The sequence below is a fragment of the Parasteatoda tepidariorum genome, chromosome X1 (assembly GCF_043381705.1).
Source record: "Parasteatoda tepidariorum isolate YZ-2023 chromosome X1, CAS_Ptep_4.0, whole genome shotgun sequence".
NCBI classification, from domain to species: domain Eukaryota; kingdom Metazoa; phylum Arthropoda; class Arachnida; order Araneae; family Theridiidae; genus Parasteatoda; species Parasteatoda tepidariorum.
Genome location: NC_092214.1, coordinates 55082795 through 55226973, shown reverse-complemented (window position 1 = coordinate 55226973; position 144179 = coordinate 55082795). Strand labels below are relative to the sequence as shown.

Genomic DNA, 144179 nt, shown 5'->3' with positions numbered 1-144179 from the left:
AATCTTTATTCTAGTTAATCTCCCGACAAAACACTGCAATGAGATTCCGAGTCGAGAATATATTTTCGTCATGCATTAGAGAATTCGATTTTTGTCATAAATCACGTGATTTCATGACGAAATGAATCTTAAAATTTACGAATTACAACTCAAGGATTGCTGAATCGCCAAAAAGTGAGAGTTTTACTTCTGAGAATGAAGTCCTGTGCTTAGAACAATACAAGACATGTAGTGACATAAATCATGAATAGAAATCGTTTGTTAATTAAGAATATGAAATAAAATAAAATTATCGAAACATGATGAAAGCAAGAAAAAGGAAAACACACATGACAGGAAAAAAAAGAAGACTCCTGTTAAAGGTAAATACATGTGACATATTTTCCTAAAAGGGGAACCCTAGATGAGGAGAATTTTAAAATCAGATGGGGATGAGGAGCAAAAATGACGTCAGTGAGGCAAGGCGTTGATAAGGGTTAATTTTGTGGCTGTCATATGAAGGATAGAGAACAGGTTCAGTAATTATGAAGGGTGGAGCAAAGAGGTACATTTATTGTCTGGTTCCCGTCTTGTTAAGTGACTCATCGGTTATTTACAACTTTCCATTTTCTCATTCACTAAACTTCTTAAGTGGTTGCACAACTTTTAAGTAATTCTACTACCTTCTTTCAGTAGTATTGACCTCTATCTTTCCCGCTTTTCCGATCAATAATAATTAACGAAAGTGCTCATTCACTTTCTCCGGGATCTTGGATGCAGCCTTCAAACATTACTAGGGTAGCTTCCCCTGATTTGCACTATTTTTATAATCCATAGAGAACAATGTTATTTTTTTTATCCTACTTCCAAAAGTGTGCAAGCTTAGATCATTCACCTCTGTTATCGAATTCAAGGCACACTTCGTATAAGAAAATAGAATGTTTCAGTGATAGGAAATGGTCAAGAAGGATTTTAATATGTTAGACATGCTCAGTTAATTTGTTACATACAACAGCGATTATAATGATATATGTCTTAACGAAAAAATGGAATTCCATTTTTTTCTTCAAATTAAAAATTATATTTTAATAATATTAATAATATTTATTACGTTATTCTCTGATAGGAATATGTTTTAACAAAATAATGGAATAGCATTTTTTTAAATTAAAAACTATATTATAATGATATTTATGATATTTTTAATATTTTTTATGTTATTTACTGATAAGAAATGGTCAAGGATAAATTCAATAGGTTTGACAAGCTCAATTAGCTTGGTACTTATTGTTTGTTGCTTATAATAGCGATTACAGTGTTTATTTTAACGAAAAAAAATGGAATCTCAATTTCGTCAAATTGAATATTGTGTTATAATAAAGTTAATAATAGCATATTTTAGTAATACAAAGTTATAATAGGTATTATAACTAATGTTAAATTTTATTGATTAGAAAAATAATTATTTTTAAAGGTTGTGTAGTTAAATTCTCATCTGAAGAAGATTAATGTAAAATTAAACTTTGAAATTTTGCACAGTAGTTATTTCTTTTATTTAAAACACTATATTTTTAATGGATTATTGACGTTTCAGAAATAAACTACACAGCTCTAGCCTTGACACTAGGTTTATTCATTTTACCAGAACTGAAGTCTTAAATTTTTTTTATTATGTACTCTGATAAATCTTTCGTGAAATGTGTTTCCCAAAAAAATAAATAAATATAAAATAATAATAATTATAAATAAATAATGCAATTCAATAGCGATGATACGTTTTTGATAATATAACATAATTTCAAACTTAAAAAAAGAAAAGGAGCATTTGAAAATTTCAATGAGAAATAACACCTAATAGCATTAAAGCAGTTAATTTTTTCTTGCTTACAAATGTTTTATTATTAAAAAACTGGAAAAAAATTAAGTCCCTATGATTATTTATTATGTAACTAATTTTTGCAGATTTCTCAACGAAGGTGAGCTTATGCATCATATAAATTGCTGAAAATCATAATGTCATAAAGTACATGGATGTGGGTTTTTTTGTGAACAACGTGCTTTGACTTCAGTCTCGAAATTTGTGAACAGGAAAAAAATAATTTATATTTCTTTTCTTTTCTTTTTTGTTTGAAATGCTAAATAAATGGTGAGTTAAAGCACAAAAATGGTGAATGATTGTTCTGAATTCTACTCTCAAACATTACGTCAATTGTGATAGACTCCATCAATTTGGTTTCTCATTCTTTCTAATTTGTTGAACTTTTATTGCACCAAAATTTTATTTGTCATATTATTCACCTGAATTAAACAGTTATGAAGAATAATTTCGAATGTGAATATTTATAAAAGGCTGATGTTAATCTAAGTCCATAAGATATATGTAACTTGTTTAAGAAAAATTTATACCTTTAAAACTTAAATGGACATTTTTTTATGGATAACATCTCGCAAAATGTCCCAGAAATGTCAATATCCTTGTAATTTTAACCAATTTGAACAAGTTTTTAAGATTATACGAGTTAGCAAATGTATGTTTTTGCCAGATGATTGAGGATTTTCAACATATTTATTTTATAACGTATTTGTTCTTTAAAACAAAACTTTTATGAACAGATGTATGGATGAAGCTTTATTTCAATACAATTATATTAAGGATATTACCAACATTACCTCAATTATATTTCTGTAGAATTCCCTAAGAATGTATTCAGATTCATGCTATCCCCAACTAGTTGGCAAAATGTATAAAATCCAATGCTTTCCAATACACCGATTCAAAAGTTTACGAATAAAAGAAATTTAAAAGTTATCGATGTTAAGATGGATCGGTATTGAGTCTTCTTGCAATTAATTTCATAACATTATAGTTAAACTTGGCTAAAAACGTGATATAAATTAAAGTTTCACATTGAAATTGCAACAAAATTGCACGATATCATGGTTCAAGTACCTATTTTATGGTTCAAATTTGGGCAGATATTTTCAAAGGAGTTTAACTTGTCCTTAACTTAACGTCTTACGATGACGTTGTAGAAAAAATTCACAATATTATGGTTCAAGTACCTATTTTATGGTTCAAATATGAGCATATATTTTTGAATCAGTTTAACTTGACTGGAAAAATGGCTTCACTTAACATTTTACAATGAAGCTGCAGAGAAAATGCATGTGATTATGGTTCAAGTGCTTAATTTATGTTACAACTTTGGGTAGATATTTTCGGGAGTGTAAATCTTCACAAATCAAATAAATACTTAATAACTGAGAGATAAGTTGGGTTTAGAAGAATTTCTTTTAGTTTTAGATAAAAACTTGTAGACATCACTTGTACTCCCCCGCAATTAACCTTTCCTTCTCTGGAATTCAATCCACTCTTTTCCTTATAGAGAACATCTTCAATCCGTTTATATAACGTCTTTCCACCAATATTGCGTGATTGCGATTACATAGGTCTTCCTTCCTTTCTTTCACTGTTTTGTTTTTCTCAAGTCCGTCCTTTATAGAAGATCAAGGACGAGTTTTCGGACCTTGAGGATCGCATCTTTTAGAGACAATGTGTTGTGGGGTGGTGGTGCGTGACCTTCGGTCCTTCTGGAAGAACAATGGCATTGTATTGGATAATAAACCACGCAAGCTTCAACAATGACAATTATCAGTTCTAAATCAGATGGCATGCATTTTGTGTACCTGTCCAACACGCAGATCTTGATCTGGTGAGATAAAGTTAACTCTCACTCTTTATGTGGATAAAGAAGTAAAACAGAAAAAAAAATTCTAATTAACATGATGGATAGAAATTCAGATATAACTTGCATGGTTTTCCTCCAATAAAATTTTTCCTCGTTTCTGTAATTTTGCCATAAATCATCAATTTTCTTTAAGTTGAACACAAATACTTGCTCAGGTTTCAGACAATTGTTCTGGGAAATAGATTGAAACGAAAAATGGTACTAAGTACAAAATTAATGAATAATTACTTTTATCTTTTTAATAATTGCAAAATTTCCTGTTACAGAATTAAAATTGTAATGACTGGGTCATATTAAAACCATTGAAAAATCAATTTTAAAAACCATTTGAAAACTTCTTTGCACATGCTTAAGAAACCTCTCTACTTATTTCATGATATTTAATAAAGAATTTAAATATAGTAAGTTTTTCAAAAAAATAAGTAAATAAAATTAAAAAAAATAATAAATCTAGGAGAAAAACGCAATTTACATATTCTGACTAGGTATTAAAACTAAATTTATAGAAACGACTTTCTTTAAAGGCGGTAACACATTTATTAGCAATAATTCCGTTTGGGACAGAATGATTTTAATAATTAAAAATAGAAAAAAAATGACTGGTTTATTTAGGTTATGGAAAATTATGTTAAAAAAAAACCATTTTAAGCCATTCTATTGAAATGCTTAGAAACTATTTTCCATGATTGATAATATTTCATAAGGAACATATATTTTAAAATTAAATAACAAAAAACAAATACATAAAGAATATAAGAAGAATTTTAATAACTGTGAATAAAGAAAAAGACTACTCTATCCACTATATACTCTATACTCTATACTCTATCCATCTATAAGAAAATTCCTCCTTAAAAAATAGCTAACTTTAATGAAGGCTTAAAAAGTGTCTTCCTTGATTGACAATGCTCTGTAATAGAATTTAATTTCAAAATATTAATTTTATTAGAAACAATTTCTAATTCAATGAATTTTAAAGGACATTAGGGGGTATCTTCAGTTTTTTAGCTGAAATGCGGCTTTCTTATCTATTTGTTTTAGAAAAAAAAAGCAATAAAAAGTACTTTTTTAAAAAAGGGAAATGAGCTTAATAATTACTCCGATAAGGTGATAAGTTCCAGGGAATTTTTCATAACCATGGTTAGAAAAACAAGGACTAGTTTGTTATCGAGTCATTACTGATGCCGATTTTAAAAACTACCAAAAGAAAGTAAAAAGTTTGGAACAATAATTCACTTTTTCTTTTCAAATCTTTATATAAGTTACATTTGTAATTTTGTATGTGTAATGCTTAAGCAACTTTCAAAATACTTTGCTAAATGTTCAGAAAATCTTAAAATTTTTTTTTTTCAAACAGGGCAATTTTCATTGAAATTATGATAAGAGCTTTTTCCCCGTCACACAATACAAATTTAATCTAAAATTTAATCTAAATGAAGAAAATAAAATTAAAATGTGTCTTTAATTTAGCTCAATTAAAAATTCTAGATATTTTACTGTTTTTTTTATAAAATCTTTTGTATATCGGATCCGATCCGCATGCTTAAAAAACTCAGTTGAGGTAAAACTATTTAAATGGTTTTTCTAGGAAATAAACACCAATTTTCTTCCGTTATAAAAAGACAAAAATTAAATCAATTCAAAGACTGTTATCAAAATTGATTCGGGATTCAGAATTTTTTAATAAAGAAAAGTGCATGCCTGGATATCTAATAAGCTGCTCTATCCGCTCAAGAAGTAAAAACTATATTCCACTGCATTAGCATTTTTCCTCAGTTATTATAAAACTAGTAATGTACTTAGTACACCAGACACTCTTGATACCTATAGCCTTCTTAAGTAAATGATAGATCTACAAATATAAAGACCTATAATTTGGGACTGCGTACTTTTTTTCTTTTGAAATCAACAGCCTTTGCCAAGGCTCAGAGAAAAAAAAAATAACAGAAGCTCGTCCACTGACAAACAAGAAGCTCCAGATTCGGCTTTGACCCTCTTATTTCTATAATTCGGTACAAGGCGGGACCGAAATTCCCTTTGGGGGACAGACATCCCTTTTTTCAGGTAGTCCCGCATTCAGGGAAAACAGTTGCGTGACACTCAGTTTTTGTGGTACAAAAACCTCATCCAGCAAAACTGCGAGGTTTATTTGATACTTGGAGGATCGGGTGATTCCAAATAGATTCTGACCATTCTGTTGCCCCTCCTACTCACAGAAGGAGGATCGTTAAGGGCAGTTTGTGGGAGGCTTATGCCAAATTAAATAACTCGTGAGAAATCTCGGTATGGCAAAAAGATTGTCACGAGGACTACATAAATGGGTTGCCTTGTCACGCAAAGGATCCACATCTATGTAGTATTCTTCTGTAACACTTTTTCGTGAATAAAGAAAATGCGGCGAGGATTTTTTCTTCTTTTTTTGTTTTATTTTGTTTTTTTGCAAGTCTGAAAGAAAGGTACCATGTAAGCATTTTGTAGCAGAGGGAAAAGATCCTTAGTATTTATAATATTGTCATTTGTTTGGTTTGTAGGGTTATTTTACATCAAATATTAAATGCAGGGTTCTGAGTCTCTTGCATACAGGCGACTGAGTTTAATTTTTCTAGAAGTTTTCAGCAAAAGAATGGATCGCCAATAAAAAAAAAATTTTCTTTTTGCAAGGTTAACATTCAGAAATAAAAATATTTACTTCATTATAGAACAGGTTTCTGTGACATGAGGCATAAAAATTTTTTTATTTTATTTTATTTTGACAATTTTTTTTGCCGACATTATATCCATACAAAATTATTACTCCAAAAGATGTGAAAATTTTTGAAAACTGAATATGACACATATTCTAACATGAATAGAATAGCCTTTCATTAACTTTAGAATTATTTTTCTGAAAATAAGATTCCTTTTAACACATTCGATGGTTAAAATACCTTTTCGATAACTTAAACTATTATTTTTCTTAACTTGCTTATTCTACCTAAAAGTAGACTCACTTTTTTGTAAGATTTTTTACACAAATATTTAATATTTTTTGACCATCAATGGCTGTTCTTCAAACTGCGATATTAACGATGCTGAATCAAAAAGTTCGTTCGTATACTAAACAATAGATCAACCGGTTTCGAAGAACGGATTGAAGTCAGTTGAAAAAATTTGTTGCAAGCAGCTTCAGCATTTCTTTTGATTACATTCCGAAAACAAATTTTCACTAAAACTGTTGCCATTTCTCAAAAAATAATAATAAAATAAATAAATAAAAATTTCGTATGACGAACTGGTAAGACCTTCATGATGTTTAGAATGTTATTTTTATCTTTTAGATAATGCTGAGGAATGGTGCTATTTGCTGAGGAAACTGTGATCTGAAGTTAAACGGGGAATTTCTGACAAATAAACTTGCATTTGTGTTTTTTGTAATCTTTTCTTTATCATTTACCTATATTTTTTCAATGCTTAATTTTTTATATGTTTTCTTCCTCAAAAGTATAAAAAATTTACATTTTTGTAAAAAATTGCAGAGATATTAAAAGCAGAGAAAATGAACGAATGAACGAATGAAAGAAGATGAAAGTTGAAGCAGAGGAAATGAACGATCGAAATTTTAGATCAAGGGGATAGAACGGTTTCTCAAAAATAACGATTGACTCACCTGCTACACCTTGAAGATTACTATGTTTTGATAAAACAATAACATGATAAATTGGTTCTACCCGATAGTTATTACTCAGTGAAGATGAGCCGCACTGTGGATAAACCATTCCTTTCCGAGCGCAAAGTCGTTTTTCTCTCCGAATCAGCTTTCATAGACCTAAAATTCTCTTTGCCGGAGGTATTTAATTCTTGAACAACATTCGAAACAACATACACTCATGGACAAAAAAAGTAACGCACCAAGAAAGAGTCTTCAAAATAAAACGAAATTTTACTTACATAATGACTACTTTGATGTATTTAAATGATTAGAAAATCAAAGAAAAATGATAATCTTTGATTTTCTAATTATTTACTTAAATCAAAGTAGTCATTACGTATGTATTTCGTATTTCATTTTGACGACTCCTTCTTGGTGAGCTAATTTTTTTGTCCATGAGTGTAGTATATATTATTCTTAAACAACATTCGAAAAATAACGTGAGAGGAAGATATACCACGGGAGGAACTTTTCATGGTAAATTCTCTTTCACCTTCGTTGGCATTTTGAAATTTAAAGTTTTGAGAAAAGGGAGTTCAGCTATACTAAGTAGACCTTGAAGCTGTAAATGATTAAAAAATGTTTTCAAATTATTAAAACGCAAACAAATTATTGCAACATTCGAAACATACTTTAAGACGCCGACAGAAACTTATCATTGCAAATTCTCCTTCTCCTCCATAAGTAATTTAAAGCGTAGAAAAAATTAGTTCAGGCAAACCTGGAGTAAGCCATAAAGTTGCGATTGCTGAAAAAAATATCCAAATGCAAACAAATTGTTGGACAAAAACTATCCCAATGCGTAATCCTAAGTTATCCTCCTATAATTTGTTTTTATTTTGATAATTTGAATATTTCTTTACATTATTTGAAATTTCATGGCTTACTCTAGGTTTGCCCGATCTCACTTTTTTTCTTAATATTTTAAATGTAAAATTTCTTATGGAGGTGAAAAAGAGTTTGCGATGAAAAGTTTCTCCCGTGGTATAGCGTCCTGTTAAGTTTTGTCATATTTAGGCTTGTCAACAAAAGAAAAAAAATTATTTCACAATAAAAGTAATCTTCAACAAATATAAATAAATAAGAGAAAAAATCTGCAAATAAATATCCGTGAGTATTTATCTAAATAAATTACAGCGATACGAGGGTAAATAAAGTGATGTTTTATTTTTATCTCATTCAACCGTTGTCTTACCCCCGCGGGCACCAGTGATGTCATGTGTTATGATTATAACTCACTTCCCCCATTTCTTTTTCATCCCCCTATCAGCCGAGGGACTGAGTCCCTTATAACAGGGTTATTAAATCCTCGTTTGCCAGAGGAAGTTGAAATTATCTTAGAGCGCAGCCGTAGCCTTGCTGGAACCCCGCATCAAAAACACAATTCGAAAATAAGAAAAGTAAAAATAAGTAAACAAATAAGAAAAAATAGGGACAAAGAGAAAGCGACGGACTTTTCTTTTTTATTATTGTTATTATTATTATTTTTTTTTATTCGTTCTTCTGACGTAACTGGCTTTTCTCTGAAACCTGTTTCTTTTAGTCAGACCCTATTTTATACATTTACTTTTTCTTCTCATAATAGGGACTAAGTACTAATTACATGTCATAACATTCGTAATCACTCAAAAAACAATACTCAGTTGATAATGTCAACATTTCATCGCGGCCCACAAGTCGAGAAATGTAATTAATATTGTATTTTAATAAATCGGATAAATTGACGTATCATTTGCAGTGGTTTTCATTGATTTGATACTTATTTTGACGCTTTTAATGATTAAATACTTGATGAAAAGGATTAAACTGTCTTAACAATGAAAGAAATAGTTTCGAAAAATGAATTGAGATTTCTTATTTGCGAAAAATTAATTAATATCTTTCATGACGTAAGATTAATAATTAATAAAAAATTTGTATTTTTTTATATGCACTATTTAGAAAACGCTTTATTTTAAATGGATTAATAAAAAAATAAAATAGATTTTAAACAGTATAATTAATCTGCATACATTCAGATATATCAGATACAATTTAAGTTATTTTTATTACATTTGAATAGATTTAATTTTTTTTAGACGTCAACAACTATAGGTCAAAGGTTATAAAATAAAATTTTTAAGTTTTTCTTTATTTCAGATAAGTTTCTTCATGGATCAATAAAGAAGCAAACATACTTGTACACACACTTGTACATATTTTGCAACTGAAGAGTTTGAAGTAGCACAAATGATAAGTAAAATTTTTGCTTCCACATTAACAAAGTTTTTTTTCTTTTTTTTTTTCGGTATACAACCATCATTTCTAAGCAAGAAATCAGATGTTTCTGTGCATTGGGGTTGTTATTTAGGGATAATTTCAGACAGTCACAAAGCAACCTAACTGGAACCAATTCTAAGGAACAGTTTGATGAAAGAAATGCCCTTTTCTTCCATCTTACATACACAAGCATACATTTTCCTTTTAACCCCGAATAGGAGCTTAGGGTTTCAATCATAGCTTTCCATCTCACTCTATTTGTGGCCAGATATTTTGCCTCTCTCTACGTCTTTCCTATTGTTTTCAATTCATTTACAATCGTCCTTAGCTAAGTATTTTTAGGCCTTCCTCTTTTTCTATTGCCCTGAGGGTTCCAACCGAAAAACTTGTTCTACTTCAAATTTTTCAGGTTTACGTAGAACAGAACCAACTTATTTCCATTTACGTTTTTTAATTTCCAGTTCAAGAAATTTCTCTTTTGCTTTTCTAAGGGTTTCTGCATTACAAATGTTATGGAACCACTTGATACGGAAGATTCTTTTATAACAGTTTTTTCATGTCATTTTTATTGCAGTGCCATGTCTCTGATCCATATAGTATTGCAGTTTTGACATTAGTATTGAAAATCCTAATTTTTGTTGAATTTTTTATGGTTTTGTTTTTCCAGAATTTATTGAGAATAGCGTAACTGCTTCGGGCTTTGTTTAATCTATTTAGTATATCTTCATCAGTTCCTCTTTTGTTGTTAGTTATTCTTTCAAGATACGTAAAGTGGCTTACCTCCTCTAGTTTATTATTTTCAAGGAATATTTCATTTAATTTATTAGGATTAATTTTCAAAATTTCAGTTTTGTTTTGGTTGATAGTAAGCCCCATTTTTTTTGCATCTACGTTTAAAATGTTACCGTTTGTTTGCATACCTTGAAGGGTGTTGATCTGTAAACATGAGACGTCAGCATAATCAAGATCAGAAAGATATTCGGCAAGGCTTCATCTTATACACCTTTTATTCTCTGATACTCTCTTCCTAATCCAGTCAGTCCCGCAGTGGACTGATAGTAAGGACGCGGTACCCAGTAGAACACCGAAGTCAAGCATCACTGTTGTCAGTAAGAGGGTGGGTGTGCACTTTGATAAGCCTGCGTAGGGACCGATGGTGCTCGGTATCGGTTCTCGTTAAACTATGAAAAAAAAACGTAAACTCGTTAAACTGTGAAGAAGAAAACGTGAAGTGCTCAACTTCACGCGCAGATTGTCGGGCTACCAAATCAGAGGCGTCCCCTCTGCAAAGGTTCAAAATTGCGATATCATGTCCTCGGTAAACCATTACGATATGAAAGGAAGAAATACTAAAAGAATGGTTTGAATACCGTGGATTTAAATACAGTTTGGTATTATGAACTAGAATTATATGAAATTGCTGATAAATAAATATGTATATATATATATATATATATATATATGAAGAGAGAGANATATATATATATTTATCAGCAATTTCATTACCATACAGTTAGGTAATTTTCGCAGAATATTTTTCTTCTTGCATATTATGACCCAGCGTTGAACAGATTTTTCTTAGAATTTCCCTAATAAATGAGTCCCTTATTAGAACAAAAAGTTATTCTGAGTAACATGTACATGACCCTTTTCCATTATGTAAGAGCTGTGAGTTTTAATCAGTTGATTGTTATAACGTGAAAAAAAAAAAAAAAAAAAAAGAAGATTTACCAATCATTAAAGTATAAAGGGAAAAAAAACTACAGATAACCTAAGCATTTATATATTCGATGATTTAAAATCAAATATTTTAATTCATTTGAATATTTTAACAACCTGAATAAGACAATAAGACTTCTTTTCAAGGTAAAATACTTAAATAATGAAGCAAAAATATGTTCTTAATAATGTTAATTGCGTTGGCTTTCATAGAGGAGCATTGTATGTAGTTTAAAATCAAGACATATATTTTTCTAAAAAAGCGAAAACAAAAAAACAACTGCATTGTTATTCTTAAGTTTTCAAACCATGTCGATATTGATCAAGATAAATTAAAATAAATTTATGTCAAAATAGATGCTCGAATATGACACGAGTTTTTAATTATTTATTTATTATTCTTTCGTTACATTTAAATGGCAAATGAGATCTCTTGTAGAGGGGATGACAAGCGTGGGCATAGCTAGAGGCGAATCTATCAATCAAAATCTCTCCCCCATCATCTCGAGAGGGGGGGGGGTCTCATGTTACGCCCCCGTTCATTCAGGAGAGCTTTCAGTAGAGATGTGGCACTTAAAAAAAATTTAGTTGTTTTATTTATTTTAGTCTTTGATTTTGCTTTTCATTATTCTGAAAAGGAATTTCATACTATTAATGGCATTGCAGAAGTATCACTACATATTGCATAGCTTTAAGATTTTGCTCAACAAAACTAAATAACAAGGAATTAGAAAATAAATTTTAATAAAAAAAAACTGAGTCTTTTTTGTTTATTTTTGTTTCCGGTTTTGCTTTTTATTGTTCAGAAAAGAATTTCAAATACTATTAATTTCATTTGAAAAGTGTCACAACATATTGTACAATGTTTGAAATTGTGCACAATAAAGACGAATAACAAAGAATTAGAAAATGAAACTTAGTAATAAAACTGAGTTGCTTTTGTTTATTTTTGGTGTTGCTTTTCAGTATTCAGAAAAATAATTTCAATACTAATAAGGGCATACTAATAATACTAATAAAGGCATTTCAAAAGTATCACTACATATTGCACAGGTTTAAAATTTTGCGCAGCAAAACTAAATAACAAAGAATTGGAAAAATGAAACCGAATGAAAAAAAAAGATTTTTCTTATTTATTTATATTATTGATTTTGTTTTTCATTATTTAGAAAATAATTTCAAATACTATTGATTAAAAGTATCAGTACTTATTGTACAATTTTAAAAGTCTACTCAACGAAACTAAACGAAATTCAAGAATTAGAAAATGAATTTAGATTTAAAAAATTATAAATATTATATTAAAAGAAATTTATAAATTTAAATTTGTTCGTACAGAAAAGTATCTTGAAATGTTTCAATATTCTAAAAAAAAATTTATTTAAAGGAATGTTTTTAATTGTGAACTAAATTTCACTTTTAAGCATTAGTTTTCGAAAAAAACTGCAGATGCAGTTTTAAAACTAAAAAAAAATTAACTATACGACTAAAATAAAAATTGGGAACAAACTTTTTGTTGCATTTATACAAATACTTTATCTTGCCAGATTCGGGTGTGATGAGTTTAAATCTGGAATTAGTTTTACTCCTAAAGCTACAACTTTTTTAAATGTCATTTTTAGTCTATTTTTTGTCAAAATGTACAAGTTTAAAAACGTTATATATAACGTCACGTAAATATTGCGACAAATTTATATGGGAGTTAAGGCACATCATCAGGATTAAAAATACATAGGAGCCGATACCCGGAAATGTTGTTGTACGTTTCCAAAGGCTTCAGAAGCACATAAAGAAACAGTTCACATTTTAGAAAAGCTCTACTAACGGCGTATGACAGCATTTCTAGGCACAGGTTTATATGCCTATGCAACTCTAATACTGATGATGTACCCTAAGTCCCTTAGAAGTATGTGGCAACATTACTTGACCTCTTGTAATACATAACGTTATTTCACTTGTACATTTCGAAAAAATATGGTCTTAGAATGTCATTTAAAAGAAAAACTGTAGCTTGGAGAGTGACACCGATTACAAATTTGAAATCAACGATACGAAAGTATTTAAGATCTGATTAAAAATCTCTTGCGAAAAAAAAGAAAAGCGTTCTCCAGTGTAATAATTAAATAATGCATTTATTAGATAATTATCCTTTATTTAACATGTAATTTAAAGATGCAAGTTGTTAAATTTTAACATTTAAAACTTGGTAAATTACAATTGAGAATGATTTGATTAATAGCGATTTGTGTGTGTGTGATAAATAGAACTGAATAGAAGTTCTCCTCAATTCTTAAGGACATCAATAAAAAGTAACTGGAATTTAATTTGATCCACCAATAATGTAACATAAGACAGTTTCTGAAACAAGAAAAAAATGCAATATTGTTAGAAAAATTACAGAATTCATTGAAGTTTTTTATCAAACAATTTCTGATTATACAATAATTTCTTACTTTCTTTCTTTTTATTTTTTAAATAGTTATTAGCATTGTCTGATCTAAGACTATTGAGACCTTGATCTTCACTGACCTCTCTCTGTTCGTTATTGTCGTATGACTCGGCATAATATCTTTGAGGAAATCTTGAAGTTCTGAGGAAACCCCTACAAGATTGTTTAGATAATATTGCTTTTAATTTCTTGTCAGATACTTACTATGCGTAGAAGAGATTTAAAAATGTACAGATTAAAAAAGTTATGCAGGAAAAACAGAATAAAATAAAAATACAAAGATGTACCAAGCTCTTCCCAAAATTACAGCTCTCTCAGAACAAATACACTCTCATATGAATCGGTACAACGTAAACTATTGTACGTTGAACTATTTATTGAATGTTGGTGCATAAATGAACGTTGGTGCAAATTTTCTGCAACTTTAAAACGATGTCAAATTAAATAAAACCATGTTTTTGTTCAATTCGGGACAAAGTATCACGCAATTATATTTAACAATAATTAATCTATACTGTGTTATGTTTTAATTAGGCACCATATTAAGGCTGCTGAAAATTCGAACGATTATAGTTCAACACACCATAAAATTTTTAACAGTTTTGTGAGGGCAGAGCTGATTTTTAAATTGAGACAATATTTTTTTTTTCAATTTATATATATTTACACAAAACCATGAAACGTATTTTTCATAATTAAAACATTTTAAGAATAAAGATAGTGAACTTATTCAAAAACAATACTATTTATACAGTCATAAAAATCTACTCAACTTTGAGCCTTATATCGAGTAAATTTGCTTCAAGCTTAATGAGATGTAAAGTAGATCAATATTTTCGTCCGAGTTGAACCTTACACTAAGAAAAAAAGTATGCTCAGAACAACCAGAATATGGTAAAATTTACCGTATTTCTGACTTTATGTGAACACTAAAAGGTTTGTAATTTTCACCGAAGCGTTTTGGTAATGATTTTAGTAAAAGGAATAATAAAATATACTTATATAATACGTGATAAAAAGTGGTAATGGTGATAAAATCTAGTTATTTAATCATACTATCTTAGAGCATGGCATAAAAACTTTTCATGTGGTTAAATTTACTTTTCAGTTTTGTATTTTTTACTAAATGTGTGGTAATAAGAACTATAATTTTGAAAACCAGAATTTTCAGTAAACCGTTACCACACATGAATGGTTTGAATACCCTATAATTTGATTTTATTACAAAAAAAATTATTTTTTTTTACTGGAAATGACATTACAATATAGTGCGGTTATTTCGCAAGAACGTTTTCCTTCACGTAGTATCACTAATCAAGCTGAAAATCGTTTAATTTAATAGAGGATAATCCATAGGATAACCTAGGATTATGCAATGAGGAAGTTCTCTTTCGTAAATTTGTTTGCATTTTTATATTTAGAAAAAAATTTCAGCAATTGAATCTTCATTGTTCATCTAAGTTTGCAAGAACACACTTTTTCTGTACTTGAAATTTTAAATTTCTTAAGAAGGAGAAATTAAGATGAAAAATTTCTCTCGCGGTATAGTGTCCTTTCGCAGAAAACATTTATGGCAAATTTCGTCTACCTATACAAGTAATTTAAAATTTAATGTATATAAAAAGTGAGTTCAACTATTTTTTCCAATTATAGCTAGATTACTCAGTATTACGCAGTGGGTAAGCAATTCTGCAATATTTCTTTGCATTTTAATATTTTAAAAATTCTATGTTTTTCTAAACTCCCTTTTCTATACTTTAAATTTTAAATTAGTTATGGAAGTGAAATAAAATTTGAAATAAAAAGTTTCTCCCGCGACACAGTGCCCTCTTCAGCGGAAGCACTGTCCATCATGACGTCATTTTTAGGGTTTAATGAAATGGCGCAGTATTTACGATAAAAAAGGTAAATACGGTACTAATAAAAAAATAAAAAGTAAATTCGGTACCAAAATGTAAGTAAATACTTAGATTTTGGTTCAATGTCAACCTTTTTCTTTTTTGGAGAGAGAGAGAGACAGAGAGTGTGTTTGTATGGCGTAATAATATATTTAATATATTGCAAACTAAAACTAATTGGAAAAGGACAAAATTTTTCCGACATAGGCACGTATATTATTTCCAAAAGTGGCTTTAAATAAAATTCCGATGAACATAATTCAATTGTTTTTCAGCGAAAAATGTCATGAAATTTACACGGAAAAAAGATTTCTAGTAAAATTACTGAACTGTATTGTAAGAACATTATTGGTTAAAATCGGTAATTCTGGTTTATCAAAGCAAAATATACGGTATTTAAACCATTCATTTAATAATTTTTCCGTTCATATGGTAACAGCTTACCGGAATTTCAGGTAATGTCATGCTCTAAAATTTTATGATAAAACTACCAAATTATACCACCGTTAACAAATTTTATCACGTATTAAAAACCATATTTTATTGTTGGTTTTTATAAAATCATTATCAAACCACTTCGGTAAAAGAAAAACCGAACTTTTTGGTGCTCCCATAGAGTCAGAAACACGATAAATTTTTAAAATTCTGGTTGTTTTGATGATATTTTTTTCTCTCAGTGTAATAAAAATATCCAGAAAAATCCTGTTAGAAACATGTAAATGAGCATATATCGGCTAGGTGCTAAGAAAAGTTAGGAAATTTGAATTTGCAAAAAGTGATGAAAGATGTTTATAAAATAAAAAGTTATTAGTCATTGAAGGAAATATATTCTTGTCATCAAATAATAAAATGTTTGTATCAATAAAGAATATCTGCTGTATGAATCAGAAAATATCACTGTAAAAATATTATTCAGCGTTAAATGCATAAATCTTAATCTTCAGTGTGCATTTATTTGCAACTCAACAAGGAAAACATTGTTAAATAGTCAAGAATTTAATTGCAAAATTATTCCATTTCTGTGCCTATGGAATCAGGATGACTTAAATAAAGGTACGTGAAAATTAAGAAAAGGAAAAATTTCTTACAATTGACATAAATTTGAAATTAAACAAAAAATGCTTATGAAAGGTATTTTCAGAAATTTCTAATTTAAATTAAATATAAAATGTTTTATAAATTTTTATTTCAATATATTTAATTTAATTTTATATATTATATTTAATTTTTAAATTTTGAATAGGAAATATTGAACATGTAAAATTACAGATTATTACAAAAAAATTTAAAATTTAAAAAAAAAAAATGCCAGAATTTAAATTAGTTTAATCACAATTTAAAACAAATAAATTAATTCTTATTCTTTTATCATACAAACATTTAATTTCAAAACAGAAGAGCAAAGTCGAACTCTTTACTAAATCAGTGAATTCTTTGAATAAATAAATTCTTTCTTAAGCATCGCACTTTCAGTCAAAATGAAGTAAAATGTAGAAGAAGAAGTTTAAGAAGGCAATGCTTTTAAAACACTTATAGATAAATAAATGGAAGTATATACCTATTTAACATCATTTTGCAATATTTTAGAATAAGCTTTCAAAAGAAGTTGTTGTATCTATTAAAGATAAGGTGGCATCAGCTCGGAACCATGGTTAACTTGTGCTGATAAGGGCAAATTTGAGCATCCTACTTAATGTTCAAAATTTTTTTCTTAAAATATTTTTTATTGGAGATTAAAATTTTCAATAGCTGATTGATTACGAATAACTGGTCTTATCTGGTGTATATATTAAACAATTCCGAACTTACAAAACATTAGGACTTAGATTGCACATTTCCAGACTCAAACCTCAAAACCAACAATATCACTATATCAATATCCTCTTCAATACATCATTATCGTCAAATATCTTCTTCTGGTTGACTTAAGAAAAAGATGAATAAATCTTAATTCATGATAATTATTTAAAAAATAAAGAAATGATTTTACTTCAATTACTAGATTTGGGTTTCGGACTGAAGACCGGTGTCCCTTAATATACAATTTTTTCTGGCACTCTAAATACAAGTAAAAATATATTTTATAATTTTTTATTTGTAAAACACAGTCTAAAAGTTTCCAAAAATTTTGGATTCTCGGTATTATATTTGGTCTAAAATAAAAAATTCAATAAAAAAAAAGTAGTGTGAAAATATTTCTTTTTTCATTCATATTCAAAAATTTATCAATAATTAAATTTCGCAAATTAAAGAAATTTCACTGATGAATTTCTGTTTCTCTTAAATCTGATTAACTGCAAAATAAATGCAAATTTGAAAAATTATTGTTTTGAAGTGAGTCATGTTTGGAAACTTTTAACTTTAACGTAAAAAGGGACACAGTTGTCCCATGGTGTCCTAACCAAAAATTATTAAAATGCTAAATATAATGTTTTTCACTTATTTTGAATTAAATTAATAAAATAATAAAAATGATGAAAAAAATGAAAAAAACTATGATTCTAAAATTTTGGCATCAAAGGGTAATGTAAAGCGTTATTGAGCAATATATTTCATTTTGATTATTCGAATGAAATTATCCACCATAGTAAAATTTTTTCCGAAACTCTGATAGAGTTAAAGGGTCAAAATAGACATAAACTTACCAATAATAATAATAATAAACTATATCACATATATGTCTTTTTTAGAAATTTAGATCAGGTGTAGCCAATATGGCAGATAATTATTTTGTTTTGAAACGCTATGTAAATAAATATGTTGGTTTGTAAAATCTGAAAGATATGGAAGGGTAAAATTTTTTAAAAACTTTACTTGAAAATGCATGCATTGTCTTTTAGTATCGCATACACGCACGTGGAAAAGGGGAACAAAAATCTCCCTTTTGCATTTATGATTCAAGAAGAAGATGAAGAAGATGGAGAAGAAATAAAATAAGAAAATAGATGCATAAAAAGAAAAAAGTGTGAACGTGTGATAAATGAACGGCCGGTGATCTTATCAAGATCGGCAGTGCATCCCTGCGGCGCAGAAAACGCGATTTGCAATGCAAATCAGTACATTGGTATGCGTGATGCAACGCAAGTCGCAATTCTTGAAACAGCTTTCTTCCATGTTATGATGCTGCCAGACAAGTTTTGTTGTTTATTTTCATGATACGTGTACATATTTCCTTAGATTTGTTCTTCGGTAGTAGCATATCGAGTTCCCAAAATCATTCATTTTGTTGTTTTTTATGATATCGAGAGTTCCAAATACTCATTTTCGGTTTTCTTTTCTGAATGAATTATCTTTTTCTTCTGTATTTTTTTCCGCTCATGGTTGGAGTAAAAAAAAAAGACAATTATTTGATCGCACGTTATAAATCACACATTATTATTAATAAGACTTTAAATTGCTATTAAGTGGTTTTTAACAATCTACCCATTCGACGATCAAGAATTCGCTGTCTATTTCTTAAATGAAATCAATTTATGGATTTAACAATGTCATGCCTTTAGATGTTTGTTTTAATTAAACCACGTCATCTTAGGTTCCATACGCTAATAAGAAAATGAAGATCGTATAAATTACTTTTATGATAGTCATTGTAAGTTATCTTTTGCGAATGAATTATCTTCTTTCTAGGCAGTTTTTCCCCTCTCTAGAATAGGAATAAAAATAAAACTGATTCTAAAATTATTTGATCGCTTATTTAAGTTCACACTATTTATTATTAATGAGATTTTAAATTACGAGTTCATATCGAATTATTTCGAGTTCACAAAAACATACATTTTGCTGTTTTTTCCAGAGTTCTATATTCTTAATTTTGGTTTTCTTTCCTGAATAAATTATCTTTTTTCTTGTGTATTTTTTCCGCTAATAGCAGGAAAGAAAAGGACAATTATTTGTTCTTACGTTATTGATAGCACTATTTATTATTAATAAGATAAATTACGATCAAGTGGTTCTAACACCATAAACAACGATCAAGAATTTGCATTTTACATTTTAAATTAAATCAATTTATGAATTTAACAGTGTCATGCCTTTAGACACTTGTTTTAAATAAAACCACATCATCTTAGATCCCATAAGCTTATAAATAAATAAATATTGTGTATATTATTTTATGATAGTTATTTTTATGATAGAGTCATTACAAATTATCTTTTGTGAATGAATTATCTTTTTTATAGGTAGTTTTTTTCCCCTCTAGGTAGAAATAAAAATGAAACTGATTCGAAATTTATGTTATCGCTTGTTTAAGATGACAGTATTAATTTTTAATGACATTTTCAATTACGAGTTCGTAACGAGTTCTCAAAATCATACATTTTACTCATTTTTATTGATATCGAGAGTTCCAAATATTCATTTTTGGTTTTCTTGAATGAATTATCTTTTTTCTTGTGAATTTTTTTTCCTCTCATGGTTGGAGTAAAAAAAAAAAAAAGAATTATTTGATTGCACGTTATAGGTCACACTATTTATTATTAAAAATATTTCAAATTACTATTAGGTGGTTTCAACAATATAAATAACGATTAAGAATTTATTCCTTATTTCATAAATGGAATCAATTTATGAATTTAACAATGCCATGTCTTTGTTGTTGCTGTCGTCAGCCATTAAGGCAGAGGGGGTGCGATTGTTCTTGTTTTCCAGTGGCGCCATCTATGGAAAGAATTTAAATTCTGTCACACCCATTTATAGAGCGGACCAATTCATTTCTCCACAGAACGTAATTTTGACCTGAATCAAAGAACGATCAATCTCCAATTCAGTTCCTCCAGAGATAGTGATTTGTCATGAGAACCTGGAGGACTTTGTGACCCGACAGATTTAACGTGCACCAGTCACCATTTTTTCACGGGGAGTCTTCGGCTGGCCAGATTTGAACTCCTGTAATCACAAACGTCCAGCTCCCTGCGATCCAGGCTATCCCTTTAGATGTTTGTTTTAATTAAAACCACATCATTTTAGATCCCATAAACTTAAAAATAAATGAATATGGTAGAAATTTTTTCTGTTATAGTTATTTTTATGATAGTCATTGTTAATCTTTTGTGAATGAATTCTCTTTTAATAAGTAGTTTTTCCCCTCTAGGGTGAGAATAAAAATAAGACTGATTCAAAAATTGTTCGATCTCCTGTTTTATTATTTATATACAGTATTTATTATTAATAAGAAATTTGAGATTTCTACTAAATGGATTCAACTAAGTTAACAGCGATCGAGAGTAAGATTTTTATTTTGGAAACTCGAGGCCGTAAATTTGCTCTTTATTTTCAATGTTTTTTCTAATTTTTACCTCATTATTCCAGAAACCATATGTTTATAAAAAAATTAAACAATATGAATTATTCTTATGATACTTTACTTTTCTGAATGAATAGGAATTTTTTGTGTATATTTTTTTCCACATAAGTTAGGAACAAAATATAACGATTAATTTGACCACACGCTATGAATCTCACAATTTCTTATTAATAAGAAGTTAAGTTACTGCAAAATGATATTAAAAATATGTACATTTCGCAAAAAAATAAATTAATAGATAAATAAATAAATAAATTAAAGCAAACGAAATACCCAGTATATTTTTTGATCTAATGATCGGAATTTTACGTACTAGGACTCAATCTCAATGTTTTGTGAGGGGATGAGGATTTTAAATATGCTAATTGATTAGTTCAAACGATGTTTTAATTTACGAAATCATACACAAAAACGTATGTTCTCTGAATATACATAACCTTTTTTTCAACGGATTTGAATTTTTAACCCTTAATATACGGGGGCGCCACAATCTGGGAAATAAGGTCCCAATATTCTGGTCAGATGAAAGATCCAAACTTTGGACCCCTTAATCTTAATGTTACTTTTTGCGCATTTTGCTACACCTCGAAAAGCGAATTAAAAAAATTTTGCACAAAATTATGAAATTTGCTTAACCAAAGATAATTTCACGCAAAAAATGATTTGTAATAATTATTTAGTATTTTTCATTGTTTTATTTAATAATTGTCGAAAAAATTTTGAATTAAAAGGTACATAATATTTTACATCCCTTTAAAAAGAATAAATAAAAATTAAAATTTGAAATAAATAAATTTGAATTAAAAATAAATAAAAAATAAAAATTTGGGAGAAATCTCGAATAGGTAATTAGAAAAATATAAATAAATAATGAGCACTAATAGACAGTTTACTTCTCAGACTAGCTAGTACACAACGATTTGAAGCTGGGTAGACTTAAGTGGCCACTGGGGATTAAATCCCAGGTCACCAAGTCCTTGACCAAACTATTGGAAACGAATTTTTTCGATTGCGGCTGCCCTCTTTATAGGGTAAGGAATCCAAATCCATCGGAAAAAAAGTGAGCTTATTCAGAGAAAGTACGTTTTTTCTGTCTCATTTCATAACTTGAAACATCGCCTACACTTACCCCTTAGTATATTTCAGATAACCCCTTCGAACTGTTGACCGTAAGCTATGAAGGATTCTTTTTTTTTTTTGAGCACCATATAATGTTTAAAAATTTGGACATTTATTTTTTTATTTATTCACTAGTAAGTGCCGTATTCTTGAAGGCTTGTTTAAATTCTTGAAACTGCATTATATTAGATCTCATTAGTTTTATAGTTATATCAATTGATTTTTATCATATTTATTGCTCTTTTATAAGAAATATCTAAAAACTACCAGAATAGGGTTCAATTTTCCGTGTTTCTGGCTCCATTGGAACAGAAGAAAGCAGTATTTTTTACAAAAGTATTTTAGTAATGATTTTGGTAAAATTACCAATTAAATAGGGGCTTATAACATGTGAAAAACTTTGATAAATATGGTAAAATTTAGTAAATTTTGGTTAAATTAAACTCTACATATTATGGTTTCATTAACCAGAATTGTTTTTTTTTTTATCATTTTTTTTAAAAAACTAGAAATGTCTTTACCTCACAGTATGGTAACTTTATTAGAACTTTTTTCTCCTGGTAGTTTAGTTCTCCTGGAAGTTCTTAAGTTAGCTTCTTAATTTTTTCTTTTAAATTTTAAGAAATAGGATCTAGTTATCTTTTAGAAAACAAGCTTATTTTATTGAGTTATTGATATATTTTGTCAACAAATTTTGTTTAATTCATTATCCAGGAAATAATTATGATAAATTTTTTGGTTGTGTAAAATATGTGGGACTTAATTTCAATTTTTAGTTAGAATTCAGTGAAAATGTTTCCTGTGTAACCGAAATAAAATTTGCAAAATATCCTTTTTTTTCAAAAATAATCAAGATTTTCTTAGAAAGTTATCCTAAATTATTAAGGTCTCAATTATTTTTTCATAAGTAATATTATTCTTTATGTTGATAAACTCCTTTTAAAATAATGATATCTTTACGAAAGAAAGCAGGTTCAAGTATCCTTAATTGCATGTAATTGTAACTGTTTCATAGAATTTTTAATGAATAATAATTGAGGTAAAAACAAGACAACCCCATTTTACTCCAATATTGAATTAAGATAAGAAGATAATGAATGCTATATGGTAAATCAGGATGGATAAGTATTTTATTTTGATTATTGATTTATTGGTTCTGTTTTCTTCCTTTCTCCAATGTAAGCAAAACTCTTCACATTATTTTTAAAAGGTGCCATTAACTTACCAAAAATGGAAGTCATTACGAAAATACAAATTGTTATGGCATTTATCAGCATCATAAACATACTAATCTAACCTAAAAGCTATAGTATCAAAGATGATAAAAGCTCTTTCCCCGTTGTTTCAATATAAAATCCATAATAATACATAAAAAGCAGCATTGAAATACTTCCAACTTGTTTCTAAGGTTGCAAACTCATTTAGATTTCGGGAAATACGTTTATTTTGATACTAAAACCTGACATTACAGGTATTAAATGAAACCTTATAGGAACAAAAGCAAGCCCCAATCGGGAAAAAATTGCCGGTAATTTTTTTAAAATCACTTTGGTAATGTATATGAATTAGCTAATTTTGTGCTAATTTGTTATTGTATTAAGCCAATGATTACCAATTTGTCATTCTAATTCATTTAATGGTGTTTTTTCGAACGAAAATAAAGTAACGACATATTCGTGGAAAATAATTTTCAATTTCAAATATAGAAACCACCTACCTGGTTTTCTTACATTAATGCAGTAAAAGCCTTATATAACGTCTCCAAGTGTACTTAATAATGTTATATGTGTGAATGAATAAATATAGTAAATATTTTTACATAAGTAATAATTACTGAATTCATTATAACAAACACTGTAATACTTAAAAAACGAAATAGGAAACTGCAAGAATATTTGGTAATAACACATGATTATTTTTTTAATTATTTGAAATGGTATTTTTTACATAAAAATGACATTTTAAATATTGGAGAAAAGGAAGAGGACAAGTTTAGAGAAGCTCTCAAAATTATGTAAATGCTTCAACTAGAAAATAAAATTACTAACACTTAAAAAATGAATGCTCAAATTTCTCGAAACTTTCTTCGTTTTTGACGAAACCGTTTCTTGGTGTATGATCCGAGCGAATTTTTTGTCAAAGTGCTGAAAAAATCATTGTAATTTCTTCGAGGAGACGAATTTTGAGAAAATTAATAAAATATTTCATCATTCAATCCCCCCCCCCAATAAAAATACTCGCAGTGCCTAATGTATCTAATTTTTGATTTTTCTAACAATCACAACGTGGGTACCATATACTGGATCAATGTCATCTTAACAACACAAGAATGACAGATCGAACAGAGAGATAAATTTCACCGATGCCCGAAGCAGGATCTGAACCTGGGCTCTTCCTGGCGCGAAGCCAACTCCTTGACCATTATGCGGCCCGATTGGCTTTATATAGTTTGTCTAAAGTAAGAACTCCCCTAACCTTTTATCTGGACCCGTTGCGGTGACTATGGTAACGAGGTATAACTATTTCAAGTAGGGGTGTGTGGTCAGTGTTTAGGACAGATTTTGACTCGGCGAGAGAGAGGGAATCTGTTTCTTCGGTCTTTTGTGTTAGCCCTAGAATGAAGAGAAATGAGCATTCACGCATGAAACATTGTTTAAAGCTTGTCGATTTCGTATTTTTTTAACCTTTTTACTTTTTCACAGGTTTGTAATTCAGAAAGGCTCTTCAAAAAAAATTTTTTTTCTTTCATTTTTCATATTTTAATTTTTTTGAATTATTAAAGATCCCTTTTAAAACTAAAAAAGGTGAAGCTTTAAAATCACAAAAATTGTACACAATGTGTTTGAATTTTTTGCTGATGAAGCCAATAGAGAAGTCCTTAAATTACCTCCTTATCAATCGCCTTAAGGAGCGTGTCTGGCAACTGTAGTGTTAAACTTCACACTTAAAAAGATCGATAAAAAGAAAAGTTTCATGTTTAGGAGAAGAAGGTGTATTGCGCACTCTTGGAAAAAGCAATGTGGCCGAATTGCTGATTTCAATAAGTGTGCTATACTGCAAATCATCCAAGAATTTTATATAAAGGAGAAGAGAGAGCCATCGCTTCGTAATTCCTGTTCTTCGTGAGGGAATTAATTTCGAATGGGAAAAAGATTTATTGAGGAAAGTTTTCTTAATTATTTGCTGATAAGTAGAGAGAAAAACTATACAGGCTACATTAAAATAAAAATAAGAAAACGTAATTAAAAATAAAAATTAGATAGCATCAGATGGCTTGATGAGTGCTGATAAAAAATTATCGTTGATAGTTTTAGATTTCATCCTAGTTGTGGCAACTTGTTTCCCGCTATAGAAGAAAAAAAATTAAATGAATAATAGAAAATAAAGCACGTTACAACTTATTGGTTATTTATTTTTGTTTATTTATTTCAAACATTGTTTACGACCAAAAAAATGTATATAAAAAAACATAACGCCCTCCCCACCAAAAAAAAAAATTCTTTAAAGAAACGAAGGAAAAAAAAAGAGAAAATGAAGTTTTTAACACTTATATTAGCTAAATAAGTTATTTAAACTAAATATTATCAATTAAAATATCTGCATATAAGAGTACACCACATCAACATGAACTAAGAGTTTTACAAAAAATTCTAATAAATCTATTAAATCGCTGTTTCTCCCTTGAGCAAAACTTTCATCACCTTTTAAAATTAAAGTTAACAAGTTTAAGCACTTCACTTTTACCAGAAAATACAGCCGATAAAAGAAATTAACTGCTTTAAAAAATGTGTTAGTTAAGAAGTTAAACCATTTGATTATAATAAATAGCGCAAATGTGAGAAACTAGTGTAAAATTAGAAAGTAATATAAAAAAAACCTGAATTACTCTTAATGTCAGAATATGTTCTGTCTGAATGTACATATGCTTTTCCTTTTTTGTTTATATACAAAAAATTGCAACCGATTAGGCAAAGACCATCATTTTACGTAAAGAAAGAAATATCCATACTAATCTTAAGAAAGCTCTTGGATCAGATTAAATAAGTCTCCTACTGGTGGCTGACTCAGCCAATCTAGTATAATTCCTGTATAAGTTATCATTGAAATGACCCTCCCTGAAATGCGTTACTCTTGCTTCCATATAGCAGCAGACGGCCTCAGACTTTGTGGCGGGGGGAGTTATTACTACGGACAAACTATAAGTCACTTTATTTTCGATTGTCTAGTCTTCATCCTAGTTCGTCATTCTAGTTAACAATCTCCCCCAATGAACGATGAGGTTTCGAGTTGAGGAAGCATTTTCGTTCTATATTAACTTATAATTCAAGTTTCCTCAGACAATCAAACTATTTTTCCGTTTTTCCTACATCCTTCCTCACTAGTGATTGTATTTAACTGGATCTGGTCGCTGTAACAGCATAATAATTACAGTGCTATCAACTACAATCTAATATATATGATTTTTTGTTTGTATTCGCAAATTTATTAAAAACATTTACTTATTTCCACCACCAACAAACTCTTTACAAAACTGCTTAATGATCCAAGTTTCCATATCCATATTAAATATCCACGGGACCCAAAGTCATGATAATAGATGGGGCTTTTATCTGATGATTTATAAAGTTATTGACGCTTCAAGAGAATACGCCTCCACACTGGTAATTACAATTAACATAGCTAGTTCTTGAATATAACTACAAATTTTGAAGCCCAACAATTTGCTTACTACTGCCTACTCGGTATTGTTATCATTTAGAATAATTATAGTGATTCTGAGCCAATCGCAGCCTCTCAACTCCAATATAGCTTGCATTTCAAGTTTTTCAGACAATCAAACTGGTTTTTCTGTTTTTCACACACCCTTCATCACTAGAGATTGTATTTAACTACATCTGGTCACTGTAACAGCATAATTATTAAATTGCAATCAACTACAATCTAATATATATGAATTGGTATTGATAAAAAATTATTTTAATTGATATTCGCAAATTTATTATAAAAAGATTTACTTATTTCCCCCATCAACAAACTTTTTACATATTTGTTTATTCGAACATTATCATTTACACCTACACACATATTCACTATTTTCTAGGAATCATTGACAACTAACAAGAGCTTCTAAATATCCTTAACATTTCAAATCAGCCATGTCGACAAAAGGGGACTTAAAATATTTCCCCACTGCCTTCTAATCACATGAAAAGCGTAGCCAAAAGGTATTGACAAATGATCCAAGTTTCCATATCCATATTAAATATCCATGGGACCCAAAGTCATGATAATAGATGGTGCTTTTATCTGATGATTTATAAAGTTATTGACGCTTCAAGAGAATACGCCTCCACGCTGGTATTTCCAATTAACATAGCTAGTGCTTGAACATAACTATAATGTTTGAAGCCCAACAATTTGCTTACTACTACCTGGTTGGTATTATTATCATTTAGAATAATTATAGTTATTCTGAGCCAATCGCAGCCTCTCATCCCCAATTTAGCTTGTAATTGACGGACGGGCGGTTCACTCCTTCTATCGTTCTAGCTCTCTTAAATCGACTTTATATTTATAACATTAAAGCTCGGCTTAGAGCATTAAAAATTTCACATTTTAAACCACTTTTCCTTTTAAAATGTTACAAAGGAGAATAGAGAGTTTTGTTGGTAGCCGTGGTTTTGCAGTAAAACGTAAAACGTGTTTTTTTTACTCACTTATCTCCAATGAAAAAAGCTTAATGTTTCTAAATTTATTAAAAATATCAAGAATGATCTTTGATTAAGTTTGCTTCAGTATATTTTTGATCTATTGCAGTAATTATGGAAGTAACTCATATACTTCAAAAATTTCTTACATTTTGCATTGTTTCAAACCAAGCGTTGTTATTATTATTATTTTTATTATTATTATCATTATTATTATTAATTATTATTATTATTATCATTATTATTATTAATTATAATTATTATCACTATTATTATTTTTTATTATTATTATTATCAAATTGTGATTTTTCTTTTACTTTTTTGACAAATTGGTATCTTGAACCACAGTATTATGTGAATATTTTGACACTTAATAAAGTGTTAAACTGAACCATATTTCTACGATGGCAAAGTGGTTAAGTCACTGTACTGTCATTGGGAAGGCCGGAGTTCTACTCACTTCATTGGTGGTTTAAATCCCAACCCAATTATACGTCTTAGGGGGCCAACTTGACTGGCTGCTTTGGGAATACTTTAATAACACTTTTGCATATATTATGTTATTTTTTATAACAGCTGTGAATTTTCAATAGTTATTCATGACTGTTAGTTTACGTTAAGCTCCTCTTTAGTAAACGCTCTCTACGCTAAATCTGAAAATGGCGCGGGACGGAAATATAAAGAAATGATAGAATTTTGAGGAAAATGAAAGAGTTATTGATCAAATTTTGTAACATTGAAAACGTTACTACAGCGCTGCATTACCTGGGCTCATAAAAATTTCCAACAATTATTCATTGTAATAATTTTCATCTAGATGGGAAAATCTCACAAAATTTGGCGATTTTTTAAAAAGTTTACTTTACTTTAAAAAGTTTTACTTTTCTATAAATCTGTGGCTCAACGAGCTCTAAAATTTATAATAGTGTTTAATACATTTTGTTTCCAACTAAATGTTTATTCTATTTTAAATTCTAAAAATTTACAGTATTTTACCTTGATTATTTGTTTCACTTCTATTTGCTTCATGCTTTCGTTCTTTTTTATCATAAAATGTTTCCATAATTTTTTAAGCAAATACAAAATTTTAAAGTGATATAATATAGGGAGTTGATAGCAAAATACACTCCATTGTAAGGTAAGTCGTTATTTGATGCTTTCTAAATTTTACCAAAAATGAGATATATACATTTATAAAAATCTTCTTATCTGAAAGGATAAGGTTTCTTACTCAGTCCATGAAGCTTCAAAAGAATTCACGCAAGTAATGTATAAAGACATGGGCTTATATAAAGAGATTTTAACTATCTTATATGAAGATATCTCCGATCATCTAAATCACCAGTAGAAGATATTTCTAATAATCAGAATCACAATCGAAGACATTTGCAATTATTTGAGTCATAAGATTATCGACGAAATTTAACAGAAGGTTTCTTTAATTAAATCAATGGGTTTAAATTTCTTTTTTAGAATGATCATCAGATGACCCTCTGGATTTTTAAGAATGATCAATTTACGAAGACAAAGACTGTAAAAATCTGCAAAAACTGTGGCCGAATAAAGTGCTGAAAAAATGTAAGCTTGTTATTTCAAGTTAATACAAAATTGAGAGTTCATAGTATCTATTTAAAGGATGTAGCTAACTCTAATCTCCAAAACTGGCTTACACCAAGATCCGATGCACTTACGTGAATTATTTTCGCTAATTTTGCGTTAATTTGAAAACCGTCAGGTGATCGACATTTCTTGTTCACAACCCATCAGAGAAGATGAAAGTTTAATTTCGCCTCGCACGATGCTGAACATGTCATAGATGTATATTGTTATAAAAAGGCATGCTTGTTTTCAGTTGTATAATGAAGATAATTATGTTCTCAAAAGAAAATTTACAAGGCAAATTCATTTACAAGAATTTGTCAATTGTATAAAATCATTTTATAATATTTAATTACCATCCGCATCAGTTTTGTTAAGCTTAGTTTGAATTCAAATTTATAATTCTTACTCTATATTGTATCATTAAAATAACTTTACTGATTCTTACGTGTATTATATCTTACTGTAATTATAAATTTTAGTGTTACTTAATTAAGAAAATAGTGGCTGCTATTTTACACCAAGTATTATAAAAGAATAATCTTGGTATACTGAAACACCTAGATCCAAGAGATGTTTATGGTGTTTTACTACACTACATTGGTGTAAAGTAATTGCCATCATTTATGGCGATGAGATACACTAAAATCTTTTAAAGTGTACCATTCAAGTTAGGATTCGTTTAGAAGGTCAGGAAACTGATGGACAAAAAATACGAATGTTAACTGCGATGCATTTGTGAAGAGAATAAAGCCGACTGGTATAATGACTGGTAATTAATGTTTGAAGTATAATTTATTTTTCTTGATTCTTAGATATTAAATTATTAAGTCTGAGAGATTTAGCATTTTTTAATTTATTTTTATCGAAGCACAGTGCTGTTCTATCTGAATTAATTTTTCTCTCTATCTATACTATGCCGAAAGATAGTTGAAAACAATTCTATTTAAAAAACAAAACAAAAATCTCATATGGATTATATTTATTATTGCTTTGTTTTCTTAAAGATATTGAAATAGTTTCTGCCTATGAATATGTACTAGTTAATTCAACTGAGGATTTTTGAAAACACAGCTATAACTAATTCCGTTTGAAGTTTCCAGAATTAAAACCTGAATTCCGTGTTTTCTAAATATTTATTATTTCTTTCTTAAAATACATTCATAGATTCAACTCCAGAAAAACTTTTACGACTTCCTTCCTCTAGCCTAAATAATAGGCCTGTTACTTGTTATAGACCTGTTAGAGAAAGATAATCATAGTTTCATCCTTAAACTTGTTAACACCTACTTTACACGTGATTAATATGAAAAAAATAATTTCTTAGGAATAGTAATTTAGAGAAGCTCTATGTATATTATTGAATGAATAAGTTTAATTAAATCTTAGTTTTTCTTTTCAAACTGAAGCATATATAATGGTTTCCTGGTATATTATAATGGTGTGTTATTTATTGATTTTGATAAGAAAAACTTAATAATTCTGTTAAAGGAAAAGAAAAACAAGTGTAGATAACATATGAAGCAAATTACTAATAATGTTATCATTTATGTGTCATGACAATAATTTATGTGTCATGACAGCGTAAACAAATATATAGGAGCTACAGCTTTACCTGACTAAAAACAAATATCAATTTCGTAAGTACGAAAAAAAAATGTACTTTTTATATGTTTTTTACTATCGAAACAGCTAATAACTTTTAGAATAATAATTCTATCGACTTGGTTTCTCTCGCATTTGATTCAGCGCAAACAAATAAATGGGGAACAATCCTCCGTTAACTAGAAAATAAAAATTTAGTGTCTCCTCCTCTGAGCCCTTCTCCCTCTCCGTCAAGCTGGTGGTTGAAGACCACCTCAGAGGGGGGGACTTTGATATCCGTTGGGAAATTTTGATTTAAATGTTACATACTGAGTACAATAAAAATTAAATATTTTTCATTATTATGTATGGATTTCGAATTTATAGAAAATTTGTTTAGAAAGTGACGTCACTACTTTATCACCTCTACTTGTGACTGTAATAAAGTCTCACAGTCAAAATGAAAATCGAAAAGTTGTGAGACAGTTATGTCTTTATTCACCTATTTCTGGGCGAAACAAGATGTTTTGGTTACTAGAATATGTTAAAAAAATTTATTGACTTTTAGTTTAAAACTGCCATTTTAAAAAACATTTCGTTTAACTTAGTTAAAAGCATTTTTAAAATGGATTGACAATTAAAAGTTACGATATATTTCCGAACTAAAGCTTGAATACCACTTAAGGAGTAAATGTTAACTTGCGTCTTGTGGCGTAAATGAATGTCGCCTATTTTAGTTACAGTTCTCTTGTCTAATCGCAAACAGCTATTGGAAGTTAATTGTAAGGACAATTCTGTACCGCCTCAAATTTTTGTTCAATTGCAAAATTCGGTTTATTTACTCTAATATTACTTCATTTTAAGGATTGTAACTTCAGTAACTTCATTTTTCATTTTTTCATTTTATAACTAGTTTGAATCACTTCTTTTCTCGATAAATTTTAGTAGACGTCCTGAATGCTCATGTATTCCAGCTCACCGATATGTCCTCGAAGGATCATTGAACCTTATTTTTCATGTGGTCGACAATTAAACCATCGCATTACTGCAATAGTTTCAATGGTAGGTCATTAAGCATTCTTGTGCCGAGCTTTGCATCTAATGTCTTCCACCTGATTTACACGAGTACTGAGAACAAGCTCCTGAAAGCAATCTCCTGATGTTACCCTCTGAAAAAGCAAACGTCAATTTTACCGAAATTCCTGAAATCTAGCATTATCATCTTGCTAGAATTTGCATGAAAATTATCACTGGATGCAAAGAACCAAGTGTTTCCTAACTGAATGATGGTCTGACTCAATTAAAATTCGCCCAACAAACCGAACCTAAAATCTACTAACCGAAAATCTGGCGAATACGATTAATATCCTTTTATCATTGATTCTGCTACGCAGCGTGCCTGATGTCTAACTTTGAGTAATAGGGGAATAAAATTGAAGAAAAAGTTTGGCAAGAAGACGATTCAGCCATTATCGAGTTGAATAATGAAAAATAGGATTTTTTGCAAGGACATCGCGGGGAGCTGGAATGCTTGAGTACAGAAAAACAGCCTCGCCGTCTACATAAATGTGTCGACCGAAGTGGGTTTTATGTAGAAAGTAGATATAATTTTTAAAATGGCAATTTTGTAGAAAAAAAACTTGTGGTTTTATTTCTATAATGCAAAAGACTTTACTATCCATTTAATTCAACAGACTTAATATGATCTTTCTAATAGGAGATTCAAAGCTGAAAGGTGCAGAATATTATTCATTGCCTTTTCAGCATGTATTAATTCCTAACTGTCATAAGTAATTGTGCTTAAAGATAAGTATTTTATAAGTTAAAGTTTTTTTTTTTTTTTTTTTTAACGATCTCTCCATTAACTTCAAAGCAGATAAGAAATAAAAATAAAAAAGGAGAAAGCAAAAAAAATTAGAAGAAGTAAGAAAAAAAAATTAATAAATAAATAAATCACTTCTCCCTCATTTTTTTATCCTAACATGAGAAGTGACAAAATGAAGCCTTTGTTTCCTTTATTTTCAAAGGAAAGAAGAAGCTGATATTATTACATATAGTATTTGAATGAATGGGGGTCGAAATAAATATAAGAGTATGCGACTATTCCCACAGCCACAGTTCATCGCTATATATAACTACACTGAGGTTGAATCATTAATATTTCATGCCGATGTTGGTGCCCGCAGACAGCCCTTCTACCCCGGCCACATCAGCGCCCCATTCCAAATACATTCTACGGGGTTACAGGATTTGGCTACTCATTTCAAAAACCGACTTTTGATTTCAATATTGGCTTAGATTGTTCAACTATGAACTGCTTGTTAAAGTCTCATAAAACTTCTATATTATCGCCAAATAAAAAATTGGATTTATAAGTAAAACATTTCGTGATTTGATGATTCAAGAAAATTATAGGAGGTTTAAAACATTGACTATTTTTGTAATTAAGTAAAATTAAATTATACCAAAATAAAAGCAATAAAGGTTTCTTTTATTCATAGATAAGAAAATTGCTTCATGAAAAATTTCATTAATTAAAAACAAAGAAATAGTATTTTGTATCTTGGTTGTATCATAGGTATTTATTTTTCTTTTTAAATTTTCTTTAGGGGAAAACTAAGTAATCAGTACGTACGTGAATGCTCAAATTCTAAATATTCAACATGGATAAAATTAATTCTTTTTAGATAAAAAAAAAGTTATATTTTGATTTAATTCCACAAATCATTGTTTCAAAGTATTATTTCAAAAAAAACATAGTAGTTAAATTTTAATTATGCTGCTAAAATGCTTTTTAAAATCTCTGAGTGCTTCAGGGTTTAAATAAATTTTATTATCTCATTATTTGCTTCACTTTACTATAAAACTGTCATTATAAAGAATTGCGGTTCGATTCCCAGGGGTGGAGATCGATGGGTGCCAGCAGCTCAAGAAGGTAAATGCTGTCTGTGCGCAATTCCGACCTCATCATGCCGTTTGTAATGAAATTATGGAGCTTTTACCTCCACGACTCAATGGCCCACAGTGGACTGTTATCGGAACACTTTGCTTTACTATAAAAACTTAACAATAAGTTAAAAACGAACTTTAAAAAAAGTATTCAATTGCCTAAATTTTGCAGTTTCACCTTGAAATTTCCAATTAAAAAATACGATTAATTGCTGTCCTGAACTTTACTTTATTTTATGGTATTGTGCTTCAAGCAAATACTACTTTTTTATACAAAGCATATCAGTTAATTTTCAGGGATGAATTCGGGAATTGAACCAGTAATCATCAAATTACTCCGACTGTCACACAGTAAAAAGATCCGGAACAAATTACGATGTAAAGCGGGGACACTTTGAGTGCATCATCCATAGCATCCATTTTACCGTAAAATCCATTTGCGCCGTAAAATATTATACCGTGATTTTTACAGTAATAATTATTTCATTTGAGTTATTCAGTGTTCAACGGTAATTACTACTGTAAAAATTTGCGAAATGTCAGATTTTTTTTGTTGCGTAATTTGTTTCGGTAAAAATGAATTTTACGGTAAGAAGCATCAGCTCCCTGAATGCTCCTATTTTTTACTGTAACTTGACCCAGAATTTTTTTTATAATGTATCAGAGTTTCATCAGTAAAAATACAAGTGTCATTAAACTGCATGAATAAATAATTTTTTAAGAATTGTTTCTGAAAAGAAATTCGATTGTTTGAAGCAGAATCTATTTTAAGCTGAATCGCTTAAATTTATTTTTTATTAATTTGTGAAAAATATATTTCAAGGAATCAAACTTCAGTGAAAGGTCAACGTTGTTTAACACACAAATAATTGAACAACGTATCTAACATGAAACAAAAAAAAGATATATTTTTGTTCAGTTGATACTGAATTTCAAATAATGACGTTTTGATTTCCAACATCTTTATCCATGTATTTATTTAAATTTTACTTAAAAAAATGAATTAAGATCATAAAAATAGTATTTTCCTCAACAGTAAGTAACAAAAAAAATTATGTTCTATTCATTGAAGAAAATAAAACTTAATGCAAAATACTAATTGATATGATTGTGATTAGCAATTTTCTAAACAAACTTTTTCCTACAGTTCAAAGTGATTTTTTTTTCTTAATAAAATATTTACAAGGTGATGCTTACTGTAACAAAGTTTATCGTAAGGGGCGAATATTACATCTTTTTTCTCAACGTGTAACACTTTACAATAACAAAGTTAGCACTTGTCACTATACTATCTAAACATAAACTTACAGTTCAGATACAAAGCACAATTTTTTTTTCAATACATTGCTGGAAAAAAAGTATGAAGCAACTTTAGAAAGTGATAAAATATTAAACGAAAATTATAATATGGCCATAGATTTTGACATAATAAAATCAAAAGCAAAATTAAATTAATAGCAGAATACATTATACATTACTTTATGTGTAATAAAAGGATTTCAACAGAAAAAAAGTTTGAAAAAAGTATAAAGTCGGCACGATTATTAACATCAGTAATCAATGTGAGATCCTTTGTTTTCGATTACATTTATCAATCTCGCATTTATGGACCTAGAGAGAGTTCGTAACATGCTGTTATCAATATTGTTCTAAGACATCTTGATTGTATCAATCAAATCCGACTTGCTCTTGCTTTGAGGGCCAGATCTGTAATCGTCGCTTATTTACATAGTTCAAGGGTTTTCTACCGAATTCAGATCTGGACTACGAGAGGGCCACTCAAGGGATTCAACCTCATGTGCTTTCCTATAGGATTTAGTTGAATATGAAGTATGAACTGCCGCATTGTCCTATTTGAAGATCCAGTCTCTGTATGTTATAAGAGGGTGAACAGGCAATAAATTATCTCCCAATATACCCCGACACATAATTGAATTTATTTAAATTTTTTAAATATAATTGGAGTTATACCACCTGCTGCAAAAGTGGCCCAAACCATAACGGATCGACTACCAAATTGACGGTTGTAAAATAACTGTGATTCAGTCCTTAAGTCGTACCAAAAATCAGATGCAAAGCATTAACATCTCGTCATCATCAGGTCAAAGCACTACCACTCTTACAGCCATCTGGTCCATCTAAAAAAAAGTTCTTTTCATCAGAAAGGACCACATTCGTACCTATTTTCAAATTCGTACCTTTCTTGAGATATTTCTTTGCAAATGCTAAACGAGCATCTTTGTGTAATTCAGTAAGTGGAGGTTTTCCTTTAATATTTTTAAATTGAACGCTCGGGTTATAACTTTAATTTCTAACCATGTGGCTGCTGCATGGTAACTATATTTCATTTTTAATTTGTTGTGATGACATCTTACCGTGGCAAGCAAGCTTCCAAATTCGTGTTTCTTGCCTTGATGAAATTTTCTTTTGCCTTCCAATTCGTTGTTTACTGTCATAGCTTTCAGGATTCCTGAGGTAAGTATTCACTGCAACCTTCTTATTTTTCCTACAATTTGAAAACCACTCAAGCCTATTTCTTTAAAAGCTAAAATTCTACCTTGCCCACCTTCCGTTAACTGAGTTCTCCTTGGCAATGTATTGCGTGTAAATTACAAAAATCTGCTTTTATACAGCTTGGTTTTGCTTCTTGTACTGGAGTAAATCGCTTTCTCGCATATTTTATGCCTGGAAATAATATAATTAGTGCTTTATACTTTATTCCATGTTGGTTTTCAATGATTATGTCAATTTTGGCATGATGTAAATAATAAGCGGATATGAAAAAAAAAGTGCATAGCAATAATGCTCTACATTTACAAGTAAAAAAGAAATTTGCATATTCGGCTATAATAGTGATGCTTCATATTTGTCAATGTCAATTTTCCCATGATTTAATTAATATGTGGATTAAAAACAAATTGTCATGCATCACAATTAGGCTCAACATTTGCAAGTAGAAAAAAAATTTGCATATTCAGCTATAACAGTGATGTTTGATAATTGGCGACTTTTTTGCAGCATTGTATTATATTCATAATTTTTACTTGATAAGATAAACAAATATTTGTAACATTAAATTGCGGAATAAATTAGTCAAAATGCGTACACATTAATAATTTTTATCTTTTGGAAATAAAAGTAAGATGAAAAAAAAATATGAAAACAAATTCTATATATATTTTTTTTTAATCTGCTGATTTTAATTATTTTTATTTTGACTAAAACATACGTCTTCTTGGTGCTCCTCTCCCCTTCTTGTCACAAACTTTCACAACTCGAGGAATCCTTGTCCCCTCTACAAGCATGGTAAAACTTTTTAACCAAAATTATATGAAATATAATTTTTGTTCGCAAGATTTTTTAAATTTTTTCGCATATTACTTTCAAACTCAGAGTCAGTTATTCAATTATACTTTCGAAAAGCTAAAGAAAAAAAAGTCCATAAAAATATAAACATTTTAAGGAAAAATTCAAAACTTTTAAATTAACTGAATTTTTAGAATTAAAATTGCGACAATAAAACCTTGTCTAAATTATATATAACTCATTAATGGATTTACGATATTAGTTGATCAGCAGAGATTTATTATTGTCATTTTCACTACTGAAACGCGTAAGAAAATAGAATAAAAATAATAAATGAATGTCAGCAAAAATCTAGATTTCTTTTATGATTTTAAATATCAAAATCATGATTTATTTTTTAGCTAATTTCTTCTCTTTGTTACTTAAATGTTTCTTCTAAATTCTAGTAGTTTGTTATTTATTTAGATTTAGATCAAAAAGATTTCATAACATACAGTATATCCTGGTATAGTTCCAAGAAAATCAATATTTCATTACGAATCTAATGAATCTAATAATATTTCATTACGAATCTAATCTAATGAATTAATGAATCTAATGCGTTGTTCATACGAATATATGTGCTATGAAATTCCCAAAAGAAAAAAATAAATATTTGATTTTTTAAACAAAGATTACGTAAAGTTGTAAAAAAAAAATGGAGAATGAATACGATGAAATGAGAATGAAGTGAAAAACTTCTAGTAGTTTCATTTTTCTAGTCTTGTTTTCCACTTTTATTATTCATTTTTTCTTTGACTACTCTACGTTTTCTGTTTCAAATCATTTTTGGTTCCTTCATTCACATATGGTCAGTCTTGAAAATGGGAGAGGCACTCTAAGCACTACAAACTTGTCAAATTTCAAAACATGTCAATTACATTCTTCATTATATGGTTTTATACACTGTGAAAAAATTCTGGTAAAATTGCAGTACTGTATGGTAATGACATTTTTGTTATGAAACCAAAATATACGGTATTTAAACCATTCATTTGATAATTTCTCCGCTCATAGGGTATGGGTTTGCCGGAAACTTTGGCGTTCAAAATTATTGCTCTTTACTATACATTTAGTAAAAAATACGAAACTGGAAAGCAAATTTAACCGAATTTTCTTTTAACCGGTTTTTATGCCATGCTCTAAGGTACGATAATAAATTTATCAAATTTTACCACAATTACCAAGTTTAATCACATATTATAAAACCATATTTATTGTCAATTTTTCCAAATTTATTACCAAAGCGTCTCGATAAAAGCTACCAAGCTCTTTGGTGTACCCATAGAGCCAGAAATATGGTAAAAGAAGCCATATTCTGGTAATTTTGACCATATTTTTTTCTCAGTGTAGATTGTAAGTGTGAACAGTTATAGGGTATTGCAAGATAGAACTCCAAAAAATTTTCATTCAAATTCCTTTTAAAATATTATTTAAAAAAATTTTATGCAATAAATTTAACAATAATACATAATTAATACTTTTATGCATTGATTATATTAACCATAATCAATAAGACATATTTCAAAAATTTACTTTTAGATTTTTAAACTTTAGGCATCTAATTTCTCTTTCAGTGCTTTCAAATTTGTGCAGGTCTGTAAATCAGTATAGTTTCTTTCACCGATGGTGTGTAAATTTATTATGTCTTGAATGGAACTATGACAAATAACTGAAAACCAACTACTTCCCTACATTCCTTAGCTTTTTCAAGCAGAAATAAGCTATTGAAAGTCTATCAGCATCAACAATTAATTACATATCAACAAAATTTGCTACTTTTTTGAAAACCATGGATTTGTGTTCCCTTACCAATCAGTTATGAGCTGTGATGGCTGTGTGGTTAAGGCACTGAGATGTCATAGTGAAAGTTTGGAGTTCAATCCCCGGTGGAGGCATGAAGCCCACCCAGTTTCAGCTCGATAGGTGCTAGTTTGTCTGGGAAGTAAAGTCGGTCAATGCGCAATGCTAACCACATTTCCATCATCATGCCGTTGGTGAAATTGTCAAGTCTTAATCTTCATGACCCGCCTGCCCAACAATGGGCTGTTGCGGGAATCAATTTTAAACAACCCGAATTCCCACAGTAGAAACTGGCAGAAAATAGATCAATTGTTTTCTCAAGATGAAAGCTCTGTTAAGAAGCGACAAATCTTGGAGCCAGTTTGGGCGATCACTTAAGACGTCTTACCCCATATTGTTTGAAAATTTAATTGTTTGATCTGATTAAAATTGCGTTTAAAATTTTATAAGCTTTCTAGAATAATCTTTAAAATGTGTTCATTAAAACTTATCAGTCATTCAATTGTTTTGTCCTTACACAATGAGATTCAAACTCTTGTTTAAGGACCTTAAAAAAACAGACATTTATTAAAGATTTTAACCAGTGTTGCCCATTAAGAAGTCCCTTCTATCCTGTCCGAACTTAACGGCAAAGGAAGAGGAGATGAAAGGAGAATCGAAATAAGCTTTTAATTATCTTTACTTAATTTTTAGAAATAAACTGATACTAGATATTTTACTCGCCACTATCTTTCCAAACATGTAATGTGCAAGATCTCCATTCAATTAGAGCGAGAGAAATGTAGATGGCGCAATTTTAGAACCTTAATTGATTTTTTTTTTGACAAAAATTAATTAAAGCTATTCTGATATTAACCTTTTCGAAAGGTAGTTAAGTACATATATCTGCTTTTTGATTGATAAATATCTTTGAGCGATTAATGTTGAAACAATTTTTTGGCATCATCTTAATGGTTTTTTGTCAATTTAAACAATAAAATTAAACAAACTAAATTTAAAATCTATTTGAAAAAATATAAACGCAAGTAAATGCACAGTATAAATTACCTATCCAAAGTTACAAACCTCGCGGATTTTTTTTTAAAAATAAAAATTAGACGAAGCTTAAAAAGCACTTAAAAATACGCTAATTCTATAAATCTAATAAAAAAGAAACGCTTTTTTTCTTCTTCTTCAAAGGTATATTGCCGTCGAATGCTATTTTAAATCAAAAAGCTAAAATCATAAATCTTGAGGTAAGATGCCACTTTAGTTAACGACTAACTATGAATTTTATACAATTGTTCTTTGCACAATGCTAACAATAAAAATAATAATAATATTTAAATAAATTTTTCAGTCGTGCTACTACTCTATAAATATTTAAATTTACGAATATTTATAACTCTTTTTTTAAATTTAAACTTCCTTTAGAAAAATATAAGGAAAAGACACAAAAGCAATATTTGTAATTTAAAGGTTAAATACAGGTTTTAGCGGATCCTGGTAGAGCGATAAATCGGCAAATGTCTGCGGCTAACATTAAATTCTCTTTTTTATTAAACACGTGTATTATATTATATCATGCGATGTGTGGTACTTAAAATTTGGCGAATATCTGGCGCGAAATAGTACTAAAGCAGCCCTTATTGGAGTATAGTGGGTGGAGTAGAGTGGTTTGACGTGATAGCGTGCCTCTTGGCCATTGATCTAAAGTTGACAATATCACGTAACTGCGAATAGATATAGCACCTCACACGATTCTATAGACACGTATTCCTTCTTGCTTTCCAACTCGAGGAATTAAATGCAACCACTTTTACATTCGTAGCAGATTGTAAAACACGAATAAAGGTAGTTGCACTCGACTTGAGAAACACGTGAGGGATTTAAATATTGCAATAGTGCTAGAAATTTATTTCAATGAACATTTTGTCTTGGGGATTTATTAAGTCATTTAGGAAATGACTGAGATAAAAGATTAATTAAAATATATTTGGCTTAAGAGCATTGTTGAAAGTTTAAGTACTGATGGATTCTATAAACACGTATTCCTTCTTGCTTTCCGGCTCAAGGAATTAAATGCAATCACTTTTACATGAGCTGCGATGACTCAGGGGATAGAGCGTTCGCCTTACTATGAGGTGAACAGGGTTCGAATCCCAGTTGATGCGAATTCCACATTCGGCTTGCCCCGACCACAGTGCTGACGTGAAATATCCACGGATCATGGATTAGAGTCCCCTTGCCGTCAGGCTAACCGTGGGAGGTTCTCGTGATCTTCCTCTCCATGTAACGCAAATGCGGGTTAGCTCCATCAAAAAGTCCAAATTTCTCTCAATGCACTGTGGGCCAAAAGACCATGATCTTTGGCAAAAGTCGAAAATTAAATTTTCAACTAAAATATGTGTAGGCAGTTTTAATATAACCGAAATTAAGTATTCATTATCATTCCAAACATTATAATTTACTTTTTGGGCCGACGTGAGCACAATGTAATAAAAAATATGTTAAAATTTTCCTTTTAAATGTAACTTTTAAATTTTAATTTCAGAAATAGATATAGGAATTTCACCTTACTGTTACATTTTCATCTGTGTAATTAGTCTTAAAAATTATAGTACGATTTTTCAATTTGTTGGAGTAGTTAATATTCTTGACAAACTTATACTTTATATCTAATCATTTGACATTTTACAATGTCTTTCGAAACTTAGTTCCAATAAGTTCCAAGAGGTAATTAACTAAACTTTTTTCTGTTGTCTTCTTTGGTATTTATTCTTTCGAAAAATCCTGCCCCATTTTGCCCGCATTGCAAAGGTGGACTAAATATACCGAAAAACAAAAATTAGGCTTTTTTTTTCATGTTTTCGTGTTATTTTGTAATTTAATTCGCGTTATTTTGTAATTAATTCGCATTATTCAGTAATATTACTTCGGAAATCTAATTTGCTTTTCATTTTTAATATAAAATTACGAAATTTATAAAATTTTTATTGCTAAATTTAATTATTTAAACGTACTATATTATTTTTTTTTATTTTTGCTCGCCATATTTCAGCCGCCATTTTTCTTTNTTTTTTTTTCTGGGGGGGGGGGTGGTATTTTTAGTGTATTTCAAAATTTTAACTATGAATTCAATTTACCTGCACATAAAAACCCTTAAATAAAAACCCCCTAATTTTGAAATTTTTTTTATCGAAATACTAATTTTGGCCTTGGATGCTGGCCCACTGTACAATTCTCGATCCAGGAGTTCCCCTGTCTTCTGGATTGGGTTCAAAATTACAAGACTACGGAGTTGAGTAGTCGTAAACCCATAAAATTAGGTCGGCTGTTCAACGACGGTTATAAAATAAAATAAAATCATTTTTACATTATGGGCAAATTGTAAGACACGAATAAAGGTAGTTGCACTCGACTTGAGAAACACGTGAGGGATTTAAATATTGCAATAGTGCTAGAAATTTATTTCAATGAACATTTTGTCTCGGGGATTTATTAAGTCATTTAAGAAATAACTGAGATATAAGATTAATTAAAATATATTTGGCTTAAGAGCATTGTTGAAAGTTTAAGTACTGATGGATTCTATAAACACGTATTCCTTCTTGCTTTCCGGCTCAAGGAATTAAATGCAATCACTTTTACATGAGCTGCGATGACTCAGGGGATAGAGCGTTCGCCTTACTATGAGGTGAACAGGGTTCGAATCCCAGTTGATGCGAATTCCACATTCGGCTTGCCCCGACCACAGTGCTGACGTGAAATATCCACGGATCATGGATTAGAGTCCCCTTGCCGTCAGGCTAACCGTGGGAGGTTCTCGTGATCTTCCTCTCCATGTAACGCAAATGCGGGTTAGCTCCATCAAAAAGTCCAAATTTCTCTCAATGCACTGTGGGCCAAAAGACCATGATCTTTGGCAAAAGTCGAAAATTAAATTTTCAACTAAAATATGTGTAGGCAGTTTTAATATAACCGAAATTAAGTATTCATTATCATTCAAAACATTATAATTTACTTTTTGGGCCGACGTGAGCACAATGTAATGAAAAATATGTTAAAATTTTCTTTTTAAATGTAACTTTTAAATTTTTATTTCCGAAATATATATAGGAATTTCACCTTACTGTTACATTTTTATCAGAGTAATTAGTCTGAAATTATAGTACGATTTTTCAATTTGTTGGAGTAGTTAATATTCTTGACAAACTTATACTTTATATCTAATCATTTGACATTTTACAATGTCTTTCGAAACTTAGTTCCAATAAGTTCCAAGAGGTAATTAACTAAACTTTTTTCTGTTGTCTTCTTTGGTGTTTATTCTTTCGAAAAATCCTGCCCCATTTTGCCCGTATTGCAAAGGTGGACTAAATATACCGAAAAACAAAAATTAGGCTTTTTTTTCATGTTTTCGTGTTATTTTGTAATTTAATTCGCATTATTTTGTAATTAATTCGCATTATTCAGTAATATTACTTCGGAAATCTAATTTGCTTTTCATTTTCAATATAAAATTACGAAAATTATTAAATTTTTATTGCTAAATTTAATTATTTAAACGTACTATATTACTTTTTTTTATTTTTGCTCGCCATATTTCAGCCGCCATTTCGCTTTTTTTTTTGGTGGGGGGGGGTATTTTTGGTATATTTCAAAATTTCAACTATGAATTCAATTTACCTGCACATAAAAACCCTTAAATAAAAACCCCCAAATTTTGAAAAAAATTTTATCGAAATACTAATTTTGGCCTTGGATGCTGGTCCACTGTACAATGCTCGATCCAGGAGTTCCCCTGTCTTCTGGATCGGGTTCAAAATTACAAGACTACGGAGTTGAGTAGTCGTAAACCCATAAAATTAGGTCGGCTGTTCAACGACGGTTATAAAATAAAATCAAATCATTTTTACATTATTAGCAAATTGTAAAACACGAATAAAGGTAGTTGCACTCGACTTGAGAAACACGTGAGGGATTTAAATATTGCAATAGTGCTAGAAATTTATTTCAATTAACATTTTGTCTTGGGGATTTATTAAGTAATCTAGGAAATGACTGAGATAAAAATATAATCAAAATATATTAGGCTTAAGAGCATTGTTAAAAGTTTAAGAAATGATCGATTCTATAAACACGTATTCCTTCTTGCTTTCCAGCTCAAGGAATTAAAAACAATCACTTTTACATTCGTAGCAAATTGTAAAACAGGAATAAAGATAGTTGCATTTGACTTGAGAAACACGTGAGGGATTTAAATATTGCAATAGTGCTGGAAATTTACTTCAATGAACATTTTGTCTTGGGGATTTATTAAGTAATTTAAGAATTGCCTCAGATAAGATATTAATAAAAACATATTTGACTTGAGACTATTATTAAAAAATTTAAGCACTGAAGTGTATTTGATGGTGCTTTATTTTGTATATCGCATCCCAAATCTTAGCTTCTTTGCTTTTATATACATATAATTATATATTAAGCATTTTTTTAAACTTTTGTCCAATATTTCATGAAATCAAATTAGAATGAAGAAAAGGAGAAATCGGTACAATGACTAGTAACAGTGACTACGATCAGCATTCTCTCCCCCCTACCCCAAGCAATATTTTGAGAATATATTTTTCTTCACCATATCCATCATTTCCCCCTGATTTATCAATTTTGTTACGCTTTTTATACTAAATAAACTTTAATTACAAAAATTAAAAAGTTGTACTGATGAATAGAAGTAGTTTTTTTTTCTTCCAATCCTATGCTTAGAAATAAAAGCAAATTCACCAACTTATGCTTCATTTCCGCTTTATTGATTGAAAGCTTCCATTTCTCATTTGCATTGTTTTTATGAGAATGTTCAAAATGTTACTTTTCTTTTTATCATTAAACTAAAAATATTGCTTTTAAATCTTTGGCTCCTTTAAACTAAGGTTTTCCAAACATCTCAGAAAATATTTCAACTTCTCAGACTTCTTAGCTGAATCCCAAAGGGCCAAAACATAGCCAGAAAAGGCGTTATTTATGGGGAAACCAACTCCCAGAGTTGAAAATTTTAGAAAAACAGCTCATTTTTAATGGTTTTGGAATCATTCTCAGCATTTTAAATGCATTTTGACTTATTTGCTCACAAACCATCTCATCATGCAAATGCGCAGAAATTTTGAGCAGCGCTCAAATTTTTTTATGTATATTTATTAAAAAAAATACGTATTAATAAAATATTTATTAACAAAATATTTATTAATAAAATATTTATTAATAAAATATTTATTAATAAAATATTTATTAATAAAATTTAATTATTAATAAAATATTTTTTTTCTAACTGCAAGTACTGAACTATTGTTCTTCAATCGAAGATATCGGAGCTGTTACACACTTAGCATTACCTGGTAAGAATCTATGAATCTAAATTACGGAGGCACGCAACATTACCCACTCCACACTGCCGCAGATTCCCGCTCAAAGGATGGGCCATATTCACACATCACATAACAGAGACCAGCACACAGAGAGAAACGTCCATGCACTGAGCGGGATTCAAACTCTCAACCATTGGCTTCGCATTCAGGCACACTGACTGCTGACCCATCTGGTTGGCTACTTTACATAATTAAAATATTTAATTTCTTAATGCACATTAAAATACAGGATTTTTAACTCCATTTTTTTAAGTGATCACTATCACACCATTTTATTTCTTCTAAATCCCAAAACTACTCTCTTTTTTAATTAATTAATTAATTTATATATTTTACTTAATGAAGCACGATGTAACATTTTCTCTTCGTTATAAGTGCTGCATGCAATTCAAAATAAGTTTTATAAGTAGCTGCCATTTTAAGTCTAAAATCATTTTCTGTTTTACGTTTTTTTGTGATTTACTTCTTTTTTTCATTTCTTTTTTAAAAATTAATACTATACATCATTTATCAGTAGAAATAGCAACTCATTTTTTACTTTTATTTTTAGGCTCTTGTCGACATCGACCATGTCGCTACGACTTAAACATGTTCGGAAATTAATTTTAATCATTTACGAGAATCATTTGAATATATTAACTATCAACGGTATTCAAGTATATAGAAACATTACATGAGTCATGTCTTTTTTACGCAAAGGAAGAGTGGTTATTATAAACAAGAACAATTTAAAATGTGTTTGATCATAAAAAAAGTAAGAGTAATATAGTTACTGCTTGTTTCAAACGACGTAACAAGTTGTTGGCTAATATTTAAAAAAAAAAAAAGGCGAAATTTTCTAGTTATTACAGGGTAGAAGAGCTTGAAAGCACTATATGTCATTTACTTTTTTTTTTTCTTTTTGTTAAAAGATTATTTTAATTTTTATTTTATTTTATAATCATCGTTGAACAGCCGACCCAAATTTGGGTTTACTACTACTAATGTTCAGCTACTTAGCCTTATAATTTTTACTGAATACAGAAGACAAGGGAACTCCTGGGTCAAGTATTGAGAGAAATTTGGATTTGAGGGGGACTTTTTGATGGAACTAACCTGCATTTGCGTTACGTGGAGAGGAAACCGCGAAGCTTTCCCTCTGTTAGCCTGAACGCAAGGGAACTCGAAACCATAATCTGTCTGCAACTGAGGATATTTTGAGTCAGCAATGTGGTCGTTGCGAGTCGGGTGGGGAAATCATATTAACCAGCCATTGCCATATTCAACCGATTTCGCTGAAATTTTGTATTTTGTCATGTAAAATTATAAACTTTAAAATGATGTAAAAAATTTTATACTTTACAATTCAAAGTTTCCTCGACTATTGCTCAATAAAATAATAAAAAAATAGTAAATATTTACTAAAATTAGTTTTTTGCATAAATTTATCTTTGGATGCACGAATTGTATAACTGCATGCGAAGGTTTTCCAATTCGCTTAGAAAATTCTCGAGATATGGTGAAATGCTCAAAAAATAAAATTAACTATAGGGGGTCCTAAATCTCTTGCCTGACCAAACTATGAGGACAATATTTCTCAGATTGCGGCTACCTCCTATATTTTGGGGGTCAAAAATCCAAACACGTCGAGAAAGGGTATGTTTATTCAGAGAAAGTATGTTCTTGTATCTGATTTCGTAACTTAAAGAATCGTCTGCACCAATTAATTATCATGTTTGATATCACCCCCTCAAACCATTAAGATGGAGTCCAAGAAAGTGAAGATCTGATAATTAGATCAAAAGTTATTCTGGGTGCTTCGTCATTTATTTTGCTCTCTGTGCACTCCAAAATATATACAAAGTGTTCAGTAAAGACTACCTTTAATAAACCTATTTAGAATATTTGTAAAAATGAAATTAAGAAAGCTGTGCATGTCAAGGTTTAAAATTACTATTTCATTGAGAAATAAACGATTCCTGTCTTTGACCAATATTTATTAAGGTTGGGAAAAGCAAGGAAGGGATTCAAATCATCGAAAATCAATTAGTATTTGCCTAGCTGGACTGCATTCAAACTCTGCGTAAGCTACATTTTCAAACAAAGTGGTCTTTATATGATTTTAACCTCTTCTTTGTCCTTGTCAATTCCAAAAATGGTTAGCTAGAGATTCGAAGCATTTGAAATATTAAATTGCAACTCTTTAACGCACGAAGTGTTTAACTTATTTCAAAGGAAATTTAAAATATATATTACTAATTGTCATTTTAGAACACCCTGTATACTTTAGAGTTTATATTAAAAACTAAAAAACTTAATCATTCTACAACAATTCAAAAGTTATAAAGTGTTCCTGTTAAATTGAATTATAATTTTTTTTCAGGATTTAGCTAGAAAAAAAACTATAAGAATTAATTTCATAAAAATATTTCTCATGTTTAAATAAAATTACTATAAATAATATACCTTAAAACTGCACTGTTAGAAATTTCTCGGAAAAAATGGCTAAATAACAATTTACTTAATTGTTATTTTATCATATGTAACCAAAACAGTCAAATAACCATAAATTGATGGAAATGAAACTATTAACAGTGAGAAATATCGTTTATTAACTATTTTTTACCTAAAACGGTTAAATAACAGGAATTTTACTGCACCAACTAATCCTACCTAAGGAAGCAACTTAGTTCCTTGCCACTGCGTACATATTATAGCCGAGAGAGCTAATCTGTCAATCTCGTGGAGGACAGAACGGGGGTTCGACCAGTGTCCTGCACTCTCTAATGCCCAATTTCTAACGAGAAGTCTAACTCCTATGTCCAATTAAATTTCTTTTTTTTACCGTTTTGAAACCATGGTAGCTGTAAATGGTTAAAAAAAAAGAGTCGAGATTTGTATTCATGATTTAATAACCATACTAGTTGTAAATGGTTTCAAAACCGTAAAGGCAAAAAATATTCTTTACCGTAACCTTTACGGTTAATCGGATGGACAGACTGCTTCCGGTTATTTTACCATAATTTCGGAATGAAAATTCTAACAGTGTGGGTTACTTTTGTTCACTAGTCGGAAAAAAGATGTCGAGAAGAGTATTGTAGTACCGTAGGACAATTCTCACATATAACTGGATTTTCAATTTAAATATTTGAAATTTTAAAGCATTTTATTTTATTTTATTCCCCATAAACTTCCTAATCCCTGTGTGTTGAAATAAAACAGTTTACACAGATATAAAATGTTATAAACTTTTTTTTCCACAAGACTCTTAATTGATATTCTTTCACTATGTAAAAAATACCAATCTGACCTTATTAGATTGATTGAATGAATGTAGAATTAAAAGAGCACAAGAACCAGGTGCGGCTGTAATTCGATATTATATTCTTATTGTTGATTTCCCGATGCTAGTAACTATATCTGAATAAAAAAAGGGAAAAAGAACGATATAACAAACAAAAAAGAGGAAATTTTACAATGGCAATATGTGGCTGCGGGACACCTAATTATTGTAAAGGGTTCATCCACTCAAGAATTTTAGAAAAATTATTTCTCTTTGCCTTGGAAGGTGCTTTAATATCTTAAAATATACACCTTAATATACAAAAGGATCGTGAACTGGAAAAATATTTAGTTTTAGAATTTTAAACAGTTTTCGTGCATTAGAAGCTTAGAAAACTTCAAAATCTTTTTCCAATTATTCTGGAAATTGCCAATTATTAATTCGAAAAGTAAATTTTTCCAAGTCTGTCAGACACTCATAACTCTTTACTGATAGATTTCTAATTTAAACTGCATATTTTGAACTACATTCTTTACAAAAACACGTAGGATTGTTTAATTCTGTTGCATTATTTATTAATTTTATAAACAATATACAGAAGAACTTTAAATTTTTAAAAATTTTTTTAAAAAAAGGACCATTATTTAAAGAACGGTATTATTAAAACCCTATGTACTTCTGTTTTTAACCCCCTCTTATTGTCATTTATAGTTTTAAAAAAAATCATTTTTACTGTTCACTAGCTTTAAAATAAATCATATTTATAGCAATCTTAATTTATTTCATTTTCTTTCTATAACAAAAAAATAATAATCGCAAAATATACTTAATATTTTCCCTACTAAGTGGTCTAACCCTTTAAAAGCCTTTCAGAATGTCATCTTATTCGAATTAATGTAAATACTTTTTTAATTAGAAGAAGAAAAAACTCAATTCTATAATTTTGTAATAGATTAATGAATGTTTAAGTCTTTATTCTTAATTAAGAAACTCTTTGGGATCCTCCATGTCTTAGATTAACATTCAAAACAAAGGATAAATGAGGATTCAAAGAACGAAATGTAATGAAGAAAACAGTCAGCTGTTCGAAAATCGAATTCACTAATGTCTCCAAAATAGAACTGTTGATGAGGTAATATGCACTATCATCACGGAGGCTCTTTTATTGTTCTGCTTGGAAAATATGGCGCTGAGATATACACATAGCCATGGTGCTTCATTTTTTAATTTGTTCGTATTTATTGTTTCATCTATAAAATAAGCAAAAAGCATAATATTCATGTATATAAATTGACTGGAATAAGCATTCTGAATTTATTGTTTCTTCAGTTCATTGAATTTCAAATACAGTTCAATGTATTTTATATATTTTTAAATAAATTATACTTATAATAAAAATAGAAACAATATTAAAAAATACAAAAAAAATTAATATCGTAAATAAAATAATTTAAATGAAATACAAAAGAATTACTAAATAAAACTTATTTTCAGAAATTTTATTCCTCAATAAATATTTATGATATGATAGCAATACTACGCCACTAATGTAGTATTTTTTCCACTTCTACCATTGTTTGAGATGCCTTTAACATGACGTATATTTTTTGTTGAACTGATTTATAACACGAATTTTGATATGTTTCATAATATATTATTCTGAATCAGGCAATTTCATTTTTTGCCATTAAGACCATAATGGAATAATGTCTAAACTATCAGTGCAGTTACATATTATGCATTTTAGTTATATTTCAAGTACATGATATACAAGGTTGCCTGTTAAAAGTTTTTTCACACTTCAAATTTATTATTCACTCAGTGTAGGTTAAGATGATAATAAATGTACGTCACAGAGAAAAAAGAAACTGGTAAAATTACCCTACTGTATGGCAATGGCATTGCTAGTAAAAAAAATACTGTATTTAAACCATTTAGTAGTTTTTCCGTTCGCATGGTAATGGTTCCCCGGAAATTCTGGTTTTCAAAATTATAGTTTGTATTTTCTCTCATTTAGTAAAAAATAAAAAATTAAAAAGTAAATTTAACCAAATAAATTAACTATAATTAAATAAATTATAAAATTACAAAATTTTACTACGTTTGTCAAATTTTATCTTACGCTATATATGATATTTTATTGTTAATTTTGTAAAAACTATTACCAAAATCCAAATTCTTTTCAGTGAAAACTACCGAACTCTTTGGTGGTCTCCAAAGAGCCGGAATATGGTAAATTTTACCATATTCTGGTAGTTTTAACCATACTTTTTTTCATCCTTGCAATTTCCATTAACAATAATTGTGAAAGTCTTAAACATTTGAAAAAAAAGTTTTTTCGTTTTTCCATTTAAAATACAGCATTATAATGATAGATGAGACATTTGATAACAAAAATTGGATCGTTAAAATTGTACGGCGTGAAATATTTAAATTCGCTAAAATTAAATTTTTGAACATTTTTAAAGAAATTATCATGAGTAATATGAAGTCAGGTTTTTCTTAAAATGGTTGCTTCTCAATTTACTTTATATTAAAAATATCTCCCATGGGTTGTCCGTTTAAGTTTTTCTTCGCTTTTAAATGTTTAGCCCGTTTGATAAATTAAAGGTTAATCTGGAGTAACGAATTATAAATTATTCATTATTCCAGATTATTCCTTCTTATTCATTATTCCAGAATGATGGAATCCTTATTACTGTTTTTAGAATAGGCTTATTTAATACTTATAACCTCTATAAAGTATTTACTACGAATTGAGAACCACTACGCTTTGTCATTATGAGCTAAAACTTTAAAAAAAATAAAACCTTGCAGGTGATCATTTAAATTTTCTGTAGGTGGGAAAAAATGCAATATTTTCGTTCCATGAATGAAAATTTCGAAAAATTATTTTTCGTTTTGTTCCATTCGAATGAATCCATGTTCCATTGAATGTTCCATTCGAGTAGAAGCAGAAATTATAAAAATACAATAAATTTTAAATGGTTTCCTGATTTGAAATAAATTTCAAACCAGGAAATTAATCAAGCAAATAAAAATATGCAGATAGATATTTTATCGATTCTGAAACATAAATAAATAAAATGTAATTAATGCGAAGTAAAGAATTCCCGCAACAGCCAGTTGTGAGCCAGAGAGGTTCGTTGGGCAAAGGCTCCACCTATTCCGCGACCAACAACGTGATTGCGACAATGTGATCAGCAATGTGCATAAACCGCAGAATCGGACCGCAGTTCTTCATATTGACAGGCCAGCCCCTTAACCACTGAGCCATCATGGCAATGTAATACGTCAGATGAAAAGTAATACAAAAAATAAAGCAAAACAGAAATAATAAAGGAAGGAAAAGAAATAGTTTTAAAATTTAGACTTTGGCCCAAAATGGAAATGGCTTCTTCTCTGAGATGAGCTCCATTCTTCATCTTGAATTTACTAACATAGAGAGAAAGGATCAAAAGGAGGGGGGGGGGGATAAAACTTTAAATCATACTAAATTTATGCCTCAAACATTTCTACCTAGTCGCCTGAATTATTCTCCCCTTTCTTTTTTATCATGCTGAATGGGACGAGATGAAAATCGAGTTGATAAACTAGTAACTTAGAAATTATATGGGTTTCATTATAAATAATATGTAAAAGGTACAATTTTTGATTTATACCTATTCACGTGTTTGCTATTCCTATCTAAGTAAAGAAATGTTAATTTTTTTTAAGCACTTAATCAAATGAAACTAAAAATAATCCGATAAAATTTAAAGTGTGAAAGTTATAAAGAGTTTGAATATTAAATATAATTTTTAACTTACACATATTATTCATTAAACATTCACAACCTCAAAGAATTAGAGGTGTGTGCTCCTGTCGACTTGAGGTCCATTTTGATTAAGTGTTTTTATTTACTTTTTGTACGCAAAAACCTAAAAGCTTCTGAACTATTAGATTTATTGAATTACATTTAATGTCATTCGATTTAGCTGTACTTCTTACATTATATGTATACTAAAACACTTATAAATTCTAAATTATTTTTCTCATCAACTTAGTCTCGTCGATGCAGTATAAGCAAATACATAAAAATCAATATTACGCTTTAGATAGCAGTGTCATATGTGAAGAAAGGTATAGGTATAAAACGGTAATTCTTTTACTTACTTGTCAAACTTAAGAACTGTTGACCCCATTGAATTAGATTTTGTTTCATTTGTTTTTTAAAAAAATACAAAAGAGACAATATTTGAAAAAAATGCTCCTTTTATCCATTATGCCAACTAAGTTAATGACTTAGAAAAGTATTATCTTGATATTAATTTCATAGGATTCAGTGATAGTATATATATATGAAACAATACCTCACTTGTCTATGTAAAGTTTAAGTTTTTCCCCCTTTTGACCCCCTCTCTTCCTCAGTATATTCAAGTATTTTGGGTACTAAAGTATCTCGAGTATCTTTGGGTACTAAGGTATCCATATTGGACCTAACCTCAACTTTTCGTGAAATATTTGCACTTGCAACTACTTAAGAATCTGCCTATAAAGCATGTCTTAAATCGTGCATGCATTAAAATTAGTCTTCGTGTTTAAAAGAAAATTAAAAAAAAAACTAGGATACAGTGACATCGAACCTTATTTCCACATTTATAAACGTTCAATCGTTATAATTATGTTTCACCACTCAATTCATAAATTTAAGGAAATGTAATACCTAAACTTAGAAAACTCGCGTTATGTTTATTTTCTAGTAAAATTCAATTAAAAAAAATTCAGCATATACAATTTTAAAAAACACTGTTAATTAAGCTTTTTCTTGATCAAAAGTAGCCTGTACTTCCTGGGGTTTGTCTGCATTCTCTCTATAAATGAAATATAGACAGTAAGATTTTATGAAAGTAGCATGCATGAATTCTGCTATCTCCGAGAAATGCAGCTTGCTCCTATTACAATAACTCTAGTAAATCTTATGTTTCATAACCAATAATACTGTAGGATGATAGAGGCTTTCAAAAATTTTTAATTTAAGTCCAAACAATTTTGTATACATTATAACTTTAAATATAAACGAGTTCATAAATTCATAAACTTTTAACTAAAAATAAGGCTGATTTGTGTCACAAAAAATATTTTTGAAATCATCGCTATTCAAAGAAAGAAATATTTTCGCTTATAAGTAGCATAATTCTAAAAAAAAAAAAAAAAATAGCGTACTTTCTTAAATTTTTAACTCCTTTTAAATCGTTCTGAAAATTCTGTCTTTAAATAATTTTAACAATACACTGTAAAAAAAAAAAAAAAAATCTGCAAATCTTTAACCAATATTTGGTGAAAAGTTTCTCATTGATGAAATTTAATTTATACTGATAACTGCGAAAAAAGTATTATCAAGAAATACCTCCATGTTGCTACTAAGTCCACCAAAATTCGGTAGAAAACTTAAAACTTTGATCGGTGACCGTTAACTGAACGATATTTGTTTCCTGCGATATGTTTTTTTTACAGATCGGTCTTGGAGTATTGGGGCGGCTGATGCAGGTTGTTTTAAGTATGAACTTATTTAGATAAATAAATAACTTATTTTATTTGCCTCAATTAAGTGCATTTAATTTATGTTTCCATTTTTAAATATGGTATAATATGGTTGGCGGTATGTCATGAAATAACTTACTTACGCAAAATACTTAATATTTTGATGATAATTAAATAACTAAATATTAAATTATAAAATAATGGTGCAACTTTGCCTTGCATTTGGAAGTTTAAAAATATCTAATAACGGTGCAACCTTTCTCTACTTTTAGGTGTCTTCGAAACACCTATTTTTGGTGTAACCTCCTCCTGATGTTTGGACCAGTGAAAACACCAAAATATAGTAAAATTGAGCTCCATTTTATGTAGCCAGCAAAATTAATGCCAATTTTTAGTGCAACATAGCTCGGAATTTTTAAGAGTGTAAAAAATTCTATTCCTTTCAAAGCTAACACAACAATGTTGCAATCATAATTATCCCCCTTCCTTATTAGTAATTTTTTTCTCTCAATATTTTAAGAACTAACTAAGAAACTCTCATGAAATGCTATGGGTCGTAGCCTAGAAGGTTGTTTTATTTATTTTTTTTTTTAAATATTGGTTTTAGCCAATTTTAGTTTTTGGCACGAAAATATACCTTTGACGCCAAAATATACCCAATTTGGTTTTACGTTTGGAATGAAATACTTAATATATTTCATTAATTTAATGCTGCTGCTTTATTTCTCGTATTAAATACATTTCTTCAGAAAAATGTCGTGTTGAACATGATGATACTTATTAGTTGTTACTCATTAGTTGATTTTTCATTCTGCTTAAATGTTTATGTTGCAGTATTTAGTTTCCATTGAAGATTTTTCACATGTTTAAAGAGCTGCAAAATGAAGAAAAAAAGTTGCATTACAAACTGGGAAAACTCAGAAAAAAACAGTCTCAAATCAAAATTAATATTTTAATGTTTTATTTTATACTTATAAATATAAAATTTAAATAAAAAAAATAAGCATTTCCAGAGAAATAAAATACTACAAAGGAAGAAAATTTGCCATATAGCATGGTTAAAAATTATAGTAAACTTCCATCTTAAACTTAAGTGAATAAAACAAAATAAAATAATAATAAACAAGAGATAAAGTACATATTTAAATCAACGATGGTGAAATAATCCATTTATTTCATTAAAATAATTTGTTGTTATGAACGAAAATCTTTGCCTTTTCGTACAAGCCAAGTCATACGAATGAAGAATTCTCTTAAAACTCTTCCCTGAATTATTATTCCATTGCTATGAGAGTAATGAAGATATAATAAATAAAAAAATTTGGATATCAAATTATAATTTAGATAACGAAAAATCTTTTTATTAATTTTGGTAAAGGAGCGTATGAGAGACATTACCACCCTACCGAATTTAACTGTCGAAGGGATGAAGACGGACAGACAAAATTCTAAATATACTTTTTAATAATCCTTTTTACTTAATTTTAACAACTAAACTGATGGTGGATATTTACTCTATTTGACAGTATTTTTCGATACATGTAAAGTACAAAACCGCTACCCAAACAGAATTTGAAATAAAAACGGGCGTAATTTGAGATTTTCCATTAATTTTTTCTGACAAAACTATGATTATACGACTCTGCAATCAACATTTTTTGATAGGTATTTAGATAGTATGCAGTTATCTGTTTTTGATTTTTGATCGATAAATATTTTTGTTTTTGTGCAATTGACGTTAAAAGAACTTTACAGCGTCATCCAAATCGATTTTTCTGCAGTAAAAACTATAATAAAATTACAGCATAGCTTCAAATTATGAATTCAAAATCACAAATAGCATCATTTTATTGATTAAAGTTTTAAGAAAAAGATCATACTAGTTATAAAAATTGTCAAGCGTTTTTTCTCCGAATCGAATAAAATAATCTCTCTATTTTCTATCTTTTTTTGAAAGATATTGTGCTGTTTAATAATTTAATAATACTATATCATCAAATGTTCGTTAAGTAGAAGAAGAAAAAAAACATTAAAGGAACACAATTTAAAATTTAAACCAAAAATCTAAGATGCCGAGGGAAGAAACCTCTTAACTATTAAAAAAAAATATTTAACTGATATTTTCATAAAATTTTTTACGCCCTTTATGCAAATAACCTTTACATCATATTTTAGTAATCCAATGGAGGAAAAAATACCTAAACATGAATTACGTATTTATATATTTTTACAATACAATATGTTGCAGTTTTAAAAATAAACCAAATTACGAGGAATGAAAATCTCAGGATTATCTAATGGCAGAAAATTACAAAACACGAATAAATATGTTTAAAGGGGTGTGCCTGCCTGCTATTATTACGGTTTAAAAAAAGAAGGGAAAAAAAACAGCTTCTAATCTTCAACATCAATATGAGAAAGTTGCTGTTGGTACATTTTTTCTTAACCTTATCATTCAAAATATATTTCCTCATTGTGAATAAAAGCTTAAGAAAAACTAATTTGAATTTTCTGCAAAGCATGAATCAGTCGCTCAAATATTTTACGATTCATTTTTTCGTCGATCCTAAATTTTTGATTCTGAAATACCTCATAGTACGAACTATAAGTAAAGATATACTCACTTACTCAGCTGACATTTTCATCATGACTCAAGAACAAAGAGTGTAAGGAATTAGTGAAAACAATATGGGAATTACAATAGCAAATACTGTTAGTAAATATACATTAAAATAACTTAACAAACTGTAATTAAAATTGATTTATAAAAATTTAAATTACTACTTTACATATTGCATCCTGTTTTATACATTAACTTTTTTTCATAAAATTTTCAATAGTGAATTTTCATAAAATTGCAGCTAATTTTGAATTATTCTTATGAATAACTATAATTAATAATGAGGCTCCAAAAACGCTTAAATACTTTTAGAAGCCAGCTTGTCATAGAATAAAAAATAGTGCAGCAGTTTTTTATTTAATTACATAGAGAAAATTGCAATTTTTAATTTAATATTATCTAAAAGCAAATAAGCAATCAGAAGTATGGTACACAAATTCAATGCACACGCAATCCAGCATACTCAAATCACGCATTACATAGCTGCATATTATTTAAGTATGTTCATTAGTTTTTGAATACAAATACTGAACATATTTTTGTACTCATCTGGATTGACAAATAATGCGGATTTTAAGAATGTTCAATTGTTTTCCTTTAAAGCCTATTTTATAATTAAAAATATGCAGATTTTAAGGGTTAAAAAATAGTTAAATTTATTAAAGTATTGAGAATAAGCTACGATTTATTAATGGCCAGAATGAGCAGATGCCAGATATTATTAAACCCCTCATTATAATTTAAAAAAAATTCTTATATTAAACATCGGTGGAACCCTAGTGGAGGTCCGAATTCTGCTCCCAGCTAGAATCGATCACAGTGCTGACGTAAAACGTCCTCGGTGACAGACGGATCATGAATTAGAATACCCTTATACTGCCAGGATAACCTCTGGATACTTTCTTGGTTTTCCTCTCCATGCAAGGCAAATAAGGGTTAGGTCCATTTAAAAAAAAAAAAAAAAAAACCTCCACGAAGGCTACTTTGCTCTAATGCTCGATCCAGGAGCTCCCATGTCTTCTTCGTTGGGTTCAAAATGGAACGGTACTTTGAATGCCGTAAATTCAAAATGGGTTAACTCTTCAGAGCATGGCTATAAAATAAAATATAGGCATCGGGGGTCTGATCCAAGTAGTGGATTTGTAGAACTTAAGTAACCGTGATTTATTATTTTAATAATCTGAAATTATTCTCATAACCATATAAACATATTTTTGAATCCAACTGAGATGATAAGGCTTAGTATTTAAACGCTGTTTTTCGAAGTTCTGTCGCCAAGGAAAATTGAAAAAACCATAGTTAAAGTGCCTAACACTTGAATCAATACGATGATTTTAAATTTGTATATAATCTTACATTGTAGAATTATCTGGGTTTTGGAACAGACAAATAACTTAAATAGTTTCAAAGTTATTAAAGGTTTTTAAAAATCATCAATTTGGCGGCATTTTTCCTCCTAGATGAAATTTATCAAAATTCCTGCCTTATTTTCAGTTTTTGCAAAGTTTTATGAGAACAAGTAATGCAACGTTGGGTAAGTTTTTAAATACTAAAAATTTAGACCAGAAACGCTTTTGATTTTCACAAAACCGTGGCTTTTCTCAATATTGACGTTTTGAGCCATTTGCAAAATAAGCGTATTCTGGCTTTAGATAGGCTAAACTTGATCTAACAGTCATGAGTAACAGTTGCAAACTTACAGCAGTTATAAAAATATTATATTATTTGTGAAAAAACATCATTTCATATTACGATGGAGTCTTTGAAAAACAGCCTTTATTAAATATCTTTTTTAGCACTTTATTGGACAAAATTATCCTAATTTTCACAACATGAACAGGTTATAAACTCAATAATCCTGAAAGTGTATTAAATTTGAATAATCAACATAAAAACACTTTATTAACAAATAATAAATGCAAGAAATGCCTATAGATGTAAGGAATCTTTCTTAAATCGCCGAAACTAGAAGCAAACAGATATAAACAAAGCGATAGCAGTATATTTTAAATTTAGATTTATGTATTGTGATATTCTACTTTAATATTACAAAAAATGGTCAAATTTTTTGTCATGAGGTAAAATTCAATATTTAAGCTACTTAAGTTCATCATATTTAGTTACACAAGTCAATTTTACCTTTTGTGAAAGTAATACGCAATTTTGTTTAAAAATATAGTCTTCAGTCAAACGTAAAATTCCCGATCCTTATAAAATCCAAGATTGTCTGTCAAAACTAAATGTAGAAAAATCATGAATTTTTTATAAAATTAAGCCTCGTCTGCCAATTATAAGTGTATAGGATATACTGTTACAAGGTAAAATATATTAAAATATTTTTGATTTTGTCTATCGTCTGAAATTTCTAAATCTAATAATATTGAACTTGGTTTAATGCTGAGTGTAAAATTTACTTTCATATTAAATATTTTTTGAAAATTAAGTTGTCATCATTCCTAACTAAAATAATCTTTTTTTTCTTCAAAAAAATAAGAAAAAGAACTCTTCTTTATCTATCGAAGAATCTAATATGCAAACTGAAATCATATATAGGTAATTTCTGTTTTCTTCTGTTATTTTTTTTTTCATTCGTTATTATACCTTTTTGTCTACTTACTTAAACTATATATTGTTTATTTACTTAAAACTTTTTATCTCTTAACAAAATAAGACCGTTTTATTTTAAACTAAAATACCAGCATATATCATTACAATGCAAATTATATGCAGTTATTCTGAAATTCTGAATTTTCTCCAAACGCAAAATTTATTATCTTAAATTGATACAATTTAAAGATATATTTCACGTAAAGTAAAACATATTTCATAGATTGCTTTAAAAAAATTAAATTCCCTTTTTATAATATTGATTGTTCCTTGAGCTTCTAAAAGCTATTAGTCTATTGCAATTTATAATCCAATTTTATTCGAAAAATTTGGAAAACCAAACTACTATGAAATTGCTTTAAGAAATCTTTAAAAAAAGATTTTTGGGCACTAAATGTACGTGGAACATTTAAATCTCATGGCACTAAAGGTACCTACGAATTAAAAGTATGCGTTTTCTGTTCGTAAAAATGGTTAACAAAATTTAATGGTTAACATTTTTAACATAGCTGAAGTCGAAATATTGATACATGTCTCATTAGTTTTAAAATACTGTGATTTTTTTTTAACTTTCTAGATAATGAATAAAATATGAACTAACAAACTAAATATCCAACTTAAGCATTCTTACTGTATTTAATATCATAAATTCATAATTTTAAAACTTTTGACTCATAAATAGTAAAATAAAGTAACAAAATAAAAATATTAAAAAAGAACGTATGCTTTTATTAGTAAATATGCAAGCATAATATAAAATGCAGTAATTAAAATAATCTGTATTAATAAAGTGCGTTTGCTTGATATAAAAAAAGTCACATACTCGTGAAAGGCATAATCTTTCTCTTTAGAAAACTACAATCAAGCAAAATTTCATAATTTAGTTTTTTCATAGAGTTAGCACTTAAATCAAATTTGTTTCTAAATAAAAATTTATTTGAAAATAATTAAGGTGATAAATTTGACTTATTAATTACTATTTTCTGAGTATTTTAATAGTCAAGAATGATGTAATCTTGTAAATTTTACTTGAATTAAAATTAATTACAGGTAGCTAGAACATTTTTAACATTGTGATTTATTAAAATTTGTGATTTATTAAGTTTGCAAGCATAATAAAATTAAAAATGATTTTCCTTTCCAAACAACAATTTAATATATTGAATACATAAATAGTACCTACCAGAAACCAACAAATGACTTTTTGACTTCAATACAAAAATAATTTCTTACCTTGAGTTATCCATTATATTCGGTAAGAATCCATACACAAAATTTTTTTCTGTTTGTACAATTTTATTCAATATCAATTTAATAGTAAATGATTGAGCACCTTATGGTGATTTTGGAAAATAAATAGAGATGCGCTGCAGGGCTCTTAAATTGCAGGATACCAACTAATTTATTTTTAATTTTGAAATTTCGAACTGATTTCGTTTTTAATATTTGAATTATGTGAATAATTTAAAGAAAATTGTTTTAGTATCAAAAACTATTACTGTATGCAGAAAATTTAAACTGTATCAATTTATGAATTTAATCAACTTTTCAAAACTGCATCAATTTTTTATTTATTTATTTGTTTTTGTACATGCATAGATGATTTCAAAAAATCAATGTACAGGTTCTTAGACTCATTAAATTGGTTCTTGGCTTTATTAAAAAATTTCCTAAACCATCCAAAGAATGTTTAAGAATTAAAATTGAGAACTTTAGCTTAAATTTGGAAGGGAATCTGGAAGAAATTGTGAAACAGAGGGATAGAGAAAGAGAGAGAAAGCCAGAACGAAAAAAAATATGCAAGATATACTAAATGGGTTATTATATTAATGAAGTGTCTTTTAATTTCGATCTGAAAGAAAAATAAAGGAATTTTTAATAAATCAGAATTGAAATAATTTTTATTTACTTTATGTGGACACATATTTATGGCAAATCTGCATAGCTTCTTCTATAATAACTGAGGAACAAATCAAGAACAGAAAACATCAATATAATGTAAAATGTTGGTCTCTAAGTCATCAAGTTAAGATAAATATATTCAAACCCTTTTCCTTTTAACCATTTTCATAAATTAAGAATACTTCAAGCAATAATTTTGGAAAACAATTTCGAGAGTAAGTTTTTAACATTTTGTAATACTGATTTTATTGGTTGTTCTCGCATAAAACAACTGCACTTAAAACTGAATTGCGGAAAACTAATAAAAACATCACTAAAATTTTTTTCCTTCTCAAAATTGTATCGGAATTTAGTTTTTTAAGAAAAACACCCATACGATGTAAACGAAAATTACAATTTTCTTTAAAGTAAACCGAAGTTACATTTTAAATATGACTTATAGCATTAAAATTTCTATGAGTTAAATTACAGAGTTCAGTTTTATCAGAGTCTGAATTAAGTTTTGTCTGATTCTAGAAAAATGCATAAGAAAAAAAAAGCTTTGATTTTCTAATAAATTTATGTTAAAATCTTTATTACTTTATATGATATCAAGGGCATTCAAAACTTAATATGCTTCCATACACACAAAGGGAGAAAAAAATCAAAATTATGAGTACATATTCGTTTTTATACCATGTACAACCGTCTTTATTAATGCCGTAACATTATCTTTAACATGCGAAAAACTTTTAAATGTAAATTAAACGGATGTAAACATTAATAACGAATCTATAAATGTGTTATTTGATTGACTATTATATTTAAAATTAAACATACAAATTATTAAGGGAAAATTATCACAAAAACTTTTTTTTCCATAATTTAGTTTTCATCATCCTGTTTTTAAAGATGCATGAAATATTCATAATTTGCATGTTTCATACGGATGCAAAAAAATTTCATTTTATTTTTTTTCTTTGAAATAATACATTTTACTGATTCTAAACTTATAGGATTTAAATGGGTTTGAGTGCAGCAAAAATGTATTGAAATTTAAGAGACACAAAAGAAAATTAATTACTTATTGTCAGCCACGCAATGTGCTATTTCAAATTATCCATTCATAGCCCTTTTAACAAGCTTTTTATGTATTGTACTCAATTTATAAAACAAATATTCTTTCATTGAAACTTAATATTTTAACTAATATCTGATAATTTGTGTAGTCAGTATATTTCCGATGTAAATTTGAATTCACAAATTAAATATTCTAACTGTCTATAACATATTTAAAGGAAATCGAATGCACAAGTGAGAATGGTTGCAATATCACTCCAGAAATTTGCTACATTTTTATGTCAAATTATCATCAATTAAAAAATTAATTAAAATCTATTATGAGGCAGAGAAAAGATCAATTTCAAAACAAAAGTTTTCCATAAGACGTTTATTACTGATATTTGAGTAATTTCTGAATTTTACAATTGATATGTACAGACTGATTTCTTATTTACATTCATTTCAAATTTGAAATCAGAATTTTTTTTTTGATATTTATAAAACCATCGGAAAATTCCACTTGACATGAGATTTAATTACAACACATTACAAAATCACTTTTTTTTTTATAAACTCCATATATAACATCAATTGATACATACTTTTTTTAATAAAATTTGCAGCATCACTTTGCACAGAAGTGGATATTACTTTGAATAAAAGCAATTCTTTTAATGTAATAAAACTGTTTTAAATTTTTAGAGATTATTTCAAAAATATTGCATTTTAAAGTCAAATAGTGCCATTTAAGAGAATTAAGCTGTATTTAAATAAACTTCTCTCATCAGGTCATTAATAATCAGATTTAGCTTAAGTCTAATCTTCATATGTTTAGAACTTAAGTAATAATTTAAATAGTACATTAAAAAAAATATTAAATTATTTCAGATAAATTTAAGCAATATAGCAATTATCAGTAACATTACGTCGTCTCAATGTTAAAAATAGTGTATAAATTGTCTTTTTACTATTTTATATTTATTCCATTCAAATTGATTCATTTTTTCTGGAATTTACAATAAATCAACTTACCCACCCTTCTCGAACAAATAAATGTTCGAATCTCATCAACCTGCCTAATGAAATATCGATCCGATAAAGGAATGAAAACAAAATTGAAACACTTATGAATAACATAATAAAAACAATGTTTACGTATTTGGCTCCAATGTGACGGTTAAAAAGAATAAACGAAGTTACTGGCCAATCCAGCCCCCCGTGAGATGGCAATGGACGATGAAGTCATGGCTTGGTTCACAGTCATGGCTTTTGCAAGGAGTAATTGTTTGCAAATATTTGTACGCGTTTGTATGATTTTCGTATATCTTCATTCTTTTTATGAGGCATCAACTTCTTTTGACAAACCACACACGATCACATATACTTATTTTCCCCAATTCCATGAGAAAAACAGACTTTTGCACACTTTTTTTTTTCTTCTGTGCACACAAAATAAAAGGAAATTTAAGTTAATACTGGCAAATCTCCAACATTTTTCCTTATATTTAGTTAAACATCGCACCATTTTTAATTAAATAAAGATGGGTAACTTTTTATGTGGTAATGATACGACTATTTAACTGGAAAAAAGCTTTTCGGTTACCTTTTCCCAGATAAATCAAAGAAGAATATCACTCCATCCATACAAATACAGGATGACAATTTTACTGGGGGGACAGGGGAGGCATTGTTGATATCAATTCTTTGTTTTTTTTTCATTTTTTTATTTAAAAAAACAGGTGATTAAGTAAGAATTTGTTGACTCATAGAAGGGTCCGTATTATGATACCACGAATATTGTGGCATATAGGTGTTCGTAACGTTCATTGTTGCTGCTTTGGACGAAGCCATGTCCCATGAGGAGATAGGCGGGCTCATGGCCGGAGGGCTGACGGTAGCATTCGGCATGCCTTGGGCCGAAGGGTTCGGTGGCAGGATGCCCACTGATGGCGGGCTGTGAGCATCATGGGACTCGGGAGGAGTATGCGGCGTTGATGCGGGGTTCGGCGGCTGCTGCATATTCGGTGTACTTCCCGGTGTTTGTTGGTTAGGTTGCTGACTGTTTTGCTGATTTTGTTGAGCTTTCAACATTTTCTTGTACTTGGATCGACGATTTTGAAACCATATTTTAACCTATAATAAAAAAACACTCATTAGATTTTGTAGAATCATTTGTTTTGGTTTAAAAAGTAAAAATATATGTATTTTTATTTTTTTTAAAGGAAGCTAAGTAACTTTGAAATGAAGATAAAATAAGTAAACCAGATAATTTTTTGATCAAATAATTTTTTTTTTTGCATGTTGCTCAATGAAGGATAGATTTGATGAAAATGGGATTATTTATGCATAGCAAATTTCTCCCATTTAAATGTTTCTCTGACACTAAATGAGCCATAATTAAAACCCAAAATTCTGGTACGAATAGTTTGAAAAAATAGCAAATAGATAAATTATTTAAATTAGGTTTTAATTATATTTAAGTGATTTTACTTAATTTACTTGAACAATATTTAACTGATTTAACTTATTTAAATGATATTTAACTGATAGAGCAGGATTCGAATTCTGTGCGCTAATACAGAATAACTGATCAGATTATTCAGTTATGGTTTTTGTGTTATTATAAAATTGTTAAATTTATTATAATTATTTAAAATTTACCTGGATATGATTCATTGTGAATTCCTCAAATCATTTGATTCATTCAAAAAGTTTCGATATATGAAGCGAAGTAGTGCTTTCATACACTGAAGGATAAAAAAATGAAAATTAAATATGAAATTAAAGAGTACGAAAAAAGAAAAAAGCATCTATTCTCTGGATTATTGAAAATCTCCATTGCCTTCGATTAAAATAGTTAAGTAAAAGGTTTTAAAATTCCACTTTTCAAAATTCCAACTTTCCACTTTTTATCAGAAAAAATTTCATATTATTAATTTATCGATAAAAAAAATCTGGCTCTTTCTCAAGAATGAATACTATGTTTTAGTATTCTGGATTGCTTGTTCTATATTTTTTTTTTATTATTTGTTCATTATTATTTTTGAAAAATCTCTGATGTTCATTGCTAAAAATCAACATCAACTTTCGCTGAGCTATATAAACTTATTATATTTTTACACTTATAGCTATATATCTTGTCTACACCTCACTAACAAAACAGAAATATGCTTGTTACCACACTAACGAATTAATATAACAACAATCAGCATTTCGTGAGAAAACGTAAATAAGTACCATAACTTAAATGTATTGCTATTTTGTTTCCATTTAATTTAGTTAATTTCACTTGTTAAATGATTATTTAATTGAAAAAAAATTATGAAGATTAAATAAAAGATTTTAGATCAATACTTAAATTAGTTTGTCTTATAAAAATAATTTTTTACGTGGAGAGAAGAAATCGAAAAATAAGAGCACAATTAATTTGCGTAAAAAAATATTTATTTTCTTAAATGTAACTAATAAAGAAAATTATTTAATAGTCAATAGTTGGATAATAAAATACCTTTTAATAAGATTTATGATTCTATTGTCAGATTGATATTGAACAATCAAACGAATGAAAAACATTTTATGACCCTAAACTACAATTACGTTAAGCTGTTAAAATAAGGTAATTTCACTACAAATCAGAACAATAAAGCTAAAAATGAATTTTCCCAATTCAGCCCAAAGCATAAACCTGGCAACGACAGCTGAGATTGAGCAATTTGATACAATTCTCGTGAATCTATATTAACAACTTCGTCTATAACGGTCTTCAGTTTTTTCTATTAGTCTTGTTTGCCTTTTGCGTGATAAAAATTAGTTACTTTGTCTCAAGGAAATTACTTATAAATGCTGGCGCTATTTTTATGTCAGGAAAATGTAAAAGAAAAAGCGGAAATGTCAAAAGATTTTTGCACCAACAATTTTCAACTCGATTCGTCACTTTCAGATAAGCATTTTGTTTTCTCATCTTTTTTCTTAGGGAATTATAACTCATCGACACAGTCATTGCATTTTTAAAGCGATTGGTTCCTTTTCATAGTTCAAGCTCACTCAATTGCTACTACGCGTCAGGCACCATAAATGAATGGGAAATAGCTGAACACTATTTAACGCCTCGACGTTTTTCTCACATCTTCTCAAACGCTTTGTTTAACAAAATCGTATTCCTCGGTGAAAGTGTTGAAGCAATGACGAGCACAATGCGATCACTAAAGCTTTAAAGACGTGGGAAACATGTGTCCAAAACAACAAATCGTCTGTAACATGTGAAAAAAAATTCTTCCAAAAAATGAAAAAATTTTTGCTTAGACAACACTTTTAAGTACTTTAAAATTATTTATAAAATTGAAATCACTGTGGATTAATAAAATATTGAGGATATGAATATTGATTTAGCCTTCATTTCATTTGCATAGCTTTTTCAAAGAAATTTCAGTCGAATATAATGATTGTTGTCGCGTTACTTTAAATAAAGTATTACTCCTTTAAAGTAGAAATTAAAATAATTATTCTGCTATTAAAAAAAAACTTCCGTATTTAGGAAATAAACAAGTTTTTCTATTCAAACAAACAAGTCAAATTCTCTGATTCTTTAATAACAGCGCATAAAAACTTTAAATACATTAAACATCACGATGATATATGCTTACTAAAGTCCATATTCCAAACATCGTATATTAGCTGTAGAGTGATTTCGAAACTAGTAGTATAAATAACGTAAAACCAAACAGTTCTTCCGCATTATTTAAATCAAAGGCAATAGAGAAGACAGGGGTTCATATCGTGTGAGGCTTTTTTTTTTTTTTTTTTTTTAATATTATTATTCTAGAAGAACGCAGTGGAACACGGGACGGCCTAATGTCGCGCATTTTTAATCTAGTGGGTTGACGGCTTGAAACAGGTTCCCAGTGCATGTTGGGATGGCTAGGGGACAAATTTCTGCTTCTTGTGTTACACCGCGGGACACTGACAGCAAGGCTCTGCTGGCCCGTTCATCACTCACATTATTTTCAATGACCCCTCCCATTCGCAAGTAGATGGATTGCCATGATCTATTCCCTGCCTTCTGAAAGAGTGGATTATTCTTGTCCTATACCGGTTTATTTCGAAATGATTAGTGTTTCGATGTGACCAGTTTCTGATTACGACAGATTGATCTCAGAATATTTTTTTTTCTTCCTGTGACTGTTTAAATTGGAGAAATTAACCCTCTTTTGTGTGTCTATTCACAAACAAGATAACTTTCCAAACTGGTGTGACGTATTCAAGCATCGAAAAAGAAATCTGATATGTGACCAATACTTGCGTTACTTTGTTGAAATGGGTTATTGATTTTGAAGTTACTATTGGTAAATAATGAAATTGAAATCACGCGTGATACTTCAATAACAACTTTGTTCTTGGCAAAGGTCAATAATCTTCATCCCACTGTTTGCGTCAATATTTTTTTTACATTATCTGCATGAAGCATTAAATCAAAAATAAATAGAAACATGGATTCGAATAGTCAATTAAATATTAAAAACTATTAGTTGAATAACTTATTATTTATCGCAAGAATATTTTGCGCAAAAATTAATAAGCAGCAATACAAACTATTTGTGAAACAATTCAAGAAGTTATTTACTTCAATGAAAAATTTGGGAAAAAAAGTACTCGATAACACATCAAAAAATAAAATCACTTTAAATTGATCAACTTCAATTTAAAATTTCAAAGCTTTTCTAACCAGTAGTATACATTAATTAATGACAAGGAATAAATATTTACATAGAGTTAATTGATTAAATATTGCAACTACAGTTATAAATTACAAATAATTGTTTGATTTTTATTGTAAAAATATTAAATTGTTTTACATTCAACACAGTTATCTTTTCCAACTTGAATACTTGAAATTATTTATCTTAAAGCATTAATATTTTTGACTATTATTTATAAAACTAATTTAAACTCCAATTTTTGCAACCAAATCTTTAATTGTATTTTTTGATATTTAAAATAATTTGAAATTAAAATTGTGAGATTAATTTAACGCGAAATCTATTTTTCTTATGTTTGATACTTTTATTAATATCAGGCTCTCCCATTTATGTCAAATCGATATTTTTTTTTAAATTCCTAAATTAACAACATTCTAGAAAATTTTGGTTTTCAATTTCCTATTCTGGAAACCCACGTTTGGCTGCATTCAAATTCAAAACACAAAAATAATATAAATAATTTAAAAAGATAGATCACATCAAAAGAACTTTAAATATATCAATCAATGAATCTTTTAATGTCTGAAAATTTTTCCTTTGGAATTAATTAATATGACTACCGTTCAAGTAACAAAGAAGAAAATTAATCAAGATTGATTTCTTTCCATTTGGCGCATTTGATGCATAGTAAAAGAGATTCTCGCCAATATTAATGAGATCTCAGAAGATAAACGTAGAGAAATCTTTCTTCGCTGAATATTAGACAAGGAATAGTGTAGAAATTATACATGCAGGAACACATAGTGCATAGGAAACACTGGAAGAGGGATACTCATAGAAAGAGGAGTGAACGAGCTTTCAAACTCTGCTTTATATTTGACAGTTGGACACCCAGTTTGCAACAAGGGTTGCATAGGCTGACAGTTCAGCGCCAAGATATAAGACTACGTTGCAAAGCGTCGAATTTGAGGATTCAGGCAGTTTGGGGATGGGCTCAGATAAGTTGGACATATGCGCGGGATAGAAATTTCCCCCGTAACATTCGAATGGTTGCAGCAGCTGAAATTCCAATCAATTCAAAATGGAAATGATCTCTAACTACTTTGTGTATTTTACAGATATTAATTCAATTTATTTAGAGGAGAGTGTCCAATTTAAAACTAAAAAGAAAGATTTGTTTTGGAAAAAATATATTAATTTCATAAGCTCATTATTAATTAGAAATATTATTTTGATACATGCCATTAATAAAACTAGTTTAATATATACATTCTTTCAACGCAAGCCATAGATTCTTTAAGAGTTAAAGATACAAAAATGTATAGTTGTAAATATCATTTTGTTACTTATTTTACTTTTTCTGAAATACTTTAATACTACAGTTTCTGGTTACAGGCCAGAAAGAGACAAAGAACAATAGGTTAAAGATTTTACAAATAAGTTATCTAGGAAAAAATATTATTCTCAAAATCCTCAAAAGTCAGTAGTTAATGGGAATTTAAATAGCGTCATAAAAGATACGGTTTTGGAATTTATAAAAAAAATTTAAAGGATTGGTTAGAATGTAAAGCTTCATATGAAGTACATAGTTGAACTATAACTTTATTGAAAACCTTAATTGATTTTATCATCAATGTTGAATAGCTCATTGATATAGCAGATTTGTGGATCATACTGTTTCGTAGCCTTCTAATTTTGAACCCATCCCAGAAAGCGAGGAAATTGTTGGTCTTGATTTAGAATAACTCCCTATTTACACGAAGCCTGACATCAGGCGCATGATATCACAAGAGGAACAAAAATCCGATTTGCTTAGCCTGCTTTCAATCAAGTAATTTAAGAATGTGATTGGTCAGATCAAAATTTTTAATTTTTTAATCAAAATTTTAATTTGGTATAAGATTTTCCAAATTTTGTTCCCTTGATTACATTTACAATAATAAATTAAAGAAAAATTATTAGAAAAACAACTAGAAACTACTTCGAAATTTAAAAATAAAGACACCGACTTCTCATCTAAATAGTAAATCATATCAAGATAACTTTTTACGTGTTAGTATCGTCCAAAAATTGGATTTTCTACCTTCCTTTGTTACAACATTCCAAACTAATTACAGCTACGTGTTGAATTATATTCATTGATAAGTGAAAAATAAAATAAAAATTCTAAAAATCGTCTATAAATTACAAATTTCTAAAGAATTTTCTACCACCTTGCAAATTCATTGGAATCGGGTCTTCATTGGAATTTCTAAATCCTGAACTTTAAAATCGCTCAGAAGGATTGGCAGTAATAGTTTTTCATATTGCTAAGTCAAAAGTTCTTCAAACTTCAATTAAAATGAGTCTATTTATAGTCCCTTTAACAATTACATCATTGAATTCAAAACTCAAAATGAACAGTTTGACGCGTAGCTGAATAAGGAAACTCATCAAAAACAAAAAGGAAATTTCGCTAAATTTTATTCATTTCTTATTTTATACGCATCTAAAGACGAAAAGATAAAGTGTACCTATAGGAGACGCGAACAGTATCGGTTTCCTATAGAACTGGTGCTCTATTCAAAGTTGGGTGATAGTTGTCGATTGATTGAATACTTTGGTAGCCTGAATACGGTACCGACAACAACAATGCTTGTTACTTAAAAGAGAAGACATGTATAAAAAAAATAACCTGCTGTCACTTTTCCGATCGCGAAGGATTTGCCAATAAATTCTATTCTCTCTCGGCATTGATATCGTTTGCCAAAGTGGTTGTAAACACTGAAGTTCTCCAAATTTAAAAGCATAGATAGTTAAAAAATGATTATACAGTTATGCAGTTAGAAAATAATAGTTTAAAAATAATCTTCTCAGATAGCTTATTTTCCATAAATTAAAGCTCTAGTTGTGAATTCTAAAAATTTATAATGGTCTCAATCTTTAAAGATGTTCTGATTTTTTTATTATTAATTTTAGATCAATTACAAATGTCGAACTTTCTGTTGTTTTCGAAGTACTTTGGAAAAAAAAAATATTTCAGGTTAAATTGATATTTTTGATCTAAACAAATGTACCTTTGACGCATTTAAAAAAAAAAAAAATACTATACACAAACTTTAGAATGTTTTACGCAAACATTTAAAAGAGGTCGCTTTGTCAGGTAAGGTTCAATAAAAGTTTTTGTCAGTCAAATAGTTGGATATTGACTATTGTATTTTTAAATTTTCAAAATCCCTTTAACTTTGTTTGAATTTCAGAACACAAATAAAAACAAAAACATTTAAATATTTATTTTACTTTGTCATTTATTTTATTTTATCATTATTATTTCACAAACAAGAAATGGAGTTATTTATCTATTTCAATAAATATCAATGTAACTGAAGAATTGCTTTATTTGCGTTTTTTAACGTTTGATTTGACGACTTGCCTATATATTTGGGATTTGGAGAAAAAAAAACCCAAGTCGAGCTAATTTTAAAATTTAAAAAAAAGAAAAAAAAAGAAAGAAAAAAACGGTACAAAAGAGAAAAAAACTTGAAAAGATTAAAAGTTTAATTCACATAACGACTTTGTTCACATTGGTTCTTCAAATGCATCGTTCACATTATGACGTTTTTATTAAGAGTTCTTTTTTTAAAAAAAAATATTGAAGGCTATAATTTCACTTCTGACCCAAATAGACTTTCGAAGAGGAGAGAAAGTATTCATAAACGTAATGAAGAAAGAAGGAATTTGGCAAAGAAAAATACTCGAGATTCTTTTGTTATACATTTTTCTAAAGAAGCTAGCAAAATCTCGATAAGCTCGATTGAATTTTCAACAAACCGGCATATCAGAAGAAGCTTTCCCCTGTAGTATTTTACTGAATTGCGCGATTAACAAAACAAGTTATTTAATGAGTGATTCCGTACAATTACTGAAATAGGTCTTGGACGTACAAATTAGTGTTGCGTTACTGTAAAAAAAAAAGAGAAAAAAACGCTTCTTTTTTTTCTTTTCTATTCTTTTTGAAGAATAAGATAAAGAATATTACAAGAAAACACAAAGGCGACTTATGTAGTATTAAAAAAGAAAAATGTTTTGTTTGATATCATTATGCACAATATTATTTACATCAAAGAATATTTATTTCGTTTTATTTTTCTTGCATATACGAAATCTTTTAAGAATTTTATTAATTAATTAATCTAACTCGTGAATTTTTCAAAAAGCGATTTTTTTTTATAACTGTAATGACTTTATTAGATCCAAAATGTTTGAATAATATCATAATTTGATTTTTTTGACCCAGGAGCTTTTGTACTGATTTTGGTTAAATTAACCATAAAATATAGTGTTACGTAATGTGATAAAATTTGGTAAATATGGCAAAGTTTGATAATCTTATCATACTTCCTTAAAACATGGCATAACCATTTGTTCGGATAAATTTGCTTTTCAATTTTCTATTTTTTGCTAGATATTTGGTGATAAAGCTATAATTTTGAAATCCAGAATTTCTGGTAAATTATAAGCGGAAAAATTTCCAATTGAATTGTTTATTAATACCTTATATTTTAATTTTATTGCTAGATTTATGTTCGGTAATTGAACCAAAATTTTTTTCAGTGTAGCTTGAATACCTCAATCGAAAAGCTATAATCAAAAATATACTTTAGAACTAATTATTTTCAATCGAAATCTCTATTTTTATTTTCAATCCGTTAAAAATCTGAATTAAAAACTATTTTATGTATTGTACAATCTTTTAATCCTTAATAACTTTGAAGTTTATTAAGGTTTTAGCAATATCGAAATCAAAGTATACTTGCAACACTGACAACTTAATTAATCCTATTGAATCAATTTTAAATGATTGGGGTGTGACAAACTAGTGTTTCCGATCCCCCTCGAGATAAGATAGGCTGAAATGAGATATTTCACGAAAATATTACGATATCGGTGTTTAAACTAGTGAAATTTTAATTTCGTTCGGTTCGATCATATCATGTTTCTACTTCATCATTTTTGATGCTTTTTTTTTTCAAAAGGGGCAGAAAGGGTAGAGAGGGGAGAGTGAAGCATGACTAATGTTCGTTTAGATATTTTTATTGTTGATTAGAGTATCACTTATAATTTAAAAGTGTTCTAAAAGCGTATTAAAATGAAATAATCTTATTTTCTTTAATGAAATGAAGAACCAAAATGAATAAATCGCTCAAATTGGATGCTAAAATACACTGTAAAAAATTCTGGATCAAATTACGGTATAAAGTACCGGCACTTTGGGTTCATCATCGGTAAAATCTATTTTACCGTAAAATTGATTTTTTATTGTAAAATAAGCAACGATTTTTACTTGAATATTTATTTAATTTGAGTGATTATAGGTTTATAGGCTAATTATTACTGTATAAATTACGGTATATCTGATTTTTTGTTCCGTAATATGTTCGGGAAAAGGATTTTACCATAAAAAAGTACCGACATTGTGAGTGCCGGTACTGCTTACTGCAATTTGATCCGGAATTTTTTGTAGTATACAAGAGTCACAATAAAGTTATATAAAACATCTCGCTCCTCATATATAATAAAATACTTAGAAATATATTTTATTCAAATCTAAAGATTAAGTTTAGAGAAAATATTCTTTTTGTTTTAACTTATTCGTTCTGTTTAGCCTTTAAAAAAGAAAGATTTTTTTTATTATTTAAAAACATATGTAACATTTTGTCATATTAATTCTATTTCGTAAAAAAAAAAAAAAAACTATCCTTTAAAGTATTAAAAAATATGAATTTTTAAGGTATTATTGAATCAGTTTAAATTGTTTAGGTAATTGAAACTTATTTGAAAAATATTGTAATATATATTATAACTTTTTGTGTCCGGAAATCAGAATTAATTTTCGTCCTGTCATGCGATATTAGACTTTAATTTTCAGTTGAATTCTCACAAAATCATTTCAAGGCAAAGTCGATTATGAACTGTCTCCCTCTGAGGTTAATTATAGCTCAATTGAAAAAATATAACTTAAGCAATGAAATGGTATTTAATCTTACTGATTTGAAACGAGCAACTTTATAAACAATCCTTTTCAAATGATTTTTAAATTAAGCTAATTTTTTGACTCGTATACAATACGAACTATACTTATTATAAACGCGTTAAAAGGGAAAATAGAGGAAATTGAATCTTGATTTATGAACTTGAATTGAATTAACTTTTTAAAGCCTTTCCAAAATAAAAACTTTTATATTTGATCATTATTGAATCACACCCACTCTTCATACAAAAAATAATTCACTGGGCGTAAAATTAGAAAAAATTTCGCAAATTCGATTTTCGTAAAATTATTTTAACTAAAAAAATTCACATAAACTTATAAGAATTAAGAATTTATATCTAAAGCAGAAAATCGAAATTGCTATTGCTTTCAAACTTAAATTTTTCATAATTTCATACCGAAAATGTCTCTCAGTATTAAACCAAAAAATTTTTTTGCATAAGTTTTTAATTAAAATTTTCGTTATTAATTTTATTACAGGTTTTAGAGAGATTGAAATTGATGTTTAAATACGATTTTTATCTTAACGTTTTAAAACGTTATGAAATTTAGAAATTAAAATCAAGTTATTTTTTATGATAATGAAATTACTGAAAGGATCCCTGAAAAGCATTTAAAAGATATAATTAGTTACTTGATAGTGCCTCATAATAGAGAACTTCGATATTTTCTAATTTAAAGAATGAGCGGTCACCTTCAGCTCTTAAAATTTATTTAATGCTTGTTCTACAACACTTAATACAGGAGGAAAGGGGAAAAAAGAAGATGAATAGTACAGAACAAAGCAATGATTAAAGCTGGTTAAGCTATTTAACTTCTTAACATGATCTTTCGAAACTCTGTTTCCAAGGAAAATAAATATGCTTAGGTTTAAGTGTCTTACATTTGAAGCAAAACGATGATTTTAAACTATATCATCTTGCTGTGAAGAATTAGCAAGGCTTTAAAACGAATAAATAACTTAAGCATTCTAAAAGTTATCAAACTTTTTTAAAAATTGCTAATTTGGCAACATTTTTCAACCTAGGTAGTGCAGCAGTGGAGTATTTTCTTAAGTATTAAAAAATTAGACCACAAAAGCTTTTCATTTCCCCAAAACTGTGGCTTTCCTCCATATTGACGTTTTGCACCATTTTCAACCTTCGAAAAATAACCGTTATAAACATATGCTTTGCTTTCGTATTTTTAAATAAAGATACTGAAGTTTAAGAGGTTTAAATTATGGCAAACAAATTCGTATTATGTTGCAAGTTACTTAAACGTTTGAAATTATAGTAAAATAAAAAGTCAGAAACCTCAAACAATGCAATTACTTTCTTTTTTTTCTCTTTGTGCCTTGTATATGTTTTTGTATATGTAAACTGTTAGAAATTTCTAACAAAAAATAATTAATAACAATTTATTTAATTTTCATTTAACCGTACTGCTCCCGTATCGGGTGAAAAATACGATTAAGCTACCAGAATTTTATCGCATCAACTAAGCCCACTAAATGAAGTCACTTAGTTCCTTATAGCTGCGTACATATTACAGTACGTTGACACCACATTATTTCCACCATCCCCTAAAACAATTGAAGGAAGAGTTTCCAGTGCCCTGCACTCTCCAATGCTCATTACTTAACTAAAAGTCAAGCTCCAATGTCCAGTTCATTTTCACATTTTTTAAACCATGCTAGAGGTACGCGGTTAGAGAACCATAATGTTTACAGTAAGCTTTACTGTTAATTGGATGGGCAGACTACTGCCGATTAGTTTTCCATAACTTTATGATGAAAATTTCAATAGTGTATGAAACAAATGAAGTTAAAATTACTATAACATGAATAGCAATTTAATATAATCATATAGGGCGGCGTTATCGCGATTCTTTTTTGTTTTTAAAAAAAATATGTCAGTTTAAAATTTCATTTTTTACTAAATGTGAGTTTATTCTGGCAAGTAAGACCACGAGAAAGGTTGCTTATTTTAAAATTTCAGTTTCATAAGTTTAAATTATAAAGAAATGCATTGGAATGTCCTGTCATAATTTGAGGCAGTTGATAAAATGTCATCACATATTTAATTTACTCTACAAGCTTGCAATAACTTTCGAAACTTAACAAACCTGTCACGCGTATCTATCTTAAAATCGCAGGACCCGCTTTTCTTTTTGAGATTTGTTTCCCACGTTCCTTACGATATCGCGCGCTTTACTCAATTTTTTGTGAATTAAATGCAAACACGAAGAAAATGGCATTTGAAGTAAACAAACAACGAGTAAATAAAATAAAATAAAAAATGTAAAAAACAAAGAATAAACTTTTTCCCAGTAAGGAAAACAAAAATAAAAAAAGCAAATGTTGCGAGTAAAGGAGAGCATCCAAGTTTTGTACCGTGAGAATGATCTAAATAATCATTGTGTGACGAAGAAATGTCGGTGTCTCTTGAAACTACGGTACACTTCCGTATTTACAAAGAAAAGTGAAGGAAAAACTTGTTCGTAAAGTTTCGATGATCCAGTTCCGCGAAAGTTTTGTGAAAACCACATTCTGTCTTCAGGCACATATTACATCCAAAAGGATCTTTATTTTCTTTTATGTCCAGGTACAAAAATAAATAAAAATTAGTCTTCTTTTCCCAAGATAAAACTAAATATGAATATATAAAAGAGTACTCCAATGGTGGCTTAGTTTCCACGCTCAATTTGAGAAGCAAGACGGAATTTTTTCTTTAAAATAAAATTTGAAAGTCGACTTTTTTAACGCATGTAAAGGAAAAACTTTTTCCTTCACCTTTTTTATTTTTATTTAATTTTAGTTGTTTATTTTCTTAGGAAATAGGTAAAACTCTTGATGCTTTTTTTCTTCTTTTTTTTTTAAATAAAGAGAGATCGTCGTAATGAATTATGGAAATAAATCCTGTGATATAAAAAATAAATAAAGTTATATAAAACTGATTAGTATTTAATTTCGTTAACTTGGAAGATAATTTACGGCTAATTAAAATCATAATTATTGCAGAAGAAAAAAAATTATGAACACGTGAAACAAATTAAGATAAAATTACCGTACTGTATGATAATGACGTTTCCGGCAAAAGTCATAACACTGGGTAATAAAATCAAAATATACAGTATTTAAACCATTTATTTGGTAATTTTTCAGTTTGTATGTTAACTGTTTACCGGAAATTCAGGTGTTCAAGATTATAGTTCTTATTACCATGCATTTAGTAAAAAATACAGAACTGAAAAGTAAATTTAACCGAAAAAATTATTTTTATTCCATGCTCAAAGGTATCATGATAAAATTGGCAAGTTTTATAACTTTTACCAAATTTTATTTCATATTATAAAACTATATTTTATTGCTAATTTTACGAATTCATTAAAAAACAGCTTCAATGAAAATTAACGAACTTTTTGGTGTCTTTATAGAGCCAAAAACACGGTAAGATTTACCATATTCTGGTAATTTTGGACATGCCTTTTTCTCAGAGAAAAGCCACAAAAACAACCTTAATGTTTCTAAAAAAAATCAGTTATAGTAATAAAAACCTCGATACTTTAGTAAAAATACTATTACACGGATCAACTAAAAGGATTAAACATCGTCGTACAATGATGTTGAAGCAATATAATAACATTTTTTGACAGATCTAGTTTATATGCACGTTTAACGCTACACTCATTCATCCTGATCTAACTTAAGAAAATAAGATACAATAAATATGTCATAAACTAATAGCTACGTTATAAGGAGTCTTAACACAATTCATTAATTTATATATAAGTTATTTGCTAATTGAAATTTAATTAATTATTTCAGTGGTTAATAGCTGCAATTATACGACACCCACGAAATTATAGATGCTGCGGAAAATCAAAATCCACCGGATAATCAGGAGTGTTTAACACTAGATTGCCGTAGGAAGTCATTTTTACTGCTTTTAATTTCAATTAGAAAAACAATGGTGTATATAATGACAGAATTTCTTAGAATTTTGCACAACGTAAAATTTTTTTAATGCTGATATTTACTAATACCTTGTTATATAACTGTAAGTAATATAAAAAATATTAAAAATTAATTTTAAACAAATTTCTTTACACATTATTTATTCTTTTACAATCTAGTCATTTTGACTGCTTTTGGACGATATAGGTATATACTAAGTTTCAATCTTTCTAGTGTTAATTGAAAATTTGCTAGTATTAAACGAAGAATAAAATTATTAAAAGTATGCTCAATATGATAAAAAAATAGTACAATGGTACTTTTCGTTAAATTATATTTCTTTTGGATTGGGGATAAACCTAGCTGAATTTTAACAAAGTTGGAAGTATTTGAAACATTTGCTATACCGTTGCCAAAACGCAACTATATTTGGTATAACGCTATATACTTTTTAACTTCACACACGTCGATAGATATATATTTAACTGTACCACTAATTACAACGTATATTCGCAAAATTCAAAAATGAGATAATTTTTGCCAGAATTATTTCAGTTTTCAAATGCATGAATCGTGATTCATATACAAAAGACATACAAATCAAATACATTTGAAGATTTATTTTCAACTACGAATCTCTTAAGGTCATCATTAATTATGCTAATTATGAAAAGTAAAATTTCGATTTAAGATTGTTGGAAGTTAAGAGGCATGTATAATAGAGAACAAAAAATGGAAAATCTAAAATAAAAGTGATTAAGAATTGTTAGTGCAAAAGTGTAATTTAATAAGAATTTTTATATAATTAAGTACGTTCGGAAATCTAAACAATAAAATTTATCTTAACATGTTTCAAGCAGTGTTCAAAATAGTTTTAATTTTAAATATGGAAAATTGAAATTAAAAAATTTTGCTAAGACATCGAAAACGAAAACAATTACTCATTCAAAGCGTTAACAACAGTAATGAAAGAAAGAAAAGAAAAGAAATGACAGATTCAAGACGTCATGAGACAAGACATGTACGGAAAAGAAATGACGTCTCGTTTACGACGTTAATCATATGAACGTCGTAAAGCGAAAAAAGTGGATATTTTAACGAACATAAACTTTTAAAAAAATGAAAACAATGACACATTTGTTTGAAATTATCCATAAAAATAAAATGTATTACATTGGACTGAATGTAGAGTTTAATGACACAAGAAATGCAATTTTACTCAAAATTTTAATTGCACTCATACTCAAGACAAAGAAATCAAACGTTAACGGTGTTGTAAACTAATCATGACGGTAATTTTAGAATAGTAAAGGCACAAAATGTATCGACTCAAATCATAAAAGGACTGCCATAAATTGAAAAAACAATAAATAGTAGCGGCATGCGGAAAAGAAAAATTACAAAATTCTTTTTTAAAACTAAGCTTGTTAATGACATCTGAATATAAATACTCTATTCATGTGACGCCTTCCACTCAAATCATATAAAATTTACAGACGCAATTACTTTTGCTTTTTGTCTACTTTTTCATAAATTAGAAAATCTATTGTTTTAACAATCGATACTCAATTTAGTGTACTTAACCTTGATAAAACTTTAATATCTGCAATTTAATTCTGCTTTCGTTTTTTAGCAAGCTAATTTTTTATTCATTTCTTGGTCAATTGATTCCCATTGTTAGTGATTTAAATTAATATCATTTTCAATCCATTTTATTTTTGTTATTTATTTAAGAAAAAATAAAATTACTTTATTAAATAGAGATAGTATTTTACGAGAAAATAAAATAGCATGAAGTAATTACGATTACAATAAAAATAAACAATTTGAAAAGATGTGATACTTAAAAGTTGCTATTGATCATTCAATGGAACTTCTTTATTTATGTTTTGATAATGTATAAAGTTAGATAAATATTTGATCAGAGTCATATTTTCTGAATTGATTAACTGATTCAATTAACTGACGTTTTAGTAAACTATTTTGAATGCAAGTCAATTGGCATCGTTATATAAATAAAACAGTTTTTGTTGACTCTATGAACTAAGAACATAAATACCCGAAAAAAAAGTTTATAGAAAATGGGATTTTTTTAAAAAATTGAAACACAATCGTTTCATTGAGGAAGAAACAACGAGAAATTTTATCATTGGATTAAAAAAAGTGAAATTGTAATTTTTGTACACACACACACACACACAGCTTCAATGAAAATTNTATATAATACATGTATGTATATATATACATATATATATGTGTGTATGTAATTGGCATATTTCTTTCCGGGGTTTTACTCATGGCCACCGCGCTCCTCAGATATATTTTTTTTACACATTAATTATTATGTGTTCGTAAGCCCCTGTTTCACTTTTTCCAACAGAATTACGACAACGGATCACATCTACATTCGCTGTGACATGTTCACCATTAATCGTGACATGTTGCAGCGAGAGTGGTAAGAATTTGATTTAAGACTAGAAGTATGGAACATCACCAAGGGTTCGCGTATGTAAAAAGAAAAGAAAAACTCGATGTTTTTTTGTCAGTTAAAAGGTAAATTCGTTGCTGCATTGTTAATATTTTGCTTTTATAAGACTTCCAAATCCCGGAGGAAATTGTTACTCATCCAGTATGTACATAAAGAACACATGATACTCAACAATTTACTGCTTTTAAAGCTCGAATGGAAAGTTTACTACTCTGGCGATAGTACTGCTCCTAAGAAATCTAGATCACTGCTTTAATTTTGCAAAGCTTAATATTTCGATTTTTTTTCCACCTTGACTAAGCCTAATAAAACGCAATTTGCCATCAAAATAATCAAAATTGCTTTTTTAAAATATTTCATTGAAGGAGATAAAATTTTACTAGATCAACATACAGTTTATGAAAAATATAAAAATTTAATTGTTATGAAGTGAATATTCTCCAAAATTAAACTATTAGATTTAAAAGATGTTTATTTTTTTCAGTATTTATATTTAAGAAATCAATTTATTTTGTAAGTTTATCCTGATACATTTTTAAAAAGTGAGCTAAAATTTTTTTATACTACACTATTAACTTAATGTTTTTGTAGCTTTCTTTCATCAATTTAAGAGCACACTAGATAGTTAAAAAAAATATAATATATTCAGGCATAATTCGTAAAACGTATTCAAGGTTGAATTTAATTTTAACATTAATATAAAATAAGCAAAACTATTAACAAATCTTTACAGGTAAAAATTAGGTTAAAGAAATTGTATAAATATAACTAATGTCGAAGATTTAAAGTAACATAATAAGTATTTAACTTGAAAACAAAATTATTGCTTAAACGAAATCAATGGAAGTGTGTTAACAAAAATTGAAAATGATAAAAAATATTGCCATACGAGTATGATTTTATGATGGAAGAAAGTAAAAATCTCTATTTTTTTAGTATTTTTAAAACTATCAATAACAAATTCAAGTTAAATAATGACAAATGAAGCTTTCATAATTGTACTCTTCAAATAAATAAACGAAAGAAAAAGGGAAAATCAATATTATTAACAAATACTCTGCTAAACCACCAAAAGCTTTAAAATAGAATAAGAAAAGGTGCTAAAAAGAAAAAGAAGAAGAAAAAGAAAGAAGTTTTAACAAGAAAAAAAATGTTTATTTTACGGATTTTTGAATTCAGAGCTTCGCTCTAAGCCGGTATTTTTTAATCTAAATTATTTTTCTTTATTTAGCTATGAACAAAGTAAAAGAAGATTTACAATTGTCGTAAGAAAAACAAATGGATTTTGTGGCATTAGTTTTATTCGGCAAATCAAATTATAATTTTTCCCATTGCTTACAAAACGTTTTAATATGTTAAGGTTTTATCTTGAATGGTAGAAATAAAAAATATAGAGCGAATCAAGATGCATAAAAAAGTAAAAGCTGATAATTTGAGTTTTTATCCTTACATGTTTTGAACATTGACATCTTAAAAAGAGGGGGCAGTGAAAAACTGAACCCTGCTAAATGATGAGTATTGAAAAGTTCACAAATTCCGGTTATTATTTATGAAAATTCTGTTTTGTCTATCAATGTTTTTTTATCCGATTCATCAATTGGAATGGGTTTTTAATAACCGTCTCGCAACACTGATTCGTTGAAACACGCCAAAATATGATTATACATAAGATGATTTTCCTTCTTTTTTTTTTTATTCAGGAAAAATTTTGGTAGACTAGTTGGAATTTATGTTTCTTGCATTGTTTCATAATTACATAAACATAAAGCAAAGAAATTTATAACTTTATTTTTTCCCATACCTCCTAACTCTTGCTAACAGCATATAGTTAAATGTTCCTTACTCACAAAAGATTAAATTTATAAAAAGCTAAGATAATACTAATGAAATTGAAATAGTAAAGTAAATTGAATTAAATAAAAAAAAAAAAAGATCGTCTGCATTATTTCTTTTGATACGTGAAAATAGTTTAATAGTTTTAAGTTTAATGCGTCTTACTCACAAAAGATTAAATTTATAAAATGCTAAGAGGGTACTGGTAAAATTGTGATAAGAAAGTAAATTGAACTAAAACAAAAGATGAAGTTGTCTTCATTTTTTCTTCTTACATTTGCAAATAATTTTATATTAAAATTGTCTTACTCGCAAAAGATTAAATTTACAGAAAGCTAAGATATTACTAATTAAAATGAAATTAGAAAGTGAATTGAACTAAATATAGAAAAAAAAAGATTAATTGTCTGCATTATTTTACCTAAGACTTGAAAATGATTAAAATATATCTAGAACGAAGCCAGTCGCATTTACGCAATTGATTTATTAAGGATTTGCAATGAGCTTTATTGACGTTATGGAAAAAGTAAGTAATTCGCTAAAAATTTTATCTGGTGTAGTCCGTATCTTTATTAATTTAAAGTCTCAAAGTAGAAATATTCAGAAATAAAAAAGAAACATTTTTGAAACAATAATTTATTGATACTCATATTGATATGGATTTACGATATTCAAAAATTCATAATTTAGAATAATGAAGTCATTTTAGATAGATAGTAGTAACAAATTTTTCAATAATATATCCATTAAAACTACTCATTATACAAACAAAAATATCTTTCAACTAGTTTAAAGTTTTAAAAAGACTATGAATGAAAAACGAAAATTCAAATTTCAAATTTATAACAAACAAAATAGCATTTTCTAAAAATTAAAATTTACTTCCAGCGTTGCCTTTCGATATTTAGTAGTATTAATAATGATATGAATCATATATTTAAATGTTCATAACACAATAAGCTAAATAAAAAATTTTTTTGTAAGAGATTTTACATTTTTCCTGGAGTTTTTCTAATTTTAGAGAGCTTCTTGTGGCAAACGAAAATTTGATAGTTTAATGGAAAATCTAGTAAAGTAAAAAGCTATTTATGCCTAAAGAGACAAATGAAGAAAAATAATAATCTAAAAATACCAATTGGCTAGGAACCATTTACAAAGTTTTAGATGTCCTAAAACCTAACACATGCCGATTCAAAATTAAGTAGTTGCTATGACTTCTCAATTATCAAAAGAGATATTTATTATACTTCGTTTAATAATAACTCCAATCAAATGCATTTAGATATTTTAATCAATTTATAAAAAAAAAATTTTCAAAATTTAGAACTTTTCTTAAGTAATATAATTTCTTAAGTAATAAGCATTTTTGTTTATTCATTCGCTAATTTAAATTACTTTAATATATTATATTTAAAACTTTTCTATTAATTAGCAATAACTGCAATCGACTGCATTTTGATATTTTAGATAACATATCAAAAAATGGATTTTAAATTCAAAATTTTTTTGAGAAAATAAAATAGATTAATAAAGTATTCATTTAGTAATTCAAATTTATCTTCAAAAATTTCAGTTCCTATCTTATTGCTTACTTGCATTTACGACAGTGCGGACATACAATGACCATCTTTTTAAACTTTTTATCGCAGTCAGGTCAACCAATAATGGCAACCATTTTCATTTTCACTAATAACACAAATATGGGCTAGTTTAGTTATAGAAAACTTGATTGAAAAACAATTTTACAAATAATTAGAGTTCTCTTAACAAACATGTATATCTGTGTACAAAATTAATCGTGCTTAATGTCAGCTCGATGCTCAACAAGAGATACAATAGGTGAGCTTAATACTCAACATGACACTGTAAGTCAACTTGAACAATGATTCAGTTTAACATCCTTTTAAAGATGCAAAAAATTAGCACCATATTAAGGGTACAGATATCATAGTTAGACGTCGAACTAGTTTATCTGACAGTGTAGTATAGATCATTTTTTTAAAGAAGCAATTAAATTTAAAAACAAATTAGTAATTTTGAACTAAATGAAAATTCTCTAAAACTATTTCAATTCCCATCATCAAAAAGTCATCAAAGGTTACAAATGGAAAAACTTAAAAGTGCTATTCTAAATCAATGCTCAAAACTTCAAAGTCGCCTATTTAAATATTTACAAAATGACCGCTCGAGTATTTTCATGTGTACAGAAATACATTTTGTTTAGTGCAGAACTCACTATATAAATTCAAGATTTCTCCACGTGAGCACGTAAAGAAAGGTTAATTTTCCACTTAAGCGAATTCCTAGACTTAACATGCATAAAAAGAACGATCTACTCAAGCTGAATAAACGCATTCAGCAAGCCGGCTCCTTTCTAATATGATTAGATTTAATGTTTCATTTGCATAAACCTATTCAATAAGCTTTTCAATGCCCAAATCAATTAGCTCATGCAAAAATAAAACTACTGACGGCAACTGTCCAGCCACTCAATTCCTTCCCGTTCTAGTTAACGAGAAAATACGAGATTAATTCTAGATTTTTACCTTAATAAAAAATTCAGATTGTGTTAACCTAGTAGAAACAGACAATATATTTGCAGATTGCGAAAGGTTATGATTATTGTTTTCTAAAAATCAGTCACAATTAAAGTTAACTGTTTTTAAATTTTTTTTAATGTTGTTAAAAGATGCAAGGGAAAGAAGGGACAAGTAGGAAAAAATCAGACTTTTTTCCTTGCAGCATAAAAATGCATTCATGTATAAAAAATATCTTAATTGATCTTGATTGATATAAATATTTAATGAAAATAGATTAAACTTGCTAGCAATTTTTATGCAATGTTTTGTAAACCAGTTTAAGAAATAAGTTCAATACTGATGCTACTTAACTGGAGCAAATGGCATTCCAAACTTCATTTACTAAAATATCAAAAAATTGAACATCGTTTTGTAAATGAAATGTTTGTTTTAACAAAAATGTGGGCTTAATAGCTTAAAAAATTTACATAGCTTAAAAAATAAATCGCATCGTGACAAAATGTACTAGCCAATTACAAAATTTTATTTTAAAAGCTTATCAGAAAAAGATATTAATTTAAGTATTTACAACTCACTTCTAATTATAAAGGGATTAAAAGAATTTAAAAATTCCCTATATTCATCGTTGACATTTGCAAATCGAATTTCTAATGAAGACTAAAAACTGTTGTTTAAAGCCAGTAGAAAATAGCCTTTGAACTAATTTAATTGTTTATTTATTTCATTTTTCTTCAAAGGTAAAAAAAATGTAAATAAGGAAAAAAGTCGCAAAGTAGATTGAATGTACTAAAAAAAAGTGTTAAAATATTGCTTATCAATTTTCCTATTTGTACTATTACTAAATAGAAATTATAAAATAAAAAATTAGCTAGGTTGTGAAACCCGAGGTTAAAATTGTAACTATTATTGCAAAAAAAAATATTTTGTCATTTTGCACGAAAGAGTGTTCATTAGCATTAAAAGTAAAACTAATTAAATTCATAGATTTTTTTTTCCTTTAAGCTCTTTCACAGTAAATAAATCTTAAGTTAATGAAATACAATTTTTTAAAAATTTTAATCTTAATAAATTGTTTATAAATTAATAGTGAATTATAGTCACAAATCATTGGAAAAGGAAAAAAAAATCAAAGTTATACTGATATAATGCCTACTTTGAGTTTTCAAGCTGTATTAAACAATAAATCTGAGTTATATTTTTTAATAAGTACGAAAAAAATCTTTTTTTAAATCTTATTTTTGAGTATTGCTTGTCATTTAATTCAAAAAACTATAAATAAACTTTATTGTAGCTTTTCATATTTAAAATTTTATAAATTCAATAGCATCGCAAAATACGCTCGTTTTCTCATCTTTTGCTTGAGTCCTTTGGTCTTTTCCAAAAAAAGACAAAAAGAAAGAAGAAAAAAAAAAGAAATTTCTCCACCCCTCTTGTGATGAATAATTCGAAAACTTGCTCCAATTTCTCACGATACCTCGAAATGTTGAAAGGGGGAAATATTACTTCCCAACGTCAATTGCTGCATGATTTCTGGTTCTCTTGAAGTATTTCGAAATCGTGATTCTATGCAAAATGTGAAGAGAAAAAAAAGAAGTAATGAAATAAACTCTGTTGAATAAATATGATCTTGTTCGAAATCAGACTTCGACAAAAAAAAAGTGAATAAATAAAAGGATCAAAGAATGTTTCTTTCTTTTCGCTTGATAATTACTTAAAATGAAAGAGTAAAGAATGAAGTAAAGGGTGAACTAATCTAAATAAATGCAAAACCTGAATTTTAGATTTTTTTTTTCAAGGATGCATTTCATGTTATATAATTAAATTTTCCACACCACTTAAACTTTAATTTTATTTATACGTTCAAGAAAAGTTGAAATTAAATTTTTCTAGGATTTATTTATTAATTTTTAATAAAACTTTCTGTTAACTATTCCCCATTAAATTAATTTCANAAATTATTAAAAAAGTATTTTTTTTTTTTTTTTTTTTTTTTGGAATAAACATTTTCCTTTACATTAGTTTATTATAAATTAATATTTTTAGAATTCAGGTACATAAATTATTCCAATGTATGACGTTACATGACGTATTACGCACGGTTAAAAAATTTCTGGCTAAATTGCAGTACTGAATGTTAATGACATTTCTAGGGGAAAAAAAACTTAATTTTGGTACATGAACATAATTTAATTTCTTCCCCTCAGAGATGCACTTCGTATTATATAATTAAATTTTTCACGCCACTTAAACTTCCATTTGATGATTTTATTTATATGTTCTTCAAGAAAAGTTTAACTTAAATTTAATGCGTTTCACTTCAAATACACTAAGCAAAATTATTTTAAGATTCATATCAGTCTTTAAATACTTATACAATACTCAAATAATCTGACAGTACTTATACTAATGTCATGAAATTTTGAGAAATGATTATAAAGTCACTGTTTTAATTTCGAGTTGCATGAATCTATTTAAAAGTCCGCAACTTTATCTCACAAAAATTTAAATTTCGGTTTTGTATTAAATAAATTTTTTTATTCCCAGAACAGTGGATGAATATTTAAGCATAAATTTATTTTACCATAGATGGTATCTTTTTGCATTTGACTTTTTCAGTTCAATGAATGTAAGTTTTCACAAAGAAAAGAACTTACGGCTGTTTTTTAAGATTTTACAAAAATCTGCCTCAGCTAAAAGAAAAGTAATATAAATTAGAGGCAATTATTTAAAACTGGATTACAAATACTGTATTAAAAGGTAGAGCACACAGTCAAAACTGCGAACCATATGTTCCAAACCATGTAAGTATAGTGAAAATTTGATTGAAATTGAATCGTAATACTTTACACAACATTCATGGATGTACATATTGTACATAATGACATCATGTACATCATAAACGTATATATGTACATTCATGAAAAAAGATAGTTTTACTAAATTTCTACAGATAAAATTTTCCCCATTAAATTAATTTCAAGGCTATATTCATATTTTTTTTTAAAAAATGTTCTTTTTCATAAGTTTTTTTATAAAATAATTTTTTTCAAATTCCGGTACATAAATTATTCTAATGTTTGACGCAACATGACGCATTGTATACATGATGCTATTTTGTGAACCAGTTCTCTAAAAGAATTTAAACAAAGCTATACATCTAAAATGTAACGAATTTTTTTCTAAAAATTTTTTTTTAAATGTATATAAAAAAAATTTTTTCAAAAAATGCAATCCAAGATTTCTTAAAAATTCAATGTTGTATTAAGCTTTTGACTAAATATAAATTCAACATGCGGAAGTTTGAATTACAATTTTTAATTATTATGCATTCAATATTTATCACATATTTTTCACTCACTCAAAATATAAATCGTAAAATAACAAAAGCAAAGACAAATTAATCGGGCAATAGCTCATAACATACTCCGGAACAGTTGGAACAAGATTAAAAAAAAATTGTATAAAAAATATCACCGGTATAATTTTATTCCTTGCATTTATTCACTGTTTCTAAGACAAGGCGACAGAACATTAAGAGTTTTATGATATATGAACAAACCACAATTCAATAATTTGCCCATCTTTTTTATTTTAGATAATGACTCTGCTGTCGCCCTGATTTTCAGTCCCTAAAACACGAATCAATAAAAATACATATTTAAGGAGGCGTGAATGATATCCGACATTCTAATAGCAAAATTTGCGCATTAAAATTAGATAAGAAAGATGATACAAGCTTAAGAAATATTGGGGAAAAGATAATAGACAAGTTATTCTTCATTTTCGGTTTTTGCATTCGCGACATCTTTCTTCATTGTTATGCAGTATTTGAAATTGATGAAGATATAAAATTTTTAGAGCATCCTAATCGATTTCGTTCCACAAAAAAATATCAATAATCTTATCGGAAAAAGATGTAAGAAAACGTAAAAGCATTAAAGAATTACAAAACTCTTTTCATATTATCGATGGATCCAAAAGGTGTAAAACTGTATGAAGGATAATTACTGGTAAAGCGTTTTTTTTTTTTTTTTCCCTCCAGTCCAACCGGAACAGTTTTTCTTGTTTATGTTTTTGTTTAACAGTTTCGTGAAAGCTAAATCGGAAATGATTCTTTAAGCTTATTGTAATTGGCTTATAATTGTTTCTTGTAAACTCTGGACACCATGACGATTCATTCTCATTAAGAGAAAATATTTTTAGGACACAATAAGGTTTTGATGACCTACCCACGTTTGCATATTTTATAAATGTAGAGGGGATATTTGTTTTAGCCTGTTAAAAAAAAAATTAAGGAATGAAAATGGAATTAAAAATTATAGAACATATAGTTAAGAAAAATATAGCTTTTAAGCATATTTTTCTAACTATATGTATCATGAAAGAATATTTTCGTAAAAAAAAAAAACTGCCATGGCGATCTTTTAAAAAACAAAGTAAAAACTGTCATAATGTAATATTTAAAAAAAAAAATTATTTTTCCTTTCGTTATTTTCAAATTATTCTTAAAAGGAATTTATTGAGATACTTTGCCAACTAAGTTAAATTTTGGAAAATTATTCGTTATGGAATTATTCATTATGATAGAAAAAAAATTTTAGTCCTTCTCTGTGGTTTTGGAAATGCAATTTTTTAAAAATAGAAAAAAAAATCTCATTTGAAAATACATAGCAGTGAAAAATTATCTGTTTCAATGAAGTAAACGGTGTTTTTAGTTTCCTTTAATTCAAAATAGCAAATTTTAAAAAAAACTTACATAAAATGCACATTTTTATGAAATCATAAATATAAGTAGAAAATAAATATTTGAAATAGAATATCATAATTAAAATTTAGAAAATAGAATATAATTAAAATTTAAAAATAGAATATAATTGAAATTTAGAAAATAGAATGATCAAAAACAACTGCGATAATTAAAACTGTTTCTGACGTCAAAGGTAAATTTCAAATATGAAAATTATTTGTTTAACGTAGAAGAAAAGAAGGGTGTTCAGCTGCTCACAGTCTATTCTAGATTAGCTTATTTAAGGGAAACCAGGAACAAAAACCAATAAATTGGGTATTTTTACTGATTGTTGAATCAATTTTCCACGTGGAACAATAAAAAAGCAAAAAAGAAAACATAAATAATTAGATAAACTAACAACAAAAGTGTTTTCGGTTATTTAACAATAGGTACCTTCCAGAAATTGAATTTCAAGATTTGATTTTGGTGACATTTATGATTATGAACAGTTTTGAAAAACAGGCTCTGCAGCACTGATTGAATTTCTTTCCCCTACACAAACTAATATAGTCGCTGGACTACTATGCAACACCAGAACAATATGCTTGATGAATGGGCTGACCACAGTTTGTCATGACCATTTATATATTGTTATACACGTAGCAAAAGGTCAGATTGGCCTCCTATTTTTATTAAAAATATATTTCGCTAGAAACCAGCTGTAGTTCTAGAGCATAGGCCGAACAATTTTGCTGTATACCGTTAAAAAGACGGACAGGCAGACCAACGAGAGCGTGCTTCCGGAGTCGAACCTGAAATTTCCGCTAATGTCGGAGCCTCAGTTTATGCAACCGTTAAAAACTGCTAGACAGCTGCCCAACAACTGGAGATATGCACGAAATATGTTTAGTTTTTTACTTTCTTTCTTTCTTTGGTCTTTTATAAAAAAAAAGTAGCCATTCTGCATTACTATTTGTATTATTTACCGTCGCTTTTTATCAGTTAGCACGATATAATTTTTTTTTCTGTTTCTTCATGGCCGATCTTGTGAATGCAATGTAACTGTTTTATATTTTTAGAGTTACGCTTCAGTTGATGGGACTCAAACAGAGCGGTCTTTAGGTGCATTTATATTTGAAAAAATTGTTTTGAAGAAATCATTTGAGCGTTTTATTAATAATAAATCGCTCTGTTGTAATGTTTGATATCGAAAGTTTATATTTGACGATTCGACCTCCTATTTGGTTTAGTCTCAATAATTGAATTCTTAGTTTATAATGAAATTAATTACTGAACTTTGTCGACTGCCCATAAACATATATAATAAAATAAAAAGCATAGATATTACTTTTTTTCATCTTCTCTCTTTTTTTTTTTTACCTAACTAAAAGTTAACAAATTGCAACGTTCGGTTTGAAAACAGTTGCAAGTAATAAAGGCGAACGATAACAAATTTTCTGTTATCAATCTTTAGAGAACAGCTTTTACACATTCATGACTTGTTTCTCAAAAAAATTAACAAGCAAAATTAAGAACAATTAAAAATTAATTGACATAAAAGAAATGTTTATAAAACAATTAAGATATGAAAAATCAACTACCATGACTAGCATTTGTCTTTTAATAATTGTTGATGAATAAAATTTAAGAAAACTAGTTTAATCCGTATTTAAAAAATAAATAAAAATAAATATATAAAAAAATTCTAAGCCCAAAGCACTTTTGAAGAATAATTCAAGTTTTTTTTTTTCATTCAAAGTACACTAAATATATATATAGTCAACAGTGTAAAATTTACAATGTTTCTGGCTCTATGGGAACACCAATGAGCTTGTTAGCTTTTACCAAATCGCTTTGGTAATGATTTTGATAAAATTGACAATAAATATGGTTTTATTTTGTTCTGTATAATTTTGTTCTGGTTCCTTAGATCAGGGCATAGAAGTAATTTATTCGGTTAAATTTACTTTCCAGTTTTGTATGTTTTACTAAATTTGAGTAAAAAAAAATTATGATTTTGAAATCTAGAATTTCCGGTAAAGCGTTAAAAATGAACGGAAAAATTTCTAAATGAATGGTTTAAATACCGTATACTTTAGTTTTTATTACTTTTTTTCTCCCAGTAGAGTTTTAAGTGATAAAAAAAAATTCTTTCAAAAAATTAGAAGCTTAATTAACACTATAATGCATTGTAAACTTTAAAAAAACATTCAGAAATTAATAATAAAAACTTTTTTTCTTACTCAAAAATTTAAGTTTACAATAATTTCAAATGTTCATAAATTCAAAAAAAAAATTTTTTTGAACTTGTCATAAGTAGTATTAAAACAATTTTATTAGCTATTGAATTTCAAACTCCGGAAAAGCAATTACTCCAAAAAAACTTAAGCATTTACTTTTAATTTCCTACAAACCTTGTTTCAAAATACCTGTCTTAAATTCTACGACAAATCAACCAAAATACATCGAAAGCATAATAAAAAATAAAAAATCACTACACTCTAAAGGAATGAATCTGCAATAAAAATAAAAATTACCAAAAGAATAAAGCGAAAAATTGTTTTAATATGCACAGCTGTTGTAGATACGGATGTTCCGCGTCTTTTATACAACGCGAAGAAAGAATCGCGTTTTATTTATCATTGGACGTTGTCCTCAGCAAATTACTGACAAATCCGTTTCCACTGTTGGCGTGTTTATCTACCTACAGAGGGATTACATAAACTACCTTTGGAGGCAATATTTTCAACGCGTTCCTGTCTCCAGCACGAAGTTCTAAGGGGGAAAAGGGGGTAGACAATCGTAGTTTTTACCTGTCCCCCCCCTTCTCATGAAAGACAGCCAGAGAACACCCCTTGCGGAGAGAACAAAGGTAAGCCAAAGACAGACGGACAATCTATCACCTGCTCTTCCACAGGTTTTGTATGCAACCCCCCCTTTTATATACTCTATACTACCCCTCTTTTTAAAGCTTTTTTTTTTTTACTAACTTCTTCCTTTCTATCTTTTGGTCCGTCCCTGTCCTGTAGCTAAAATCCTCCGTCCAAAAACTTACATTCAAATCCCCTATTTCACCCCCCCCCCTTTTCATCCAACTTCCTTGAGACTTTGTAAAGTTTTTGATTCGCTTTACGAGGGATTTGCTACATATTGAGTTTTTCAGGAAGATAAAAGCCAGGTTAGTTATTTTTGGGGAAATAAATAAGCCAGAGCTATTGCGAACAAAAAATAATTTGTATGTCCGAAAGTCATTAAATAAATCTACTAGTGTTTTTCAGTCACAAAAGGATCCTGCCACTGCTTTTGAGGTGATGAGGACCACCTATATGGAGTGCAAAATTCTGAAAAGTTATTATTTTTCTTTAAAAAAATTAAGAATTGATTTCATATTAATTTAAAATGAAATTTCTTAAAAATGTTACAGAAAATTCCGTATAAAACATTGATTAATCTTCAATGAAATTCAAAAAATGAAAACACTCACTCGAATTTGCTATTTATAGTTTGAGTAGTTATTTGATATTTTTTTACAGACAAATACCTGTCACTTAAAGAAGGAAACTGTTTAACTCTCAGAATAATTCACTCAAAAGATACGCCAACTTTTGGATTAAACTTACTAAGTTGTTTAGCATTCACTTTTATTTATAAGCTTTAGAATACATATATATTTTAAAATGTGTAATAAAAACATCAAATAATATCTGGCAAATAAGTTATCTTTAAAGAACATAAATTTATTTTAAAAATTAATCATATGTCAACTTAAAAGTAACCGTAAACCCTTTCTCATAATTTTTAAATCTCAATCGCAACCTATAATTTAGATTTTTTTTACCTGACCCCTCAACCAACTAAGCTGGAAGCAACTATCAGCAGGGTTTTTATCGATGTTGTTGTAGAGCACCTCTGGAAAAGTTTACAGAACCCTGGAGAGCGCTTATAGCGCGGTTATGGCACGCGTTCGCTTGACAAAGATATCCACTCAAGCTACCCCCACCCCTTGGTAATAGTTTTCCCCCTGATATTGTGCTCGAGGAAGTTTTAGATTTCTATGGCGATATTTTGTTTCGATATCGGGTTTGAATCTATCAGACGCCAGAATCATTTCACCTCTATTTTTCAATGAGTTATAAAATAAAACTGAATAAAAGACATGAAAGAAAAGCTTTTTAGATAACCAAGTTCTTTTACTATGTGGGTGGTAACTTTGTTATCAGGTGAAAACCTACCCTGAGATCAGTTTCTGATCTTAATCAAGCATTATGACTTTTATGAAGCAGGTTTGGCACGCTTCTTAAAAGGGATTGAGCACATTTTAGCGCATGTATGTTGAATGCGAACTTCTGAGTTGTAAATACATATCTGTACTTATAAGATAATTTTGTAGTGTTTCTTTTTTAATTAAAATCTTTTAAACTAAAAAAAGGAATATCTTACATAAAAGATGAGTATTTATTTTTCTACAAGTTGTCATAAATGCATTAGGCAATTAATTTAAAAATACGACTTTTTCAAAATTCAACTTCTCAATAACTATTCGACTGTTTTTTTCCCAAATATTGTACTTTGACATTTAAGATAGCATTCTTTAAAATGATGCTGTAAAAAATTTTATACATTACAATTAAATTCAATTCCACCATTATTAAATAAAATAATATATATTTATAAATAAAATGCATGGAATTGTCTTTGGATAAACAAATTTTATAATTGTGTGCAAAAATGTTTCAATTCGTTTAAAAAATTCTCGAGACATGGTGAAATACGAAAAACAAATTAACATTAAGGGTTCCAAACTTTGGACCGCTCTTATAATTCAATTATTGGAACCGTATTTCCCGATTGCTGCTCTTCCCTATATTTTGTGAGTCAGAAATCCGAATAAATCGTAAAAAAAGCACGTTTATTCAAATAAAATACTTTTTTGTGTCGTTCGATTTCGTAACTTAAATTATCGTCTGCACTAAGTAATTAGTATACTTGAGGTCACCCCATCGAACCTTTAAGATTGAGTTCTAGAACGTGGAGACCCGATTATTTGATCAAAAGTTATTCAAAGTGGTCTATTTTTTATTTTGCGCACACTGAGGTTAAAAATCAGATGCAATAAATTGGTTAAAATTCGTGCTACATACAAAATATGGACAAGTTATGTACCACATCGTTTCATGTTCATGAAATTTTACTTCTACGAAGTATTTATTTGATGAGATATGCTATTAAATGATTTCTTAATTAACATTAATCAGCAATAGAGTTACTTGATGAGACTGAAAACGAGGGCTATCAAATTGGTTGTTAATTTGTGAATTTTGATGGTATAGGGAGATTAGTGACCACGGTAAGGTTCTTAACTCGTTATGTTAATAAACTCGCGATGATTAATATCCTTCAGAGCTATTCACTAAGCTTGAAACCTACGTCTTAATAAGTCGATATTTTGGCCTTGGAAAATTGAGTGTGCGTAGTGCGTGTATGTATTCCACCAACAGTCAAGTAAAGGTACGAAAAGGAGTAAGTTGTTTCTCTTTTTCTGGGAACAGGTTGAGTAAAACTCAACTTGCGTAACGGTCTGTCGAGATCGGAGATCATCAGACCGCGGCAATGAGAAGAGATAAAAAATAGAGGTGGCATTTAAGCTGTAGTTCTTCAGTTCGGACAAGACTTTTAAAATAAAACAATGAAATTTCTCATAGAATGAAATAGCTACCCTGTAAAAGTAGAATAGATATCCTGTCACTATGTTTCCTATCGCCAAATGGTGACAAAAAAAAATCCTCTCTTCAGAAGTGTTCGTTATAGAATTTCAAACGCATAAAGAACGTAAAACTCAAAATTTTGGGTAGGTATGTTTCTGAAGATTTGATACCGTAGAAACTGATTAAAGAAGCTGAATTCTGCAAGCTTTAAAGAACTTCAAATTAAGAACTTTGAATTATTTCCCCACTATTCAAAAGTAGCCGTATTATGATGCGACTAAATATATTTTTTAGAAATCAAATAATTCAAAAAAAATTTCTTAAAATACTTGAAAATTAACTTTTTTAAATTTATTGTTATATTATTATTATTTATTATTTTTTTGTGGTTAGTTGTGGCAACTGAGAACTAATTTTTGATCAATCAGTTTTTATCGCTTTTGCATACAAACTAGAAACCTTAGTTAGCAATTAATAAATTTATAGTGAAAATATTACTTTTTGCTTCATATGCTCTATAATTGCTCATTATTAATTGTAACACATAATCAAATAGATAGTTTTGAAAAAGTTAATCATACATAAAAACCAACATACAGAAAAATTACCAATCGCTTAACTAATAAATATCTAATGTATGTACACGTATACTGAACAACGAGTTAACAAGTAATTAAATGAATAATTTAAAATTGTTAGAAAGCATTTTTAAATCCCAAAAAGGAAATAAAATTTTAAAAACAGGGAAATCAACAAAAGAAAAAAAAACTTATGATTTAGCAAACTATCCATTCAACAAAGTAAATATTCTTTTTTAAAACTAAAACAAAATGTTATCCTTTTTGTGATTCAAATATTATACTTCCTAACAACTTCAGACATGAGATATATGCTGGTAGTAGTATAAGTTTAAATAATGATAAGTTTAAAAAGTCAGTACAATTTAGATCCATTGTTCACCTTGAAAGCTTCGGTGTAAATCAGCTTCCACATTACTATTTAAGGAAAGATATATACCACATCATTATTTGCAAGAATTGGGCTTTTTGACTTTAATGTCTATTTAAAGATACTCACCAAATTAAGAAAATTCCATCTACTTTATCATCTAAGTAAAAAGACTACTATATAGCGACATGCACTTACCAAAAAATCTCGTACTATCTCCCAATACTATTATTACTTCAACTAAGCCTAATTTAAACAAATTAAATTTTTCTAAAAGAATTTTTCACAGCACAGTAAAGGGAAATTTTTGAAAATGATTGAGGCCTCTTTTAAAACGAGATTGAAAAATGAACTCCTTTACTATGCTCTGAATCATTCAAATATATTAATTTCTATAAATGACCTATAATTCAATAAAAAAATTTATCGAGTTAAATTAAGTTAAAACTACAATGTAATTCATTTAAAGGTATAGGATATAAATTAGCTTTCATAAAATTAAAGCTACTATATTTAACCTATAAAAAAAATAAAAAATTTGCAAAAATTCTAAAAATTTTTTTTATATGACTATTATTTATTTTAATAACAACAGTCGTAAAAAGGAAGTGCAATTCATGAATCTTCAGTAAAAAAAATAGTAAAAATCCTAATATCAAATGTTAAGTTTCGGTTTTTTTATTATTATTATTATGAAAACTAAATCCTTGCAAAGAGATATTTTACATAAATCACGTCTGTGAATCTATTTTAAATCAGAAACAAGAGTTTGGTGAATGAGTTTAACGGGATAGTGTTGTAATTTAAGAGAAAACACTTCATGTAAAATAAAATTAACATAATCCTTTATTGCTGAAATGAATTATTATATAATTTTAAAATCATACAGTAAAAATACTGTTATAGCATTAAATTTCCGGTCATGTTTGAGTTCAGAAAATAACTTTTTACGTTACAGTTCTAGTTAAATTAGACTTGGGAATTATACTCAATGTTTCCACAATTTTTTTTATTTGCAAAAAAAAAAAATATTACATTTTATTTATTTTCGATCCATAAACAATAAGCAAGAATATGTAGTTTTATACATTATCTGCAATAAAAAAATATTGTTTACTTAACCAAAAATTCTTTAAAAGTTATTTTTAAAAAAAATCCTTCCACGAAAGATTTAACAGTGATAATATTAAGATGTAAAAAAATTTTAGTTTCGTATCTTAATACAGTATTAAATGAAGTTCAAAACAATATATCTACTAAGTAAAAAATATTACTATAATTATCAAATTACATAACTCAAACTAAAACAAAATAACTTGCTAATTACGACTGTTAGTTTATCTATTTTAATAAAAATCAACTACACTAACTAATAATCTACTTGCAAATTATAATTTTACATTTAAGAAAAAACCCAATGTACGTATATTAACACCTCAGTAGATAAACTCTGAAAAGATCAGAAATTCCATCACTAAGACGCTAATGTACGTACATTTGGCAAATGTAAATGTTTTAGCCTTACCTGAGTTTGTGTGAGGCCTAAGGAAGCAGCTAATTCTGCACGTTCTGGTAATGCTAAATATTGCGTCCTTTGAAATCGTCTGTTTAATTGTTGTAATTGAAGGCTAGAATATATTGTGCGCGGTTTTCTCATTTTCTTCCCCTTTCCGTTCACTCTTAACGTTTCTTCCAGTTGAGATTTATCTAAAGAAAACAAAAATATACATCAGACGTAAGAAGAAGAGCTTTATTTTAATCACGTTTAAAATATTTCAATGTATATCGACTCAGTTAAATGATAAATTTCATTCGTACTTTACCACTTTCATAATATTTTGATCATAAACTCTTGGAAACAAGTAGAAAATTTCAGGTTTTAGTATAAGATAATATACCCAAAATATTCGCATTCCTAAAAGAAGATTGTCTCTTATCTATTAACTATAAAATATTTTTAAAATAAACATGTATTCTACTGGGCGATTAGAAAAACGCCGTTAAGTGCTGCACGATAGATTTCAAGGAAAGTAGAATGCCAACTACTGTCTTTCGACTGCTAATTAACATTAAAATAGAATTTCTTAAAACTTAAAAAAACTAAATTTATTTTTGAAAAAAAATTGCAATAAGTAGCTTGTCATATAGAAATGCTAATTATATAAAAGCCTTAATTATGAAATTTTCGCCGCTTATGTTGATTTTCCAATTTCACGCCATTACTATACAACGCAAAAGGAAAATTCATAAAATTAAAAAAGTCATTATGATAGGTATTATCTAATACCTAACGAAACAAGCTGTACATTGAGCAATGGAAAAACTTATGAAACATGTTTAACTTTTAGAAGCACATTAACGAAGTTTAAAATAATTACATAAATTGTAACGAGACAAAATTATAAAATATTATAGTTTTCATTGCCATTTATAATTATTCCTTAATGATATCAAAATTGCATCTTCTTAGACTATTCATAAATTATCTGAAAAATAAATCCACCGACATAAGCTCAATACATTTATAAAAACAGAGCTGTACTTTAATCAACATGGATGCACATAATATACACCAAACCGAAACAGGAATCAATCCGTTATAGGTAAAATAATTTCTTAAAAAAAAACATGGAAAAGAAAAATCGGTTCTATGTTGAAACAATAATATCTATATCTTTAACCGTAGTACCGATTCAAATTCGATGCAACATTAATTAATGTGCTTCATTGAACCATGTATCCGTTCAAATTGAACCATAACATCGTGTAATGAATTTTTGGAAGTACGTTAATTTGGTTCATTTTAGCACTAAATTAAAGTTACAGCAAATGTCAGCCATGTTATGCGGGATCCAATTTTTTTTTAAATGTGCCTAAATCATTCACTAATGATAACTAAACATAATTGTTATTTCTGCGAAAACATGCTGAGATTACAATTTCGAAATAAAAGAATTGTAGCACTATAAAATGATTCTAAAATTGAAATGGTTATTTAAAATATGAGGCGCAGAAATTTTTTTTCTTATTATTAAAATTGCTGTATTGTATGGTAATGACACTTTTGGGGAAAAAAAACTCTGGTTAATAAACTTTATTAACCAGACTCTTATAGGCTTAACTCTGGTTAATAAGACCAAAATATACAGTATTTAAGCCACCGATTCGGTAACGGTTTACGGGAAATTCTGTTTTTCATAGTAATTGTTCTTATCACCACACGATAAATAAAAATACAAAATTGAAAGATATATTTAACCACTGGTGTTTATGCTTTGATCTAAGATATCAGGATAAAATAACGGTAAATGTTACTACTACATTTGTATGGACCATACTCTTTTTCTCAGTATACTTATATTTCTTGATTCAGATCCTAACTAATTCCATAAAATAAGAAAAAGTAACGCATGTATTGTTGAAGAAATATCAAATCTTTAATTTCAAAATCTGTTAAAAAAAATAATAATTTTAGAGCAATTGAATATGTTGCTAAGTAAATTAGTAAAAAAATAATAAGCAATTCGAGCTGAATTAAACTTAAATTTTTTTCAGTCATATTTTAAAAAAAATACTTCATGCAATTCTTTTCTCTTTTATCCCGGGGATGAAAATGTAATTCATTAAAAAAAATTAACTTGAAAAAGCTACCGGAAAATATAATTAACCAGTTCATTACATAAATTTAAGGTATTCTTAATCACTTTCATTAGATGATGAAAATGTATTTTATTCAAGAATCCGAACATTATAAATATTATTTACAGTTCAATTATATTTACTGTTATTTCGAATGTTGAAAAATATTATTTAACAAAGACGCTTTTTAATTGTTATAAACACACATTTGAAATTCAAAACTTTAAAGGAAATAGCAGGATTTCGTCTTAATAGTTCACAGGTTATGGTAAATGATCAATTTAAGTCAATCAACGACATTCAAAAGCAAGAATCTTAGAAGTGTACAAAGCAGTAGAAAATAAATGAATTGTGTTATTATTAATATTTCTGTATATGACATTTCTATTCCCCAGCAACGCCTACAAGGGAGTAAGTTCCCTCAGATTCTGACAGTATATGCATAGAGAAAACACAAAAGCACAATAGTCAAAGGGTGAATACATAGACACTTTTCAGAAATATGTATTGCTTTTATGTGGTCTCTTTAGGGGATCTGAAAGATATGTCCCCACCCACTGAATATCATCCATCTTCAGCATAAAAAGAAAAGAATAGTCAGGTGTTATCTTTCAGTTAGTTAAACAGAAAACTAAGTCCAGGAATATTTCCATTTCCTGTAAGTGTGGCCACCAGTGGTGGTAATACTTTTCCAATAACATTTTTCTTTTGTGGTCATTTCAAGGGCTAGAGTCATAGATAACCACCCATTGATTACAAAGGAAGTCAGGTGTTCTCTTGTCAAATTTAATGGTAAATAAAAACTTACAAATCAAAATCCCTGAATTCATAAGTATATGGAGGAAAGTATGGCGCTAAAAGTTGAACATCCTAGTTCAATCTTGAGCAAGAGTTATGTTAATTGAGCCGCATGATTCGGTCATGCTCCAAAGCAATCAGTTCCGCTAAAACGTCTCCTTGTTGTTCTTCTTGACAAGATTTGAGAGAATCGGATTACAATGAATTTAGATGAACGCTGATTATGAAAAAGAAAGTGGCATCGCCTATGTCTCAAAAATTAGATACTATTGGATTAAGATAATACATGAAGCGATGCTATATAATTAAAATGGTATTAAATAATAAATTAATGTCGGAAAAGTAAAAGTTAAAAACGCGTTAAATTCTTAGATAATTATTTACCACACATTTATTTTAAATTTAAACTTAGTTTTATTTCCATATACTTCGCAAGCAAATTAGGATAGCCAATTTCACAATATGTTTCCCTTTTTTAAAAAAAAAAAAAACTAAATAAAACATTAAATAAACAAGTTTCAAATTTTATTTATTTTATACTATAATTTTCTATTCATTCATAGGTTTAACTTAATTAAATAGTTTCCTCAATTCATATTAAATGTCATTATTTAAGATTTTGAGGAAAAGATATGTATAAGTATTCCAGACACAAGATCTGCTAACCCTTTTTTTTTAAGAGACCAAAAAAAAAAAAAAAAAAAAAAAAAAAAAAAAAAAAAAAAAAAAAAAAAAAAAAAAANAAAAAATATGCAAATAAATTAAATAAGTATATAAGTAAATAATAAAAAATAAAATAAAATATTGCTTCAAATATTCGATCAATTTCTTTAACAGGAATGCACTCTCTAATTTCAACTATTTAAAAAAAATGGCATATTTGTAATTTTCTACTATTCGTTTTCAATATCAAATGCAAGTAATAACACTTTCACCAGCAATAAAAAGCATTCGCTAAATTTGAATTTTTTTTTTCGTGTACAAATTTTGAACTCAACAAATCTTTGGTAAAAGAAGATAAATTTGTTAGTTTTTAATACACTATTATAAAAAAAAAACAGTTTAATGCTTAACCATTAATTTTAATTTGAACAAGTCGTATTAACCTGCAAGTTTGCTGTAACCTTAAAAAGAATTTGTCACCGTAATATTTAATAGTACTGCCGTACAATAAAGTTTAAGAAAGATTAAATTGTACATCAATATTGTTCAGCATGGTATCGCATTAAATTTGCTGCAAATGTAAAAAATATTATGGTATAAATTTCTTCTCTATATTCCCCCGAGAGCTGCTAGGGGGCAAAAGGAAAATTGGAAGCCGTTAGAATATTTATAATTTAAAAACAGATATTCACAACGAGGACAAAATTAATAATAAAATATTATTCCACAGCTAACAATTATTTTAAGAACACAATCTTCGATATTTATGTTATTGCACTGTAAAAAATCCCCGATCAAATTACGGTAATAAGTACCAGCACTCAGGGTGTCAGTACTTATAATCGTAAAATCCATTTTTACAGCAACGTGTTACAATTTTTGATACCATAATTTTTTTGGCTAATAATTACCATAAAATCGCTAAATCACTCTAATGAAATAAATATCACTGTAAAAGTTACGGTATAATATTTTACGGTAAAAAGGAATTTCACGGATGATGCACCGAAAGTCTCGATACTTTTATACTGTAATTTGATCCTTATATTTTTACAGTGAATGTCACTTGTTCTTAGCTTGTTCTGTCTCATAAATTGTACAAAATAAATATGTTATAAATATTTTTTATTACTATAGAAATATATATTCGTAAATAATACAAATAAAGCATTTAACAATTGTCTAAAAAAATATAAAAATGCAAAGCACGTTAAGTTTCAAAAAAAGGTAGACTTTTCTAAGAAACCCTCATTTCTTTTAGAATTTATTTTTCTCTTACACAGACCAGGTTAAATCTTTACGATTGACACTAACAGTACACATGCTTAACATTTTATTGTTTAAGTATTACAAGCATATTACTCGAGCATTCAAGCGGAATTTATATTTAAAGGGTCAGCAACTCCTTCCCGGCAATCTAATAAATCAAGTCCCGCGCCATAAAATAGACACTAAATCTGTATTAATTCTCACAAAAGGCGCGTGAATACGCGCGTAAAACACTGGTTTAAGTCTCTGTAATATTTTGATTTAGTAACATTTCCTGAAACTTTGTCTTGTATTGTCAATACAATTAAAATCTTCAATTTCGGGAACGAGATCGGAATTTCGAATGAAGTGCTAGCCGAGAGAGAGAGGGAAAAAAAGAAAAGAAAGAAAAAAGAGAATCTTAACATGATAATGAAGAAGAAAAATTCGAATGGAAATGATGCGTGTGTCGTAAAACCTGAAAAGAACTGCTATCATTGCGTATGAAGTGTGTAAATATGAAGCTTTTAACCATCGGTATGGAACGGTGAAAGTTTTATAATCTAATAAGGTTGCTTAAATCCCGCTAACACGTGAGAACTTACAACTATCGGAGCTTAAGGAGCTCTGAATCTAAATTAAACTCTTTTTATTGGTTTAAATCCGTGGAATTGAATGTTAGGATGCTATAAGGTTATTACGATGATAAAAGTATAAGATTCCGATCTAGCTACTGAATCAATAAACGTAATTGAATTAATAATCTTTCATCACATTAAAGTCGATACTTATTTATAAGTTTATTTTTTTAAACTGTCTAGAGATAAAAATTGAACCAATTTCTTTTTTTTTCGTATAATTAACTGCATCCTGTTTTGTGCATTTTCAAAAAATCTGCCTAACGCAGAACCATAATAAATCCGTACCTTAAACCACTACGACTTTGTAGCAATTTTAATAAAGGGTTTCATCGAATCATCCTTTCGTTCGTGTTAAACCATAATATCGCGCACAGTGAAAAATTAAAGTAAAAATTATCGGTACTTTTTATTGTAAAAACCATTTTTACCGGCACATGTTGCGTAACAAAAAAGTCTGACATACCGTCATCTTAACAGTAATAATTACCGTTATATCATTGAATCACTAAATAAATCTTACTATAAAAGTATACGGTTTAATATTTCACTGTAAAAAGGGATTTTACGGATAATGAGTCTAAAGTGACGGTACTTTATACTGTAATTTGATCAGGAATATTTTCAGTGTGTGATCAAGTTTCATAAGTACGATAATATAGTTAAACTAAGCACTATATTAATGTTATAAGAAATTTTAACGATATTCTGGTTTAATACGCTCTAGAATTTTTGACTTGTTCACTGAAATATGTCTGTTTTGGAAATCATTTGTAATTTTTTTTAATTTCAAATATAATACAAACTAGAGATGTGTTGAATATTTTTTTTTTTACCGAGTTTTACCTTTTCAATAATTTTAATCATTATTAAAGACCTTATTTATACAGAATATAAAACAGTATTATTATATTTTGTGTCACTTTAGCTTATCATAAGATTCAAAAGATAAATATATAGGACTTAAACCTAATGAATAAATATTCAACCATTTGAATATATCGCAAACGACTAAAATAGTAAATTTTTATACAAAATTTTTTTACTATACACTAAACAAAAGCAGGGGTTAAGTAGAAAAATTTTTTTAAAAAAAGTATTTCAAACTGAATTAGTATAAAATTGCTAATAATCATCATAAATATTTTAAAATATCTTATTTCGAGACTCCGTAAAAATTCTATTTCAGGCTTGTATGTATTCCTGAAATTACGTTCTTACGAATGCTATTAGAATGTAGTGTTTGAATAATTCTCAGCATACCGCAGTACTGCAACAAATATATTTAATACACATTATTATCCTTATTATTATTTTGAAAAAGATGTAATATTTGTTTTGCAATGCTTTTCTTAATCCGATTGTTATTTCAAAAACTATAGTTACATACTTATAAATGGGAAAAAAATTAAATAAATGAAAATAACCAAATTTTTACAAAATAATATATTGTAAAAGTAAGTTATATATATTTGCAACTCATAAAATTCGCAAAAATACGCAGTGATTATTATGCTTCTTTTTCTATTTAAACTAATATTCAGAAGTAAAAAACATTGCACTTTCTACAGGTTCATTTATTCTGTGAAAACTCCAACTTTCATGTCTATTACCTAATATACCACTGTGAGTTAAACTTTTTTTTCTTATTTCAGCGGAATTTTTTAATCGGTTAACAAAACTATAGTTACTGCCAAATTAAATATTTATTATAGCTATTTGTTTAGATATAATTTTAAAAAAAACAGTAAAATTTACGTAAAAAAAAAACTGAGAAATTAAACTACAATAAGATTAATTAGACGCAAAAAAAAAGAAACTTCTTGTTGACGTTCAACTTCAATTTATTATAATCTTTTTATACATTACATCTTTGTGAGTCAATATAGGATAATAGCAGTCATTACTGTCATTTAAGTATAATAAGTTAAAAGAGCCCGTCAATATAAATGCTTAGTTAGCATCATCAAATGACTGGTTTTTATTCAAATACGTTGTTGGCGCGAATTTTAAAAGGAAGATTATAAGTTTTAGATGTTTGGATTTATCATTGCATTGCAAGTTTTTCAGTAAGAAACTAAAAAAATTAGTGTAAGCAGTCTCTGGGAAAGAAAAGAGATTATCTTAACTTATGTTTGCATGTTATGTTATGTATGTTATGAGAAAAAAAAGCTAATAAAATTACCGTACATTTCTGGTATTAGGAAAAGGAAAGAAAAAAAAACATAATTTTGGTAATTAAACCAAAATATAGAATATTTAAATCATTCATTTGGTTGACAATTTTTCTGTTCGCATGGAAATGGTTTATGGGAATTTCTGGTTTTCAAATATTACACATTTAGTAAAAATACAAAACTGAAAAGTAAATTTAACCGAATAAAGGGATTTCATGACATGATAAAATTATTAAAAGAGCATGGAAATAAAACCATATTTTATGGTTAATTTTACCAAAAATCATTACCAAAGTATGTCGGTAAAAATTTATCGCGTCTTTCAGTGTTCCCATAGAGCCAGAAATATGGTAAAATACCATATTCAGGTATTTTTGAACTCTTTTTCACAGTGTGAATTATCTTAAGTTCAGAGATATGATGTGCTACGATTTCTAAAGAATTATTATCTAGAACTTATTAATTATCGTATAACACTATAATTTAGGGCAAATTACTCTATGATCTTTGTTATTCAATTCAAATCATGCTCATTAACACAATTTTACATAATAGAAATGTAACAAAAGCTAAAAATTCTTCGAAACTGTAAAAACAATTTAGAAACATACGCTGAAAAGAATAAGTTTAGTAACTAACAATGAATATGAAACTCAAATTATTAAGGACTATCATCTCCAAACATCAAAACATTGCCAAGTATGTAAATTATATTGTTATATAAAGGAATAACATATTTTATTTATTAAAATAAGTTTATTTTTACCTAAGCAGATATCTATAAACATTTCTTTAAAATCATGAGGATAAGTAAATAAACTCTGAGTTCAAACTTACGAACACTAGCAAATTTCTTTGCCATCGTTCTTTATAAAATAGTTTGAAATATTCTTATCTACAAGGTTACTTAACTAACATTTTTAACTAATATTCACAACTACAACACAAAACAGATCCGGAAAAGTTTGAAATGTAACATCTCCAAGTTTGAGCGACATATGTAATACATTATCGTGCCGAAAAATACAGAAATACAACTATAAAATAACCTACAGAAAACATGGGGCCTTTGGTGGCACAAGGATTGGGCGATCAAGTTCCCTATAAACGTAAAAAAAAAAATTATTTTTCTTTCTTTTTGTAAAGAGTATCTTAAATTGTTAACACTCTACAGAAATATTTCTGAATAACTCAAAATGGAGGTTCTTAGAACAACCTGATGTAAATTGCTTCAAAAGAAAATAATTTCAGCGTACTTCTCTGTAAAAGATTCCGTAACAAATTACGGCGAAAAGTCCGGGATTTAGGGGTGCCTGTTCTTTTTACAGTAAATTCCATTTTTACCGGAACATGTTACAATACAAAAAACCTGAAAAATTCTTTATACTGTAATTTAATCCTGTACATATTTTTTTTCCTTTTCTCCAGACAATATTTAACGTTGAAGGGAAGAAACTCAAGCAAAATCCGTACTGCTTGTTGAAAATACACGCAATTAACTTAAACAATAATCAATAAACGCAAACATTTTCTTACATCTTATCTAAAATATTTATTAGAAAAGAAAACATAATATTTTTTACATTTCCATGAGTGTTACTTTAAAAACCTTAAAATTTAATTCAGAACTACGCATTTAATTTAAAATGAGACATCCTAAAATATTACATTATGATTTTTTCAGTTTTCAACATTACTACCTTTAAATTTTTTTCTCAAAAAACCAACACCACATATTTGCAAAGCGAAGCGGGAACTCTCCATATCCATGCTTTTTTATAAAACATCTAACTTATTATACAGGCTTTACAAAATATATTGGAATAATACATTGATAATTTTAATTAGAATAGTCGTAAAAAAATTGGGGGCATGTGTAGTTAAGAACATCAGTATTGTGTAAATAGGATACATTTGTGTGAACAATTTAAATGAAATACAATGAAACACGTTTAAGATGTTCCCGTTCAAAAAGTATTACCGTTTCTATGTTTTTGTATATATTTTGTTACCATTTTGTTACCTATTTCAACAATACTTAATTGTTTAACTATTCCCTTTAAGAAATCTTGTTTTCGCCTTTTTCCCGAGTAAAAATATTTCACAAGGTGCTTTCTTTCAAAAGATGCAAAACCTTCAGAAAAAGTAAAGAAAAGTGAGCAGAAATCAAACTGAATGATTGGAAATGAGCAATCAGTTAATAAGGAACTTTTCATATAGTCTTATAATCTGCTTTTATGATTTTTTTTTAAAGAAATACTTAATTAATTTTTTATTACTGTATTTCAAAATTATAAATAACTTAAGAAATGCAATTGAATATTTCAGAAGCAAATTTGAATTTGTAAAAAAAATATATATAAATAAATTTATAAAGGACAACATAAATTGGCACAAAAAATTCATGCTGAAAAAAAGAAAAATACGCCAAAAATATCGCTTTCAGTTTCTATAGAAAAATCGCCTTTAGTTTCTACAGAAAAATCAACTAATAAAGATATATTCCGACCTTTATAAAAAGTTAAATGAGCAGTCTGAAGCCTTTTTTTTGTACTAAACAAAGTCGGATCTTTGATTACAGCATCCGTGTGAATATTGTTCATCTATTTCAACCGTTGTCTTTTAAGATTTTCTCATATTTTTTTCCTCGTGGTTGGTGATGCATATATAGCCTTCTTTTAACTTGTTCTCTGTTACGAATGGCGGGACTTCTCTCACATATTAGCTCTAAATACAGTAATAACACTTTTGTTTTCATTTCGAATTTCTGACTCAATCGTTTCGTTTTTTTGTTATTTAAGTGCCATTTAAGATAACTGTATGTAATGATTTGTTATAATGTAACTATTTTTTACTCTCAATAATTGGACCACACATGCTATAATCGTTTCACTTTAAGTTTTGAAGTTTTAAGCAAAAAAAATAAATCAATTTAAACATAATTAAGGATTAAAAGTGTTTGGAGCAGTATAAAGATTAGCCACATTTTCAAATTGTTCTAAAGAGCGTAAAAAAGTAATTTTTATGAAAAAATAATAAAAAAATAATAAATACAAATAATAATAAAAAAAAGGCAGTAAATTTTCTTTTCTGTATTACGCTGTTATCTAGTAAAAGTTTTCGAAAACTTTCGAACTGTAAAGCACTTATCTGGAAACAAAACTAAAGAACAATTTGACGTAAAAATATCACCTTTGAAAAAAATGCTATCCCTGCTTTTTTAATTAAACCAATGTCTTTTGACTTAAAATGGAGCACTTAAATTTAACTCTTAGTTAATGAAATCAATTAAAGCTGTTCACGTAAAAGAATTAAATTAAATTAAACAGCCTTGTAATTTCTTATCTATACCTAAAAGATATAACGAGACAAAAAATTAATTGAAGTTTCATTATGAAAACACATGAAATATTAGCTTAAACTTAATTTGTATTGCGAAAAGAAAAGTTTACATTGCTCTGGAAAAAGTGAAACAACAAAACATAGACGTAAACGCTACTAATAGAAATAAACGATGCTTACCTAATAACGGAACATTTATCAAAAATATTCATCACCCGTGTGAAAAAGCGGACAAGAGTGTTATTTAATGCTATACGTCTTTAAAATGATGATTATAAGCAATTAAAGAATTTATAACAATTTAAAATTTGTTTAATCGCAGACTAGAGCTTCTGTCTTTCTCATAATTGGAGTGAGGTTTAGCGAGATAAATATATAAAATAACATTAATCAATTAATAATATGGTGATGATTTTGGTGAAATTAGCAATAAAATAAGGTTTTATAATGCGTGATGAAATTTTGTAAATTTGGTAGTTTTATCATGAAACCTTAGAGCATGGCATAAAATCCATTTATTCTTCTAAATTCAATTTTCTGCGTTTTATTCTTAACTCTATGTGGTAATAAGAACTATAATTTTGAAAACCAGAATTTTCGATAAACCGTTTCCATATAAAAGAAAAAAGCACCTAATGAATAGTTTAAATACAGTGTCTTTTGGTTTTAATAATCAAAATTAATTTTATTATTTTAAATTTTTTTTTAACCGCAAGCGTAATTATTATACCGTACTGTAATTTTACCACAATTTTTTTTCTCTGTGAAAACGTAAGAAACTTGTAAACGACTAGGTCTAGTATAATGGCAAGTAGCTAAGCTAAAGTTTTGTGATAACTATTATTTTAAACCTAAAATCCAGTAAAAAGAAAAATTTCAATAAATTAGCTTCATATTTTTGTACTGTTAATTCCAAATACATATAAATCGTCGATAAAACAAAATTGCAGGCGGATATTGCTGAGACCTAATCCTGTGGGACGTTCAAAATCTGTCAAAAGGAAGAAAGGGGAAAAAAAAAATGTCCTTATCTTTTTCCCATGGAAAAGATAGTGTTGGCATCTGTCACATATGCCTATTACATGACAATTTGTGAATCACCCCCACTGCTTTTTATTGTATTATAAGCGATTGCAGCATGACGCAACTGTCAGCAGTTGGTGGCACGTAAGGTTGCTCCTGAGGTAAAGAGCAAGCACGACTTTGCCCTTTCGGGGGCGTTGCTAATTTGTTTATTAAGTAAAGAACAATTATGCTAATATTGGAAGAAAACGCAAGTGATAGAGATTCGTGCATACCAGTAGCTTATTCTGATTTAAAAATATAAATTCATTGATGATTTCAAAATTAACAACAGGCCACGGAACCTCTGCTATTTGACCGTCAAAATATTTCCATAAAACACAATATAAGGTGATCAGAAAACAGCTAACATGCACACATGTAAATAACAGTGAGCATACAATAAATGGTGGCTGTTGTAACATATGATATTGATTATATAGTAAATATTAATACTCTAAAATCTTAATACCATAAAAAGAAAAACATAAGAATGTCGTTTCAGTCATGACCAAAATAAGTTTAATACTTCGAAACTTAATACCGAAAATACATCATTCTTTTATGAATTATTATTTGCTATGAAATTATTGTTATTCCTGTGGCTCGATAACGTTCTACTCAACATATGGAAAACGTAGTTAAATAGTTTGAATACTTTTACGAGATTTAAAAGAATTGTGCTTTGTGATTCACGAATCAGAATAATTCTCAAAAAGAAGTTTTTTGTATACATATAGCATGTCATGAATACTTATACATTCTGATAAACTGTATAAAGATATAAAAAATAATATGCAAGATAACATTTCTAATCAGTCCAATACACATGAAAAATAATTTACATATTTAACATAAAACAATAAATATTCAAAGGAAGTGTATTCTATTGAAGTAGTTTAATGAGCCAATCACTTGTTTTTAAATTAGAAAATAATGCCATCACTAATTTATACATTAATGAGGAATAAGTGTACAACATTGCAAGTTCCTCAAAGCACCGATTTTCTTATTTAAGTTTATGAAATACATAGTTTCTATAATTCAATAAAACTTTGCATTTTTCTTTAAAATTTTATAGGAATTTCAAAACAGTGAATATTTCAAAAAACTTTACTGTTTAAATTATAAATTCACTTCCTTTGACAATACTTAGAAAATTACGGCACTGCTCCTACAAATATACATGGAAGCCCTAGTTATTTAATTTTGAGAAAGAGCTTTTCACTTCATATTCATCGGGATTGTGGAAATAAAAAGTATTTCATCATCAATGAGCGAAAAATGTAATAAATAACACTTTCACAAATTTCAAATCATGAATAATACATTTAACACCAAGTAACAAAAACCAACATTGTGTTATTCGACATATAATGAAAGATATGAACTCTTCAAAAAATATATACGTAGCTGCATGCTCATGGGATTCTACAAAATAAATATTTATTTTAAATTATAGTATTAATAATGGGAACTTATTTGGACAGCAACATTGCCATAATGCCCCTCCGGATAGCCGCAAGATAAAGCAATCTCCAATTATTTAAGAGTCTCGGTGGATGATTGATAGCTTTATTAAAAAAATTGTATCCATATCATCGTTAAAAATACGTTTGATTCCTAAATCTCTTACTACAACTAATCAAAAAAATATCTCTACGGATAGAGGATCTCTTAAACTAAAAAGCTGCTTTCCAGCATTTTATCCAAATATTACAAAAACAATTATTTTGAAGTTAATTAAATACATAATCTAATCAAGAAAACATTATGAGTACCTAAAGCATCCGTACGATGCATAAAAGGTCGAAACTTTTAATTAGACTTGCTGTTAAAAATAATTAAAACCTAAACGCTGCCAAAAAGAAAAAACACTTTAAAAAATAAAATATTAACTTTTTTTAAAGAAATGGAACTTATTCATGAACGTAATTAATAATTTCTAAAGTTTTGAATAACAATTAAAACTTGGATTTTCACTTTTATTAGGATGCCTTATATTTAGACAATCCTTTGTTTAGATAAGTGAAGCGAAAATGGATACAAATCGAAATGGGTGTTCCATGTCTAAATGAGGAGCAGTGCTGTGTGCTTAAAAAGGTATTAGATATGAATGGAGGTTTCAGGCATACCTACACCCATGTCATAGTAACCAAGTTCCCAATTCGGTTCGTCTTTTATCGATCGGGAGTTGTACTTGTATGGAGCACTGCCCATCATGCGGCTCTGGAGGGCCACTAGGGACGATGTGGCTGCAATTAAGAGTGGTAGCTTTTACTATCAAAAACGTAGGATAAGTAGAAAAATTAACACTATTTTACTTATTAGATATCTCAAACCAAAAACAATGGTGAATGAAACACTGGTAAATTACCTCAAGCCAAAAACAATGGTGAGGGAAAACTGGCCGTGTTAAATAATGAAATATAGTTGAATTTCTGTTATTATGAATTAAGCACAAAAAAATCACCTCTGATTAATATATCATAATAATCGATCTACATCATTTTCATCAAAGTACTTTAAACACGAATGTACACATTCGCAGAACAATGGTTGAATTTTGAATAGTAATAGAATGCAAATTTCCTGCAACTTTTTAATCAAATCATTGGCAGCATAGTATCATTCAAGCGAAAACATAGTATCATGTAATCAAGTGCAATAATATAGTACAACTTGCCACCGTATTATGGTTGCAGTAAATTTGAGTAATATTAAGGTATACTATACAAAATTTCTAACGGTGTTATGCATTTTTAAGTTGAAGCATTATTGTCATGCGCCATCTTATACCTAATCATTAGATTTAATTGCAAATCAGAAAGCTAAGCTTAAAATAAACTCTTTCAATAAACTAATGGTAATACAATACGAGGTTCATTTACTAAAAGATGACTTTCTTTTTTCTTATACAGCATATTGCATTCTTAATCTCTCCCCTCATAAACATACATCTCAATTGCCACTTTAACCAACACAAATGGTTCCAGTGGCTCTTAATCTTTTTAAGACTATGATATAAGTAAATTTTAATAAGTCTTAATATATTTTTGAGTTCACATAATATATTTGAATTCACTCTTGTAAAAATTGAATTCGAAAATACTATTGTTTCTAACAATGGATACAAATATCGCAAAGAAAAATATTTGAGTTTTGCAATGATTAAGGTTTACACTAAAAAGGGAAAGATAGCTACAGCTGGTTGTTTATATGCACAGGTGATAGAATATAAAGTGTGCTTAATAAAGGATACGTATAAAAATTCGTCGGTATATTATCAATAAACGATATCGGAAAACCTAAAAATTATTTTTCTCTAATAGTGTGTGTTGTGTTAATTACTTTTTTTTACTATTACGAAAAGGAGAAATATTTCATCCTCGCCAACGAAAATAATTTTACAATTTACTTTTAAAGCGACTACGAAATAACTTTAGCATGGGAATGGATGCTGTAACATCGTCCTTACATCGAAGTTACCATTCTCTATCTCTTGCTGCAGAAGGGTCGTTGATATCTATTTGGTTTGAGGAATAAAAATACACCATCTCTTGCTTTTTAAGCAAAAGAAAATGTAAGCATCACGTTTGTATCAATAAAAACAAAGCGGTTAAGCTTTGATTTATTAGAAATGTAATATTTTCTCGTAATTAAAATGGCGATCTAAAATAATTGTAAACATTAAAAAAAATCAAGACAATTTTATACCGCAATCAAATGCTTCCTTCTTAATGATTCAGTAAACGTATAAGGTTGGACACACCTACACTAAATGACTATTTTTAAGGAAATTGAAGTGTGTTACTTTTAATTATCTGGTCACCTCAAAGAGAACTAACACTATTGACTGAAGTTGCAAACAGATGCTAAAAACAGAATAGAAAAATGGATATATGAATTTGTGGAAAAGATTTAAGAGGATGAGAGAGTCTAATATGTATTTACTAATCTAATATGTTTACTAATTACATAATACACTTAAGTCTAATATGTATTTACTAATAATTAACTATCAATCAGCACTTTCACTCGGCTATTCAATTTTGTGTAGTGATTTGAGTACTTGGTGGCTCATTACATGACAAGATGTGCACTATAGGGTGTAGTAGGAAGCACTTTTCCTTGGAAATGAAATTTGAAGTCTTCTTTTCTTTTTTTTTATATTAAAATTATGATTTTCATATGAATTTTGGGAAACCCAAATTCTTACAGTTACTTTACAATTGATACTTGAATACTTACATAATTAACATTTTTGGAGAGAAAAAAAATGCTTATTCCATAAGATCTACATATTTTTTAATTTGACTAAAAATGCGACTAAACTGAGAATTTTTTATTTACATGATATATGAACTTGGAAAAAAAATAGTTTAAAACACTAACCGAAGAACTGTGGAGTGATAGTCAACGGTGCTTCAATTGCAAAAATTTTAAAAATGCGTTTATGTATTTCATTAATCTGATAATAGTTAGCAATTAATAAATAGCACTCTTTTAAAAATTTATGCAGCATATTTTCTATCAGTAATTACAATAACAAGCTTCGTGCGTAAGATATTTTCCCTACAAAATAATTAAAACCCTTTTATTTTACAGAAATTAGTTACACGTAACGATGGACAGAAACCTATAACGTAAAATACTACTTAAAATACAATTAAAACAATAAATTTGATACTTTTTTAATTACTATTGTTTACAGTAATATTTAGAGCGCTGTTTACATGAAATGTTTCTTTTTTTTTATAAACATTCTTAAGAGAGTGAATAACATCCGCACGCGTCATACGTTTTATTGCAATTTATGAGTTGGTAACTGTTAAAAATTTCAAATATATGGAGAAAAAAAAATTCCTTCCCCCGTTTAAATCTCTTGAGGAATTTTAGTACTCGCTTTAAAGCTTTTGAATTTAGCTAATTAGGGAATCACACGAAATCAAAAGAATCTATTTACTTTAATATTCGGAAATAAATATTCAATTAATTGACATATTCACTCTTTTCAATATCAGACTAATTCAATTTTTTGAAAAAAGTTACAAATTAAAATAGCGATACTTTGAACACAAAGACGTTAATTCGTTTTCATTAATGTTTTGAAATATTATTGAGAAAAAAGGAAGAAAAAAAAACTTAAATTAATTCAATGTTACAAATATTTAAATGCTTGACATTATTGACGGTAATTAGAAAAAATAAAGTTATTGAAAAATACAGAAACAAAAATCTTTGCAAAACTTTGTGATTAAGTAATTAAAAACTGGAGTTCTAATACAAACTTTTTTTCCTACTACGAAGCGTGATCATAAAGCTCATAAAACATGATTGTAACGAAACTGTATCTGAATTAGAAAAATAAAATTTTTATATATAATTTTGTTATTATAAAAGATAAGAAAATAAAATTCAATTAAAGCAACTTGATACACTCTCTACGGAATTAAAGAAACATGTGCCCAAACAGAAGCCCAAATATATTATTTTGATGGATGGAAGTGTTTGAATAATGGCATACGGACCAGAGTTTGCTACACGATGTTAAACTTGAACGATAGTACGCATTTTAGGAAATACTAGGATAATCTGCCAATATGCTCCGAACTATATACTTCCATTTCCGATGTTGTAAAATATAACATAAACGCATGAATTATTTAATTGTATTATAAATTGAACAGGGAAAAGCATTAACCGGAAATGAAATACTGCAAACAATGCTTAAATGAAAAAAATCCCGAAATTTATAGAAATCTTTCTTCATGAAATTGGACATTGATTATTAAAATTACTTTATTTGCAAGACGCGTCTTGTCTCGAAATAACTCTACTATCCCTTTTTAATTCAGTACGACATCTTTACTTTTTAATACTAAATACATATATAAGCCCTTATCTATTATGTAGATGGAAGATAAGAAAAATTTCTTTGCTATAAATGGATGCCCAATGAGTTCCAATCTTAATAATAGCTACTAGTGATATTGCCAAAGCAAGTATTGACTATAAGCGAAGTATAGATTGATTAAATAATGTCATTTATAAATTTTCCAAAAATAATTGCAAAAAATCTGTCATAAATTATTTTTTGTTGAAACTCGCAAGATTAATATAATTTAATAGAGCTTTATTACTTTACATGCAACAGTCATGCCATACGTCAGAGTTTTATCATAAGTTACTTCAATTATTTTCTTCTTTTTTGTGATTGCATTGATTTTTAGGGATTTAATTTTTTTGTGTAACTGATTACGGGCAAAAAAACAGGAAAAAAAAAAAGAAAACCCGTGCGTTGACGTATCATAACTAGAGTGCAATACAGGCACTCTAATCATAACGTAACAGTTATTACAAATTCACGAATATTTCCTCCCGATATATCTACTTAACTGCAAGTGTTGATTCCTATTGCTAACATTAAAAGAGAGCTCTGCATCTTGTAAAACTACTAATTGGTAATTATCAAAATTAAAACTTAACCCACGACATTTTCGCGCGTTCTGCTTCCCCAAATGATTTATACTAAATGTTATACAAAAGGCACTTTTATTTATAGTATTTTACAATTATACAAAAACTACTGATTATTACTGTTATAACAGTAGGTTATACCTTATAAATGATTTTAAAAACTGTAAACAAAGCTCAAATATTTTTCTTTTTTTGTAAGGTGAATCAAGTGCAAAATACTGATAACAATGAGAAAATATTAAAATTTATTAAAAAAATCAGTTAAAAGATTCTTCATCATCTTTCTGCAAAGCTGTTTAGAGCATTTTTTACACACATAATTAAAATTTGATTCAATGTTGGCTTTTGTGCACTTGTCTGATAACACTACAACATGTTCAAAACGCGTTAAAGATGCCACCTAAACAAATACAACTTTAAAAGCGTGAAAAAAATATCTAGTCTTAAAAAGATGCGCCATATAACAGAAAAAAATAGCCTTAGCTATGGCGTTAAAAGTATAAATTATTGGGCTTGCAGCAACAATGTTTTCCCACTGACAAATTTAAATCTTAATACCCCTGCATAAAGCTTTAATAATCTTGGGTGAGGGAGATAATTTTACACTATAGATTCATAAAAAGTAAAACATTCGTGGCTAACAATACTTAAACTTATAATTTCTCAAAACTGGACTCTAGAACCCAGTAAGCCGTAAATACAAAATTTTTAATAACTTTAAACGACTATTTGAATGTTAATTCCAATCGATTAAATAAAAATAAAAAAAGAAAATTACTCAGAAGATATCTTCTTAATATTTTAATCTCATCATTGCACTACTCAGATTTATTACATTTAGGGGTCGGCTACAGTACGGAAGCTGTCAACAAAAGAAGACTCATCTTCTTCCCCCCTCTTACAAGCACTAGTAGATACGCAATTATCATTGCGTGTTGATAGCTGCAACGTTTTTCTATCATGATCCCCGCGACAAATATTGATAAAGCAAATAAAAATCTTCCTAAAAACCCCTGACAATCCCAATCGTTTGAGTCAACATTACCAGACCTACAGCAAGGGTTTTATATCGATATGAACAAATGTTTGTTTGCTACAAAATACTCCATTACACGCTTCATACGGAATTTCTATTTGTAAATTTCGATTCTGTATTGTCTAATAGTGAATGAATCTGTGTATCGAACGCCACTTGCAAACAATGTTAAAAGCAAGCATGCGTTATTAAAAAAACTGTATTTGTAATGGCAAAAATGTTTGTTTAAAAAAAACGTTACCTTGCACGTATACTTCAACTACTGATACCGCAGGGGGAAGTAGCTTTGTTTAATTCTCTACACATACTCGTATACGCATAATCAATGATTTTCAACCAGTTTCTCAACTTCGGCACGGAAAAGTTTTATTAGCTACAAGATTTTTTTTTTATCGTATGCAACCGTTGCATATTTTACTACACTTCTTATAATGGTAATTTGAATGCCCATGTAAAGCTACGTTATTAACTTTTAATATTTTAAAAATGTTTGTTAATTCCATTTAAAATATTTTTTTCATTTATAGGAGAGACTAAATTTCTGCGCAATATTTCAGATTTTACCCTTGCCACATTAGAGAGAACTACCACCAGTAAATACTAATCAAAATCAGCAAGACAAAAAATAATTTCTGCTTCTTTGTTCAATCACAGGTAATAGTCAGTTTTGACTATTAAAATGCAACAATTGGTCAAAAATTATCTATTTCAATATAAATTTTTAGAAATTAGTTGCATGGCGAAGTATCAAACAAATAATAAAAAAGAGCCATTTGCAAAAAATTTTAAAATTTGACCCTGAACATGCTTATTTCGAACAAAACTATTAAATTTTATCATAATTCAAAATCTTAAACATTTTAATTCAATCTTTCCGTTACTTTCTGAATACTCTATAGATTCTTGTTCTACAAGTTCTATTTAATTTCGAAAGAGGGGGACAATTATTTTGAGTTTATTTGATACTACATTAAAAATTAGTAACAATTAGCTTCCTTTGAGATGCCTAATCACAAAATAGATTATCTTATCTCAAAAGTTATTTAAACATATTGGAGGTATGGAGTAAACAATAAAACACTGTCTTTTCTTATCAGAAGTTAAATCTAAATTAATATTACATTGCGATAAATATTTATTTTTTAATTTACCATAAGTTAACTTCGCTGATTGATATGATTTTAATATTATTAAATTGGAGCTTTAACAATCTTAAAGTCAATATATCAATTGCTTCTTCTAGTATTTGACGTTTTTTACAAGATCCAGAATAGCATTGGAAGTTTTTCCTGGTCATAACCGAGGTTTTTGACAAAAAAGAAAAAAACCTGGTTTTTATAATAAATATTTTTTACAATAATTAAAGCTGAAATTAACAAAATGATTCAATTATTGAATCACATAATCTTTTATCGTTTCACAATATTCCACAGGAAAATATAAAAATCAAGCGAACCGGGTGGGAAGGGGTGGGTGTTAAATTTTCTGTTACGCTTAAGACACTTTGATTTTGAATTTACTCAACTTTTCTAAAAAGCTAAAATTGATGCAAAATACTTTCATTTATGCCTGAAAGATTTTTTATTTTTAAGAAATCTAGAAAAAGTTAAAATGTTTAAAAATAAATAGAGACTGATATGCAAAGTTTACATGAAATATAAAGTTTTGACGATTAACAAAAGTTTAATCTGTAGTAGAGCAAATAAACATAGTTTTGTTCCATTAATAAGCTATCTCAGAATTTAAAAGGGATAATTCATAAAAAAAAACATTTTAAAAAACGGGAGAATGTAAAGAGTAATAGATATAAAGTTTTTATATTATCCTCCCGCCTATAAAACTTAATGCTTAGTAAGAAATACCTTTAGAGGAATTCAGATGTAAACAATCTTTTCGATTATTCCAACCAATTATTATCATATTTTTGAAAATTTAGATGCATAAAATATTTAACTAAACTGAAACAAATGAGTGCAAACAAAAGCCAACTTGCTAAAATTTAATTAAAATACTGTCTTTATAATAGAAATAGAGAAGAAAAAATGAATACACATTGACGTAAAATTCACCTATTATCTACTTGGAGAATTGATCCCAAAAAATAACAATGCCATAAAACTGATGATGCTCAATAATATATCGGCAATCAATCGAAAAGACAAGAAATAAAATGTGAAAACCCTCAAATTCTATTCAACCGTGATTTATTATTTCATATACTATACTTTCGCTTTTTGTATTCTTTTAAAAGCTATTAGCTGAATTAAAAAATGGTTAAAATAATTTATTCATATCTTAAAAATAATTAATAAAGATATTCATTACCTAGCACAATACACAGATATCTTATACATTATTAATGAAACTTAAAAGAGTGTATTCAAATCAATATCTCATCTGATTTTCAGTTATTTAATAATGAATCGCCTTTATTAAAGAGATAAATTTTACTTGCATATGCTAGCTAAATCATAAGTGATTTTACTCCGAGAAGCTTAAGGTGTGAACAATAAATTGTTAAATCAACTAAAACCCGCAAGACTCAAGTTGCAGAACATGTTTATGAGTTTCACTTAATTTATTTCTTATACATCTAAAATTTTTACTAGCATCTATTAAAATATACTACTGCTAGCTAAGTACTTCTTAAATAACTAATTATTTAATTTTACTTAAAGTTTCATGAAAAACTTAACATTTAAAAAGCAAGAAATAATTAAAGCTCCATTTTCTGGTGTGAAAACTTTTCATCATGAAATTATTTGTTAAACGTTAACCAGAAAATGTAACAAAAAGAAGAAAAAAATACAGAAAATAAAAATCAATAAAGTAAAAAATACAGAAATTAGAAACTATAACGAAAAGACTGCAAATATTTGAACTGAAATATTGTTAATACAGGAAAAAGAATAAAATAGCGAATATGGTATATAAACTATACAAAAAATTATAGAAAACAAAAACTATACAGATAGGAATGCAAAAAAATAGAAACTGTAGAGAGAAATGAAACAAAATAAACGAAAAAAAAAACAGAAATCCAACGTAAATAGATTTTTTTTAAATTTCTTTAAATGATTTAGTGGAAAATGTGGAACAATGATTTGATACAAAATTGTGAGTATTTAATAAAAGAAATGATGCAGAACGATAACTATGTATATATATATATATATATCATTAAGAAATATTTAATTAGAAACAATAAAACGATGACATAACTTGTAATATATCATTCTAATTTCAATTAAATAAATTTAAAAACGTTAAGATTTGCGAAACTTAGGAAGCATAAACAATATGAAATACAAACATTTAAAAGGGGACCTAACTTATCACATTTATTCCAACTGTAAGGAAAAAAAAATTTAAAATAAAAAACAAATGAAGAATTATTATTTAATTGGTTTAACAAAAATTTAAATTAATTCTAAAGCCTAAAATAAAATTAAAATAAATCATTGCTTAATCCCTAGTACTTTAATTTCAATTACAGCTTAAACTTTTAGCAATTATGGGCTACCATTATAAATAATTATATTTAAATACCAAGTGTGACATAAATGATGGAGAACATACATTATTAGATATTAAATAATGATAGAAGTGATTTAGAAGTAGGGGGTGGGTCAAGGGGGGAGGAGGAGGTAAACACAAATTCACCCATAGCACGTGCTTGCCTCTAATGAGGTCGAGCAGATGTAATCAAGTGTAATAAAGAGAAAATTACTTACCGTCCCTTGGAGGTGATGGACATGGCGGACAGCCGGGTACATTTCCCGGATACGAACCCAGGTACGGATGAGTTGGATATGAATGGGCATTATGAAGAGAAGAGTTCAGGGGGTTATAGTTCATGGGGAAAGGATTTGCACCCAACGGCCGAGAGTTGTGGGCTGAGGCGAATACTGCCTCGTGCTGTGATGGTTGCGAAGAATAAGTTGAACGAATAGGGTAAGCCTGGGCATGGTGGGGCATACCCGCAAGCCCCTGTTGTTGAATTTCCATGAATGCTGATTTATTTGTACCGTCCTGGTCCAGGCCATCCGCTGCACCAGCCATGCTGGAATAGGGGGCCGAAAACTCTGTGAAATTCAACGTGGTGACGGCTTTTGAAGGCACACCGTAACGCAAAAAAATATTTTCAACTTAGCCCTTGAAGTAGGAGCACGAGACGATAGAAGGATAAAAAACAACACAACTTCTTTTTTTGTTATCTTTTTTTTTCTTCTTTTTTGCTTCTCCTTTATGTAAGAATACTCGTCTCTCAAGCTTCAAACTTGCCGTCCGAACGTGTTACCTCTCGCGCTACAAATGAAAGAGTATCCCTTCGGCGGGAGAAAACGTCTCTCCAACGTTAGGATGAATATGGATGAAAGACTAGTCCTGGTCTCCGCCTACTGCAGCTGCACCATTGGTTGGTGGATCGTTTAAACTCCGCCTTCACCTGTCAATCATCAACTCTGGCCGCTTTACAGGCTTGGACGACGTATCTACCCCACGGGCAATTATTTAGGCTGGCTATACATAGGGAAAGCTTTGGTTTTGTCAAGAAAATGATATTTGAAGAGATTCAGTATTGTGTAAACTAGGCTCTGTGAACGCTCTTTTAACCTTGTATGTATCTCCGATGGACGGCAAATTTAGGTAGCGATTATTAGCTTATTTCCTGCATTCGGTGAAAATAGTTATTGGCTCTTTTAAATTACTTGGCTATTTAAAAGAGAACTATATTTATTGTTCTCCCATCTTGTGCTCCATACTTCCTAGAAATAGAAAAGGTTCATTAAATTTTCTTGGAATTTAATTATAAAATATCTGAAGTCGTTATTTTTTTCCACTTTTTCTTCGTTAACTTTTTTTAATAAAGAAAAGAATGCAACGAAAGATTTGTGATTGAATTAAATTATAAAAGTCAAAAATAGTATGTGAGCTAAGCTTAAACATGTTTTAATTCTGACACAAAAAGTTTCCCTTCGGTTTTGTGTATTTTAAATAATGTACTATTACGCTAACTAATATTTATCACACTTTACTCAATTATACAACACATACAATATTAAAATAAATTTATAAAAATTGAAATTTTTGAAATAGGTTGCTCGATTAATAGGTTAAACATGGTTAAGGTTCAGTTGGTACATGGTTGAGTTGGAGACGGTTTGATGTGCATTTTTGCTGACGGGGGTAGATCTGAGTTAGGTTATTTAATTAAGACATAAAATTTTTTAAAATATACCGTAAAGTACACTTTGGCTCCCCCCCCCCTTTTTTTTCTTTTTTTTTCTTTTTCTTTTTAGTTTGCATCTCACGTCCTTGATTCTGAATAACCAAAGTTGGTTCACCTAAATTAAATTTGAAGCTCTATTCTAAACCCATCGATTAATAAAATTTATTTTATCTGTTTAAAAAAAAATTTTTAAATAAATAAATTTCTCACAAAAATTTTGTGTAAATATAGAAGTGGTCACAAATTACATGAAAGAAGTAAGAGAGGGACTTAGAGGGGGATGCTTACGTAATATTTAAGCAGACCCAATGTATTAATAAAACAAAGTATATATTTTTGTGACATTGATATTATAAAGTGATATTTATAATATCATCAAGTGACATTGAAAATAAAATTCTCGACATTTATATACAGCTTGTCAAAATGTAGGCTGTCGATCCGAAGTTTCTTTTTTTCGTGTAACAGACTAAATAATTTCTGAATACATAAAATTTAATTGAGTTTAGCATAATATTAGAAAGAAAAAAAATCTATTCTACGTTCGTTAATTCAAAAAAATTACACTTTGACTTAATAAAATTCTTAAGCCTTAGAAATGTTAAATAAGATAATAGTAATAGATGAAAAGTAATTGAGTAATGGAACTAATAACAATTGATAAAAATGAATCTCATAAATGTACCGAAGGAGAGGTCCCGATAAGGAGACAGAATCGAGAATACCGTTATATTTTTTGACGAAATCGGTTTACCTATGGGAGAATATTAACTCCATATCCCCTCCTTTGATTTAACCCTCTGTTGACCGTCAATATTACTCAGAAACTATATCATGTCACCATCTTATTTTGTAATTAAATATGGAAGTAAAGCATTCTAAATGCTGATTCCATGCCCATACGTTGTGAATCGATGATGAGTTAACTCGACATTGGTTGAGTGAATTCGTCATCGGTCAAAAATATATTAAGTCTTGAGGACCATATAAGTCTTGAGGAAAGGCATATCATACAAGCTGATAATTTTCCTTAAGGTTACAATAAAAGGGTACAAATTTTTAACCCTCTCGATAGTCTATAAGGGGAAAAATTATAACACTAATCACACCGACTACAGTGCTGGCGTATAATATCTTCAGTGGTAGACGGATCATGGATTAGAATCGTCGGGTTAACCGTGGTAGGTTTTCATGGTTTTCCTTTTCTTGTTAAGTATATACTGGTTAGTTCCATCAAAAAGTCCTTCGCGAAGGCCAGTTTGTCACAATGCTTGATACAGGAGTTCTCTTGTTTTCTGGGTTGGGTACAAAATTACAAGGTTATGGAGTTGAACGCTGATAGTCATAAGCTCCGAATTAGGTCAGCTGTTTAACGCTGATTATAAAATAAAATATATTATTTTTAATGCAGAAAATGTAACAAAAAAAGTTGAAAAAATTACACCTAAAAAAATTAAATTTAAAATAAAAGTTGACCATGAAAATTAAAGTTAAGCAAAATTTTCAACGTGGAAGGAAAACACAAAATCTTCCTTAAAAATATTCTAATAGAAGTTTTATTAAAAAATGATAACATGAATTTTTTTTAATTCAATGCTATATCCTTTATTTGAATTTAATACTAATATTATATATTGACAGGTAAAAGTCAATTTAATGCGACAAATAAGAGAAAGTTAGTCTTTCTTACAATAAATTTGTAATTTGCCTATTATTGCTGATAAAGGGGTTGGTAAGGTCAGAAATTGTCAAACACATGCTTACGTCATGTATCAACAGTCCTAATTGTCTCATTTTGTATTATGTAATTAATTTATCATATATAAATTGTAGCATAGTTCTTACAATTAACGCAAATATTTTTATAATTTGCAACTTACATACATTTTACACTAACAGAACTAGATCTTTAAGATTCATTGTAAAAGTTAAATAAATAAATAAATAAAAATAAAAGCAAGTAAAAAAAATTGCAACTTTAACATAGTAAAAGCTCAGAATAAACAAACATAAAAGTTAAAAAATTTCTTCTTTAAAAAAAGTAGTAATAATAATTAAATTTAACATTTATTTCAAAAAAAGAATGAAGTACACATAAATAAATTTAATTAAGCCCAAATTTTCACTAAATTGAAAATCAAATCAGATTTTTATTTTATTTTCATGAGCAGGGAAAATTTCCAAAGATGATAAACAAAATAAAGATGACTATCATATTCTCCATTAATGCATTTCTAATTAAAGCTAATTTTTTCATCACAAAAATTAGCTTTTTTCCTTATTTTTTAACAATAACATACACTATCATAAACTCTATGGGTTTCATAAATATTGAGTCTTAAGATTATGGTAGTTATTAAGTTTCATTTGTAAGCTCAGTTAGTTGACGCATTTGTTGCATTCGCAGTCTGATTGATAATCCAGTGATTTAATTTCACAGACATTTGACTCTATAGAAATTTGAGTGAAATATAGGCTGAAATTTGCTTTCAAAATTTAATAGCCTTGATTTAATTAGGGAAAAAAAAACAGCATAATTTTTTTTCTTCTATTCACAACGATTTTAGGGTAGTATTTAAATTAGTTTAATAATATTCAGTTTGCAAAATATATGAAAATAATAAATAAATAAATAAAAATTCACACAGCAAAAAATGCTGCTTTATTAAGTAAAGAATATGGATGTCATAGTATTTTTGGCAAAGGAAAAATAAGTTCTGAAATTGTGGGTTTTTCAGTATTTTTAAATATGAGTCATCACAACTCAATATCAATTATCAGTTTTTATGAGAGATCTAAAGATCTAGACTGTATTTAAGATATATATATGCATGCTTGTGTGTTATGTTGTTATATATATGATGTCTTAATTACAGTTTTTGATCTGGATGAAATTTCAAGAAAAATTTCTCGTAATTGAATATGAACCATCCCTACCTATACAGTTTCAAAAATATTTATTTGAATGTTATCTTCTAATGATCAACTTAACAATTTTTTTCGTTTTGGTTTTATAAAACAGAAAAACATAGCGTAAGCTATAATTTTTTATATCTAAAAAAAAGAAAAAAATACAATGAATCAACGACTATGCAAAAATTATCACCTCACGCATTACGAAACTCAATTTTGCTTGAAACAAAATAAATATATATAGGAATAATTTTATCTCTCTTTTTATTTCAATTGTATAATAATTCAAAGTCACCTATATTTCATAAATATTTCATCATGTATCTATCTCTTTCGGCAATGCTTAAGATTCTTAATCATGAAATAAATATTAAACATTTAAATCTATCTATACATATTTTTTTGGAATGAAAACACTTATTAAATTTATTGTAAATAAATGTTGAAGCAGAACTTGTACTTACAGTTTAAGAATGAAATACTAAAACATCTCTTAGATCTAAGCGCAGATCTGCGTTGTTTTAATCTAAATTCACTTTCTAGTTATATTTAGCATTAGCTGGAGTACGAAGCTGGAGTACATTGCAGGATTGAAAGCCTTGTTGTTGGGAGGTGTGGCTTCCGTAGGTGAGGGTCATGTAATTCCACCGAAAGCTCTAAAGCGTGGAGGTAACGGGTTCGAATCCCATTGCAATGTATTTTTGTACTATTATTCTCTATGCTATTCTTCTATTATTCTTCTATACTATTCTTCTATGTGCTATCTGTTCATTAACTTAAGATAGGTTAATAATGCGTTTTGCTATTGAACACACAAGACTATATATGTATGCACAACCATACATTTTGCGATTGACCGGGATAGTCTGATTGGTAGGGTGTTCGGCCCATGTCCAAGAAGTTGTGAGTTCGATCCATCCCCACTGACCGACGTTACGTTAAATCTGTTAGGTCACAAAGTCCTCCATGCTTCCATAACAAATCAATGCAACTGCGGTTACTGAATTGGAGATTGCTCGTTCTCTGGATTAGGTCAAAATTACGATCTGTAGATAAATGTATGCATGAATGGGACCACCCTGTAAACGGGCGTTACGTGTTTTCTGAAAGTGTCTTCTTACGGTTGAAGTCATATTCTTGGCAGTAGATGGCACCCCTGAAAAACAAGAAACGCACTTTCGCCTTACATTCGCCTGGTTTCGCCAAGCAGGCTTGCTGGTATTTGGCAAGTGGTATTAAGAACCACAACACAACAATAAAATAAAAAAATCGAAGGTATGAAGTTTGGTTAGCATACTACTTATAGATAACTCATTAAACAGGAATCGAAGTTTTGTTCAACAACTGCTGTGTGTCTTAAAAGATTAAAATAGTAACTAAAACGTATCAAACGTAGAGAAATAAAGGTCTGAAATCAAAAAGTCGCAAAAAACATGAACAAAAGTGGCACGATTCATAGTTTGAACATACAGTTAGAAATTATTGGGCGTGAATTCAGTTTTAAGAGCTGTCAAAGTATGATAAGGCAGGCAGCTATAATGTAAGTTAAATCTCTTTGTTGGTGAATATTTTTTTCTTAATAAGTTGTGCGTTTTGTTGGTTCTCATGCTAAGCTGCCATTCGCACTAGATGCTTTTTTTGTGTGTGAACGAGAACCTAATTGCGAGTTTTTTGCGTGTAAATATATTACACCAATCTAATTCTAATTCATATGCTATTTTTTTTGGTACTCAAAAAAGTTGGGATGGTCCTTACGGTGATCTCATAAGACTTTGCTTTGAAAAGATTTTGCTTTGTTTAAGAAGAAATTGTTTTGTGATTATTAGCTAAGGTGATCATAAGAGCGAGACTGCTTTAGTCTGACCGAGAGAAGTGCTGAAATAAACTTCGATTTAATAAATTTATCTTTCTAAAATAGTCAAATCTCTCACTTCCGAAAAAGTCGATTTAACGATTGCGAGAATTCATCCATTTGTTTAAAAAGAAAGGAAAATTTCATTATTGATCATTCTGGGTAACTTAGGATCACGGGTTTAACTTGAGCCGATTTTGTTGAGTAAATTTTAGATGCGGATTCCATAATCCCTGTTTTGAGTTTCATTTGATTGTTAATTTTTATGCATAAGTTCCTTGTTTTAGTGAAGATTTCTGTCACACAATCATACATTCAAGTTAATCTCCTTATAAACACTTTTAAGTCAAATTACAAGCAGTCCTTTTATGGCTGGTATACTTCATTAATTATGTTTTCATATAAATTTTCTTCTATATTTTCAAATTCATTGTTATTTCTTGATAAATGCCTCCAAAATTTATTCATAAAACTGACTTTTGGTACCCCCAGAATTGGATTTTAGGAATGGGATCCAGAGGGTCACTTGAGTAAGAGACCCTTAATCGAATGAACGATTTTAGATTTTACAGAAGTGTTAAAAAAAATAATAAAAAAAACTTTTAATGATTTCGTTTCTTTGTACTTTGATTTACATAATTTATAAGAGACTCTAATCATTCATTTAACAAGCTAAATATATTAAGCTTAGTTTTTAAAAACCTTTTTTTTTAATTTACCTAGTTTTATGTTGGTTCTTTTTTTGTTGAACATTACGTCTTTTCGTTTAAGTTAGAGATCAATTTATTCCTTGATATTGGATTCAGGATTTCAGATTTGTGCTCCGAAGTGCCTGGATGATCCCAGCAAATGAGCTGCTAAATTCTTGCTAAGCCAATTCAAGATAAGAGAGAAAGTGTTTGCGCTCCTGGGCGCAAAATGATGTTTGGAGTTTTCCCTTATATTTATAATTCAACTTCAAGGAAAATGCGAAGAAGTTACACGATTGGAGTCGTTAGATTCAATTTTACGACTTTCAATAATACTGGAAATAAAGAAGTAAAATAAAAATGACCCAAATTTCACTAGCCCTTAGATTTACATTTTTAGGATGTTGATCGCTTTAACTGAAATTACGTTTATAGTCTACTTAATTTAATAAAACCAAATTCTATAACACTATTATATAACTAGAAAAAGGATATTTATATACATATATCAAATCAATCTGTTAAAAATCATTGTAAAACATGACCCCCTCTAGCTCTGAGAGCGTTAAAAGCCGATTACTTCTCAAGTAAATCATTGAGAGGGTTTCTCAAAAGACCAGAGTAGTTCGACGGGGGGATCTTATTCTCTTCATTGCCCCCCATCAAGGGCGCACGCCCAGCCACCAACCGCCCCGGGTTTGTGGGTCACGTGACTTGTCAGTTGGAGCCCTTTCAAATCTGAAATGGGGAGGGTAAGGGGAATAATGATTGTTTGAGAAACCCCGCTATGTCTACTGTATTCCAGAGATTTAAGAGGGAGAAAGATCTTTCATCATGAATGTTTTCCTATAAAATTTAGTGTTCCTGTTTTCTGCTCTTCACCCAATGAATTTAATCACGGCCGTCGGTGTGATATATTTGTAAGAATAACTTATGGTTCACCCCGGAAACTATATCGATCGCGTTTGCTGTTTATCTACAGACATACATAAAATGAAGTTGTCCATTTTAATTTCAAAGTAATGAACATTAAATCACAACAGAGGATACATTCTAGTTTTAGATACCTAAGAATATTTTGCTAATAACCCATTGAAAAAAATCGTAATTAAATCAGTCATTGAGTTAAAACTGTCTTGATTTTTGACATTGACTTTAACTGTGATTTAATTTATATTATCTGTAACAGGATATCTTAATTTTTTAAAAAGTATCTAGTTATATCTGATATTGTTTTAGGCAGTGGCTTCTCCTGGAGGTGTTTTGGGCCTTGTTGAGAAACCACTGAGTGAATATGATGGTATGAAGTAATCAAACATATGGCAAAAAGAGGAAAATATTCTTATAATTTTAAAGCTACCGTAAAAATTCCGGTACAACTGTACAAAAATCATTTTAAAAAATTTGTCTCGTAATTTTTTTCCTTCGTTTTATCTATTTTTATTTTTAATATTTTTTCGGAATTTTGTTTTTAAGGGCACGAAAAATTTATGTATCTTTTGAGTTATCCGATTAATTATATCCAATAGCTTTCTTCCTCTTGATCCCTACAGTCGATTCCCTACAAAGTCAATTTCCACTATCTTGACCTATTTACTAGTTTGATCTATTTTCTTGCGAATAAAATGGCGTAAAAATTGTACAATTTGAGGATTTTCTGTACTTTTGCTTACCATCTATAATGCGAGAATAAAATGTAGCAAATAAAAAAGCACAATTAATAACAAAAATGACCAATGATTTAATGTTTCACTATGGAATTATTACAGCTTGACATTTTTTGGTTAAACAAATTTGTCATATTAGTTATGAATGGTTTTTAAACTTGCTAAGAGGGCTAAAAGCAATCCATTCTCAAGATATAATTCTTTGAATAGAGTCCTTAAGTTTTTGAAAGTATCCATGGATATGGAAAGGATGAAAGAAAAAGGCGTGTCACTAAGACAACCTGAGTCAAAAAAATCGAATCTTCTATGTGGGATCGAACAAAAATATGTGACACGTTCGGAATGCTACAGTAGAAATATGGTTTAGTATGAACCCACTTATTCTGGAGGAATTTGACACTTCTCCATTCAAATACAAATGCCACTAGGTTTTCAATGATGATATGCAAATCTAAAGGAGTAAGTTTAGTAAGAAAAATATGATAGTTTGTTATACGAAAACTTTATTTGTTATACAGATCGATATAAATTAAAACACACTTGAAAAATACTATCATTTTTCACGAAAAAAAGTAAGAAAAAGTCATTATTTTATTTTGAGTTAATTTTCTGTTTTTTAGTCTCTAAGTTCACCTAACTGTCACTTAGAACCAACTTTCCCTTATAAGTTTCAATTTTTTCCCCTTTTAAAAATGTAAATCGTCGAACCGAACATTTTGCTGATGGCTCCAGCCTTTTCATATAACTTGTGTTCCACAGTTATAAGTGTATAAGAATCTTTCCAACTCATGTTATGTAAAGAACGCTCGTTACAAAGTACCATTTTATTCTTAAATTTCCTTATTTATCAGGTTGGGGATATATTACCCCCATACAACAAACATAGTAATTTTTTTTCTTTTTTTCCATACCATTTCATTGTTCGTACTTCTTCCTATGATAGATATAATAAAAAAAATTCTGGAAATTGAATCATTTTTCATGAACAAAAAGTAAGGAAAAAAATGTCGAAGCACATGTATTCCAAAGCTCTATTTTAGAAAAGAAAAATGTAAGTTGACGTAATGGTGAGAAAACATCAACAAACATTTTGCAAAGGATCAAAATGTTTGGTTTTAAAAATATCTGGGTGATTATTACGCAATTATAATTTTTGTGCAATCCTGAATAACACTCACGTAATTAATATTAACTATTATAGGAGAACCTTTGATTATTTACTCATTTTTAAGAGAGTAGTTACATAACTATTTTTAAGTACATTGCTTAGATCTCTAATTTTTACTTCTTTTTATGTTCTATTAAAAAGTTCAGAATGAGTTGCTTGAAAATGATCTCATACACATGGGCAGAACTGACAACGCAAAATTAATAATTACTTTGCCGTTTGAGCGTTAAAGTACCACAGGCTTATAAAAATACTCATTAACTCAATTTAAACAGTGTATTTCTTTGTCTCTGCATAGGAGAATTTCGTAAATTAAAACTGTAACTATGCTTCGTAAATCATTTTTTTTAATGATCATAATTTAAGTTTTCAAAAATATATATCATTTTCATGGATACATATTTCTTATGGACGAACAAGAAGAGATGGCATTTGTAGCAGAATTCAAATTTGAACAACGGTAGCTCTAAAAATAGTCAATTTATTAATATCTGAGACAATAAATCTTTTTTGTTGAAAACAAAAAAGTAATATTCATTCTTAAATAATACAGAGTTTGAAAAATACTGCTCAGAAAAGAAATGTAGTAAACTTAATTCAGCAGCATTTCCAAATCTCTTGTAGGTTCCAGCTATTATTTTATCAATGCAAAATTAAAAGCTTAAATTAAGGAAGCATTTAAATGAGAGCTTGGCTTATTTAATTGCTACAGCTATACAAAATTTTATACGGAAGCAGATGCTTTAGTTCATATATTTGAGGTACCGGATTGATGATTTTAATAATTCTCCTTCAGATTGGCACAAAAATTTCCAAAAATTGGCACAAATACTCTTTTTAATAATATTTATTTATTTTATATTTCAAAGTTAACAGTTCAGGAAATATAGATAAAATAATCTAAATTTTTTAAAACTTAAAATAAATGTTGTAAAAAGATGAACTTTTTGGGGTAATTGATTAATTCTGTTATATAGTCTAAGAGAGTAAAACTTTAAACCACATAAAATAAAATACAGTAAAGTTTCAAGGGCAATTATTGTGTTAGTACTATTTATTTCGTACTAAAGAAATCATAAAATCTAAATTTTGTGTGCATCTTTTTCATCGACATAGCATTTAAATTTAAGATAAAAATTAAGATTCTTCTGTTATATATTCGAAGAAAGTGAAAACTTTAAATCGCATAAAATGAAATACAATAAAATATCTTAGGCAATTATTTTGCGAGCACTTTTCATTCATACTGAAAAAATCATAAAATCTAAATTTCGTTCAATTTTCTCCTTGACATAACTTCAAGATTTAAGAAATAATTTTCAATATTCCCAGAAAACATTTCTAGAACATGCATATTTCATTCATAAAGCCACCTGTACCAGGTACGCGTACAACTAAAGTGAGATGCCTAAAATCTGAACCATGTTTGACACGTTTAACTTATGATTTATATCTTCCTGCAAGGTGTGTGTCACACCGTTGGTGGCCACTTGTCTATTCTTAGGGGAGACTATGAATTCTCTGCTATTTCTTCGTAAATGCTCACTACTATTACTCGTACTTTAAGCCTTTTTGACAGATTATCTGTAAAGATGGGAAGATAGCTGACAGAAACTTTTGTGAAGAAAATAATATGTTTGCTTCTTTTCAAGAGCCAATGAAAGGTGTAAATTTGCTTTGAAATCGTAAATAAAACGATCTCTCTTTTCAAGTCAAAATCCAAGAGAGTCAAAGATGTATGACTAATTGGAAATTATTCTGAATAGAGTGTAAAATAACTTTAAGTCTTACTTGTTACTTGGTAACAAAACAGAAAATTACTTGCTTTTACTGTAATGCAGTATTCAATTATAAAGTGCAATATTTTTAATGGAGTGTAATTAGTATCTTGAATGGAGTATAGTCAAATGAAGTGTAAAGTAACTTTGAGACTTATTTATTAAGAAGGCAGAAAATTTCTTCCTTTTTACCGTAGTACATGGCATTAAATTATGAAGTGAATGGAGCTTGAACATTGAAGTGAGGATAAGTAGTAGTTTAAATAAAGGGTAAAGTATTTGAGGGCCTTATTTTGTAAGATGGCAGAAAATATTATGTTTTTAATGTAACGTAGTACTACTATTAACAAATTAAGTGCAAAGAATATCAAGTGCAGAAAGTAATTGGTATCTTGAAAGGAGTGAAATGTAAATTTGATTCTTATTTAGTAAGAAGACTGACAATTGTTTTTACTCTAAATTAGCATAAAATTATAAAATGCAATCATTGGAAAAGAGAGCAATTGGTATCTTGAATGGAGCATTACCAAGATCTTGAATAGTGCGTAAAATAAATTAGAGTTTTATTTAACATAAAAGCAGGAAATTTCCTGTTTTTTTTGTGTATTGTACAATTAAATAATAAAGTGCAATATCTTAAATAGAATGTAATTGGTATTTTTAGTAGAACGCAATTAACATCTTGAATAAAATGCGAAATATTTTGGGTTTTATTTAGAAAGAAGGCAGAAAATTACTGGCGTTTACTTTATAACATACAATTATAAAGTGCATCATTGAAAAAAAAGTTCTGTTTTACTACGGAAAATTTACGATTAAAGATTATCCGTATGCTACGGATAAAAACACGTTGACAGAAATTTCCTGTGACAAAACACTACAGAAAATTACTTTGAACACCAGATATTTTCTATAGGTCAGAATGCAATTCACACTTAAGCACGTACAGCACACGAATTTGTCATGAATGTAGCTGTATACCCTCTGGCTTGCATATGAAAAAGGAATTGGAATTTTTATTAGTTTTTTCTAATTATTGTAGATTTTGTGTGATTTTTAATGATTTTGGAGACATTGAAAACCATTACGTTTGAAAGAATCATGGAAGAATTTTTTTTTCATCGTTAAGTTCAAACGTATATAAGTATCATAAGGAATGAAATCTGTTTTAATGTATTAAATTACTTGTTGTCGCTTTGACACTAAAGTTTTTAATTTCAAAAACTGAAAAAATTTGAACCCAACAGATACAATCAGTACAGATTTTATTTGTTAATAGAAAGAATGTGTCTTTTGACAAATTACGATGCAGTTTAACAGTAAATTAATGTAGTTTTAGGAAAAAGAAATTTTCTGTTGGAAAGTTACAGAATCATCATGTTTTTTAATTGAAATTTTTTGCAGTGAATATCTTAACTATAGTGCAAATATCTTAAATGAAGCATGTAAGTACAAGTAAGCTCTGTGCAATTTAAACAGTTATCCTGTTAACATTTATATAAACATGCAAAAGGCTTTGTTATTACCTTCATTGGTTAAAACTTTGGCAAGATTATACCTGTATCGTACGAAAGTGAACTGTTCAATTATCAGAACTCGACTTACATTGTTGCATAGAACATTGCATAATTTATTATTATTACATTCTTATTCCTGTTTGTGGTTGAAAACTATGTCATAGTTTTGCTTTTTTCCATAAAATAACTATTTTCTACTTTCTTTTTAAATTAAAAATCGATTTAAATTGAATATTTAAGCTGATTTTAATAAAGACTGACTGAAAATAATTATCCACTAAAAGATATGGATCTAAATCAAAATCATTCACTTATGGTTTACCAAATGCAGGTAGTTTCCTAATCACCACCTTTAACACATATTTTTAGAAATTTTAACAAAAATTAATTCAAAACCTAAGTATTAATAGGGGCAAATTAATGTTTAAGCAGGGAAAAAAACGTTATCATCATTCAAGTATTATTATCGAGGAAGGTGGAATTAAATTATTTGTGATATATAACTAAAAGTGATCTCGAATTTCCTTAGGAATCACCTTTCAGAAAACTGCTATTATAATAATTAATATATTTTTTTTCCTTCAAATAAGTGTTACTATGTATACGCACTCGATCCATGAACAAAATGGCTTTCTAGAAGAATCGATTGTAAAAGATTTTTTGAAGCCTTGATTAAAAAAAAAAGTCTTTATGAAAAAGTATGTTGTACGTTACTTGCTGAAATGTATAAAAAATGAATCCTAATTATATTAGTAGAAAATAATTTGTTACTTTAAGCAGAAAATAATTTATGATAAAATGTAAACAGAATATAAATATTTGTATTCAGAAATTAAGTATTTCTTTTTTATATATATATTTTTTTATTTTCACTTTTTTATAAATTTTGTTTGCACATAATCGGCATGTCAATTGATTTTTTTTCCTTTGCACTAATTCTATATTTTTCTTGTAATTAAAAAAAATAGATAATTTATTACATAAATTATATTGGTTTGGCACCCAATGGCACTATATTTCTCAAAATATCAACAAAATAGCAATAAATAAAAAATAAATAAATAAAAAATAAATAAATAAAATAAGAACAGGAAGTAAAAATAATTAAGCTCTCTTTTATTTTATCATTAATTAATTACAAGTTATAACATAAAAATTAAAATGTAATTTGACACATTTTACAATAATAAACATTATCCAAACTAATTTTATCTATAACTGTGTTACTGAAAATAATAATTCGATTTATAAGTCCAATGCCATAAGACGCTAACAATCCTACAAATTGAAATATCTAATTTCCAGGGCTGACAAAATGTCAAAACTTAGGGAGATGTATAGACAGAAAGGAAAATCGGCGACGCCTGCACGGTGGGAATACTACGGATTACCACACAACTTTTAGTTGGTAAAGCCTTGTCACTTGTATAAGGTATGACAATAGATGCCGGGAAATTTGGAGAGGTACCATCAAATGAACTGTGGTTTTTCTTTTCTTGAAATCCGTTATAGTAACTCCCTGCAGCCTGTTTTCATGGCTACAACCCAGACATACCTGTTCCTTTGACGGCAAATCCCGGCGCCTTGAGTATTGTGCCTAGTGGCAAGTGCCTACCTTCTCTATCACAGCGTGTTGAAAGTTCATTTCTACTTTTGACTTGGCAGTTTTTTCTTTACCTTCTTTGTTTTTATTCTTCTGTTTGGCTTCATCTTTAATTATCCCAAAAAATTTCTTTCGTGATAAGAGCTCATACTTATTAATCGACTAAATTATCCCTAATCACCAGCTTTTTAATCTTTACTGCTTAATAAATAATCTCGCTCACTACATCTCTTGGCGATTATTTAATTTTGCTCTATAATTTTTTTATACGCTTACAAGAAAATAACAAAAAGAATAAAAAGGAACCAATTTTTTTTCTTTATATGATTATTTTTGATATATTCCTCAACTGGCCGTTTAAGTTACAGATTCAATATAGCATCTTCGATCTTTTACAATTGAGTATTGTGCACTATTTCCTCCCAAAATTCTACAGTAAATATAACATTAATTTAGCGGTTATATGTTTTTAAACCATATTCAAATCACAATGATTAAATATATATAACATTTTCAGTATTAAAACAAAAATAAGCATTTAACGCCTTGGTATTTTTTTAAATAAAGATTAAATTCTCTTAAAGTAGAGTAGAGTCATATTTATTATTCGGACTATAGATTCATTATATTTATGAAAGTTCTTTTCAAATATATCGATTAATTCATCCTAAATATTATTGATGTGTACATAGACTCAAAATGCATGCAGACACAAAAGCGTATATTCTCTAACTAAACATACTATTTATTTATTTACTTTTGCGAATTTGGTAAGCTTGAAAATAGGAATGTTTATAGCACTTTAATATTATAACGATTTTGTTGAGTTGAAAATCGCTAATTTCAATTGAAATTTTGCGTAAGTTTAAGTGATAAATTATTATTGCACCTATTGTTTTTAAATTTCAAACTAAATAGCCTCAGAAATTAAATGATACAATTAACAAAATAATTAATAAAATAACAAAACAACCCCCAAAAAATGTATGATCCAAACTACCAGAATATGGTAAAATTTACTGTGTTTCTGGTCTTACGGAAACACCAAAAAGCTCAGTAAATTTTACTGAATTGCTTTAGTAATTATTTTAGTAAAATTAACAAAATATGGTTTTATAATTTGTGATGAAATTTAGTAAATGTGGTAAAATTTTGTAATTTTATAGTGATACCTTAGCACATGGCATAAAAACCATTTATTCAGTTAAATTTACTTTTCAGTTTTTAATTTTTTTATTTTTTTACAAAATGTGTGGTAGCAAACTATGATTATGTAAACTAGAGTTTGTGGTTAACAGTTACCATATGAACGGAAAAATTACCAAATGGTTGGTTTAAATACGGTAAATCTTTGTTTTACTAATCAGAATTATGAATCATTTTACCAAAAATGTCATTACCATACGGTAGCACGGTAATTTTGCCAGAATTTTCTTTCTCCGTGCAGACATGAAGTATTAACTAAAAAGCATAAAAATAGATTGCATAGTTAGTCATATCTCAAAAACCCATTTTGAAAATTTATCTATTTTGTTAAATTTCAGGTAATTTCAATTAAAATAATTTTTTTTTTTTATCTGGGACCAAAAACATTTCAAATTACTGAATTACTGTTTATTCATTTATAACTCTTCAAAATTGTCGATTTAATGATGTTCTTCATACTGTTTTATAGTCATTACTTACGTATCACAATTAAATTTTTAAGTGCGAAATTTTAAAATTTCCAGGTCCTCCTAGTCTCTCGTATTTACTTGACTTTTAATTTTAGAAAGATTGTATGTGCCTGTTTTCAAATTAGATAAAAATGATATTTTGCTCATGTCATACCATTATAGGCATTATATATATCTTAATTTTATTTTGCTCTTAAATTTATATTGTTATTAAATAAATCATTCTCATTCCCTTTCTCAATAAATCTAACAAAAAAAATGTTATTTGATTTCTCTGCCTGTACAACAGATTTTTTATCTATGTTACCTTATAATAAATAATTTATTCTGATTCAATATATAATTTTGTTGTTGTGTCTAATTACATAAACAACCAATTGATACAACTATGGTTTATATCAACAAAATGCATTATTCTCAAATCTTCAACATAAATCTTCAAAAAATTATATGAGATATCAATTGCTTAGTTAAAAATAAAATGGTACGTAAGATTTTAAGTGTAAAATAGGAATATCAAAGTTTATTCCCTAAAATCTTTCTTAAACGTGAACAGGAATTCAAAACATTTTAACGTTCCCAACTCAGATTTCGTATATCAAGGTGAAAATAAAAGTTTTGAATGAAATTAAGCAACTATAGAACGATCTGCTATTGTTTTCTTAAACAGAACTTTTACACCAGTATTTTATTTCTATGTTTATTCCAATTTCGAATTTATTTTTCTGTGTATATGGAACATTTTATCACGTTGCTATAAATGTCCATATTTAGAATATGCTATTAAACATACGACATTTTAATATTTTGTTTTTATTGCTACAAAACATTATATTTTCGGACAAAATATCTTAAATTTTTAGAAAAAGTAAAACATATGGGCGTTACAGATTATGTAAATATTCCAATTAGTTCATTCCCTGCTGTATCTAATTAAATGATATCTCTGAAACGGGTTGCAAAACATTATGTAATTGATTACTCATAAAAAGATAATAAAATGCATGACTTCCGCCCAAAAAATTTCATCGTCGAATTTTTTTTTTTCATCTAATAAACAAGTTTAAAAACTGATAGTGTGAATGCATGCTTTTTTTTTTCTTCAAGTTTAAGGTATTTTTATTTGGATATTGTGTAAGCTAATATATTTTAATAAATACTAATTATATCTGTTTAATGTCGTTGTTTCTGAAATTAAACCAAAATTATCGGTTTTCTTGTTCAATAATTAGTAATTCATGTGTTTATAGTTATTAATAACATACTTTATGAAAATAAATTAGTATTTTGTCGTGATAAAAATGAAATTGTTTACTCAATATTGGGTCTTTTCTATTAAGCGCTTGTAGTCTAACTTATTGAGGTTCTCTCTGAGGACTACACAACAGATCTCAGTTTTTTTTTAATACTCCAACATATAGTTTGGATGAAAAATTTATTTTGAAAGTTATTGTTCAGGTATTTTGCAAATAAATAAAGTAATTAAATTATAAACCAGGATATACAAATCTGAGATGCTATGACGATTAAAATATTGTAACTGGGGCAAAATATATTCGGAATTTTTTTCAAATCTAAAATATCTGAATATTTTGAGGAAAAACAATTCTTTTCTGAACACAATATTACTAGAGCTTTCCACAATCTCTCAATATGTTAGTTTTAATTTTTATATTTTATTGTTAATAAGGAAACATAAGCTGGGTGTCAATCTTTCCATGAAAAATTTGCGCATTGGCATAGCGTCTGTGCACAGCAAGAAATTGGATTTCTAGTGATTAATTTTTCCCTTTCCACTCAAATTCCTAACCCTATGTTGTTCTTTTTTCCCTTCTTTTTTAAAGGTTTTACTTATTTAAAGAAGAAAAAAATTATACATTTATCAATGTTAGTATTATCCTTTTAAAAAAATTTTTTTTTCCGACCAGTTTATTTACATTTAGATAATATTATAAATTAAAAACAATAGTCACAATTACATTTCATAACGGCAAAACGCTGTTATGCTATTGTACATTCCATAAAGAGATGTTCTACAGATAGATGGTAAGATACAGATGATAAGAGGGTATGGATGGTAAAATGGTTCGGAGATGGATGGTAAGATAGTTTGTGCTACCGCTTGCTTCCATATGTACCAATCGGTTATCTCTTCGTATTCAGGCCACTAAACGATAAAGTGGTTTTAAAAAATATAAATTCGTACAACTTCAATTCAGTGCCAATTATTAAAAATCTATAGAACCCGTAACAACCTAGTAAAAAAAAAACTGTTGCAGTAAAAGATTGTTTTAATGTCTTTTCAAAAAATAATTATTTAAAAAAATGCGCTAAGTGATTTAGTCAAATGGTTTAACATTACGAATTTATCTGAATCCATAAATTTATTCTTAAAGGAAAGAGAGAAAATTTTTATAAGAAAGGTTTGAAAAATGGAATCAAATGCTATATCCATTTTCTTGAGCAAGCATTTTAAGTTGTGACCATTTTTAAAGCATGCATTTTAAGCTGCGTCCATTTTCTCGAACACACATTTTGAGCTGCGTCCATTTTCTTGAACGCGCATTTCGAGCTGTGTCCGTTTTCCAATGCTTCGAGCTGCGTCCATTTTCTTAAACACGCATTTTGAGTTACATCCAGAATAAAAAAATATCACTGAAGAGTAGTTTATTTTGTTACGTAAATGGAAATATTTTTCTTGTACAAAAATACTTAAAATGATCGACATTTTAAAGCCAGTGACATTATAGAATACTTTTTTATGTGAATTTCAGATTTATCTATTTTATTATTTCATTCAATTGCTACGCAATATCACAAGAGGGGTTAAGGTAGCTTCCGGACACTCCCTAGCAGGAGAGATTTTTTATTTTTTAATCGAAAATTTTTCCTAGCACTTCCTTCCTTCAACGCTAAAGAATCCGCCATCCATCTTAGATGGCGTCTCCCATCAATCATCTCTTCTATGCATGGAGTAGGGCGGATCGGATCAGGAAGAAGAAGACCAAGATGGAGTTACCATGGTAACCACGTGACTAGCATCCCGAAGCCCTGTAGTAGATATCGAGTAGGCGTTATGAGTTAGAGCTCTAAGCAATCCATTATCCATAAGGTCTCGAACCTGTTTTGGGACCTTGTTTAAAGTCACACCGCTAGGGTAGCTTTATGGGGGAATATAGAATAATATATACAGTGGTGGTTCATGATTAACTGATTATTTGTTGCAAAGTATTTTATCTTTGTCATTTTGTTATAAAATAGAGATTAAAATAAATCAAATTTGGGAGTGTTGGAGTTCATTAAATAGCTTTCCTTTAAAATGTTAATGTGAAGGGTACCAATATATCACACAATTGAAGTTATGAATTGCGTGTAAAAATATTTATCATGCTTCTTATTTACACTATAAAAGTAAGTTGTAAAATTTATATACTGCTGATAAATAAAGAATTTGCAGAATTACCTGAATAATATTGAGTTAGGCAATGTGAATAAAATTAAGACCTGACACTAATTTTTTCTTGAAAAATTTATTTTTAATAATGCATGTTTTAAAAAAAATTGAATGATAGTGTTTCACGAAAAAAAAAATTATTTTATATTATTAGATAATTTTTAAAGTAATAAAACAACATTTTGACGAGACTTATTTTAAAAACTCAACTTATTACTTAACTTTATCTTAATAACTAAATGGCAATATTAATTTGGCAATATAATTTTTTAAGTAATTTCCGACATTTTAAGAATTAAGGAGCATTAAATATAATTTACTATTCATCTAGAATTCAGTTTCTAAGAAGTCTGTAAACGGTTACATTTATCGTTTCCTTTATCACAATATCATCATTGTGAATACAATATTTTTTTGATTTTTAACACATATAACACAGCTTAAAAATAGGTTAAGTTGTTTAAATATTTTAGCTACGTCCGTAGCCGCCAGTTTTCAATTTTTTAAAAAAAAAATTAAATTTATGAAAGTTACAAAAAATGGAGTCAATGCAAATAATGCAAAAAGTTGGATTAGCAAGAATTATTAAAACTCTTTAACTTTATCTAAAATTATATGCATTAAAAGTTAGATAATATTTTAACTTTCGGCATGATGGAAATGCTGTTCTTGTTATTACTATTGCTACTTGCCAATACCAGCAAGCCCATTTGGTGAAATCAAGTGAATTTATGGCAGATGGTACGTTTCTTATTTTTCAGTAGCACAAACTCAGCCAAGAGTACGACTTCAGCATCACACACACGTCACAGTCCGTGTTAAAGGCCGGAGACATTCATTCATCCACAGACCTGACCGTAATTTTGACCCAAACCAGAGTATGATCAATTTCCAATTCAGTACCCTCAGAGGTATCGATTTTTTATGGGAAGACTTTGTTACCCGACATATTTAACGTGCACCAGTCACCATTTATGCCTTTGGCCGGCAAGGATCAAACTCACGACCTCTTGAACATGTGCCCAACGCCCTACTAACCAGGCTACATTAAAACTGTTGCGTACCTAATTAAACTACGCAATTAAAATTGTTTAAAATTAGACGTTTAGATGTAAGTAGAAGCTTTTCAGAATTTTTTTTAAAAAACTGAACAACAAACATTAAAGACAAATTGAGTCAAGTTTAATTTAAAGTTCAAGGGCAGAAGAGCGGCAATCGACTACACTGCGCCAAATTCAAACGACATCGCGCACTCAATGTCAATTGATCAAGCAATGTTATTGACTTAGTTTGACTTAATTCAGCGTCAATGATCTTGAGTCAAAGAGTTCTGTCCGATTCTATTAGCAAACTGTTACAGTTTTTGTTATAACTCGAATAGAATTTTCGCGAATAAAATTTGGAAATGTTTTCAAGAAGAAAAAAAAAAAAAGAACTATCCAATTTAGCCCTTGTAAAATTGACACAATATTTTTCGACAATATGAATCGAAAACTGTTGACATTAAAAATACTTTTTTGTTAAATAATACATTTAATTTTCAGTAATAAATGTATGAATTAGCCATACTTGAAAGTAGCTATTGGAAAAGGTTCAGAAAATTGGACCATTTGCATCATGATGAACTACATATTTAACTTTAAATGTTTGTATATTACTTAAAGATAAAAGAATCGAAAATCACATTCTTACCTTTTACAATATAATACCTGATCATCATCAAAAATTCTCCTGTAACTNGAACTATATATTTAACTTTAAATGTTTGTTGATACAATATTTTTACAATCAAAAGATTTTATTAAACGACTTTGAATCGAAAACTGTTGACATTAAAAATACTTTTTTGTTAAATAATACATTTAATTTTCAGGAATAAATGTATGAATTAGCCATACTAGAAAGTAGCTATTGGAAAAGGTTCAGAAAATTGGACCATTTGCATCACGATGAACTATATATTTAACTTTAAATGTTTATATATTACTTAAAGATAAAATATCGAAAATCACATTCTTACCTCTTACAATATAATACCTGATCATCATCAAAAATTCTCCTGTAACTTTGGAAGGAAATAAAATAAAACAGAGAAACTTACCGGGACGTTCATGTAAATAAAGATTTATAATTTAATTGAAAAAAAAATTTTTTTTAATGAAATTTGAATATTTGCAAGGAAAATAGTGTTGAATTCTAGACTAAAGAAATTTAATTTTTAAGTTGAATTGGCAACATAATACTGTGCCAGTAACCATAATTATTGTTTTAAAAACAAGGCAATTCATTTATTTAAAATTAAAATAAGACTGAATATTATGCCAAATAAAACAGTCAAACAACCAAAGAAAATTAAATTTCTTCTATCAAATGTGTACTTGTCACCAAATTTTAAAGTAACTAAATTTAAACTCTTTAATAGAGTTTTTCAATATCAATATGCTAAAGTAATGAAAATATAACTTATCATTCAAATTCGTCTTTGTAGAAAGTTATTATAAAATTCACTTAACAGAAATACTTAACAAAAATTGAGAGAAATATGGTTTAACAAATTTTAAATTATTGGAAAAAAATAGTATAATGAAAAACTAAATATAGTTAATGAATTTAACTAATTGCTTTTATTTTATATGAAATAATCAGATTTGTTAATTTATTTAAAACGCATGAGAGAAAAATGTAAGTTGTTTTTTTACGTGAAATTAAAAATCAAATGCCCGTACAGTCTAATAATCTTGAATACTATAATGAAATGAATAATTTTTCTTAAAAAAATTGCTTTGATCTCCAAGCATATTTTTTATAAATGACGCTTACTTACCCGATTTTAAATGTCAACAAAACGTAGTACACATTCAACTGCAATCCTAATAAAAAAATTTAAAAAAAAAAAAAAAAAAATTGGAAGTGATCTAATTTTCCAACAGGGATTGAAATTATGCCAGTGGGCTCGCGACGAATACTTTATGAGCTAGAAAGGAAGTCGTGATTTATTGTAAACAAAATCACTTGTCGGGGTAATTTTTTTATTACTTGACCTTAATGTTATCAATCATTATGAAAGGGATCATACAACAAATTCAGTTGCTATCATTTATAGTTGTTTATTTATGCAGCTGTTATCACC

At 28.4% G+C, this 144179-nt stretch overlaps 1 protein-coding gene across 3 annotated transcripts; it reads right to left on the bottom strand.

Moving 5' to 3' along the window:
- Positions 1-62885: 62885 nt before the first annotated feature.
- LOC107450100 (homeobox protein DLX-6-like) lies at positions 62886-122267 on the bottom strand. 3 transcript variants are annotated; one of them, XM_071187219.1, is made up of 5 exons: positions 121237-122267; positions 112122-112241; positions 106636-106683; positions 97945-98126; positions 62886-64645 (listed from the first exon to the last, which is right to left on the bottom strand). In XM_071187219.1, exons 1-5 carry the CDS (start codon positions 121562-121564, stop codon positions 64256-64258), a joined length of 1068 nt encoding a protein of 355 aa, XP_071043320.1. In that variant the 5' UTR covers positions 121565-122267; the 3' UTR covers positions 62886-64255.
- Between the last annotated feature and the right edge of the window lie 21912 nt (positions 122268-144179).

Excerpts from the sequence above, each read along its gene's own strand:
- LOC107450100 (XM_071187219.1), bottom strand. The coding sequence starts at position 121,564 with ATGGCTGGTGCAGCGGATGGCCTGGACCAGGACGGTACAAATAAATCA. Across the intron at positions 106,684-112,121 it reads TTACTATGACATGGGTGTAG|GGAACTTGATCGCCCAATCC; the intron begins GTATGCCTGAAA and ends TTACGTTTATAG. Across the intron at positions 98,127-106,635 it reads CCAAAGGCCCCATGTTTTCT|ATAAATCTCAACTGGAAGAA; the intron begins GTAGGTTATTTT and ends TGTTTTCTTTAG.